At 38.2% G+C, this 144,179-nt stretch overlaps 1 protein-coding gene across 3 annotated transcripts; it reads right to left on the bottom strand.

Annotated features, from left to right (window-relative positions):
* Positions 1–30,446: 30,446 nt before the first annotated feature.
* PLSCR4 (phospholipid scramblase 4) lies at positions 30,447–99,501 on the bottom strand. Of its 3 annotated transcripts, none has more exons than XM_074333986.1 (10): positions 99,264–99,501; positions 70,585–70,739; positions 63,261–63,288; positions 61,969–62,067; positions 48,386–48,621; positions 45,449–45,491; positions 44,257–44,483; positions 35,182–35,343; positions 33,720–33,878; positions 30,447–32,504 (listed from the first exon to the last, which is right to left on the bottom strand). In XM_074333986.1, exons 3-10 carry the CDS (start codon positions 63,265–63,267, stop codon positions 32,457–32,459), a joined length of 981 nt encoding a protein of 326 aa, XP_074190087.1. In that variant the 5' UTR covers positions 63,268–63,288; positions 70,585–70,739; positions 99,264–99,501; the 3' UTR covers positions 30,447–32,456. The 3 variants fall into 3 exon arrangements, with proteins under 3 accessions (XP_074190087.1, XP_074190083.1, XP_074190088.1); XM_074333982.1 differs by lacking the exon at positions 70,585–70,739 and having other exon boundaries at positions 30,447–31,857; positions 32,436–32,504; positions 99,264–99,500; XM_074333987.1 differs by lacking the exons at positions 70,585–70,739; positions 99,264–99,501 and adding an exon at positions 98,789–98,927.
* Positions 99,502–144,179: the final 44,678 nt, after the last annotated feature.

Genomic DNA, 144,179 nt, shown 5'->3' with positions numbered 1-144,179 from the left:
CAATAATCAAAACAGCATGGTATTGGCAGGAAAACAGACATATAGACCAATGGAATAGAATTGAGAACCCAGAAATAAAACCACATAAATATGGACAGATAATTTTTGACAAAGAAGCAAAAAACATACAATGGAGAAAAGACAGCCTCTTCAATAAATGGTGCTGGGAGAATTGGATAGCCACATGCAAAAGAATGAAACTGGACTGCTATCTGTCACCATGTACCAAAATTAATTCAAAATGGATCAAAGACTTAAGCATAAGACCTGACACAATAAACTGCATAGAAGAAAACATAGGTACTAAACTTATGGACCTTGGGTTCAAAGAGCATTTTATGAATTTGACTCCAAAGGCAATGGAAGTAAAAGCTAAAATAAACGAATGGGAACATGAAACTGAAAAGCTTCTGCACAGAAAAGAAAGCATTGACAAAATCAAGTGGTATCCAACTGAATGGGAGAAGACTTTTGCAAACAGTGCCTCCGATATGGGCTAATATCCAAAATATACAGGGAACTCATGAAACTCAACAACAAAAAAACAAACAACCGAATTGAAAAATGGGCAGGCAACCTGAAGAGACATTTCTCCAAAGAGGACATACAAATGGCAAATAAACATATGAAAAAATGCTCAACATCACTAATCATCAGAGAAATGCAAATAAAAACCACAATGAGATATCACCTCACCCCAGTCAGAATGGCTATCATCAACAAGACAAATAGTAACAAGTGTTGGAGAGGCTGTGGAGAAAAAGGAACCCTCATACACTGTTGGTGATGGAAGGAAAACTGTCTCTGGGTGTTGAGCACACACTGGGATTTATAGATGATGTAATACAGAATTATACACCTGAAATCTATGTAACTTTACTAACAATTGTCACCCCAATAAACTTTAATGGAAAAAAAAAAAAATTTGGTTATGCCAGATGAATAATGTGGATGGAAAAGGGGCCATAGGCTGAATGTGACAAGCTCAGGGTAGGCGAGCTTGGGAGGCCCTACAAACTCAGAGACTGAAAGTATCCACAGAGCATAGTATTCACATCCTAGGCCTGTAACCCCTTTCACAAAGTTGAATGTTTACCTTAAGGGAGCCTGTCTATTGTCTTTTTGCATCTAAGATAACACACCTTTGGAATGTCAGATCAATACCTTTTTGACCCCCTCATGGCACAACCTCCCACCAGAGTTGGAGACCACAGAACCCCACATTGTTATTTTTTCCTCTGAATAACACCTCCTAGTGCTATAAATGTTAATTGTTAACTATTCTGGGCCCACCAATGTAAAAGAAGTATGTGTCTCTCTGTTTTACTCTTTATTTCCTCCACTTTGCTTTCTCCCACCCCCTTAATCTACCACCAGTGAATTTCAAGTAACCCCCCTTGTGTCTCTTCCTTTGATTCTAATGTATAAAATAAGCTGTAAAATTGCAATTCTCTGGAGCATTTTCTTAATCTGTTCAGATTTTGCTTCCTGGCAATTGTCATCAGTTTGGCTCAAACTTGTATAAGACTTTTTCTTAGGCTGGGACATTCTTTCATCAACAGTAAGTTGTAGATCTGCTGTACAACATTGTGTCTATAGATAACAATACTGTATTAACAACACTTAAAAAGTTGTTCTTACCTTAATTGAGAGAGAGAGAGAGAGAGAGAGAGAGAGACTTGGAGGGTTGTAATCAGTGCAGTGACCTGATCTTATGCAGGGTTTGAAAAGGGTCAGAGTCTAGATGCTGGGTTAGACTTTTTAAAACGTATGACAAGAGGTGGTCTGGAGCAAGATAAAGATCTGAGTCAACAAACCTCCACCATTTTAGGAAGTCACGCCCTCCTGTGGAAGAACATGCACCACTTTTCCCACCAAATCAATATGTAACTCCCTCACCCCACCCAGCAGACTATAAGTCCTTGGGACAAGGGCTCTCTCTCTCTCTCTGACCTTCGCTCTCTCGCTCTCTCCCTCTTTCTCTCCTCCTTTCTTTCTCCCCCTTTCTCTCTTTCTCTCTCTTTTACTCTCCCCCACCTCAGCTAGGCCCATTCTATTCTGACAATGTGTCACTAATAAACCTGCTTGCATGTTAATCAGCTTGCTGACCTTTGATTCTTCACTGAGTCAGCAAAAAGAACCGAGACTCTTGTAACAATTTCAACATGGTTGGTAGCAGTAAAAGCAAGTCAGTTTCTAAAATAGATTTTGATTGTAGAGCCAACAAAATTTGATGGTATGAATGTGGGTGTAAGATTAAAACAAGGAGTCAAGGTTATTTATTCAATGAATAGTTTTTGAATGAATGAGAGGCCTTGGGAACACGTGTAATAGTCCTGGAGTGGAGAGGGAGAGAGAGGTTAAATGAAATAGATGAGAAGGAAAAACAAAACCAAACAGCCAAGAGCCAAAACTCGGAGAAGACAGACCCTTGGGGATGGGGTGGGCGGGTGGGGGAGACAGCAAAGGAAACCGATAAAGTCACACAAATAAGAATAATTCTATAGTGGAGACACTTGGGAAACAGGAGTAAGCCTAAGAAAAGGTCACTGGGAACAGGAGTTGAAGATCTAAACCTTAGCTGGGAGCAGAAACCACAGTAACTGTAACATGCAGACTGAAGGTGAAGGTGTCATCGTGGCAAAGCAGAACTTTCACTCTGTGACTCTTCATCTAAATCAGGCCTCCCTCCCCTGCAGTTGTCAGGGTGCCCTTTCTAATTGTAGGGTGAGCAAGTTGCCCCCCAGCTGAAGGTACCTTCTACACCTGAGAGGCTTGTAGCAGACTCCGTGAGCCCCTGCAGTATTTTGTTTTGTTTTGTTTTTAAATCCTTTAAGCCACAACTTGAGGGGAACAGTGACTTTTTCAAGAGTTGGATAACCGAACAAAATCGGTATGAGAGAATAAAGCAAACTGCTTAACATATGGTAAGCAAAATAGCTTTCTTCACCCAACAAAAACAGTTATTTATCATAAGGGAAATGTGCATGGGTTATCTTCTGCACTTTTTTTTACTCCTCTGGTTTCTTATTGTCTTCAGGAAAAGACAATGCTTTATTTAGAAATTCTGGTTCTCATTCAGCACTTCCAGCCAAAGCCCCATTTTTTTAAACCTTCATTATATGTTTTAGTCATCTGAGCATGATTGTATAGAATCATCCCTCAGTAGATCTGGATTGTGAAACCCTTGTACCTAGCAAAATTATGTCAGCTGTAAAACTAAACTCAGACAAGTTCCAAGTATGAGAATCAGTCCAGGAGAGTAAAGCAAGCCAGAGCGCACACAGTATTCCAAAGATGATCCTAACAGATGTGTGTGACTAGTTGCACTGATTTGGACAGAGCTGTTCAGGCCATGAGTCACCCTACGAGGTCAGCAGCAGAAGTTTGTGGCTTCTGCATTTGGTCTTCCAAACATATTTTACCAAAGTTGTAAGCTATGACCTATTTGTTGGCATAGGTGACACCACAGTAACATTATGACTAACCCCAATACGGTGTCAAAGTTTTCTCGTTCAATAGTCGTTGCTAATGATTTTTTGTGGCTCTCTGACTTTGTGGTCCCTCCCTCTCCTGCTTCTCTGGACTATTTAACTTTAATTCCTTTACCTGGAATCATCTCTGCCCAGAGACAGATTGGTCCTGAAGCTAAGAAGGTTTACGTGTCATTGTCCCTCACTTGCAAGGGCCTCTGAGTGTTGGGAGTAGCTGGGAGTTGTACAATATCTTAGGTTGGGAAGAACGCTGGGTTGTAATTAAAAACAATTACTGAGAAGGCATTTCCTAGAAACTATCTAAGAGGACCTTAGGGAAAAAAGAGGCCAGAGCCCCAAGGATACAGTAAATTGCTAGACTTTCTTTTCTCTTCCTGAATAAGCACTCACTTTATTTTATATTTGTAACTCCCATCTTTTTTTTCTTAAAGATTCCTTAAAATGACATAAACTTCAGACCCCAGTAAAATTTAATTAGCTCCTTATGCTACCTCAGAAATCTAGACCCAATCCTTTCCACATGTATTGAGAATATAAGGAGCTTGTGTTCAACAGTTCCCAGGTGCAGCATGGAGTCGGACCTTCCTGAGTCAACTCTGAGCGTAGGTTCCAGTGATGGCGTTGTTACCGTGATTCCTCTGGGACTGAGCGCTTCTTTATATACCTGAGCTTCGGCATCTTAATCGTTGTCTTAGATCCCTGTCTGGTCGTCTAGTGCATCTCAGATTGAGATCTTTCCCTGTCTGCTCATAAATCTGCAGAGAACGGAGTTTTACAACTTCAACCTCTGAACCTCCTCCAGACCTCCTGCTGGTACGACCTTACCGCCAGCCACTGGGTCCTTCCTTACGTGACCTGCCCTGAGTGGCTGGTCCCCTGGCTCTGGCCATCCCTGCTCTGACAGAGCTGAGTATGGCAGAACTATACTTCAAATACATTGATTGCAAGTGTTAGATTCAACCAGAATACTATGAGTTAGAGAATTGTATAATGATGTCATTTAGTGAGCTGTCCATGGATGCTAACAGGAAGTGAAGCCTAGCCTAAGAAAACACACAGATCCATTATGTAATAAAACAGATGTAAACAACTCTAACATTAGATGTTATAAAAAGAACAGAGAGGATAAAATAATAGAAAATTCTAAAGCTTTGGCTTTAAAGAAATTGATATTATTCAGGCATATGCCGTAAAAGTATCGGTGTGGTTTTTAATCCATCGTTCCTAAAATCTGGAAAATAAATTCTGTGACATATACTGAAGGAAATATTTCTGCACTATAACTGAAAGGAAGGAGAATTTACTTTACAGGGTGTGCCAATAGAGAAAAGCATGGCATCGGCCAACATGGCGCGCCGTGCCCCGTCTCTCAATACAGCACCCAGAATTATAAGTATTGTCTTCTTTGAAGCATTTTCCATTACAGGTTTCCAAAAGGGATGGTTAGCATCAGGTATAATTTTCTGTATTATAGGCCCTCATAATGCACAGAGCCCCTTCCTAGTTTTTGAAGCTAGCCATAATGATCATGCAGCCCATTTGCTGACTGCTTCCAAGGCTCTTTGTATCTTATGGGAAATGTTCACTGAATTCCCTGTAGGCATCACATTTGCAGAGTTCTCTGACATCATTACATCATTCTGGTATCTAAAGGTAGCCATTTGGTGACTGCCCTCTAATTTATCTTTTACTTCAATCACAGTGTTTCTCTTAATTACTGCTCTAGTGTTACTTTGTTAATGTGTGGCCTTCTTTTTTTTTCCAGCTGTTAATATGATTCTTAAAAATCACAATTAAAGATACAATAAATTTTAGCACAAAGTGGAAACACTATTTAGGTGCAAAGGAATATTAGTATTTTTTTTTTGAAATGTTTTAGATATAGACTATAAACTTAAAGATTAAGTTTGTAAACAAAAATTGTTTTCCCCTTATAAATTTAAAAATCTCTCAACGTGAGAAATATTATCAAATCAATTACTCTTGTCAACCTAGAGAATCCCCTTTTTAAAAACTTATTTGAGCCAAAAAGAGGATACACTTAGAAGCAAGATCTCAAGAGAATGAGATAAATGCCCCAGAAAATAACAGTTTTGTGGCTTCTTTTATGCATTTGAAATTAAGCGGGGAACATAAGGAAGATTATAGGGACGTGGGAGAAAGCAGGGCAGGGATCTGATTACAGGAGAGTTAATAAGACTATGTGCTCTTTTGAGGGCTTATTTCAAAGGTGTGTTAACCTTGATGCTCAGAAACAACAGGCAAGTCTCACTTAAAGCAAAGATAAACCTTTTACCATGTTTCCCTAAAAATAAGACCTAGCTGGACAATCAGCTCTCATGCGTCTTTTGGAGAAAAAATTAACATAAGACCCAGTATGATATGATATGATATGATATGATATGATATGATATGATATGATATGATATGATATGATATGATATGATATGATATGATATGATATTAATTTTTGCTCCAAAAGACGCATGAGAGCTGATTGTCCGGCTAGGTCTTACTTTGGGGGAGACACGGTAGTAAAGAAGTTATAGGCCTGGGATGTGACTACCCACCATGACCTGCCCTGACTTAAATTTATGATCAGATCACCCTGTGAGGTTACTTTCCATAGAACCCCTTTTTCATCCACAGTATTATGCCTCTCTTTGAATTCTTCAGTTTTTCAATAATTCTAATGGATTGCCTAAATCAAAACAAATGTTACAAGTAGTATCCATATAGCAAAATTGCCCCAAATCACAAAAGTGGAAAATCCCTTTTTCTCTTTATAGCAGCCATGGTTTCCTCAAAGTAGGTACACAGTTGTTTATTCACTCAATCAACAAATAGTTCCTGTGTAGGCACCATTTCTAGATACTACTTTATCTTCGATATTCCAGGATGAATTAGATAATTCCCCACTTGAAATACCTCCATGCTTGTATAAGTCCTTGTGCTAAATAGTAAACTAAATTCTATGCATTTCGTTAGTCTCCTATATACCTACATAAAAATTTAGCAAAGAAAAATGGATGTTCTGAATGTTGGATACTAGATTATTTTGGAGAAATCTTAACGTCCCAGGTAAAATAATTCGAATCATGCTCTAAAGATAATATCTTTGTCATTTGTTGTTTTATAAGGATAAGGTATGTTGATTTTGGCATATAGTTAAGTAATAGAAGTATGAAATATGTGCTTTCATGCCTTTGTTTTTTTGGTCTCTGTCAATTCTCAGTATCAATCTTTTTGGAAAGTATCGTGCAGACCAAGGAAGTAATTTTGATACTTCGGTTACCTAAAAAAATAACAATTACCAAATATGTCATTATTTTTATTGAAAAAATAAAACAAGGGGGAGACCAGTTAGCTCAGTTGGTTAGAATGAGATGCTCAGAACACAAGAGTTGCCAGTTCGATCCCCGCATGGGCCAGTGTGAGCTGCAACCTTCACAACTAGAGTGAATCAACTACTTGACTTGGAGCTGATAGGTCCTGGAAAAACACACTTAAAATAAATAAAAGTTTTTTAAAAATAAAAAATAAAAATAAATAAAACAATAAAGGTAAGTAATTAGAGTTTGAATGTGGTTTTTACTCTTGACCAATAGAGCATGTCACCTAACTTTTTGTAATTTTCTTCTCTGTCACAAAACTGATTTTCATTTTTAAAGTATAATCTGAAAATAATTCAACAATGGCAATATGGCACTATGCTTATCTCAAATCTTTGACTCAGGCCAACCTGGGTTCCAATCCTAATTCTATCACTTAATACCTATGAAACCTTGACATGGTTTCTTAACCTCTTGAACTGGCTGAAATTTTTAAAATTTACTATTGAACATCTGAAGGTGTCCAGAAGTAAGGAGGTCCCCAGACATAGTGTGTTAGGTCTCCAGCTCTATTTCTTTCTGATGCTCTTGGCTTGCCCTACTCTGCAGAGCTCTTGGACTGGTAAAATCATGTGTGCAAGAGTTCTGGGCATTATATTAAAGGAAGATATTAAAAAACAAACAAAAAAACGGAACTGCTTTTTTCGTGTCTTTGCCCGGAAGCTACTCCAAAAACATGTCAAAAGACTTCCCCTGGTGTCATTGGCCAGACTGAGGTCACATGGTCATTCTTAAACCAATCATCGTGTGGAAAGAGATTGCCACTCATATTTAGCTGGTCAGACTTTTTCCCTAGAGCCATGGATAGAGTCAACTTTCTCTGACTTACATGGCAAGGAGTTTGTTTTGTAAATGTCAACAAATTTGAAAGCCATTAGGAAGAATGAGCAAATAGTTGATGGCCAACATAGGTCCTTCACTCTCATTTCCTTTCTTTCATGCTTTCTGCTTTTCCTAGAATTAATAATTATGTTTAAACAAATCTAAATGTTATGCTTTCAGTGTGGTGTCTTGTATTTATCTGATATGGATCCTTGAGTCCATGCTCCTCTGTTTCATATTCTGCAGAGAATAAATCTCCATGCTGCTGAGGGGCAGGTAAGGAGGAAGTGAAGGGAGGGATAATTTTCTGGCCGTGCCAGTAGGGGAACTGAGGCCCACGTACTTCCTTTACAGACCTTACGTAAGTCCGACTGTTGTAGCGCTACCACTTACGCTTACATTCCAAAGTATTTGGTAGCTCCAAATAATGAGCCTTTCTCTAAGAGCAACAATTGTTTTCTTTCTCACTGGAATCCTTGCCTTCAGGCACTCTGGGTTCAACTTCCTCCACCTTGCAAAGAGAGTTACCGAGGATCTATCGATTTCACCTCTTCCTATAAATGAATGATATTATCCACTCCAACCTATTCATATTGCCTCTCAGGTTTACCTATTTGGATTTCATCCCTTCACTTAATTTTAGCCGGATTCCTGGAGAAAGTAGACATAAACACATGTGTTTAATCACTATGTTTAACTAGGTGTCTGTCTTACCTATATTAAGCCTCTATTTCTCCATCAGTAAAATAAGAATATACCTATCTCATGGTATGGTTCATGGGTTAAAGGAATGAAGCACCAAAATTGCTAGTATATTGCCTAATATATAGTAAACAGCAAGTTAATATTTATTGCTACTATTTTTATTATTAAGGTTATACAACAAATACATGAGGTGTGATCAAAAAATACAGTGAATGTTTAAATACAAAATTTACTACAGTAAAAGACACATTGCCATTAATCCCCCTTAAAATACTCCCCCTCTCTTCAAACACACTTATCCCATCGTTCTCACTACTTTCTGAACCAGTTCTGGAAGTCCTCTTGCGTGTCTTTACCTCATCCTCCATAAAGACAATGCTCCGTCTCACACTTCGCTTCTGATGGCGATTTCTCTCAAATAAAAACATTACGGTGTGTCCTTATCCATCTTATTCACTGGATCTGGCACCATGCGACTTCTGGCTCTTCCCCAAAGTCAAAATGATTCAGGACATTGAGGCTGCCAGACAGTGCAACTAAAGACACTCCCGAAAGAGGACTTCCAGAACTGCTTCAGTAAGTGGCAAGAATGATGGGATAAGGTATTCGAAGTGAGGGGGAGCATTTTGAAGGAGATTAATGGAAATGTGTCTTTTACTGTAATAATTTTTTTGTTTAAACATTCACCGTATTTTGTGATCACACCTTGTAAATACATTTGTATATAAAAAATATTCATAGGAAAATATATTTAATTCTCTCTATATTAAAAATTCCATAAGAATAGAAATGTTGCCTGTTCTTTTAAATATTAATATATACATCTAATTAAATTGAATTGAATTTTTAATACTTGCATTACAAGATCCTACTAATTTAGTAAATTAAATATCTTTGGTATGAAAATCATGTATTTCACAGATGGAGACATACCAACCTATTGGGCTATAATCATAAGAATGGAAGCTTAGAGACCCCAGAAAATAATTATCTCTTTGTTGTGGTTATAAATAATTATATTTTTTATAATCCTTTCCTAAAGGGAAACTATTGACTTTAATAGAATAATTTAGGGTAAGGAGGGACTAATGAGACTTGAAAATGGATTTATAAATATCTCTAATTCTGAAATTAGTTCATCAAAAACTGAGGGACTTCCCTAGTTTTGTCTGATAGAAACCAGCATCACTTGAGGAAGTATAAAATCCAAGCGATCAACATATTATTAAAGGCATATTCTTTAAAAACTGTATCATCAAGACGAACTTAGCCACTAAAGAATGAATTTGGTAGTGTCTTGACATTCCATAAAAAAGGGAATCAGTTAATCATTTTATCAGTAAAGGGCTTCCCTAATCCCTGCTGCTGCAAATGCCTGGCATTTCCTTCACATCCCTGCCTCTCGCTTGCTGTCTCAGAATGTTCTCAGACGACTTCCTGAAACGTGGGTGGCATTTTCCTTTGAATCAGGGCTGGGCCTCATTCATGTTTCTATTTCCCAAAGCCCTGGCATGATGCCTTGAAAATTGCAAGTATGCAATGAATATCTAGTGAAGGAATGCATTTACTTCTTTCCCTTCTTCTGTTACATATAAAGAACCAATTCATTGGTTCCCTTTTTCTAAGCAAGGTTTCCATAATTGATATATACTTGTTTTACTTACTATGCTGAGATTAATAAAACAGGATATTGACTCTTATTTTGTAATTTAGACCACTCACCTCCCACCGCTTATCTAAAAACTTTCCTGTTTTTAATTGAGTTTCTCTTTTGCATCCTTATATCTGAATCTTCACTTCTCCACTTCTTTTTGTTCAGACACTGCAGAGCTGGTATTAAGCCTGTCGTCTTGTGCTATCATTTTGGGAAGAGTGACTATGGGACATTGTACCTTTTCAGTCCAGTGAAGGATGTTACTTTGTAGTCTTATATTGTGACTTCTTGTGAATCTTATCAGAAAACTGGTATTAAAAATTATTTAAAAACAACTGTGATGTATTATCAGGTATGAAATAATAATATGTAAAAAGAACCAAAATGTTTTCTGTAGGAGTATCTCTCCCATTTGGTAATAGAAGTCAATAGGAAAACAAAAGGTCACATAGAGGCAACTTTATAAAACTGTAACTGGTCGATAAAGTCTTCTGATTTTAATGAAATATATACCAGTACTTCATAAAGTCGATCAGTCTTGACTGGGCATCATTAATAACGTGATGTCATGATGAACTTCTCAGAAGACAGTCGTTGTCATATCAACAATAAAATATTTGTCATTTCACCAAAGTTTCCAATTATGAATATTTTAAGGACAATAAGTTATTTTGAAGGACTAAATTAAGTTTAACTTTGGGCCATGGTAATTTATTTTAACATATGCTTACTTTCTTATTGTGTAGATAAGTAGGTCTCTGTGTGCCTGTACCCGTCCTTAGACATATGATGATATAATTAATTGCAATTACGGGGCTAGAAATTTCAAAAAATGAGTACACTTTGTTGGATTAAATTTGAAAGCATAAAAAGTATTTGAAGAAATTATTTTTAAATGAACAATTTTCATTTATTTTTAAAATAATTGTTTCCCACATGCATATCTGCAAAGTCCGTGTGCCTTAGTGACAGACTATCAGCACATGCACGGTGATGCTGAAGAAAGCATCTTAAAATTTGGTTATTCATAGAAAATGAATCATTATGTGTGCTCTTTTGTGCCTGGCTTCTTTCACTCAACGTAATATTTTCAGGATTGATCCAAGTGGCTGCCTGTATCAGTTGCTCCTTTTGCGTTGCTGAGGGATAGTGTATTGGGCACTAAATCAGAAAAGTAGTGATTGGTGGGATAAGAGGGGGAGTGACTGGAGAGCAACATTAGAGAGTTTTCTGTGGCAGTGGAAATGCTCTGTATCCTAATTGGTGCACTCTTTACATAGGTTATATAATTGAGGACATGTAAGATTTGCACATTTGATTGTGTCTACATAATTGTACTTCAATAAAATTTAAACTTGAGCTAAAGGAATGAGGTGATCTGGAGAGAAGTTTTTAAGAAGTTTTTGTAGATAGTTTGTGCTTCTTTTATCTATCCATAGAAACATTATTTGTGGTTCCCACTAAACTGCTCTGCTTTATTCGTGTTTCCCCTTGAAGAATAAAGTTTGCTAAAGGTGTTTTAAATCAATAATAGATGACTCCCAAAAAACATCTGGATGAAAACATCTTTTATTAAAATCATTTTTGATGCTTTATTAAACAGCAAATGTATTACTTCATTTGTAAAGCTTTGGGCATTTGTGTACATCCTGAGTCCTGGTAATAGAGTGTGTTGAATTAGAAAGAAGCATTTCCAGTCCTCCTGGAACAAGAGGAATGAAAAGCATGGTAAATGTCAGGAAAGAAGGGAACACAAAGTTCCTGGAGGTGGGTGAATAGAGAGCTAACCTAGTCAGGCAAGGCTTTGATGAGAAAATGATTAAACAAAGACCTGACAGGTGAGTGGGATTTCACTGGATGGAGGAGGAGTTGGGAAGGGGGTTTTCTGGGGGTTTGAAGGTCATGAGCAGGAGAGCGAACAAAATTGCTGACCAGTAGTGAGCAAGGGGTGTGTGAGAGGAGATGGGACTAGAGAGAGGATGGAGGATGGGAGGGGCCATGCTGGCAGAGGAGACTACACAGAGCATTGAAGGCTCAGGTGAAGATCTGACCTTTGGCCTTTGGTTGCCATCAAGACAATCCAAGTTAATCTTGTATCCTTCTTGTCAATTGTAGCTGAGACTTTTATATGTCCATCTATAAAAGGAATCAATGTGGCTTTTTGCTGCATCATTTGAAGAAAGTTTGTTTATATCTCATGACAGTGTGAAGAGATTGTTGTTGAACATGAAATATAGGTTTCACATTTCCCTGAATCATCACAAGGCTCTGCTAATACAATTTCACGTCACTGATGGTGTTGCTGATCTTTTTGTGCAGTTCAGCAATAAAACATTTAGACTCTCTTCAAAGGATGTAGCTGATTGTAAGAAGTATGATGATTCCATAATGATGTCAAAGGTCACCTTTTGTGCCTTGAGATCATATGCTTCTTCAGTGAGTTCTCACCAGAAATTGCCTTCGCTCTCCTCCCGGGCCCTGACACTTGGCAGGGCCAGGGTTACACCAAGGTTTCCTCCTGCCTTGCAGCCTGAACTCTAACTCCTGACCAACTTTCCCCATAAAAAACTTATAGTCATTCTGAAATACGAGTTAAGTTGATGCAGCATTTTTTAATACTTTCATAGAATCATATGGAAATACGATAGAGATATGATTGAGAGATGGATATGTTGTCTTGGGTTGTCACAGAAATAAGAGCCCACCATATATTTTTTTAAAGTTATATCAACGCAATTCTGTTTTAGGGAACTTTGGGTGCTAGCTCCAGGAAGAGACTTTCGATCAGCTATGAGTTTTCAACCTTATAAATGGTACAACTCGCGGTCTATCCTTTTAAGCCACAAGCTAAATTTGAAATAGTCACATTGATTTTAAGCTATAGCGGACTTGCAAGAACATCGATAATGACTTTTCTAAAAGAGAAAAAAAAAAACATTAACCTGCTGTTCAGTTTAATAAGATGGAGAATTCTAAGACGTGATTATTATCATTTTTATAAGACAATGTTTTTTTTTTCATTGTTTACTCTTCATATGAGCTAAGGAAGGACTATATGAATGAACAATATTCAACAATGATAAAAAATGTTAAGTTCTTCCATGGGCAGTTTCAGGAGTTCAAAACTCATCTTTGATTGTTCGACCCATTATAAAATAAGGCTACGTGCTCCGGGAAGCGTCTCTGCTATTCCTGTAACGGTTTATAGAGATCTTAACTTCATTGCTCAAGATCTAAATGCCCAATCTCAATCTCAAAAGAATCCTTCGTTTTCCACTTAAGAGAAAAAGTGGAAGCCATCAGTATAAGGGTTTGAACTACCTTACCTCCCTGTCTCCACAGCTCCGACTGTCAAAGTACCTTCCCTCTTGGCTGGCACTTATCCCTCAGTCAGGTCTCTCCACCTGTTCTCTGGGTCAAGTCGCTGCAACTCACTCACATGCTGCATGTACCTTGTCAGTCTCTTCTCTCTAGACCTTCAACCCCTCTCTAACTTTGCACTTTCCTGAAAGCACCTCTACACACTGCCAACTCTATTATAATAAAAATCAAAAGACCCTCTTCTTTGGCCCTACACATTCATCCACCCAATTTCTGGGCCAGAGACTCTCAAACTTTTGGAACACTTTACATCCTTAAAAATTATCGAAAATCCTGCTGTAGACTGAATGTTTGTTTCTCCCAAATTCATTTCTCCATATGCCAAAACCATAACCCCCAGTGTGACTTGGAGGTGGAGGAGCCTTTGGTAGGTTATTAGGTTTAGGTAAGGTCCTGAGGGTGGAACCTTCATGGTGGGATTAGTGCTCTTATAAACCTCTCCTCTGCCAAGTGAGGATAGTACAAAAAGGCAGCCATCTGCAAACCAGGCAGAGGGGCCCCACCAACCCCTTGATCTTGGACTTCCAAGCCTTTAAGACTGAGAGAAATAAATATTTACTGTTTAAGTCACCCAGTCTAAGATATTTTATTATAGCAGCATGAACTGCCTAGAACAGGTCCCAAGACCTTTTGCTTATGTGGGTTATATGCATTGCTATTTATTGCATTCAAAATTAAAGCAAATTTTTTATTGATACTTATTTATTTTTGTATTGATACTTATTTTAATGTACCAGTGAAAAGCCCACTACATGTTAACATAAATAACAAATTTTATGAAAAATAGCTATATTTTCCATAATAAAAAAAAATACTGTATTTTACCATGTATAATGCACACCCACATTTTTGGCCTAAACTTTCAGGAAAAAAAAAATCTTTCATTTTAATTTTTTAATTCAAATTTTTATTTGTTTACGTTTAGGTACTTTTTTTTTGTATTATAAAGGAATTTTAGAAATTTTATGTAATAAATAATTACAAAATATAAGAACAGATATAAGGTACAAGAAATTTTATGTACCGGTAACAAATTTACAATATTTACGCATCATAGAAGGCCAAGAACTCTTCGTCGTTGCAAGTTCGTCGTAAGTTCAACAAAATTGATAATTGTATTCCAGGGTATTATTTTGTGTGCAGATATCGTTACTGATTTCTAGAGTTACACTTTTAATTCATAAGCATAAATAAAAGAATTAAAAACATTTATATAGATACAGAATTAGTACTACCCATGTATAATGTGCCTCCTTATTTTCCCCTCAAATTTGGGCCAAAAAGTGCACATTGTATATGGCAAAATGCAGTAATAAGAAAAGTGGAAAGTTTTTTTAGTATTTGGCTTAATAGAAAACTTCTGGATTCTCATAATTTTCTTCAGCATTCAATCTGTTGTGATGTTTTTCCTTTGGGTTGAAGTATATAAAGAATCTCATACAAATACATCCTCAAAAAAGACAGAATTATTGTAATAGTGATTTCAGATAATTGTAACTATTCTTCTTAAATGCCACACTAAAATTTAAAAAGCGCTACTTTCTGAAAGGTTAGTTGCAAAGTGAAACCTGAAACTATGTCAATGAACACTGGATATGCTGTTACATTAAAACCCATTCCTTTGAATGTATCTTTTACCCATGTATGATGTAACATTGTGCTTTTTAAAAAATATACATTGATTCATTGAATTATGCAGGTCTTCCAAATACACAGTGGAAAGATTATGACTGAAAAAAGTCAAATAAACTCAAACATTATTATGACACTAGTATTGACTATTTCTGGACAATAGGGTCTAGTGGTTAAGAAAGAAAGCAGGAGCTGGTGTATGACTCCAGGTTATGACTATCAGCTCTGCCACTTTGGGAAAAATCTGTGCATCCATTTATTATGGCGACAATCAAAATACCTTCATCGTTAAGACTGCTGCTATGTTGGAATGACACAATACATGTAACATACTGGCATACAGTAAATAACCAAGAATGACAGTACTTTTTACCTTTAGTTCCTAATTTTCTCCTGTGCTTTCCATTTCTATCCACGTTCTTTGCTTTTACTTTGTCTCCTCTTCTGAGCTCTGACATCCAGGGTATATGGCTCCTTGGGTCAAGCCTGTAGAAAATGTTCAGAGATTAGAATCTTCAGCTAAATCCAAATGTGAGTGCCAGGAGACAGGAGGGCAGGGTTTTTAGAAAGTGAAAAGATTTCTAGAATTTGGAAGACAAACAAAAAGAGTTCTTTAATCCCAAGGATCCAAAATTTTCACAGGTAAAGGATATAATTTATAAAGAGAAATCTAATCCTATGGCCTCCTTCAACATCTCTGTAACAAGAAGCAGAGTTTCTCCTTCAGGCTGCGTGGGTTGATGAAACACTTGGGAAAGCATTGTGTCAGCCTGAGGAGAATGGTTGTGTTTGGCTCCTGGGCCATAGAAAAATAGCTGACTTCAGCTTTCTGTCAGAAGTCTGATTCAAGTTGTGTTCAAGTTTCCTGTTTTGTTGCTATTGCTGTATAACAAAGTACCTCCAAATTTGGCAGCGCAATTTAAAACAACCATTTCATTAAGCTCACAGATTCTACCATCAGCACTGCAGACCCAGTGTTGTATGAACAGCCTGAGTCTTCTTCTCCACGTCTAGGGCCTCAGCAGGGACAATTTGAAGGCTGGGGGAACTGTACAGAGCTGAAATCACCTGAAGGCTCATTCACTCTCACTATTTGGCTCATGGTTGTTCCATGAGGTTGAGGCTAACTCACAGCATGACAGCCTCAATGTGGTCAGACTTCACATGGTGGCTGAGGGCTCCAAGCATGAGTATTCCAGAAAACAAGTTAGAAACTGTGTTGCCTTTCATGACCCAACTTCACACGTCACCTAGTATCGCTCCCCCCATACTGACTTCGTGGAAACAGTTTGTCACAAGACTGCCTGTATTCAGGGGGTGAGGACAGAGACCCCACCACTCAATAGTATCAAAGAATTCTGTGGCCTTGTTTTAAACCCACCTGAGTTCCAGACAAGGAAATTATTCCCTGGAGGTTAAGGTGAAGAACAGTCTAAGCCTGTGAGCTTGGACCCAAGGATGAAGAATGAACAGAAGCAAGAAAGCCTCCAGAGCCCAGTGAATCAGAAGTAGACCTGGACAGTTCAGGATTTGGCTGGATCGGGCTTGAAAAGGACCCCAGTTTCTTTGCTAGCAGAGCTGGGTATAAAGAGATTGAATGAGAAAACTTGGCAAGGAAAATAAAGTAGAAATAAAGAAAATAAAATCCATCATAATTTAGCCACCCAGAAATACCCAGAGTTTACATGTTAATGTGTTTCTTTCAGTGTTGTCTGAATGTTTGTGAGAACGCTCCCATGTGAGTTCGTCTGTGTGCACACGCGTATGTGTGGGATGTATGTGAAATGACATTACAATCATACCATATAATCAGTTTTGTGTTCTGTCCTTCAACCCAAGAAGTGGTTTGCTTCTTGGCATCCTGCTCTGAACAGATTTATATTTCAGCTTTATTCACTTCCACTTAGTCGGTCAGTCTGGATAGAGTTCCCTTGTGCCTAAATGTCTGCGCCCAGTGCAAACAACCCAGCACTGAGTTTTGTTGTTACCAATTTAAAGAAGCCTTTCCAACCTAGAGATGAACAAAGTCACTAATTATTCCTGTCCATAAATGTAAGGGACAAGACTCAAATACAATAAAGCTTCTGCCCTACAGACCAGACCTCCATTATCTTCAATTCATGTGCCATTTTTGATACAACAGCAAGAAAGATAGGAAAAAGTTGCTATAAACCAATATCGCTCCTCCCTTCCAGTAATTACTGACATGGCCCAGGTTGACCATTTGACCAGCTGAGATCTCTATGTTCTCTCCTTATAACAAAAGGCCAAACAATTCAGTAAATTCCTATCTCCTCCACTAATAGCTTCATGTACCAACAACCAGCTGTTCTGAGATGAAAAGGAGTCTAACTAACATCTCCCAGGCTCCTGTGCCTACTTGTGAAACACCTTTTGGATTTCTAACCTCAGCCACCAGGCAGAGCAGATGCAGAAAATCTCTCTGCAGAACAAATTGGTGAGGATAAATTAGCCCCAGATTTGTATCCCAGGAAAGAAGCTAGAGCCACAAGTAAATATTTCTTGCCAGATGGCTTAGAAGAACCTAAGAGCAGGGAGTCAAGCTGAGTATATATATATATATATATATATATATATATATATATATATATATATATATATAACGGTATTTTTAAACAAAACAAAAAATTTTATGGCCAATGGATATTTTCAAATAAGTGGTGTCTTCTAGGGACACAATTACTCTAATGATTTAAAGTCTTCTTTTGAAATTACCTTTATAGAGGCCATCATATTATTTTGCCTATAGTCAATGGCATTTATTCAACATGTATCTAGTCATTGTTATGGGCAGTAAGATATAGTGATAAATATGATGCACAAAATCCCTGCCGTTTCACAAATTATTATAAACAAACAAACAAATAATATTTCTGAGGGTGCTAATTACTGACAGGAAGAAGAGAGTAATTTGGGGGACTGGAAGTATTTTAGATAGACGGGTCAGGGCATGGCTCTCTGAGGTGGTGAACTCTGAAGAAAAGGAGTAAGCTGCCTTAAGATCTGGGAGAAACAAAGGACCCTGATCTAGGACCCGGAGAAGGAACAAAGTTGCATTCTGACATATGGGTAAATGGAAAGTTACTGGAGCATTTTCAGAAGGGAATGACTTAATTTGGTAAATCTTTGAGAGTGGACTTAAGATAAGTGGGTGAATGTGGTGAGTGATTCAACTGAGTCATAGAGTTTGTGGTACAGACTGAGTTTTCTAGTTTGGGCGTCATTTTAAAAGATGATTTCCAAAACTGTGTTAGCAACAGAGACCTTAGAAGTTTCCTACACATTGGCCTCCTGTAGTGGGGGGCGTCCAGCGGGGTCTCTGCTCCCGCTCCCCACAAGAGAACGCAGGACATGGTGAGGCCAAAAAGGAACACCCACGGAGCCATAGATAGGGGAGTCATACTAGTATATTCTTGCTGGCGACACTATACTCTCACTGGAGGCTGGAGCCGCACTGTCCGCAACCCACCTTCCTAACTGCAATCCACTCTTGCTAGCTCAGCCACCATCTTCTTGCTAGCCCCCATTTTTTTCTGCTAGCATAGCCACAGCTGTTATATTAGTGGCCAATGGCTCACTGGTTACAGCTGACGGCCAACTAGCCACAGCTGACGGCCATCCAATCACAGTTGATGGCCATTTACTACCTGAGCCAACACCTTTCTATGTGAGGCTGAGAGCCTGGAAACTGCTTTCTGGGGCTCTGTCCCCACACCTCCCCCAAACTAGGTTGTTAGAAATAGTAAATATCTCATTATCAATGGATATGAGGGCAGCTACGTTTGTAAAGAATTCAGTGTATTTAAGAATTGAACAAATGAATTATAGGTAGGTCAATAATATGGTTACTTATGATAGGGTAGGTAGATAGATAGAAATGAGCAGGAGAAGGAGAGACTTAGCCCAACTCAGAAAGCCCCTTGTTGCAGCTCCTACTTAGTTCCAGACTCCTGGCAGCTGCCCTCACTTAGGGCCCCAATACCTTACTGGCCCAACAGGATTCCAGGCTCACACATGCCCCCCAATGAAAGGGACGTGTTGTTAGAAACCAGAGAAGAGAGAAGACATCCCACTTATCAGAGTATATATCCTGCTTATCAGGACCATTTTAGTGAGCTTCTCAAACAAATCCCAAAAAGAAAATTGACAGAAACTCCTTTGAGAACCAAAAGCGAAGACTGGGCACCTCAACAGGAGGGAGAGAGATAGAGAGAAGGGACAGGAGGACGCAATTCTACCCATAGAAATAAAAGCCTTCATGCAATGTAAGGAGAAGCCTTTTGTCCTCTTGGGATCGGTCCGCTCCACATCTGCCTCCACTAATAAACTTCTTACCACCCTGTACCTGCACAAAACACTGTCTCTTGACTGAATTCTTTTCTTGAGAAGACAAAGAGCCAAAGAATATTATCATAACCCGGTAGCGTTTACATTGTTTTTCTTTTTTGGAGGAGAGGACTAAATATGCTGTTTGATTTTTTTTTTTAATTCTTCGTGGAAACTGTAACAGTGTACTTGATTCTGCAGCTTGTCGAAATGATCACACATTCAGGCTTCGAGGAGCCTGATGTAATGCAGTGTCCTTGAACTCTGAAAACATAAATGGGTTCTGGTTCGTAAGGGGAACTTAAGCGAGCGAATCTTCTTAGACATGTGGAAACATGGCATCCATACACATTTTTTCCATTTCATTTACGTTACCACTCAGACTTTGGGGATCTTCCCATAAGTCTGTCTGTGACTCATCCTTGGTTCAGATGACTTAATCTAACCAAGGGAAGGGAACATGCGTATTCCACAAATCCAGGATCTCCAGTTAGCATGTCAGGGGCTAATCTTGTGGCTTGGCACTTTTCATCCTTTCTTCTTCCTTAAAAATCTCAGTGCTCATATTTGGTCTGCTAACTGGCATTTCTTTTATCACATAAGGGTATTTCTGGGTCAGCTTGCTTTGATAGTTCAGAGGGGACTATATGAGAGCCTGGCTAAGTTTCCTTGTATATGCCAAACAAGCTCAGTACCTACTTTGCCTTCTTGTCTTTTACCCGGTAAAAATGGTAACGTTTACCCAGTAAAATGGTAATAGTCCAATCTTATCCTCATCCATTATCTCATTGGAATTCTCACAATAACAGTTATCAAAACAAGTAGGCATTATGGCTTTAATTTTACAGAAGCACAAGTGGAGAAGCATAATGGTTTCGTTTCTAGAGTAAAGGGCGGCTGCCGGACTCCACATGAATTCTGGACCTCACCAAGTGTAGTGCTCTCTTTCTGATAGGTAACAGGTCTCTGCAGAAAACATCCAGTAATCACTAGATGTGTTCCCCACCCCCAACTGAATATTAGACACTCTCACAGTTTAAGCCTTCATTGTTCTCTTTTCTTAAATGTGTTATCTATAGTGGTGATTTGTGTGGTTAATGGAGAATTCTAGAGAACAGGAGTTTACCAGTTGGCAGAGATAATAGTCTTTCTTTCTCTTCAATAGACCATTTACTGACTCTGGTTTATGTTTGAAACTGACACTGAAAGCAGCAGTTAGGAGATAAATTTATCCAAATTTCTAGTTTAACACTGACAGGCTATACTGCAAAGCTTACATTTCCCCATGAATTAAAGCAAGATATCTGAAGAAAGGGTCCTGATATTCTCTCTCTCTCTCTCTCTCTCTCTCTCTCTCTCTCTCGTACGCGCACACACAGGCCAACTCATCTGTGGTTTTTTTTGGTTTAGACCTTTTCTGTGTGGTGTAAATTCTCAGAGTAGGTTGGTTTAGTTGTTTAAAGGGAGGAAGGATTGAGGGTGGGTGGGAGCGATAGGAGCAGAGGTTGGCAGTGATTTGCTTAATTGTTGAGTTGGGTTGGGGAATCCAGCAAAGACACTGAGCCAGTTGTTATAAAACCTAGGACTACTGGGGAATAGAGATCAGTAAAGATGACTTGAAGATGTTTTATTGGGCATTAGCAAGGTGATCGCTCTTTGCTTCCTCCTCAAGTATCCAATTGTGGGGACAAAGCCCCAGAAAGTAGTTTACAGGCTCTCGGCCTCACGTGGAGGGGTGCTGGCTCAGGTGGTGGATGGCCGTCGGCTGTGGCCGGTTAGCCGATTGGCCGCTAGTATAACTGCTGCGGCTGCGGAAGAGAGGAGAGGAACAGAGTCGAGGAGAGTGGATGCGAGTTGTCGGTTGGTCGGTTGGCAGAAAGGCGGACGGCAGGTCGCGCGTCCAGTGAACCCAGCCTCCAGTGAGACCGTAGTGGTATGACTCCCCTACCTATGGCTCCGTGGGTGTTCCTTTTTGGCCTCACCATATCCTGCGTTCTTATGTGGGGAGCGGGACCAGAGACCCCGCAGGCCGACCCGCACGACAAATGGCGCTGTCGGCAGGATCTCCTGCACAACACCAAGCGCCTAAAGCTCCTTTACATACAGAGATCTATATTAATCTTCTGTGATTTTTGGAGTACCATTTGTGTTTGGTTTGTAGGGTTGCCAGATTTCACAAGTGAAAAAGACGGGAAGCCCAGTTAAATGTGTTTTTCACATAAGCAATGAATAATTTTTGTGTGTGCAAGTCTCCAATATTGTGTGGGACAATCTTTTGTTATAAATTGGTATCTGTGATTCCATTTTAACCAGGCATTCTGTATTTCATTTAGCAACCCTATTCATTTGGCAGATAAAAGCAAGAATGTTTGTTTTATCACCTTACATGCAAACTGGAGGAAAGTTTCCTGGAGGCTTTCAGGCAGTAACCACTATTCCCCAAATTGGCTGCACATTAGAATCACCTGAGGAACTCTGGATGCTGGCACTCTCGCTCTGGGTTCCTGCCAGACCGCGGGCTCACAAAGCATTCCAGGTGATGTGACATGCAAAACCGAGAAGTCAACGACTGGTGTCCAATGGTTCTTTCTCATCCTGCTCTACACAAAACAAAGACCAAGGGACTTTTAAAAGTACCCATGCCCAGATCCCACCCCAGAGCAATTAATTAGTGTCTGCAGACCGGCCTCCTACATTGCAGTTAAGGAAAAGTTCTCAGTAGATTGTAATGTTTCTTCAAGTTTAGGAAGCCCTAAATTATAGCCAAAAATATGGCATCCTAGGGAGGGCCAGCTATAGGAAACTTTAAAAAGTTTACTTTAATTTTTTTTAAAGTGTGAGATTAATATTTATTATAATGAATTCAAGCAATAAAGAAGCATCTAAAATAAAGATGAACTTCTTTCCCCAATTCTACTTTCCACAGGTACCCACTGTTAAAAGCTTCTCTGTTTTTCCTATGCCATGCATACAGGGAGGAGGAGACAATCAACTAGAGACAAATGATATGTGTCAGTTACCTTTTAAAGAAGTTGCCACACTTCACGTTTTTTTTTGTTTGTTTGTTTTTGTTTTTTTTAAGATTTTATTGGGGAAGGGGAACAGGACTTTATTGGAGAACAGTGTGTACTTCTGGGACTTTTCCAAGTCATGTTGTTGTCCTTTCAATCTTGGTTGCAGGAGGTGCAGCCCACCATCTCTTGTGGGAGTCGAACAGGCAACCTTGTGGTTGAGAGCCTGCGCTCCAACCAACTGAGCCATCTGGCCCTGGCCATGTGGGAATCAAACCAGCAGCCTTGTGCGTTAGGAGCACGGAGCTCCAACCGCCTGAGCCACCAGGCCGGCTGCCATACTTCACTTTTAATGGATCAGAACTTTACCACGCCACCATGTCAAGGAAATGTGTTTATTTCAGGCTTCACTGTGAGTCAGTGAAATCAGAAGCTGTCGTAACAAGAGCAAAGAAGGAGAGAAGAGACTTGAGGGGACAAAACACACTCTACCACAACCATTTCCCACTGCTGACATTCCCACATAATGGCAGTGGCTTTGGAGAACTCTCCTAGCCATCCCTCATTCACCTGCCTCAGGGACAGGGATGATTTACCCAGCTAGTGAGTTTGAATAAAGGAGCTGGGCATAAATAGTCCATTCCCTTCTTTTTGTCTCTTTTTGGAGAGGCAGCCTGTCTGCCATGAGCACACCCACCTGGCTCCTCCATGAGGTAAGTTTTGTAGGGCCTGCCTCCAACAGAGGTTTGTCTGGTCTTCCAGTTCTCCCTGAGACAGGAAGGGTAACTCAGATTCTACACCATTCTGTAAAGTTATTTTGGCAGAGGACACTGCATGTCCTTAAAACAGCCTTATAAGGATAAAATCATTTGTGTCTCCCTCCTTTGTCTATCTTGCAATTGATTTTATTCTCAGAGTAATCTATCAAAACACCAGTAATATTAATACAATTCTATAGTCTCACTTTGAAAGTTACACAGCTATCGGTGAAGAAAATAGCATAAGCTGTCTCTGATTTCCATGTCCAGGCAGGTCCTGTGGCCACACCTCAAACAAGTGGCATGAATGCATCCTAAACAGAAACGCACAAAGCCATGTAGAATGGGGAGAGATATACAAACACAGGAAACAGAGAGAAAAATATAAATTCCTAACTAGTAGAAAATAATAATAATAGCAAAGCAACTCAAAGGGACAAAATAGACACTTAGCATTGCCCGGAATAATGCTCATAGCTGACTCTCATCCCATCTGCCAGATCCCTGAATAAAATATTCCCATATCCGCAGCCATGTCATCTGTTTCTGTCATCTGTCGGGCCAACAGACATACTACGTTACATCTACCCAAGAGTTGTATTCAATTGCCCATTACATTAGCTGTGTTTTCCTTTCCTGCTCAGGACAGGGGGTGATTGTCTTCTTTCAGATGATTCTCCTTTTGAATTGACAATTACATTTTCCTCAAAGCAGGAATATCTATCAAACAATGAACAGTGTTTCACCAAACAACAATGAAACCTAAATATACATATTTTAATAAATAAATTGAACTCAGATGTGAGTGGTGATTACAGAAAATACCATTGCATAAATGGATGAATGAAATAAACTTCTATGTTATCCATCCATAACACACAAACACCTTAAATGTTTCTGTTGTTGTTTTACCACATAGTAATTTAGTTTTTTTATAGTGAGATGCCTGTGAAATTAGTCTGAGAAAGATTTTACAAGCATATGCATAACAAAGATTTAGAGCACTAAAAAGAAATTGAAACTAGGTTTTCAGTTTTTAAAATTTTCTTAAAATTTCAATGTTATGAAAGATGTTGCATTAACGTGTTTTAAATCACTGCTAAGTTTTGGGTGTGGTGGAAGGAATTTGGAATTCAATAGTGGAGATTTTTACTCTTACTTCTGGTTCTACTACTAATTCCCGATGTGACTTTGAGCACAGGACCTGGGTCTGTCTGAATTTCTTCATATGTATATTAGAATGTAGAGCAGATAGTCTTTAATGCCCTTTCTAACTCTAAAATCCTTTGATTCTATTCGTTAAAATTTACAGATTAGTACCAATATGTTCTTCTTAGCTGAAAGAGAAAAATGTACAGTTTACTGAAAAAATCCACGAGCTGCTGCTGCCCCCTATAGTAGACTGGCACGGAGGGGTGGGGCTGCAAAACCAGGTAAATATTTTGTCTTTCTAATTGCTTCTCTCTGCAGTCCTCTATGTGCCTATTGCTGCATAATCAAGGGTTTTTAAAACTGTCTAATTTCTAGCTGTCTGTTTTTAATCTGTCAAATGAAAACTATTGAAACAAATAAAATATATTTAATTCCTGTTAGCTAGGACAATTTGAGCAAACATGTTCTTAAAACTGTTCAAGGAAAGGATTGTTTCTGTAATTTCCCAAAATAAATTTATCTGAGCCTGGATAGCAGAAGAGCTGGCACCATTTTAAATGAGTCTCTTTTCACCTAACAATAGTATTAGAAACATTAAACATAGTTTAAGGGAATCTGGAATTCAATAATATGATGATAGGAAGATAACATATGCTACCTCAAATATAAAATAAAAATTTAGTTGTAAATTAGGTCTACCAAATAGTAGTGATTTACAAGTTCAAAATTATTTTAAATTTTGTATTTATGTTAAAGCTTATCCCCTGAATATTTCATAATAAAATTGTGTTCCATTTTTTTAAAAAACTAGATTATTTCCATTGCTGGCAATGTTGCAAACTAGATCATCTTAAAAACCTTTTTCTATAGAACACCTAGAAAATCTGGCTAAAATATAACCAAAAGTTATTTAAATGTAAAAGTGTAGCTCCTAAGAGAGTAAGAGAATTTAGTAGGGGTCAAAACCAGGAACAATCTGAAATGTTGGACTATGAAGCCCAGGCTAAGACTTTCTTCGGCATCCCAGGTAGGAGATACCCATCTCCATTGGCTAAGGGTTTAGATTTCACCTACAAGATGAGGTAGAAGATGAGGTTTTGTGCTTAAGCAAGATAGACTGTTGAAACAGATTCCCAATAAAATGGGAACCCTTAAAGAGACACACTCCAGGGTAAATTCACCTACTGGCTAACAGATCAAAAAACATCTAGACTGGTTTGGCCTGTACCATAGGTAGAGAAACAATTTTTCACTGAGAATTCATAACCCAGAATTGTTCTCAATTGTTTTGGGGTTCATATTTAAAATACACTCGATTTGGGAAGCACCAAACTGACAATAACATAAAAGTGGTCTTCAGTTGGAAACACCATTGGGGTACCCACAGAAGCTAAGCAAACCTCTCAGAGAGCACACACCCTCACACAAGACCTTTTTGGAGCCCCATGGGCTTCCCGGCCAAAATCCTAAACTTAGAACATGTGAGGTAACACACCACCATTTTACTTTATTTCTATTTCCCTATATTTCTGTGTTAACACACAAAATACATATCGCGCAGAGATAAAAGCAGCACAGGGCATAGGGATTTAAGGTGTAGCCTGCAGAGCCACCTTCAGATAACGGTTTTGTGGAATAAGCTAGCTGGGTTACTTTGTGCAAGATACCCAAATCTCTTTTTTTGCATCTGAAAATGAGAATAGTTACAGTAATCTATATTATAATGTTGTGAGAATTAGATCGATTAATAGACGGAAATTCCTTAGACAGAATCTTGTCTACCTTGCAGGAAGCACTAAAGAATTAGCTGGTATCATCATTGTCACCATCGTTGTTATTATAGGTAGTTGGTCACCTTATCCCACCTAGCTCATGATTAGGTTGGCTTTCCTCCATAATGCTCAGGTGTATAGCCTAGCCATCTGGCCTGGAATTAAATCTTGAGGTAAACCTAGCAACTACACATCTGAAAATTATAGGATTTCACACAACTGGCTCCTGTGTTGAAAAGCAGCCAAACTAAGACCTGTAGGAAAATGGAATGGACAAGCACAAAGCTAGCTCTAACTACAGAATGTTTTTAGAAATTGCTGTTTACTTTTTGTTTAGATATTATGGGCAGAGGCACTACCATCACCCCAGCCTTAGCACTTACCCCCGTCCACCACACATACTAGTGAATGCTCACCACCAACCACTCTGAACAACCAGGGAGGACAGTGGCTGCTTGACCAAGTCTCGAGCTGGAAAGCATTAGCTGAGCTCCAGCTGTGCTGCTCTCCCTCTCCCTAGCGCTTTCATATGTCTCACCTTTTACTCAATTCTTCAGTTCTTCATTACAATTACAGCAGACAGAAGAAAATCCTTTTCATTTGTCTCCTTGAACACCTAGCATGGTTTCAGATACAGTAGGGCTTTTTTATTCATTTTCAACAAATGTTCGTTGAGCATCATAGATGTATCACTCTCCTGGGCTCAGCGTTTACTGTAATAAACAACCAATCCCTACTTTGCTTGATGAACATGTATTTGAGATGTATTTTGAGATGTGTAGTTGCTAGGTTTACCTCAAGATTTAATTCCAGGCCAGATGGCTATGCATCTGAGCATGTATGGAGAAAATAAACCACCTGATCACGAGAAAGGTGGTATAATTTGAGCTTCCAATTGTATTTACCATGCATTCAGCCTGCAGACAAGACTGTAAAGTGCATCATGCATCTTATTCCCTCCAGCAGCGCCAAGAAGTTCACCTGGGCATATGACACAACCAGCCAGCCTAAACTGCTGATTAAATGGGACAGAAATACATAGCCTGTGAGAGGCTGCTAGTGACACGGCCTTTCCTGAATGGGCCAACATCCCACTGAACACACATGTCCTCAAAGACCACAATGTGTTTTGTTTGTTTAAATGTCTGTCTCATACATTAGCCTGGGAACCCTGAAGGTAGAGATTATGTATTTTTCACCTTTGCATTCCCTCTGCCTTCAGAAAGAGCTCAAGTGCCTGAGGTTAGTCGATGCTCCATAAAGTAATCATTGATAGAGTCGAATAGCGGAGAGGAAGGTAAGATTTTTTTTGACTGGCAACTATAACAAATATTTCGGTAACATATCCAGACTATGCTGTTAGTCATTAGGCAGATACTGTGTCGCCAAGGGCTATTATTACCCTCGCTAAGTGTTATCATGCTCCTCACACATTGTGCTGCCTCACTTTGACTACACCTGGAATGCAGCATCCTGTTTTTCTCTTTTCTGGGGGTTATAAACTTAAGAGGCCTAGGGGCAAATGGGAAATGCATTCTGGGTAGATCAATCAAGTTATGGGAAAATACCCATTTTCAATATTAGCTATCACTACCCAAAAAGCTGAAGTTGGTATTAGTTTGCTAAATCCAGACCTATGGGTTTCCCAAGCTTGCATCTTTCAATATAAATTAAACATTGAATACTGGGTGTGGAGGCGAAGGGGGAGGGGGGGGTGCGGGAAGGCCTGAAAAGTAGCCAGCTGTCCCAACACAAGCAGAATGCCATTTTCTGTAATCACTTATTCTATACTTGAACTTAACATCTAGTTGGTTAAAAATTCAGATACTAAACTAGTCAGGCAACCAGGTTTTTGTGTAATTTCTGGCAAATCTGGTCATTAAAAAAAGCACTGTTTTAAAATGCATCCTTCACTGACATTACAAATTCTAGCAGCTTTCCTCCATGATATACTGGCATTGAAATCATACTTAAAATTTAAATGTGTTCTATATAAGTGGATTAAAAATAAGCATTTATAAATAGCATATATGTATCAGAAAGCTAGTTACTACTATGCAACACTACAGAAATGACTTTATTGTATTAAACTTATATAAGACATTTCTTGATAATTTGAAATTACTTCAAAAGTCCCTTTGGAAAAAAGTATCCTAAGACTGTCAGTGCATTTAGGCTTCTACAACAAAAATACCGTAGACTGGGTTGCTTATAAGACAACAAAATTTATTTCTCAGAGTTCTAGAAGTTTTAGATCAAAGCCCTAGCAGGTTCTGTGTCTGGTGAGACCCACTTCCTGGTTCCCAGAGGGGTGTCATCTGTGTCCTCACATGGCAGACGGGGAAAGGGAGTTTGCTGGGTTCCCTTCATAAGGGCACTTAGCCCATTCATAAGGGCTCTACTTTCTAACCACCTCCTAAAGGCCTCACTGTCAAATACCATCACATTGGGGGTTCGATTTCAACATTTGAATTTCGGGTGACACACACATTGTCTAAAGCATCCCACCCCTGGTCAGGACAAAATTCATGTTCTTCTCACATGCAAGATATACGCATTCCATCTTAACAGCCAAAATGTCTTGTTTCAGGAACAACTCAAAAGCCTAAGTCCAAAGTCTCATATGTATATCATCTAAGTTGGATATGAGTGAGACTCAAGATATGACTCAGCCTGAGGCAAACTGCTCTCTGGCTGTGAACCTGTGAACCAAACAAATTAGGTGCTTCCAAAATACAATGGTGGGACAGGCATAGCATCAATATTCTCATTTCAAAAGGGAGAAAGAAGAAAGGAGTGACAGGTCCTAGGTAAGTCCAAGACCCAACAGGACAGACACTGTTAAACCTTAGGGCTCAAAAATAAGCTTTGACTCAATGCTCCGCCTTCCGGGCCCACTGGGGTGGCCTTATCACCCACAGGGCTGGCCAACATGTTCCTGCAGCCCCTACGCCTGGGTCCCATGGCTCTCCAGCGAGAGGGTTCTGAGCCCAAGGCTCCCCCAGGTAGCTGTCCTTTGAAATCTAGGTGGAGGCAGCCATATCCCCTTGGCCTGTGCAGTCTGCATTCCAGTGGAGAAGGGGTCATAGGGACACCACCAGAGTTGGCAGCCTGTGCCCTCTGGAGGGGTGGCCACTGAAGCTCGTGCCACACCAGGGCCCACCAGAGCTGCATGTGGGGTGGCGGAAGAGCATGGCCCCAGAGTGCAGAGCAGAAACCCCATGTGAGGGAGCACCAGGGATGTGCGGAGGTTGCCACAGGGGCTGGTGGCCCCCCTGAACGGCTCCACCCCCCAACCCCAGGACCTTGATAGGGGGCCTGGAATGAGTGGCAGCTCTGCTGATCACTGAATGGCCTTGGGGTCATTTCCCCATTATCCTGGAGAACAGCACTGGGATTCCCTTGGGACGCTGATCCATGTCAATCTCCTTGGCCACTCCCTGAGTCTTGTCATTTGTCCGCAATATGGATAGGATGAGAATTTTCCAAATCTTTAAATTCTGCTTCCTTTCTTGCTTAATTAATTCCATCTGTAAGTCATTTCTCTCTGCTCGCATTTTGCTATCAGCAGTCAGGGGGAGCCAAAGCGCATCTTAGACACTTAGAACTCACTTTAGCGAAACATCCAGTTTCATTGCTTGGAAGTTCTGCCTTTCACAAAATACTAGAATGCGGACACAATTCAGCCACGCTCTTTGCTACTTTATCACAAAGATGCCTCTCCTCCAGTTTCAGGAACCCGTTGCTTATTTCCAGCTGAGACCTCGTCAGAATGGCCTTCACTGCCCATATTTCTATCAAGATTCTGTTTGGGATTACTTAGTCTCTGAAAAGATTTAGCTACAGCTCTTCTCCTCTCTTTTCTTTCCGAGCTCTCACCAGAATCATCTTTAAAATTCTGTTCATGGCCATCTAGGCTTTTTCTAGAATGTACCTCAAAATTCTTCCAGTCTCTACCAGTTACCTAGTTTCAAGGCCACCTCCATATTTTTAGGTATTTGTTACAGTAGCACCTCCCTTCTCAGTGCCAATTTCTGTCTTAAACCGTTTGGGCTGCTTTAACAAAAATACCATAGATGCGTTTGTTTAACCAAAAAGCTTTTATTTCTGGAGGAGGGGAAGTCCACAGTCAAGGTGCTGGCAGATTATAAGGGCACTAATCCCATTTGTGAGGGCTCCACCCACATGACCTGTCACCTCCCAAAGGCCTCACCTACAAATACCATCACATTAGGGTAATTCATAAACTTTGGGGCAAATACAAACTTTCAGCCTACAGTAAAGACTCAATCATAAGTCAAAAAAAAACAAAAAAAACAACTATTATTTTACTGTAAGCCATATTATATTTATTTAAAAGCCAAAAACAATATGATGATGCATGAAGACACAAATTTCAGAGAATATCTTATTTTTTAATCAGTATCATCAATTTTACATAATGAAATACCATTAAGAAATATAGAACTTATAATATGAACTGTAGTATAAAAATATGGCACATGGTATTATTAAAGAAAAAGAAATTATAACTATAAGACACATGTTAATATCACAAAAACTTTAAACAGAAATTTAAAATGTCATACGTTGAAAATAATTTTTTCTTAGTATTATGCAGTAGATCTTGGAATGAGATGGAGGCAAGTAAAAATGAAAAGTTTATATAGATAAATTTTCTGAATACTATTTCTCATTTTCTATAGAAAATGTCAGACATTATTATAAGAAATAATACGTATGTCTAAAACTGCAACTGCATTTTCAAATATAAGGTAATTAGTATTTTAGAAAGCAGCAGCTTTTACATTTTTCTTTAAAAGCTAGTAGTCACGCATAAAAATGAACATTATAAGAAACTGAGTAAAACAACTTTTGCCATGAAAAAATGAATATAATTAAAAAGTGAGGCACCTTTCTTTCATTTCAATAAGAACTGTGGGTAGGGGCCCTCATCTCAGAATAAACAAATCTAAGGACACTCATGTTTATTTAACACTCCATGTTTACTTAACATGGAGCAGAAGAATACATTCCATCCTCTGTACTGCGTTGAAAGAACACGGTCCATGCTCTGATAGGAAGCTAAAGTGCACAGAAGCAACTGTAGATTGATCAGAGTGCATTCACTAACACATTATGCTGTTAATTAGTTAATACAAACAAGTACAATTTATACTTTAACTACGTTGATCCAATACAAATAAGTACAATTTATACTTTAACTACGTAGATCCTATACAATCTGTACTAATAAGCTATAGATCCCAGATAAGTAGCATGTTTACTGTTTTATTATTTTCTTTGTATAAGTACAGATTTATTTAAAAAGCAGCAAAGCAATATTAAGCAGTGTCAGAATTTATAGTTTGGGCATTTACAAAGTGCCACACAGACTATCATATTTCAAAATTTAAAAACAAAATTGCAACTCTTGCAATTAAAACACCACAGTGAATATCAGGGATCTTCTTGAAAGAAAAAAACAGTTATCTTCTCAGTGTCACATCAAACGAGATACAAAGTTTCAACAGGCAATATCAGAGATTTGGCCAAACATATTTTATACATAAGGCATCTGTGACCAAGCGAGGTTAAATGTATTAAATGCAAGCTGTTTATAAGGGCACTGATGTCTCTAAGTTGCTAAAAGATCTAGAATGACCATGGCCTTGTTCACCTCTCTTCTTGACAGTCGGACCTTGTCTTCATATAAGGCAGTGCCTGATTGTCCATACTAGTGAATAAAGAAACAGGCATGGAAAACATAAACCTTACAATAAAAAAAGTTTTATAACACAATCACATTGTCCATTCAAACTTTTATGAATTTTACAAAATGAGGCTTTGATAGATGTACACAAGTGAAATTTTCTGTACAATAAAACATAGTATTTTGGTCTGCCTTTCTTTTGTTTTAAAAAATGAAGAATATCATTCTTTTTACCTCAAATCAAATTTGTCTTAGGTAACAGTATGTCGATTGACGTTACCTGTTAATATGAGAGCTCTGGGATTCATTTTCCCCTATCTCATGCTAAAGTGTTTTCAAGCTCCTTGTATCTGTATTTATTTGGTTAATGAATCATAGCTTTTTCAGCATGACTGAAAGTCATAGCTTTTTCCTAGTCTAAGGAATAGACAAATAGACAGTCAATTGAAACACACATCAGATTGTGTTCTTACTCTCTCAGCCTACCTGTCAAAACTAACACCAATAAAAATAATCTGTAAAAGCAGATAAATGTACTTGCAAATAATTCAGGGTTGACTGTAAGCCCAATCCCACTTTTCTAAACATTTTTTTAACCATACTTCCTGATTTGCTGTGTCCATTTATCTTGATGAACGTTGTACTGGAGATCTTTCAAAATACATGAAGTCCTGAAATTGGAAAAAGAATTTTATATATATAATTGTATGTATATAAGTAGATAATTAGATGCAATGTATAAAATACTATCCTTTATAATTTATCTGGCAATTCTTCCATTCCAGTTAAGCATAAATTCTGGGGGTCCCCCAAAAATGTATCCAAGTGGACACTTTGGTCAACATTGCTCAGGCAGTAGTTTGCCATAATCAGAAGTATCTGGACACTGATGGTAACCACTTTGAGCACCTCTTGTAATTGCACAAGTCAAATGTGATTTGTATTCATCTTTTGTTGTCAGTATATATTGAATATACAATTTTAATACAGTTTTCCTTTCTTAAAATGTCTATAAATTTTTTTGGCATCCTCTGTAAATTTACAGAATCTCAGTCCACCCCACCCCCAGGACGTAAACTGAATCAGCATCTGAATTCTAACAAGATCCCCAGGGGATTCGTATGTGCAATAAAGTTTGAGAAGAACTGGAAGAAAAAAAGAGTAAATAAATCTAATAAATCTTTATAAAGTGGACCTAATATCAAAAGCAGGAATTACAAATTTAAAACTGTTGTTAGTCAATAAACTTCCCCTTTGGGGTACTAATTAACTAAATTTTTACTGTTTGGAAAGGGAGGAAAAACTTGATAATTAATATCAAATATGTTAAATATACCAATTATAATATGTTAATTAGATTTTTCGGGTAAGTACTGTCAATTTTATTTCTATTCTTTACTTATGAATATTAACAATTAGGCAGAAATAGAGCAAGGGAACTGCACCTAATAAACCTAAGGGAAGAACAACCCCAAGTAGAGGTACATGGACAGAGAGGCTGTAAGGCAGAGCGAGGGGAAGGACCTCAGCTTTAGAGTGATTTTCTTTCATTAAGACATCACAGGACAGACATTTTCAAGTAATGAGAATAATAAACATGCGGTGATGACAATATACCCACTGGATGCCTAATATGCACTCTCCTGGCCCTTTTCCTCATGATAATTAATATTCATAACCATGAAAAATACAAGTATTTTTATCTCCACGTTACAGACGAGCAGACTGCGGCTTCCAAGTATTAAACACTTTACAAAACACGTAACTAGTAAGTGGTAGAGACAGAAGTTGGTCTGATGTCAAAGTGTATTGCCTTTCTACTACACGACACGGCTTCTCATCAGAAAGATGATTCTCTCAAGATAAGTCAAGAACAAAAGGCTTACGATGAGGAAGCAAGCTCCAAAAATCATGGCTTTCATCTTCACGTCCAGGTCTAAGGGGAAGCGAATGTCAAAGTGGTCAGCATTGCCCATGCCTGACATCAACCCGTTCCACTTCCTGATGATGCTGCCGATGTTAGACACGCCGTCGAGGGAGGTGACCTGGACAGGTAAGGGTTTGACTTTCAGGGACTGAAAATATCATACTGCATGATTTATTCTGCTGGCAAGCAGCTTCCACTGAGATAGCATAAATACAGCACAGTAAATGAATACAGTAATAACATAATTTCAAACTGGAAATGATGGCCAAGGAGGATTCTGTGCTCTGCAACTGGTTAATAACTGAGCTAGGGTACATCTCACACTTCTCACACTGCTCTTTCCTCATCCTCAAATGAGTTACTAGAGAGGTCTAATTGATTCTGAAGTTCTGCTCCACATAGCAAAGGGTGGGAACCGGGGATTGGGAGGGAATCTCGTCCAGTCTAGGGAAACCCATGAGCAAACGCAATGAGGCATGGTTGTGTGCACTTCACAAACTCCACATAATCACTTAAGCTTTTGTGGGCCAAAGGAGCCTACCCCATCTTCTTAAATTACGCCAGGATCTGTAAGGACTTCAGCTTCTAAAGGGAGGACACTGGCACTTGCCAGAGGAAAACACTCAGATACTAACTTGGGGTGATCAGAATGATCCCACACATCCTGCCCCTGGAACTGGCTTATCTACATTTTCTATTGCGTTGCATGGCCTTTTAAACAATAAGCAGTGCTGGATGACATGGTGACGTAAGGAAGGTGTCATAGGAAACACCTGAATGAGCAATTTTAGATGATAAGCCTTGCCAAATTGCAAGGCATTTAGAAGGATTAAGAAGCTCAGGAAAAATGTTGAGGAATCTCCTTTGGCAAATTCACAGGATTATAAGCAATCATTTTATAGCCCGAGATAAAGGCAAAACAGAAGGATTTTTCTCTTTTTCCTGATAAAATGTTATAACCTATTATGAATTGCATCCATATGATCAGTGCTGTCCTGTTTCTTCAGGACACAGACAGAATTCTATCCTGCAATTAAGCAGTTTGCACAGCCTGCATGTTCTGTAATATGCTGGGCACATTCGTTACTCTGGACCTACTCTCTGATCCTGGAAACCTTTGATAAAAGTGTTTCATTAAATACAACCAAGAAGAAAATAAATAGATTATGTCTGGCTATTTCTTCTCTGGTTTAATGGCTTCATGGTGTCTCTTATCTTTATCAAACAGATCATTAAAAAGGAGCTCACATTGGGAAACATGAAGCAATCCACAAACCATAATTTGAAAATCATCTGCTGTCAGCCAGTTAACTCTTTCTTCATGAAAAAATCATCTAAAACCAAAATCATTCTAAAATCTGTTAATACATGTACATGTAGGAAAATAAAATAGTAGAAACACGGTTTTTACATTTGTTTACCTCAAAAACAGAATCTGAACCACAGCCATAGGTTGAACACGGCCCACGCACGCGCATCATGTTTTCTTTCTTTGCGTTTTGAATGCTGTAAACCGCCCTGCACAGGTTCCAGTGCTCCAAGACAAAGCCAATGGTGACACCAGGAGGACACTGCACCTCCAGCTGCAAATGAAGCAGCGATAGAGGTAAGGATGCTGCGTACATGTACACACACACACACCTAGATATGTTCTTAATCCATCTGAGGACTGGGGAAATTGTTACCGGGGAAGAGTCTTCCATTTTACCTGGGCTATTTCCTAGGCTTGTATTTCAGTGAACAGTCTAGAGAGATGAGGTCATGCTTCCCTTTGGGACACAGTTACTATTAATCATATAATGGCCAGAAGCTAGGTGTTTCTCAGCTATATATGGGGTATCTGCCTGGGCTCCTGAGTCAACCCCATAGGACCAGGGACAAGGGGACCTAAAAACCCATGCTAATGTTCATGCTGCTTTCTGTGCTGTAACATGGATCTCTGTCTCTGATCGAGGTGTCTCACGTCTTCTGGCATAACCGACAAAAAAGCAACAAGCTAACTTCTTAGACTGACAGACATGACAATTATAATAGAAAACAAGAGAAAAGAGACATTCTGAAAACTGTATATTGGAAAAACAACAGGATGTGTTATGGGTATATAAAGCCACTTTTAAGAGTTTTAAAATAATGTCCACTACTCTCTTTTCAGCTAATTATCTTTATAACATTCCTTTGTGAAGAACTAAGATCTTCATATCTAATAATAACAAAAGTCACAAAATTGAATTATTTGGTAAAAGACCAAAGTAAAAGTTCTACAGACAACATTCGTGTCACATATACTTTCCTAAGAATTTTGATTCTCCTGGGTCTCATCATCAGGCAGGACTACACAGCTCAAGAATTGTCAAACCAAGGTACTATTCATATATATACAATCACACATATATACAAACATTGAAATTTAATAGCTTCTGAGGATTGAGAGTTCACATAAATTTACACTTAAGATAAAAAAACATCAAAACTGTATACAAATATATTTTAAAAGAATTTGCATCAAAATGGCAGGGTGAGGTGAGCCTCTGGAAATATCCCCCAGAACTTACACCAAATCGAACAACTATAACTCCACAAAGGACTCCCTGTACAGCAGACAGGCAAGACGAAGACTTTGACTGCTGAATTCACCTAAAGGTGGGCAAATAACGTGAGCAGGGGAGGAGGGAAGGGAGAAGTGCAGAGATGGAGCCGCGCGGGCGCAGGATGCAGACCTAGCTGAGTGCTCTGAGCTCGCTGCTTCCCGGAACTACCGCAGCTGCGGGAGAGGGAAGAACTCAGACTACTAGGGCTCCATTTATGGCCCTCAGGGCTGAGGGGACAGCATACACTACGGCTGAGCCCAGCACTCATGGCACAGGCCTTGGACCAAAGACCGAGGGAAGAGGGCTGAGGACGGTGGTTTAAGCCCTCACTGCCACAGAGAACTGAAGCCTAGGGCACTGAGACTAGCCGACCCCTCCCTACCCTCCCAGAGTCACCCAGTCCCCATCTGCCTGGTGCTAGAAGCGGAACAGTAGCAGTGTCAGATCAAAAGAACAGAATGTTTGCAGTTCTGAGAACTGTGGTCCACAGACACTTATTCGCAGCCCAACTAGTTCTGGCAAAGGGGAGGGAGCTGTGGAAGCAGGACTGGCTGTGGTGGTGGTCGCTGCCATTCCTCTCAGCCACCTCTCACAACTCACCCCGCCACTGTCCGCACCTATCTGGGCGAATCCCTGTAGGAGTAAACAGAATTGCTGAAACACACGGGCGCTGAATCTGGTGCAGGAAGAGCTTTGGAACTTCAAAAGCTCTCCGCATACCCACAGGGACACAGCCCCCTATGACCCAGGCGAACTCTTAACGGAGGAGAAGCCCACCTTCCAGGGAATCCCCCCGTTCTGTGAGAAGTTGGAATAGTGCAGAGAAAACATAACACTACAGCGAGAGAAAAAAGGGCTGCAGTCACAGAGAAAATAAAACATCCTACCAACACGTACTGGAAAACAAAAGAAAGACCTCTTCCTATCAACCTGTTGCAGAACCCACTCCTGCAGATGTCTAGGAATAGAAGTAATAAATAATTAATTGCCATGAATAACCAACGCAACATAACAGCTCAGAAAGAAAGATAGTGATAAGTCTCCAGAAAATGAGGTTAAAGATACGGAACTATGTGACTTAAACGACAGAGAATTCAAGATTGCAGTTCTGAAAAAACTCAACGAGATGCAAGAAAATACAGAAAGGCAGTTTAATGAGCTCAGAAAAACAATAAAAGAACAACATGAGCATTTTATCAAAGAGATGGAAATTTTTAAAAAGAACCAAATAGAATTTCTGGAGATTAAGAACTCAATAGAAGAACTTAAGAATGAAATAGCCAGTTTAGGAATAGAGTTGACCAGAGGGAAGAAAGAATCAGTGACATCGAAGATAGAAACCTGGAAATTACATGGATGGAAGAAGAAAGAGACTTGAGACTTAAAAGAAATGAAAGAACTCTACAAGAACTTTCTGACTCCATCAGAAAAAGCAATATAAGAATAAAGGGCATAGCAGAAGGAGAAGAAAGATAGAAGGGAACAGAGTATATTCAGACAAATAGTCAACAAGAACTTTCCAAACTTGTGGAAAGAACTGGATCCTCGAATCCAAGAAGTAAATAGAACACCTAATTACCCTAACTCCAACAGGCCTTCTCCAAGGCACACTGTACTGAAGCTGTAAAAATTAACGACAAAGAAAGAATCCTCAAGGCAGACAGGGAAAAGAAGACAGTAACCTACAAAGGAAAGCCCATAAGATAATTGTCAGATTTTTCTGAAGAAACTACGAGCCAGGAAGGAGTTGAACCAAATATTCAAACTACTGAAAGAGAGAAATTATGAGCCAAGGATAATATACCCAGCAAAGATATCCTTTAGAAATGAAGGAGAAATAAAGACCTTTCCAGATATACAGACGCTGAGGGAATTTTCTAATACACGACCTGAACTACAAGAAATAGTAAAGGAGGCTATTCGACCAGCATCAACAGGGACAAATTTTGGCAACCAAAACATAAAAAGAGGGAGAGTAAAGGCCTGCCCCAGAATATGGGAACGGAAAAAGTAGGCATGCTGAAGAAAATGGGATACTCTAAATATCAAACTTTCTTTTACATAAACTTAAGGGTAACCACTCAAAAAAAATCCAGAACTGAAATACATAGTGTAATAAAAGAAGAAACAGAAGGAAAAATCATAGAATACCACCACACAGAAATAAATAGACAACAACAAAAAGGCAAAGAAACCATGGAGACACAGCCTTACCAGAAAACTAAAGATAGAATGACAGGAAATCCTCACATATCAATAATCACCCTAAATGTAAATGGACTGAACTCACCAATAAAAAGGCACAGAGTAGCAGATTGGATCAAAAAACTAAACCCAACCATATGCTGTCTCCAAGAGACACATCTCAGCTACAAGGACAAGCATAGACTCAAAGTGAAAGGGTGGAAATTGACACTCCAAGCAAATGGTACCCAGAGAAAATCAGGTGTAGCCATACTGATATCAGATGAAACAGACTTCAGGGTGAAAAAGATAACAAGAGACAAAGATGGACATTTCATAATGGTAAAGGGGACTATACAACAAGAAGACATAACAGTCATCAATATTTATGCCCCCAATCAGGGAGCACCAAAATATACCAACTACTAACAGAACTAAAGGGAGAAATTGACCAAAACACAACTTTACTAGGGGACCTAAAAACATCATTGACAGCTATGGATAGATCATCCAAACAGAAAATAAAGAATGAAATAGCAGCCCTAAATGACACATTAGATGAAATGGACATAATTGACATATATAGAGCACTTCATCCTAAAACATCAGACTATATATTTTTTCTCGCGTACATAGAACATTCTCAAGAATAGACCATATATTGGAACATAAAACTAACCTCAGCAAATTTAAGAATATTGAAATCATACCAAGCATATTCTCTGATCACAAGGCTTTGAAATTGGATATCAACTGCAAAAAGAAAGCGGGAAAAAACACAAATACATGGAGATTAAACAACATACTTTTAAAGATTGACTGGGTCAAAGAAGAAATTAGAGGAGAGATCAAAAGATACATAGAAACAAATGACAATGAAAATACATCCTACCAAAATTTTTGGGATGCAGCGAAAGCAGTTTTAAGAGGGAATTTTATATCATTACAGGCCTATCTCAAGAAACAAGAAAAATCCCATATAAATAACCTCACGTTACACCTTAAAGAACTAGAAAAGGAGAACAAATGAAACCTAAGGTCAGCAGAATAAAGGAAATAACCAAAGTCAGAGCAGAACTAAATGAAATAGAGAACAAAAAGAAAACAGTAGAAAAAATTAATGTGGCAAAGAGCTGGTTCTTTGAAAAGATTAACAAAATTGAGAAACCCTTGGCTAGGTTCACTAAGATAAAAAGAGAAAAGACACTAATAAAATCAAAAATGAAAACGGGGAAGTAATCACGGATGCCACAGAAATACAAAGGATCATCCAAGAATACTATGAAGGACTATATGCCACTAAATTCAATAACCCGGAAGAAATGGACCACTTCTTAGAAACATATAGCCTTCCTAGGCTGAACCATAAAGAAATGGAAAATCTAAACAGACCTCTCACCAGTAACGGAATTGAATCAGTCATCCAAAACCTTCCGAAAAGCAAAAGTCCGGAACCAGATGGCTTCACTAGTGAATTCTACCAAACCTTCAAAGAGGATCTAATACCAATCCTGCTCAAACTCTTCCAAAAAATTGAAGAAGAGACAGTACTCCCTAACTCATTTTATAAGACCAACATTACCCTGATACCAAAACCTGGCAGGGACAACCCAAAAAAAGAGAACTACAGACCAATATCTCTGATGAATACAGATGCAAAAGTCCTAAACAAAATTCTAGCAAATCGAATGCTACAATGCATTAAAACGATTATTCATCACGAACAAGTGGGGTTCATCCCAGGGGCACAAGGATGGTTCAACATACGCAAATCCATCAATGTGATACATCACATAAACAAAATAAAGGACAAAAATCATATGATTATATCAATTGATGCAGAAAAAGCATTTGACAAGATACAACATCCATTTATGATTAAAACACTTAATAAAATAGGTATAGAAGGAAAATACCTTAACATAATAAAGGCCATATATGACAAACCCTCAGCTAATCTCATAATTAATGGTGAAAAACTGAAGCCCTTTGCTCTACGTTCAGGAACACGACAGGGCTGTCCCCTATCACCTCTGCTTTTCAACATAGTGTTGGAAGTCCTCGCCAGAGCAACCAGGAAAGACAAAGAAATAAAAGGAACCCAAATTGGGAATGAAAAAGTTAAACTGTCACTCTTTGCAGATGACATGATGCTATATATAGAAAACCCTAAAGACTCCACCAAAAAGCTATTAGTAACACTCAATGAATACAGTAAAGTTGTCGGCTACAAAATCAACGTACAAAAGTCCACTGCATTCCTATATACTACCAATGCAATCTCAGAAAAAGAAAAACAAAAAACAATTCCTTTTGCAATTGCAGCAAAAAGAATAAAATACCTAGGAATAAACTTAACCAAGGATGTGAAAGACCTATATGCTGAAAACTATAAGACATTTTTAAAAGAAATTGAAGAAGACACAAAGAAATGGAAAGACATTCCGCGCTCATGGATTGGAAGAATCAACATAGTTAAAATGGCCATATTACCCAAAGCAATATACAGATTTAATGCAATCCCCATCAAAATCCCAATGACATTTTTTAAAGAAACAGAACAAAAAATCATCAGATTTGTTTGGAATCACAAAAAACCCCGGATAGCCAAAGCAATCTTAAGAAAAAAGAACAATAATGGAGGTATCACACTTCCTGACTTTAGCTTGAACTGCAGGGCAACAATAATCAAAACAGCATGGTTTTGGCAGAAAAACAGACACGTAGACCAATGGAATAGAATTGAGAAGCCAGAAATAAACCCCCATAAATATGGGCAGACAATTTTTGACAAAGAAGCAAAAAACATACAATGGAGAAAAGACAGCCTCTTCAATAAATGGTGCTGGAAGAAGTGGAAAGCGACATGCAAAAGAATGAAACTGGACTGGTATCTGTCACCATGTACCAAAATTAATTCAAAATGGATCAAAGACTTAAGCATAAGACCTGAAACAATAAACTGCATAGAAGAAAACATAGGTACTAAAATTATGGATCTTGGGTTCAAAGAACATTTTATGATTTTGACTCCAAAGGCAAAGGAAGTAAAAGCTAAAATAAATGAATGGGACTATATGAAACTTAAAAGCTTCTGCACAGCAAAAGAAACCATCGACAAAATAAAGAGGCAACCAACTGAATGGGAGAAGATTTTTGCAATCAGTGCCTCCGATAAGGGGCTAATATCCAAAAGATACAAGGAACTCATGAAACTCAACAACAAAAAAGCAAACAACCCAACTGGAAAATGGGCAGAGGACCTGAAGAGACATTTCTCCAAAGAGGACATACAAATGGCAAATAGACATATGGAAAAATGCTCAACATCACTAATCATCAGAGAAATGCAAATCAAAACCACAATGAGATATCACCTCACTCCAGTCAGAATGGCTATCATCAACAAGACAGATAGTAACAAGTGTTGGAGAGGCTGTGGAGAAAAAGGAACCCTCATACACTGTTGGTGGGAATGCAGACTGGTGCAGCCGTTATGGAAGGCAGTGTGGAGGTTCCTCAAAAAATTACGAATAGAATTGCCATATGACCCAGCAATCCCTCCCTGGGTATCTACCCAAAAAATCTGAAAACATTTATCCATAAAGACACGTGTGCTCCAATGTTCATTGCAGCTTTGTTTACGGTGGCCAAGACATGGAAACAACCAAAATGTCCTTCGATAGATGAATGGATAAAGAAGTTGTGGTATATATACACAATGAAATACTATCCGGCAGTAAGAAAAGATGAAATAAGACCATTTGTGACAACATGGATGGATCTTGAGAATATAATGCTAAGTGAAATAAGTCAGACAGAAAAAGCAGAGAACCATATGATTTCGCTGATATGTGGTATATAAACCAAAAACAACAAAAGAACAAGACAAACAAATGAGAAACAGAAACTCATAGACACAGACAATAGTTTAGTGGTTACCAGAGGGTAAGGGAGGTGTGGGGTGGGAGATGAGGGTAGGGGATCAAATATATGGTGATGGAAGGAGAACTGACTCTGGGTGGTGAACACACAATGGGATTTATAGATGATGTAATACAGAATTGTACACCTGAAATCTATGTAACTTTACTAACAATTGTCACCCCAATAAACTTTAATGAAAAAAAAAAAGAATTTGATCATTCAACCATAAAAACGAATGAACTATTAACATATGTCCGAGTTGCATGAATCTCTAGGTAATGACATTTGAAAATAGCCAATCCTAAAAGATTCCAAACTGTGTGATTCTATTTTTGTCATTCTTGAAATGACAAAATTATAGATGGAGAACAGATTAGTGGGTTTCAGGGGTTAGGGATGAAGAGAAGGGAGGGAGATAGGGATAATTATAAAAGGGTTTGTTTGTTTGTTTGTTTGTTTGTTTGTTTGTTTTTGTGGTGTTAGAACTATTTGGTGTTTGAATTGTGGTGGTGAATAAAGAAATGTACATAGTTGATAAAATTAAACACACACACATGAATACAAGTAAAACTGGAAAATCAGAAAAATATTTAGATAATGTTGTGGACAAAAGTTCCGTACATTGGACTACGGCTGTAATATTGATTTGCTTAACTCTATCCTGCCTTCCTATAATCTTGAAAGGCTGCACTTAGAGGCATTGATATGCAAAGCGCAACTCATAAATACAAAAAAAAAAATGCTTACTATACAAAAGCATCAAGGATAGAGGTGTAAATTCACCTCAAATATAAGGCTGTGTGTGTGTGTGTGTGTGTGTGTGTGTGTGCGTGCGTGTGTGTGTGTGTGTTTGTGTGTGTATGGTAAAGGTGTAAGATATCTGACAATAGCTAATATCCATTGAACACTATACTGTTTGCCAGGCACTGTGCTAAGCAGCTGAGATTCATTTATAATACTGCTCAATCCTCAAAATAATCATCGCATGAGATAGATACTATTAATATCTTTACTTTACAGGTGAATAAAGCAAGGCACAGAGAAGGATGTAAATAAATTACTACTGTAAATGCTGGTACTTAACATGTCACTTAAATATCCCAGTAATCCGAGGGGGTATTGTTCTGCCCAGTTTATGTACAACACTGAGGCTCAAAGAGGTTAACTAAATTGTACAAATTTAAGTAGGTGACATATCTAAAATTCAGATTGTCGCGGACCTCTCTCTAAACCAATTTTCCTTCCCTGTAGCAAACAACGTTCCCGGAGCTGCACCGGTTGCAGAAGAGTAATCAAACTGTCAATCAGAAAGCCTGCTGTCTAGTTCTAGCACTGCCTGCCACCTACCGAGTGTAACACCATCTGCAGGCATTTAGTCTTTTTTTCTTTATTTACAGCAAGGTGTAGACTGTGATGGGTAGAGTAAAAGGATCCAAAGTCACTTACAATTCTATAAGCGTATATTTACATTTAGCTTACTTTCTCTGGAGACACTTAGATAAATGTGTGTGACCACTGTAATAGGCGATAGGTTAATTTCTAATTCAGTACACAACTGATAGAACTGTGGTCACTGAATCAATAATTTGTGCTTGAACCACCAATTAGCACCGAAGAGCCGGAACCCACAAGGAAAAAGCCCTTTCTGATTTTCCTGAGGTGAGACAAACTGGCTTCCTCCATCCTCTCTATCTGCAGAGCCAGTGAAAAAACCCTCCTGTGTAGTTTGCGACGGAGCACAACTATGTTGGGAAGACCTGGATCAGGAAGAAACAATGGAAACTTCCATCCTCTGACCTCTTGCCTGGTGGAGGGACAACAGAAGCAACAGCAGGTGCATCTGAACGGTCTCTGCATTGTCATGATTTCACGGCCCATATAGTCAGTGACCCGGAGGACAAAGGGCCGCAGTGTCCGATAAGCATTCCTGGTAAAGTCGTCTGTATCTTCAGTTACAGTGTAAACCATCTGGTCCACGTTATTTTTAATATCATACTTATTATTAGTTTCAAAACGTGTCATCACTGAAAAACAAAATGAGATAGCCATCTTAAATTAGAAGTAGTTAAAATAGGCCTCAAGAGCTATAAGAGGTATAAACCTCCAGTTATTAAAAACAAAACAGTCATGGGGATGTAATGTAAGGAAAATAGTATTATCGTAATAACTATGTGTGGTGACAGATGGTGACTAGACTTATTCTGGTGATCACATTGCAAGGAATATAAATGTCGAATCACTATGTTGTACACTAGAAACTCAACTATACTTTAATAAAAATAATAAAAAAGAAGTCCTTTTAGGGGCTTAAAGCAAAATAGCTTTTTAAAAACTTCAGGTAAAATTAGAACACCAATATAATTCATATGGTCTATAAGTACTTAAGTAATTTTGAAAATTTAAAACATTTATTTTAAGAAGTTCAGTGTAAAATGATTTTTTAAACTTTTCCACATAACAGCAAAGATTAGAACTATATTCCTAGAGTACCTGAATTCAGAAAACATTAATTATAAAACCATTTACATGTGTAGATCTGGTACGATGACGGCCTATAATCTTGCAAGGATGAACTGAGAACAACAGGATTATGTTTCCTGTGATTTCTTACTTCCAAAATAAGGGAACTGGACTGGAACTCAGCAGATTAGATTCCATTTCCATCTCTGCCAGATTAGTTGACCCTGGCTAACTAATTTAGACCCTCGGCCCCCTCCTTTTCTCATCCATGAGCATTTAATATGGAGGAGCCGGGATGGGTAAAAGGTAGGGCGGTTGAACAGATAAAATGAAAATCCTTTTGAAGTCTGAGTTTACATATGATGTACAAATAAACAAAATAATTCTCTTTCTTACTTTCTTGAAAAGAGAATATCCTTTTCTCTTTGAACCACTAACAAGTGATCAATATCAATAAGGAACTAGATACTGGATAATGCAAATTTCTACCTGAGTCAAATACTGCTGAACACTACTGAATTATACATACTTTCCAGAGGTTCAAAATGCTGAAGAACATGTATGTTGTCCAGCTGTTGGGACAGAACAAAGAAATTAGGAGAGAGAAATAACAGAATTAAATCAAACTAGCATTAGAAAAGAAAACTGATAAGATAGATCAATACCAAAATATCTTTTTGAAACTGAGTGGAATAAAAAATATATTTTTTAATCCAGTGGAATTAGCCTATCTGCACCTCACCAGATGGTTATTAGGGGAGCTGTCCAGATAGGAAAAACACTTCTGCAGCTCCATTGTAAAAGATTGAAACATTTGTCTAAAATATCAGAAAATCACCTTCCTGCCACAGTAACAGCATCTAGGAGAAGCTGGTTGACATAGACTGTTCCTAGCTCAGTTCCCCTTCACTGGTCTCTCCGACATGTCACCCACAGATCGGAATGGCTCAGGAGGTTCAGGGTGGAATTAACAGCCCTGGCCCTGAGAAAGCACTTTCCTCAGTGGCTCAGGGGAGTGAATCGGCCAGGGTGCACTCCATACAGGAGTGTCCAGGTACTTCTAAGAGATTACTGTACTGATTTCCATCCACTTGAGGCCCTAACTGCCAAGACCTCCTCAGGGGCACACTGGAGTAATGGAGGGTCTGAGAGGGCAGGAAGCATATGAATAAGATTAGGGTAAAGGATGGGAAACTTTCTGGGGTGGCATCCCTGGAAAAAGGAGGTTGGGAATATTAAACTCTACCTTAACGTTACTTAGGAATCACTCTACAGAGAGACAGTTTAATGTGCCCATTATTTGTTATACTTGAGAAGATTCTAGCGGAAGAGAAAAAAACTCCATGAGGACAGACTGATCACACCTATACAATTTTAGACACTGTAAGTCATTAGATCATTCCTAATTCCTGAGCCCGGAACACTGCCCAAAATGCCATTATTTCACCAAATTTTTGTTGAATACATTAATAAAAATACACTAAGGTAGTAATAAGTCAAATTTAAAATAACTACACATGAATGTTTTGTGATGTGATTGATTACAGGAAGGTACAGAGAGCATATAATCCTTCATTAAAATTTTTTCTTATATGAAAACACAATCAGGTGAGAGGGTCTAAACATGTCTTAAAAGATATCAAAAGTGGGCACTAAAAAAATCTAGAATGTTAAAATCTAGAACTAAGCAGTAAAAATATTCACTGCACCCACTTTCGGGCAAAATATTCTAAAGAAATGATATGCCCGTTAAGTGGAAGAGGTTTGCCCAGTAAGACACTCCAGCTGTTAAGGGGCAGCTCTCCAACAAACTGGGGAATCACTGGCCAAACCAATACTCCAGAAATAACACAATCCTGAAACGACTTGATAGTCCTGAAAAAGATTCATGTAATCTATAATCAGATTGCCAGAAGACTAGGATAAAGAAAATGATAAAAACATGACTGGCTCTGTCTCCCGCTGACACACAAGAACTAATAATATCCATACAGCTAGCTACCATCCATTGGGTGAGCCCCGTGTGCCATAAACATCAGGCACATTACAAACCTCCTTCAAGGTTGTAGAGTGAGGAGGGAGTAGAGCTAGAATTAAAAACCAGGTTTGTCTGTCTCCAAACCCGCTTTGTTTCTTTTTCACTTTTTTTTTTTTTTTTAGCGCAAAACATTCCTAAAAGGGAAAACAGAATTCATGAAATATGTTAATGTAACTTCCGTCAGAGTAATAGAAGAAACTGAAAAACTGTTATTTTAATATTTCAATGAACAATATTAAAGCTATACATTTTTAAAAGAGAAATGACTCCAGATCTTGTATTTCCAAGGACAATTTGTACTTCTCATCAAGTTTTAAAAAGACTTTGTAAACTTGACTAACTTATAAACATTTTATAAGTTTCTAAAATAATACAGGTGTTTATTCTAGCACTTTATCTGAATGACTGGCTTCACATTTTGTCAATAGTTTGCCAAACAATTTAATACAATTTTTGGCACACATAAAATCCAAATTTTCCTGATCCAACTGTACTTTCAAATATCAACACTGTAACATTGTACCAATGGTTTTCAATGCACAGGATTAACAGGGTCTCTGTCAGCATAGAAAATTGAGAAGAGAAGCATGTCAACTCCAAGGAACATTTGGTTGTTTACATGGGAAGACACATACTGAATTGGCAAGTCCCTTATTGTAATGTATTTGTATGCTTCCTTTTTTAAAACGTGAAACATAACTGTTTCTAAGGGATTCCCAATACTAGCTTTATCTTACTTTCTTTAAGCAATCTTTTTGAGTTTCTGACACGGGTTTATAAACAATACCACTTGGTATACCAACTTGGCATGTTGCCCAGTTTCTGATCTGGATATCCTGGTAGTTCCAGGACATCTGTACAGATAGAAATTAGGGAGTCACTGTGTTGTGGGAAGGGGTTCTCTGGAACTTGGCCTGAAGCAATATCTTTGGTAAGTCCCCCATTTTTATTTACATTGCATGTTTTGGGGGATGATAGGCATGGATGATAAAAACTATGGGTGGTGAAAAAATGCAATGGGCTAAGTAAGGCAATTGGTAATTCACTCACTGTCCACTGCTCTGCTCTTTTTTTACGTTGCTTTTCTTGATGTTAATTCTACTTCTAAGCAAATGGCATGCTGATTAGCATATCTGATACTTTTTCTTATATTCATATTCCTATGTCAACTTTCTTTAACAGGCATCATAAAGCTTAAAATTCAACATACATCCCTTACAAAAACTCTACTCATCCCACCGATATATACCTATACTCTTTGATCTGCCTTCACATTTCCGAAATTAGCACCATCACTCACACAGTCTCACAAACTAGACATCTGTCATCACTGACCCTCACTTTATCCACTCAGTCCAGCCTTTTGTCTTTCACTGGCTCCTCAGTCATACTTCATGAGAAAACATGAAATGGATTTGTGTAGAGTACCTGGGTTAAGTATTCCAGACCAGGAGGGCAGTCTGGCATAAGAGTTGGCCCTGGCATCCATGTTATTGGAGCAGATTGAACTGGCATTGGATATTTGCCAGGCTGGTACTGGATAGGATGCGTACCACCAGTTGGGTGGCTCAAGGGGAAGGTACTCGGCTGTTGTGGACGGTAGTACCCCGTAGGCAAGCCTCCTGGGTAGCCCGCAGGTGGAGGGACAGCTGCTCCAGGGGGCCCTGCGTTCAAAAACATATGGAAGTGTTATACGTTACTAACACTACAGTGTACTGGAAGTCAGCATGACTTTTTACATGATGATATGGATCACACGACACCCATTAAAAATAACAAGGTTTTCCAATTTCTGAGTGTGTACCATTACCAACAATGTACTACTGGTACTACATATCAACTCATTCAGTCTTCTTACACTTTACGACATAATTATTCTCATTTCAGTGCTGCAGAAATAAGGTTTGAAATATCAAGTAACATGTTCAACGCTATGCATCAGGTTCCTCTTCTGGGGCTATACCTACTTCATTAGGTTATAGCGGGATTAGCACAAGGCTAGCACATAATTAGCATTGTAAATTGTTGTTGTTATTATTATTATTATTGTTTAAGGTCACAAACATAGTAAGGTCTACTTAACTTCAAAGGAGTGCTTTTAATGACTGCTATGTAATTCCAGAACAGTTTCATCACCCCATACACATTAGCAGTCATTCCCCATCTTTCCCCCGCCCCGGGAAACAAAGGTCTCTACACACTTGCCCAACCTAGGTATTTCATATAAACGAAATCGTATAACATGCAGCTTTTGTGTCTGGTTTCTTTCACTTAGCATAATGTTTTCAAGGTTCATCCATATTGTAGCAGGGATTAGTACTTCATTCCTTTTTATGGCCAACGGATATTGCCTTGTATGGATATGTCACATTTTATGTATCCATTAGTCAGTTGAGGAACATTTGGATTATTTCTACTTTCTGGCTATTATAAACAACACTGCAGTGAACATTGGTGCACAAGTTTTGGTGTGAATATGTATTTTCAGTTCTCTTGACTATATTCCCAGGAGTGGAACTGACCGGGGCATATGGTAACTCCCTGTTCAACTTGCTGAGGAATTGCCAAACTACTTTCCAAAGTGGCTTCACCATTTTACGCTCCCACCAGAAGTGTATGAAGGTTCTAATTTCTCCACAGCCTCACCAATGCTTGCTATTGTCTTTTATTTTAGTTATTTTACTGAGTATGAAGTGGTATCTTATTATGGTTTTCATTTTCTTTTTTTGTTGTTGTTTTTAAAGCAAAAATAATTTATTGAATAAAGATCTACACCATAGCCAGTTTTTTGATAACTAATGACGTTGAGCATCGTTTCGTGTACTTACTGGACATCTGTGTAGCTCCTTTGTAGAAATGTCTACTCAAATCCTTAGCCCACTTTAAAACTGGATCATTTCTCTCTTTATTGTTGGATTGTAAGTGCTGTTTATATGATTTGGATAAAAATTTCTTGCCAGACAAATGGCTTACAAATATTGTCTCATTCTGTCCAATATCTTTTCACTTTCCTAATAGTATTCTTTGACACAAAAGCTTTTAATTTTTATAAAGTTCGATTTATCTATTTTTCTTTAGTTGACTGTGCTTTAGGTCTCTAAGAAACTTGTTTAATCTAAGGTTATGAATACTTATATTTATTCTATAAGTTTTATAGAATATTCTTACATGGTCTTTCATCCATTTTTATTTATTTTTGTATATAGTGTGATACAGAGGTTCAAATTCATTCTTTTGTATATTGATATTTACTTATCTCAGTACCGTTTATTTATTTTTCTTTTTTAAAAATTTTTTCCCCTTCCCCCCTCCCCACTGCCCCCCTCCCCCCGCAACTGTGAGTCAAGCCATTGTTGTTCTCAGTCTCGTTGTGGAGGATGCAGCTCTCTGGCCCATGTTGGTATTATGAGCATTGGGCTCTACCCGACTGAGCCAGTCAGTCGTCAGCCGTTGGCCGGCCACACACGGCAGCTCTCACCCGCTGCCGGCTCCTCGCGGCAGCCCACGGCACCCAGCTCCAGGTCAAGCTGTTGTTCACAAACCTAGATGTAGAGGGCACAACTCACTGGCCCATGTGGAAATCGAACTAGCGACCTCGGTGTTAGGGGAACGGCGCTCCAACCACCTGAGCCATGGGGCTGCCCCTCAGTACTATTTATTGAACAGACAATTCTTTCCCCAATGGACTGTTTTGGCACATTGTCGAAAATCAATTGGTCATAGATGTTTGGGTTTCTTTCTGGACTATCAATTCCATCCTATTGGTTCACATGTCAGTACTTAATGCCAGTATTGTATGGTCTTGAGTACTGTAGCTTTGTACTAAGTCTGGAAATTGGGAAGTGTGAGTCCTCCAAATTGGTTTTTTTCCCTCAAGAATGTTTGAGCTATTTTGAGTCCTTTGCATTTCCATATGTATTTGAAGATTAGCTTAGCAATTACTTCAAAAAGGCGTACTGCGTAATTGATAAGAATTGTGTTGAACCTGTAGACCAATTTGGGGAGTATTGCCATTTAACAATATTTACTTTTGAAATCTATGAACATAGGGTATCTTTCCATTTATTTAAGTCGTCTTTAATTCCTTTCAACAATAGTTTGTTTTCAGTGTTCAAGTCTTACATGTCTCTTATTACATTTATTCTAAGTACTTTATTCTTTTTGATGTTATTAAATGCAGAATTGTACTATTACTTTCTTTTTTGCTTTTATTTAAATATTATTTCAATTACAGTTGACATACAGGATTATATTAGTTTCAGGTATACAACATAGTGATTAGACATCTATATAACCTATGAAATGATCAGCTGATAAACCTGGTACCCATCTGACACCATACATAGTTATTACAATATTATTGACTACATTCTTTGTTATACTTTACATCCCCATGACTATTTTGTAACTCCCAGTTTGTACTTCTTATTCCCTTCCCCTTTTTCTGCCACCCCCAAGCCCCCTCCCATCTGGCAACCATCAAAATATTCTCTGTATTTACCAGTTTCTGTTTTGTTTATTTTGTTCTTTAGATTCCACATATAGGTGCAATCATATGGTATTTGTCTTTCTCTGTCAGACTTACTCCACTCAGCAAAACACACTCTGAGTCCATCTTCGATGTTGCAGATGGCAAAATTTCATTCTTTTTTATGACTAATATTCCATTGTATATATGTACCACCTTTTCTTTATCCATTCATCCACTGATGGGCACCCAGGTTGCTTCCATATCTTGGCCATTGTAAACAATGCTGCAATGAACATATGGATGCACATGTTTCTTCAAAGTTGTGTTTAGGGTTTCTTCGGATAAATACCCAGATGTGGGATTACTGGGTCTTTCTTTGTCTCTTGATATAGCCTTTGTTTTAAAGTCTGTTTTGTCTGGTATAAGTATTGCTATCTCAGCTTTACTTTTCTTCCCCCATTTTTATGAAACATCTTTTTCCATCCCTTTACTTTTCAGTCTGTGTGTGTCTTTTGATTGGAAGTGGGCCTCCTATGGCGAGCGTACGTAAGGGTCTTATTTTATTATCCATTCAGCAACCTTATGTTTTTTATTGGAGCATTTAATCCATTTACATTTAAATTGTTGATAGATATGCAGTTATTGTCATTTTATTATTCATATCTTTTATTTTTTTCTTCTTAAAGAAGTGCCTTTAATATTGCTGGTAATACTGGTTTGGTCGTGATGAACTCCTTTAGCTTTTTCTTGTCTGGGAAGTTTCTTATCTCCCCTTTTGATTATACATAATAGCTTTGCTGGGTAATCTTAGTTGTACGTCCATGTTTTTCATCACTTTGAGTATTTCGTGTCAATCCCATCTAGCCTGCAGAGTTTCTGTTGAGAAAGCAGCTGACAGTCTTATCGGAGCTCCGTTGTATATAACTGAGTGCTTTTCTCTTGTGTTTTAAGTATTCTCTGTCTTTAACATTTGACATTTTAATTATGATGTGTCTTGGTGTGGGCCTCTTTGGGTTCATCTTGTTTGAGATTCTGCATATCCTGGGCTTGTATGCCTATTTCTTCACCAGATTAGGGAAGTTTTCTGTCAGCATTTCTACAAATAAGTTTTCAATTCCCATGATGCAAATGTTGGTACACTTGATGTTGTCCCAGAGGCCCCTTAAACTCTCCTTTCTTTGGATTCTTTTTTCTTTTTGCTGTTCTGTTTGGATGTTTTCTGCCACCTTATATTGCAAATCCCTGATTTGATCCTCTGTTTCATCTATTCAATTGTTGATTCCCTCTAATGTATTCATTTCAGTTATTGTATTCCTCATTTCTGACTGGTTCTTTTTTATGTTTTCTATCCCCACTGTTATGTTTCCTATCTTTTTGGTTAACTTTTCACTTAAGATCACTGAGGATCCTTATAACCAGTATTTTAAACTCTGCATCTGGTAGATTGTTTATCTCCATTTTGTTTACTTCTTCTCCTGGATCTTTGTTCTGTTGTCTCATTTGGGACATATTTCTCCTTCTCCCCATTTTGTCTGCCTCACTGTTTCTATGTACTAGGTAGAGCTGCTATGTCTCTGTCTTAGTAGAGTGGCCTTTTGTAGTAGGTGTCCCATGGGGCCCAGTGGCGCAGTCTCCCTGCTTACCTGAACTGGGTGCTCCAGGTGTGTCCCTTGTGTGGATTGTTTGTGCCCTCCTGTTGTTGTTGAACCTTGGATGCTGTTTCACGTCAACGGGAAGGAAAGAACCTCAAGCTGATTGGTTGTAAGGACTGACCATGATTACAGTGGAGGAGCTGCGGCAGGGGCTCACTCTACAGAGCAATATTCGCTTTAGTGGGGTTCTGGTGCCTGCCAAGTTTGCCCTTTAGGTGCGTCTTTTGTGGAGGTGGTTGGGTGGTACTCTGGTATGATCTGAAGCTTGCCACTGGGTGTGTTAGTTCTGGGGACTCTTGGAAGGGACTCTGTTGCAGGCCAATGTCAGCCACTGCCTGTGCCCTATTTGGGGTCACTTGGTATGAGCTACAAAGTAATCTGCAGATGGTTGCCACTTATGCTGGGCTTGGAGGTGGCCCGAGAAAGGCAAAACTGCAAACCAAGGCTGGCTGCCACTTGTGCTGAGCTTGGGGCTGCTTAGCAAAAGCTATGGAGCTTGCTGACACTAGATGCTGCTTGTTTGGGTTTTGTGAACCTTTGATAGATTTTAGGAAATTCTGCAGCCTGAGACAAAACAGGCTGACTGTATAAAAAAGCCACTGGAAGTAGCTTGGGTGGACCCAAGAGTTGGGTGGGGCAGGGTGTCGGGGAATCACCAGGGGTGAATGTGTTAGCCAGGCTGATGGAGACTCAGGTATGGCGGCAACCTGTGTCTGCATGCTGGGTTGAAGGAGGGCTCAACAAAGAAACAATGGCTTCTGCTTGCACTTCTGAGAGAAAGCTGCTCCTCCAGCCCTCTCCTTGCAGCCAGACAACTCAGTTCCACCCTGTATGTCCCTGGCACCATTCGAGCTACTGCCCCAGTGCTGGAGCTCAGAGTAAGTCCATCAGCAAGAAAGTCCATGCATGGGCCCTTTAAGAGGAGCTCCTTGGACTCCAGCAGCCATGCTTCTCACTCAGTCACAATCTCATCAGGATTTCCCAGACAGAAGTTATGGCGACTTCTCTTTCTGGCACTCAAACCCTGTGCTGGGGAGTCTGGTGTGGGGCTGAGACCCCTCACTCATCAAGAGGGAACTTCTGCAACCAAGATATCGTCCCGATTTTTAATTGCCACACGCGACTTTGGGACCAGCCTATTCCATGTCTCTCCTTCTCCTACCAGACTCAATGTAGCTTCTTCTGTATGTCCTTAGCTATCAGATCTCTGTTCAGCTGGACTTCAGGAGATTTTCATTGATGGTTGTTCTGTAGTTTAGCTGTAATTTGATGTGGTTATTAGAGGAGGCACAGAGTTTTCCTACTGCACCATCTTGACCGAAACCCACAGATGCACTCATACTATTATTTTCTTTTGGATTGTTCATTGCTAGTATATAGATATGCCATTGGATTTTTGTATATTGATCTTGTATCTTACTATACTGCTGAATTTATTTATTAGTGCTATGTATGTATTCTTCAGGATTTTCTATATACAAAATCATCTCATCTGCAAATAGAGAGTTTTGTTACTGTCTTTCCAATTTGGATGATTTTCTTTTTTTTCTTCCTTAATTTCCTGGCTAGAACCTCTACTACAATGAAGAGAATAGCATGAGAGAACATACGCTCTTCTTCTTGATTTTAGGGGGAATGCTTTCAGCTTTTATTAAGTATGATGTTAGTTGTGCGTTTTTCATAATTTTTTTTTAATCAGGTTGAGGAAGTTCCCTTTCATTCCTAGTTTGTTGAATGTTTTTATTATGAAGGATGTTTCATTTGGTTAAATGCCTTTTCTATATCCATTGATGTGGTCATGCAGTTTTTGTCCTATCTTCTATTAAATGGTATATATTCCAAATAATTTTTTTAAATTAAATTTATTGCAGTAACATTGGTTAGTATCATTATATGTTTCAGGTGTACAACTTTATATCATCTATATATTCTATTGTGTGCTCACTGCCCAAAGTCTATATGACGCCCTTACCCTCTTCATCCTCCCCCAACACCTCCCCTGTGCCCTTTCACCAAAACATCATCTGTGTCTGAGTTTGTTTTATTTGTTCATTTATTGCTTTTTGTATAATATCCCACATATGAGTGAAATCATATGGTTCTTGTCCTTTTCTGTCTGACTTTACATCAACTAATTTTCATATGACAAACCAACCTTTCATTCTTGGGATAAACCCCACTTGGTGATGGTGTATAGTACTTTTTATATGTTGCTGAATTTAGTTTACTAGTATTTTGTTGAGCATTTTTGCACCTATATTTATAAGGGATACTGGCCTGTAGTTTTTATTTCTTGTGTTGCTTTTGTCTGATTTTGCTAATAAAGTAATACTGGCTTTGTAGTGTGAGTGGGAAAATGTTCACTATTCTTCCATTTTTTGGAAGAGTTTGTAAAGAACTGTTATTAAAATCTTCATTGAGCATTTGGTAGAATTCACTGAAAAGGCCATCTGGGCCTTGGCTTTCTTTTGTCAGAAATTTTCAATTACTTATTCAGTCTCTTTATTTGTTATTCATGTCTCTTCAGGTTTTCCATTTCCTCTTGAGTCAGTTTCAGTTGTTTGTGTCTTTCTAGGAATCTGTGTATTTCATCTAGATTTTCTAATTTGTTGGCATACAATTGTTCATAGTATTGCCTTATAATACACTTTAATTTCTATAAAATTGTTAGCAATGTTGCCATTTTCATTCCTGATTTTAATAATTTGTCTATTTTTTTCTTGGTCAGTCTCGCTTAAGTTTTCTTAATGTTGATCCCTTCAAAGAAAACTTTTGGTTTTCTTGAGTTTGTCTATTGTTTTTGTGTTCTCTATTTAATTTACTTCCACTTTAATCTTTAGTATTTCCTTCTGCTTATTTTGGGTTTGGTTTTTTCTGAAGGTGGAAAGTTGGGTTACCAATTTGAGATATCTTCTTTTTTAATGTAGCTGTTTACAACTATAAATTTTCTTCTAAGTACTGTTTTGGCTTTATCCCATAAACTTTAGTATATTGTTTTTGTTTTATTCATCTCAAAGTATTTTTAATTTCTCTTGTGATTTCTTTTTGTTCCTTTGATTATCTACAGGTGTGCTGTTTATCTTCCTCCTGTTTCTGATTTTCCAAATTTCCTTCTATTATTGATTTCTAATTTTATTCCACTGTGATAGGATATATTCTGTATGATTTCAGTTGTTTTAAATTTATTGAGACTTGTCTTATGGCCTAACCAGTAGGTCTATCCTAGAGAATGTCCTATGTACACTTGAGAAGAACATATATCTGCTGCTGTTGGGTAGAGTGTTCTATATATGTATGTTTGTCTAATTTGGTTTATAGTGTTGTTCAGGGCTTTTGTTTCCTTTTTGATCTTCTATTTAGTTGTTTCAGCCATTATTGTAAGTGGGGTATTGCAGTCTCCACTATTATTTATTGAATTGTCTATTTCACCCTTTAGTTCTGTCAGTTTTTGCTTCATGTATTTTGAAGCTTAGAGTACAAATAACTGTTATGTATTCTTGATGGATTGATACTCCCATTACCATAAAATGTCCTTTTGCTCTAGTAACAATTTTTGTCTCAAAGTATATTTTGTCTGATATGAGTGTAGCTATTTCATTAATTCTTATCAGCAACTAAGTTTGATATACTTAGTGTTTTACAAACTGTAGATACATTTGTGGGCTTTGAAATCAATTTAATGATTCATAATTTTAAAAAAAGAAACCAACTAGATTAGAATACAATAGAAAATATCAAACTGCATTGTCCTATACTACATATTCACTACATTATGTATTACTTGGTGAAATTTCTGTTGGTTATATATAAATACATATATATATGTATTATTTAGCGTGAGTCATAGTAGACTGTCATCAAGAATGTTTGACAGCCACTGATTTAAAGACCCTTTTCTTTAACCAATATAAAGAAAGGAAAGATTCTATTCTGGAGTGGAAATGATGGAGACAATGTTACAAAACTGTGATGCACAATCATGGAGCTTGTCTTCACCATGGTTAGAGATACTTCTCTATAGGTCCACAGGAAAAAAAATCTTACGAAAATATAGGTTAAATTGTAGTTTCTTTCTGAAAATTACTGTTTGTTCTTATAATGTATGTATGTGCATATATCTATTTTCTTATGTATCTGCTCATAAATTATTGGGATGTCAGCCAGACAGCATAAGATTTGCCTCATGTCCAGGTAAGTAAGCTAACGGGAACAAGACTGGATAGTAGAAGTCCAACTTGGGCTGTGATGTTGAAGCTCCACAAATGATGTCCTATTTCCCCAATATCCCAGGCTTTGGGCACCACCAGTCTATAGACTAGGGAATCTGGATCTTTTTATAATCAAAAAAGCAATGCTACACAGCTGTGCAGGGCAGGAACTGACAGCTCCTGAAAAATGTGGACAGTTCCATTGAAAAGGTCCCTATTGCAGAAGGAAAAGGTCACTACTGCAGAAGGAAGACTTAAAGAGAGAGTTGAGAGAATGGGATAAGGTAGAGATGATGCCCTCTCAGAGAACCCAAAGAAATGGGGTCTGGACACCATGTAGATCTGGAAGGAACTCCTGTTAGGAGAAGCTATCTCAAATATGAAAAAAAAAAAAAAAAAAGATAATAGCTAACTAACCCTTACTGAGTTCTTACTATGTTCTACATACTGTTACAACTACTTTACAAGTATTAAATGTCGTCATCATTACATCAAGCCTATGTAGTAGGTACTACTATTATTATCCTTAATGTACAGAGGAGGAAACTGAGGCCTAAGGAGGTTAAGCAACTTGATGAACAGTCAATAGCTAACACGAGCATGGCAGAGTCAAAATTAAAAGTCAAGCATTCTGACTGCAGAGGCACCGCTAACTAAAGTATGACAATAGTCTCCCTAGTTCAGAGCCTAGGAAGATGAACATCCACAGTGGGATTCTGTGGAAGGCCCAGAACTGTAGACTGGAAGAGTAACTGTAGCTAGCAGCTATTTCCAAGTCCTTAAATCCTTAGTTTCTACACACCCTCCCACCTCCACAGGACATCACAGTACAGAAAAATCCATTCAGCCGGCAGAAAGTTGGTCTCAGGACAGTAAGAGGTGACCAACATAGAGCCAAAGCAGTGGCCAATGCTGAGAAAGCCAGCCACCGTCAGGAAAGGACACTGCCTGAGAAGTTCTTTGGGATGAGAAATAAAACAAAGAAGGCAATCTCTGTAAGGCAAATTAGACAGGCTCAGATTCTGGCGATTTGGGCATCAAAGGGAAGAGTGCCTTTTGAAGCTGATGAAGTCTGGGACATTTTGGTTACTCATAAAAATCCCACTCACGAAAGTCATGAGTTATAAAACTATTTCGCCTAATACTATCTGAGAACAGGCCATGAGATAAATCAACATTCCTTTATCAAGGAAACATTCCTCAAGCTCATTTCCACGACCAGCAGCTGTGCTTGCCACTAGGGACAGGAAGTGGTATAAAAACATGTCTCTCATCAAGGACATCCAGTTCTGTGGAGAACACACAGATTTGTAAGAAAAAGTGAATGGTCACGATGAAGTGAGAAACTGGTGTAATCAGAGGTAGACGAACAGTATGTGAAGGGATAAGAGAGGAGGGCACCTGACACAGGCAGAGGAGGTCCCCTCTGATGTAAGTTCTGTCACATTAGACTGTGCAGACAACTCCAGGGTAGGCAAAGGTGTTACAGGGAGAAGAGGTGCAAAATGAGCAGTTGCACAGGGGAGGCTCAGTACTGCGGGAGTAAAGGCCACGGAGGAAGATTTAGGGGACAGGGCTAGAAAGGAAGGTGGGAGGGAGTGACAATTATGAAAGCCCTATGCTCTGTGCAAACAACTTGAACTTTATGCCAATGAAATGGAAAGTGGAGTGATTACTTTTACATTTAGAACCTTTATGAATAAGAAAGTTCGATTAGGCAGGAGGTGCTTACAGGAGTACAGTTAGAAGGCAAGGAAGTTTGACTGTGAGGAAAGGAGGAGAAAGTCCACAAATGATAATGTTTAACAATAGTACTGCCTTGGTAACAGATTGGATGTGAGGCAAGATTCTCGAGGGTCTGACTTGGGTCTCTGTGGGCCTCGAGAGTAGAGAAAAAAGAGAGGGTATGTGTTCGGGAGCATAATGTCAAAGATGGATTGAGAATCATTGAGTTTGAGATCCAGGATCATCCAGGGGAAGTGGTCTCTAGGCAGTTGGAAATGCCAGTTTAAAGCGCAGAAGATTAATATGGGGATAAGGGAATCATAAGTGGTTAAAGGTAAATGAAATAATGCGTATTACTAAGATAACATAGGAGAATGTGTAAAAGGACGGGTGAATGGAGAGGTTACAGAGGGAGAAAGGGGAGGGCCACAAAGGACAAGAGAGTGGACCAAGGAACTCTAGAGAAACCAGTTTTGAAGGGTAGGTAGAAGACAGTTCTTGACAGAGATTGAGAGTCAGAAAAGACTAAAGGCAAAATAATGGTAACTAGAAACAGTGTCAAATTAGAGCTAAGTGTGAGGAGGAAAAGGTATCTAGTATCTAGTATCTTTATCTAGTATCTTTAGAAAACAATGGAAGAAATTACATGTTTCAGGTTGTCATGGATTGTCTTTACTTCCTTTAAGAATTGTGTTTAAGGGACTCAAGTTGGACTGGAAATCAGCTATCCCTCCCTGCTCTTTTAGAATTGTCATTAAAAACAATGCAACTAAGAGTCATATAAACTATCTTAAAATACTAATTGTATCATTTCAATGAGTTGATGATCAATTCTTGTGATATTAACCGTGTGATTTTTAACATTAAATTATTTCATGTAATAATACTTAAAGACCAATAAATCAGAAAGAAAATTACAATTTAGATTATGGGGCTATTCAGTATAAAGACTACATTTCTAAGAAAAATTATACACAAATTTATGTAATCAAGTGCTTTAATATAAGCAGATATTATTCAGAGATGGTATGAGAAGTGAAGGAAAAACTGACAAATTGTGTGTGGGAAACCAGTATATTTATACTCCTTTTTGAGCTCTGAAATGCTATTAAGGGTTCCGCTTTGTTCGGCAGAAAAGCTAAACAAAACATGTTTAACTTCGTGTAACCAGTATAACTATAGTGTCCCACACTATTGAAAGAACGAAGTCTGTTATGGAGCATTGTCCCACCAACACTAGTGTGAGAAATACTGCCTTAAGGGATTTGTGTTTTCTTAGTTATTTTGAACATTACCATCCTTTTTGATTTCAAGAAATTATGTCATTTTCTTTCTAAATAGAATACATAAAACAAAAGCTTCTTTATTAACTATTTTTTTAAAACATATTTGGGACAAAATTATTTTGGGGAAGAACACATCTACAGTATTATAATGCAAATTGAAATTACATAATTGAATTTCAAGAAATTAATTAAAGCCAAATATTTCAAGTTCAAGTTCCTTAACGTGAATCACAGGGACATGATCTGTGTCACCATATGAAAGTATATAGTTCAGTCAGCAGGTGGCAATCACAGTAAATTTCTATTACTATTTTATAACAAAATTCATTAGTTATATGCATGATAATATTTTCCAACTTATGTAGTTATTTGTAGTAATTTGAAGGATGTCTCCTACTGTCTTGCTATATTTTTATTTAGAGAGGAATACACAAATACGCCCAGATGAGCAGAATATGATTTAAAAACCAGTGTTTGCTTCTTAGAAATGGTGGAACTTCTGTTCTAGTGGAATCTAGGTACCTGAATTCCACTAGAACAGAAGCTCCACCGTTCTTCTTCTAGGAATGATTGGTGAAAATAAGAGAGATTACGTAGCTCATGTTAATAGTCACTGAAATAAAATGCAGAGAAATGGTCAGATACAGGAAGATTGTAATTGAGGATTGTCAATAACTTGGATTTAGCAGGGCTAAGCCAGCAGTGAGGGGTTATACTGGATCAGATCCACACAGCAGGCACACAAGAGGGAAAGGGGGAAAGGAAGACCTGCTGTTTTCAGAAAACCCTCCAGGGGCAAGGGCTACCTGATCTCCATGGATCATACGTCTAGAGCCAAAACAACATCTCTGCCATCATTGTGCGGGACTGGGCTTTCTTCTGCCTTTTCACAGCCTAACCCAATGGTTTCCCCCTCTAAATATACATAAATATATATTTAAAAAAATATTGCTAGAACATATCTATCATTTTCTAAGTCGTTACAATGTATTTGAATACAATCCTGATTAGAAGTATTTCCTTAGTCAAAAGTATAATTTTTATTTTTAAAATTTTATACATTGCAAAATTATGTTCTGAAAAGACTAAGTCAAATTTCCATTAGCAGTATGAGTATCTCTACTTCCTGAGTCACCAGCAGCAGTGCATTCAGATTTATTAAAATATCTGTAGAATTATGAGCTCCTTAATCAGCAGTCAGTGCCATTCACCTCCATTTCTCTTGACATTTGTCCCATGTATGCCTCATACCAGACCTTCATGACCGTTGCTTTTGGACATGTTGTTTTTCCTGTGAGCCATGGTCCCTTCCCCCTTTGTTTGATTGAGAAATCCCTTATCCTGCCAGCAACACGTGACTTCCTCAGTTAGGGTTTCCCTCAGATCCCTGGTAGATCAGTTACTGTCATCTGTGCCCCTACAGCACTCTTCACATTTTCATAATCAAGCAAAGAGAATGCTATCAATGTGTGTGCAGCTTACTTCCTCAGTAGCCTATAAATCCTGTGAAGATGGGACTACATTCTAATTGATTTCTAGTAAACTCCGTGGCGCCCTGTAGGCATTCAATATTTATTCAATCACTCAATTAATTAATTTTATAAGCAATTTTAATGATTAGTATGGTTTTCTGCAGAGAGGAAAGATCTTTTCTGAATATTTAACCTACCTGGTACAAAGTGGGAATTGTAGTCAGGAGGGTCATCAGGCAACTTTATGTGATTTTCCACTTCATCTGCAGGTTGCTCGGGGGCTGTGGGCACTACACCTTTGTGGAGAGAAGTGACATGATTTACAATGGAAATGATAATATGATAATAAATTCATTTTTTCTTGTTGGTATGCATCCATGAATGTAACCAATATGATATACACTCATATTTCTTACAAAAAATGTAATTCATGAAGTGTATTAGACACTAACCTATTAATATATTTGATGAATTTTCAGGCTGAATATAGATTAAAAAATAAAACATGGTAATTATACCATGATCAAAGCAATGAGCTTTCAGTAGTTCAGCTGACTGGATGCTGATTCCTACCTCCATAAATTCCTTGCACAGTGTTGAATATTCTTTTTCCTATTATGTAATAGGAAAAAGTCATAGAGTGAATCTGATTTTTTTCCTGAATGCTTTTTGGAAAACGGCTTGTTTAGATAAATCCAAAACGTAACATAGTAAATACTAAATTCAAAACAGAGCACGATGAATACTAAAAGGTTTAAAAGCTAGTGGTGCCACACACAGCTCAATTTGAGGTGGTTTAGTCTACATTCCAGTGACTCACACTTTTACCGTATTCTTCCTAAAAGCAACCTAAGTCACTGCAATTGCTTCAAGGGAAGTACTGGAGTCACTTCTCATGATGTTGTACCTTGTCCTCTTGTTGAAATTAGAGAACCTTCTTCCTGGACTCACTATAAAGAGAAGTTTGGAACCTCTTAACTGACCAACTTTTATCTTATAAACCCACAAATCCCAGAAATGTGATGTTTCTCTCCTTATATCATCTCCTACATTGCTTAACAATGCAGGGGCTACTTCTGAGCCCTCCTCTATGAAGGCAGGCTGTCATCGCAGGCTTTTTATCACTATCATCTCTCTTTGCAGACTTACTTTCCTTACTTGACCCAAGCTTGCCCACAAACTTTAGATCTTTCAGTACATGTGTGCCACTATGAATCCCTTTACTCCTTTCTGTCAAAGACAGATAGGAATGTTCACACGTTTAAAGGAATATATATACATATATATGTATATATGTATATATATACGTATATATGTATATATACGTATGTGTATATGTATATATACACATATGACTGAATGTGTATATTCTCCAAATACTAAACAATAAAAAGCTCCAAAATGAAATAAACTCTAATTTTTTAAGGAAAAGTAATCACACAATTCACATTTGAAAATAAAACATTAAAATTTATTCATAAAAACTTACCTGACATTTTGAAGAATTCCAATTAATCCTGAAAAATAAAACATTTCACACCTTAAAAAATACATATATAGTTACATTATTACTTAGTGATACATGTAACAAATTCTGGGATTCTTTCAGCCTCCAGTTACCTCTCACTCATTCTTCATTAATTCAACAACTATTTAGTAAACATGTATTATGTACTAGGTACTATTACAGATGTTGAAAATATAGCAGTAAACCAGATGGACACTCTACTAGACATCATATTTTAGTGGAGTGAGATACAAAAACATGTCAACAAATATTTAAGATTAAATTTAGATAGTACAGTTATGAAGAAACTAAAAGTTTAAGAAAAACATGAAGGGAGAGTTCCGAGAGGCTCAGCGAAAGCCTCTCCCAGGAGGTGATCTTTGAGCTATTTGAATGATAAAAGGAGGCATTACACCAAAAATGTGGGAAAAGAGTTGCAGAAAGCCAGAAAAGTAAAGTCAAAGGCCCTGGGGTGGCAGTGAACCTGAAATATTCACGGGAGAGAAAGAGGTCAGGTGTGACTGGGACAGAGGGGATGAAGAGAACCGAGGTAAGGAATAGAGACAGCACCTGATCTTACCTAATGGCCGTGGCAAAACGGAATTTGTTGCGACTACAGTTGGGTAGTCTTTGGAGGACTTAAATCAGTGGAGCGATCTGATCGGATTCCTACTTTATCTTGAGGGGAAACCGTACAAGCAGGGAACAGTGACAAAGGATGGCAGCAGTGTTCCAGCTGAGAGCTGATGCTGGCTTGAACTGGGGTAACACTAGAGAGGGTTAGGTGTGGTCAGATGCATGACATGATTTAGAAGGAGAACCTACTAACGGCCTAAGAAGAAGGGAGGAGGAATCAAGGATGAGTCTCAGTGTTAGGCCAGGGTAACTGAGTTGATGACAATGCCATTAACTGAAGAGAGAGGAAGATGGTGCGGGAAATGGTGGGAACTAGGGAGGGGAGGAATCAAGGGTTCAAAACGGTACATTATGTTTAAGAAGAGGCCAAAAGAAGACATACTAAACATTTTTAAGTCAAAAATATGTGTGTGGGGGGCAGCCGGTTAGCTCTTTTGGTTAAGAGCATGATGCTTGTAACACCAGGGTTGCCGGTTCGATCCCCACATGGGCCAGTGTGAGCTGCGCCCTCCACAACTAGATTGAAACAACTACTTGACTTGGAGCTGATGGGTCCTGGAAAAACACACTTAAAATAAATGTAAAAAAAAAAAAAAAGAATCCGTGTTCAAAAAAATATATACTTGTGTTTGAACAGTATGAGAATAACTCAAAGAAGTAAACTAGAAGCTGAGATTTGAAACAAGAGGGGGGTGGATTTCATTAATTCAATCAAGAAAGAAAAAGGTTATCAGAGAAAGGAATTTCAGTATTTCAGCTTTCTGAGTGATGACAAATAACAAGGAGAACAACATCAACAAGACTAGTTTACTGAATGCTTATCAAATGTCAGGCAAAGTGTGGCACACTTTTCATATATTACCTCTAATGATAACAGCATTTCTCTAATATTTCTCAAATGGCCAACCTTGCTAAACTCAGTACTCCTAAATCCAAAGTCCATTTCTTTCCAATGTGTCATCCTGCTTATCAGAGTACAGAAGGTGGTCACTGTGTTGTTCAAGTAGAGTAGAAAGTCACCCATATGGAGTAGGGGTGCCAAAGAAGCATTAGAGCACCGTCTGAGTAGTCAATCTAGACGAAGAGCTGACTCAGTGAACGCCATCACGGCATTGGCCAGTGTATAGATGCCCAGCTATAACGGCTGCCTGGACAAGCCTAGGTCAGAATTCCAGCAGTCAGTCATGGACGCTTCCACTCACTTTTGGAGTGGAAGTTAGTTGTACAGTGTCCCATGTGTCTTAAAAGTGAAATAAGTTTTCACACCAAAATGCCAGACCCAACTGTAGGCCTACCAAAGGAGTTCAAAGCATTGATCTGATTCCTTTAATGATGGTAACTTCTGATATTCAGGAAAACAACACCACCTTTCTAGAACCTTAAATTCTGGACACTCTGAGGAATATACCCTGAAGTGACTCTTGCACATGTACACAAAGGTTATAGAGAAGAATATTCTTGACACGCTGTTCATATTAAAAGAAACTGAAAACACTCATGATGTCCATCAATGGTACACTGGATTCTGGTACATTCATATGATACCACAGTATAGTCAGTCCCCACTTAACGTCATATATAGGTTCTGCTACTTTTGCAAAATGACTCATAACAAAGCCAATTTTACCTTCAGCTAATTGACATAATCAAGAGTTAAGTTCTGCGCTTGTGCACTGTTGGTGGGAATGCAGATTGGTGCAGCCACTATGGAAAACAGTATGGAGGTATCTCAAAAATCTAAAAATGGAACTACCTTATGATCCAGCAATCCCACTCCTCGGTATCTATCCAGAGAAATCCAAAACTCTAATTCAAAAAACTTTACGCACTCCTATGTTTATTGCAGCACTATACACAATAGCCAAGACATGGAAACAACCGAAATGCCCATCGGTAGATGACTGGATTAAGAAACTGTGGTACATTTATACAATGGAGTATTACGCAGCCATAAAGAAGAAAGAAATCGTACCATTTGCAACAACATGGATGGACCTAGAGAACATTATGTTAAGTGAAATAAGTCAGACAGAGAAAGACAAATACCACATGATCTCACTTATATGTGGAATCTAAAGAAAAGACTAAGTGAATGAACTAATCAGAAACAGTTTTGGAGACATAGAGGAAAAACTGAGGGTTGCTAGAGGGGAGGGGGGGTGGGAATAAAGGGGAAGGTGAGAGGTTTAGAAAATAGTCGGTAACCACAAGATGGCCACGGGGTTTTGAAAATTAATTTGGGGAATGTAATCAATAATGTAGAGATTTTGTAGGGTATCCGATGGACACGTGTCCCATTTGGGAGACCACCTCAGGGATGATGTAGATGTTTGATCACTGCACTGTACACCTGAAGCTGAAGCTGAACAATAATGAATGCCAGCTATAATTATATATATATATATATATATATATACACACACACACACACACACATATGTATGTATATGGTTACAGGAAGCGGAGTACAGCATTAGGAATAGAGACAGTGGAAATGTAATGGCTCTGTGCGATGTCAGAGGGATAGTGGATGGGGGGAGGGGGGGTTCACACAATGTGAGGGATATAAATGAAAAATGTCTAAGTATTGCTTTGTCTTGGGCACCTGAAACTAATAAAATTATATATATATATATATAAAAGAGTTAAGTTCTGCAGCACCTCATCATCATTATAACAAAATGACATTGAATGAAAAGACATTATTTGAGAACCTGCTTTAATGTAGGGAAAACAAACTACAGCAGAACACATCAATAGGGATAAATCTCAAAATTACAACACTGAAAAAAATTAAAAGCAAGTCATCGGAGAATACACATGAATCCATTTAAGAATGTTCAAAACCAGGAAAATTAAACTTTTTTTCTGACACATAAATGAGGGAAAACTTGAAGAAAAGTTAGGGAATAACACAAAATTCAGGGAAATGGTCACATGTGTAGAAGTGATGTGTGCTAAGTGTTTAGCAGTGGCCCACGAGCGGCTTCAACTTCCTTCTAATGTTCTAGTTCAGAGTGGTGGGAACAGGGGTGATCGGTTGTTATTAGTCTTTAAAGGGTACATATATGTTTATATATGCATATTTATATGTATAATATTTTTAACAATAGAACCATTTGACAGTTCTATGTGGAATGAAACCTTCTAGCTAAACATATATTGTTGCTTTGTACATTAAACCTAGGGATTGCATACTGTCAAGGCACTGATAAGGAAACTAATTAGAGAAGATTATTAAGTGCCTTAGTGAAAGGGGTCTAATTACCATCCAACCACCCATCCATCCATCTATTTAATTATCAATAGTGGCAAATGGTACAGCATAGTGCAAAAGTGGCGAATTTTAACAATTTCTAAATCTAGGTGAAGACAGAGATCTGAATATTTTTTATTTTGAAAACAAAAACTTGAAGGAAAAAATACAGAATCCATGCGCCCAAACATGGGGTCCAGGCCTGGAAATCTCTATTTTTATCACAGTCCCAACTGCTCCTTATGATCAGGTATGTTTGTGACTGATACAGTATGAAGAAAAATAACAGTTGTCAATCATGCCAGGCAGAAATAGAATTCAAATCTGATTCAACTGATTGAATAACAACTTGAAAAAACAAGCCAATCTCAACAATTTTAAAATATGTAAAAATGTTTTTAAAAGTAGTATCAATGAATTTAAACAAAGTAAAATATATTTATACGTTGCCTTATAAGCTGTGGGTGTGAGAAGAGTTTTTTACTACCCTCCTCCTTCGAGCCACTAGTTTTTCTTTTTCACCACACTAAATTCCCTTCTCTTTCTTAGAAATTTTTGCAATACAGTTTTATCCAAAATGTTATATATAAGATAATTTAGTTAATACAAGCCTGAATGTTAACTTGACATTCATCCATAGTCAAATGGTATTTCCATGCTGCTGACTGCTGCATTCGACTTTACCCCATTCAGTGTTTCAGAAAGGAGGTTTAGGAAAGCAAATGTACATTTTTCTATATTTTTGTGTTTTTCAAGAATGAATACTGGTAAACTTTTATACTTTAAAGTAATTATTTATTTTAATAAAATGTAGCACCTTAACTGTATCTACTTAAAAATATAAATACTATAATTATTTTCTGTGGATTTTTGACACATTTTGGAGAACAAACTTGAAATCAATTAACACAGTGAAAAGTTTACTATTCAGTGAATTGTTTTCAGATTTCCCAATCATTCAGCAAGGGCAAAAGGTGCCATACTTTTGACTTTATATCACATGGAAACTAGAGTAGAAAACTGAAATGTACCTCTGTAATAGGTTAGCATGATATGATCCAGAGAGCTCTTAATTGCAGAGGCCTCGGCATTTTCAGGGCTTAGGGGGCCCACAGGAAAATCTAAGCCAATGGGAACATATAAAGAGCGAAAGGAGACACTCGGGCTGCACAGCACAAGGTTGGTAAAGCTGTGGTTTGCTGCTTTGCAAAACAGCCCTGGTATCGCAAATGGCATCCTACAGCAAAGCAGCATTTATATGGAGAACCCTTGCTGCATTCAACACTGCAGCTATGTTATATGCTCACTCTTCAACGTTGCCTTTGTAAACGGGGACATGCTAGTGGAGCTCAGTGAAACCACAAGCTCCAGGGCCACACCACAGATATTTAACACTTAATCACAAAACAGAGAATGACGGTTAGCTCTTTGCAGTTCAGTATTTACTGGAATCCGTCCTGGCCTCTTGACAAGGGAGCCTCTGGGTGTGAGAATCTTGTAATTCTCCAGGCACAAGGCTTAGAAAACTGCACATGCAATCTACAACCCAGTGCCTTCAGCTGTGAGAGGAGAAAAGCAAGCAGAGGTCCCTGTACAATTCCTTCTGCTTCTTAGTAAGGGCAGGAAAAATAGCTAGTCCATCTACCACACTCCCCCGTTTGGATTCAGCATGTAATTATTAAGAGATGACATCCTTTGTACAGAAGGTAGGATACTTGGAGGAGGGCAGATTTGGTGGCTGGTAAATGGTGTATGCCAGCACACTGCAGACAGCATGGGCAGTGGTTCAGACAGATTCCAGGTATGCCTGACAGCTGTGTGACCTTGAATGACCACTCTTCTTGGGTTATCCTGTGTCACAGGCATGGTGACAGTTAAATGCACCTCACAGAACTGCTGTGAAGACTAAAATGGTCACACTTAGATAGCACTTAAAACAGTGCCTGGCACAAGGGGTGGCCGGTTAGCTCAGTTGGTTAGAGTGTGGTGCTAATAACACCAAGGTTGCCAGTTTGATCCCCGCATGGGCCACTGTGAGCTGCACCCTCCTTAAAAAAAACAAAAATAACAAAAAACAGCGCTTGGCACACAGCAAATCCTCAACAAATTATGCATTACTACAATTTCACCAGGTAAAAAAACGAACTGGTGAAGAGACCAAGAATAAATGTCTATATTCAAATGTAGCACATAAAAGAGCTGTCTGCCATTCAGTCATTTAACATGTATCCCGGAGCATCAATGAAGACTTTATACTGGGTTCCAAGCTGACACCAATAACTCCCATTTTTTACCACCAGTGAGTTTTAGCAGATGTGATTTTATAAGCATTGTTTGTAATGAGTTTCAAAATGGAAAGAACAAAGAGAAAGAAAATGGAGACACTGCTGGAGGGCTTTTTCTTATTTTGTAGCTAAATGAAAGACAATGAGTTAGAGTACAGCTTAAGTGTCTACGCAGTTTGCTTTTAGTTTAGGATAGTGACATTAATTATATTATTCAGACGGATTTATCTAGTAATAGAGTTTAAAAAGAGCAGACAATTAAAATTACATTAAAGACATCTAAAAACTAGAAGAATATAATATTCATTACATCTCCAAGATACAAACACAGGCATGTTTGGGAGATTCTGCAGGTTCGTTTCCAGAGTACTGCAACACAGAAGATCATAATAAAGTGAGTCATAAAACTTTTTTGGTTTCCCAGTGCATATAAAAGGTATGTTTACGTTGTAGTGTAGATTAAGTGTGCGACAGCATTATGTCTAAAACAACCCCAATGTATTTTAATTAAAAAATACTTTATTGTTGAAAAAAAAAATAAATAAATAACCATCATCTGAGCCTCCAGCAAGTTGTAATCTTTCCACAGGAAGATCTTACCTTCAACTTGTAAAAAAATGCAGTATCTGCTAAGCGCAATAAAGTGAAGTGCAATAAGACAAGACAGACCTGTATTGAGATTTTAAAAAAAATTATCCTGCACTATGAGAAACCGAATATTGAAGTCTATATTAGTATAGTACTTCATGTATAAAATTCAAATGAGATAATATATGTGATTAGTATTACATTTGATTTGAAAGTCTTAGTAAAACTCTAATAAATGTAAATGTTGGTATTTTTCCAATGTTCAAATTTTATAAACTTCTTATTTCACAAGGATTCATGCTCGATGAATATAAGTTAATGTGCTAATAGTCCTAGGAATGTATATATACCTTGCTTAAAAAAGAAATATCTATTAGGCTTTGCAAATTGTCTCACGTATTATTAATAATTATTTTCTTCTATCTCCATAGGAAGTGATGGCTGCTCAATTCTAGTAGTTTCAAGTAACTTACTGTTATATAACAAAAACTTTGGCCTTTGCCCCAGGTTATGGGAGAAACTTCTAAACCTTTGGAATTACCTGAGTGACAGGAGTGACTGTATTTGTAACAGCAGGTTCTTGGATCACACCTGGGTTTATGCTAACACGTCAAAGGATGGGAGCTGATCGTGCCAGAAAGATCACCATGGGATGAAGAGTTCAGGCTTTGGACCATGCAGTGCTTGACTCATCTCCTGGCCATGGAAGATATGAGGGAGTATAAAGTGTAATTCTCTTAATGACGTACTACTTCTATAACCCTGCTACTCAGAAACAACTGAATATTTAAATTATTTATAACATGTTACTTAACTATATTTTATGTTACATACTTATATATATAATATTTACATGCTATATGAGGTCTGACAATTAAGTTCCCGAACTTGTTGCAATGATGTTGCTAACCTTTTTTTTGATACCGGAGGGATTATTTATTATGAATTTGTAGCAACTGGACAAACAGTTAACCAAGTTTATTATTTGGAAGTGCTGAAAAGGCTGTGTGAAAAAGTTAGATGGAGGAAAGACAAGATGGTGAGGCCATGCAGCCAGCAAGCTCAGACAGCGTTTTTTGAGGAGTCAGCTATGTGGAGAGTTGAGACAATTGGCAGCAGCAGGAAGGACATGTGATTATTTTTTAGAAGAGTGATGTCATAGGAATGGCGGCAGCGGGGCACACTTTCTGAGTTCTCCTCCGGATCTTATCAAAAACGGGACATCTATAACCCATCAAAGGTCGCTCTGCTCATCACGCAGAACAGCTAAGAGACTCGTGCAAGGATTACTTCAAGGTGGGCAAATCGGGAGAGCAGGGGAAGAGGAAAGGGAGTGAAGTAGAGACGCATCTGCAGCTATGGGGACGCAGCCCGCATCTGCGGCTGTGGAAACGCAGCCGGCATCCGCAGCTGCAGAGACACAGGGGATCCCAGGACGGAACAGAGAACACAAAAGCCAGGAGGTGGGCTCTTTCCCTGCGTCCCACAGCTGATCTCTCCCACCGAGTGGGCAGCATATCCAGCATTTGAGGCAATAACCTCAGTGAGACCTCCAGTTGGGCCCTACGCTGGACAAAGGACACAAATACCTGCCTCCACCACCAACCCCCCCCACCCCGCTCTTTCAGATTTAAACTGGCCGATGAACTGAGGAGTAGTGTCAGATTACAGAGGAGCCTTAGTGCTCAGGCTCTGGGAAGACTGGCATGCAGCTCTGACCCAGGGAAGAGGCTGGGAAGAGTGTGATTTTTGCTGGGATAGGAGAGCAGAGACTCCTCCACCCCCAAACACGACCTTGACTGGCCTGTGGGAAGGGTGTGACACAGCTGGGCTGGGAGAGAGAAGACCCCTCCATCCCCAGCTCCCACCCTTTCTGGCCTGCCTAGGGCAGGGCAATTACAACTGCGGAGGCACTCCCAGGGATCAGCAGTAAGCGGCAGTCGCAGCTCCCAGCTTTCAGCAGCTCAGAAATCTCCCGCCCGCAACACACACACACACACACACACACACACACACACACACACACAGAAGAAGTGCCCTAACACTCAGGAGAACTGGAAACAGCGCTGGTGGTGCTACTCTCAGTATGCATATGTGCAGGCAAGGGCAGAAACTGCACTGCCTTCGTAGAAACTACCATCCAGACCCCTCAGCCCCACGCATCTAAATCTGCAGTTCCAACGTCACTCTGGGCACCAGGTGACCGGCTCTGCACGCACAATACACAGAGGACTCTTCAGTACAGCGGAGGACAACCTGGAGATTACTTGGTGGGCTTAAGCCAAGACTGGAGCTGATTTTTGTTTTGTTTTGTCTTTATGTCTTTGATATCTTTGCCTGTATTGAGTGGGGGTTGTTGGTTGTTTTTACATGTGAAGGTATTTGATTTTTACTTTGTTGTTGTTGTTGTGCTTGGTGATTTGCTTTGTTCTGAAATTGCCCGACCAGAGCCCAGCTTAAGAGGCACAAGATTCAACATACCCACAGACCAACTCCAGACCAAACCAGAGTACTACCGGGTTTGACCTACAAGTGACACACACAGAGGGAATTCTCTACAGGCACAAGAGCCCACAGAGGCCAAACCACATTTAAATGGTCAACCCTCACACAACAGAACACCCTGTGGTGGGCAGAGCCAAGTCTCATAACTAGTCAGCCTAGGAGTTAACCCCACCTACTCACAAGGGAAAAGCAATTAAAGATCTTCTTTAACAGGACAATATATACAACACAAGAGTCACCTTTGGAGCACACACAGAGGAGAAGAACGAAGTAGTGCAAGTCAAATATAAAGGACACATACTACATAAGATACCCCCGCAAGAACTAAGAAATCTAGGGGATCTACCTAATACATCGAAGCAAACACAGAGAGTCAGCCAGAATGGGGAAACAAACAAACATGTCCCAAATAAAAGAACAGAAGAAACCTCCAGAAATGGAACCAAATAAAACAGAAGTAACCAACCTATCAGAGACAAGAGTTCAGAACACTGATGATAAGAATGTTTAAGGAGCTTAGAGATTACATAAAGAAGGATGTAGAAATCATAACGAACAACCAGTTAGAACTAAAGAACACAATTACTGAAATAAAGAACTCACTTGAAGGAATTAACAGCAGGTTAGATGAAGCAGAGGATCAAATCAGCGACTTAGAAGACAAGTTAGCAGAGATTACCCAAACAGAACAACAGAAAGAAAAAAGAATAAAAAACAATGAAGATGGTTTAAGAGACCTCTGGGATAACATCAAGCGCAACAACATGCGCATCATAGGAATACCAGAAGGTGAAGAGAGGAAACAAGGGATTCAGAGCATATTTGAAGTAATAATGTCCGAAAACTTCCCTAACCTGATGAAGGAAACCAACATACAAGCCCAGGAAGTGCAGAGAGTTCCAACCAGGATAAACCCAAACAGGTCCACACCAAGATACATTATAGTTAAAATGGCAAAGGTTAAAGACAAAGAAAGAATCCTAAAAGCAGCAAGAGAAAGACAGAGGGTTACATACAAGGGAACTCCCATAAGACTATCAAATGACTTTTCTACAGAAAAAATGAAGGCCAGGAGGGAGTGGCAGGAGATACTCAAAGTGATGGAAAACAAAGGCCTACAACCTAGATTGCTTTATCCAGCAAGGCTATCATTTAAAGTTGATGGCGAGATAAAGAGTTTCCCAGAAAAGAATAAGCTAAAGGAATTTATTACCACCAAGCCAGCATTGCAAGAAATACTAAAAGGACTTCTGTAAATAGAAGCAAGATGAAAACAATCTAACTACAAATTTAAAAATGGCAATAACTATGTACCTATCAATAATCACATTATTGATTATTGTATATGCTGTATACAAGACTCACCTCAGATCAAAAGACACACACAGGCTGAAAGTGAACGGTTGGAGTAAGATATTTCATGCAAATGGAAATAAGAAAAAAGCTGGAGTTGCAATACTTATATCTGACAAAATAGACTTTAAAATGAAGAACATATTAAAAGACAAAGATGGGCACTATATAATAATAAAGGGATCAATCCGACAAGGGGATATAACCCTAGTAAACATCTATGCACCCAACATAGGAGCACCTAAATATATAAAACAGATATTGACTGACATAAAGACAGAGATCAACAGTAACACTATCATAGTACGGGACTTCAACACACCTCTGACAACAAGGAACAGGTCTTCCAGACAGAAAATCAATATGGAAACAACCGCCTTAAATGATACATTGGACCACGTGGATTTATCCGACATTTTCAGAGCATTTCACCCCAATACTGCAGAATACACATTCTTCTCAAGCGCACATGGAACATTTTCCAAGATAGACCATATTTTAGGCCACAAAACAAGTCTTGATAAATTTAAGAAAATGGAAATCAAAACAATTCTCTTCTCTGACCACAGTGCTATGAAATTATAAATGAACTACAGGAAAAAAAAATAAAAAGGAAAACACACCAATACATGGAGGCTGAATAGCATGTTACTAAATAATGAATAGGTCAACCAGGAGATCAAGGAAGAAATCAAAAGATATCTCGAGACAAACGAAAATGAAAACATGATGACCCAAAATCTATGGGATGCCGCGAAAGCAGTCCTAAGAAGGAAATTCATAGCATTGCAGGCCTACATTAACACCACATTAACAAAATGAAAAATAAAAATCACATGATCATATCAATAGATGCAGAAAAAGCATTTGATAAAATCCAGCAGTCATTTATGATAAAAACCCTTAAGAAAGTGGGAATAGAGGGATCATATCTCAACGTAATAAAGCCCATATATAATAAACCCACAGCTAACATCATACTCAATGGGGAAAGCTAAAACCATTCCCCTGAAGATCAGGAACAAGGCAAGGTTGCCCACTTTCTCCACTTCTATTCAACATAGTGCTGGAAGTTCTAGCCACAGCAATCAGACAAGAATAAGAAATAAAAGGCAATCAAACTGGAAAGGAGGAAGTAAAATTGTCATTATATGCAGATGACATGATACTATATATATAGAGAACCCTAAAGACTCCACCAAGAAACTATTAGAGCTGATAGATGAATTTAGTAAAGTAGCAGGATACAAAATTAATATTCAGAAATCAGTTGCATTTGTATATACCAATAATAAAACATCAGAAGGAGAAATTAAAAAAACAATCCCACTTACAATTGCTCCAAAGACTATAAAATACCTGGGAATAAATTTAACCAAAGAAGTAAAAGGTTTGTACTCAGAAAATTATAAGACACTGAAGACAGAAATGAAAAAAGATACAAATAGATGAAACACATACCATGTTCATGGATAGGAAGAAATAATATAGTTAAAATGTCCATACTGCCTAAGGCAATATACATATTCAATGCAATTCCTATCAAACTACCAACGACGTTTTTCACAGAAATAGAACATATAATCCTAAAATTTATATGGGACCATAAAAGACCCTGGATAGCCTCAGCAATCTTGAGAAATAAGAACAAAGTGGGAGGTATAACAATATCTAACATCAAATTATACTACAAGGCTGCAGTAATCAAAACAGCATGGTACTGGCATAAACAGACACATAGATCAATGGAACAGCATAGAGAGTCCAGAAATAAATCCATGCCTATATGGCCATTTAATCTTCAACAATGGAAGCAAGAATGTATGGTGGGGTTAAGACAGTCTATTCAATAAATGGTGCTGGAAAACCTGGAGAGACACATGCAAAAAAATGAAGCTGGACCACCTCCTTACACCATATACAAAAATAAATTCAAAATGGCTTAAAGACTTAGATGTAAGATCTGAAACCATAAAATTCCTAGAAGAAAATATAGGAAGAAACTTCCCCGACATAAGACATTACCCAGAGTAAGATTTTTACTGATATATCCCCTCGCACGAGGGAAGTAAGAGAAAAAATAAACATGTGGGATTACATCGAACTAAAAAGTTTTTTCACAGCAAAGGAAAACATCAATGAAACAAAAAGGGACCCTACTAAATGGGAAAAGATATTTGCCAATGATATATCTGATACGGGGTTAATATCACAAATTTATAAAAAACTCACTCAACTCAACTCCAAAAAAACAAACAACCCAATTAAAAAATGGGCTGAGGACATGAAGAGGCATCTTTCTACAAAGGACATACAGATGGCAAACAGACATATGAAGAAATGCTCAACCTCACTAACCATCAGAGAAATGCAAATAAAAACCACAATGAGATACCACCTCACCCCAGTCAAAACGGCTATCATCAATAAATCAACAAACAATAAGTGCTGGCGCGGATGTGGACAAAAGGGAACGCTTGTGCACTGTTGGTGGGATTGCAGATTGGTGCAGCCACTATGGAAAACAGTATGGAGGTATCTCAAAAATCTGAAAATGGACTTACCTTATGATCCAGCAATTCCACTCCTAGGTATCTATCCAGAGAAATCCAAAACTCTAATTGAAAAATCTCTGTGCACTCCTATGTTTATTGCAGCACTATACACAATAGCCAAGGCATGGAAACAACCAAAATGCCCATCAGAAGATGACTGGATTAAGAAACTGTGGTACATTTATGAATGCAGTATTACACAGCAATAAAGAAGAAAGAAATCTTACCATTTGCAACATGGATGGACCTAGAGACCATTATGTCAAGTGAAATAAGTCAGACAAAGAAAGACAAATACCATATGGTCTCACTTATATGTGGACTCTAAAGAAAAGAATAAGTGAATGAACTAATCAGAAACAGTTTTGGAGACTAGAGGAGAAACAGGGTTGCTAGATGGGCGGGGAGTAGGGATATGGGGGAAGGTGAGGGAATTAGAAAACAGGCAGTAACCACAAGATGGCCATGAGATTTTGAAAATTAATTTGGGGAATGTAATCAATAATGTTGTAAAGATTTTGTAGGGTATCCGACGGACACTTGTCCCATTAGGGAGACCACCTCAGGGATGATGTAGATGCCTGTTCACTGCATTGTACACCTGAAGCTGAACAATAATGAATGCCAACGCCAACTATAATAATATATATATATATATATATATATATATATATATATATATATATATATATATATATATATATATATATGGTTACAGGAAGCAGAGTACAGCATTAGGAATAGAGACAGTGGAAATGTAATGGCTCTGTGTGATGTCAGAGGGATAGTGGATGGGGCGAGGGGGGTTCACACAGTGTGAGGGATATAAATGATAAATGTCTAAGTATTACTTTGTCTTGTGTACCTGAAATTAAATTAAAAAAAAAAAAAAAGTTAGACGACCTAAACTTTTTGCCAACAATTCATGGCTCTTGCATCACGACAATGCACCAGCTCACATGGCACTGTCTGTGAGGGAGTTTTTAGCCAGTAAACAAATAACTGTATTTGAACACCTTCCCTACTCACCTGATCTGGCCCCCAGTGACTACTTTCTTCACCTGAAGATAAAGGAAATATTGAAAGGAAGACATTTTGATGACATTCAGCACATCAAGGATAATATGATGACAGCTTTCACAGCCATTCCAGAAAAGAGTTCCAAAATTGCTTTGAAGGGTGGATTGGGTGCTAGAGTTGGTGCATAGTTTCCCTAACGGAGTACTTTGAAGGTGACCGTGGTGATATTTGGTAATGAAGTATGTAGCACTTTTTCTAGGATGAGTTTGTGAACTTAATTGCCCAACCTCATATAACACGATCTGTATATTATATACTTATATAATACTAAACCATAGGGCTGGAAACAATAGGCACACCAGTCAAATTTCTAAATTCTCAAAGAGATAACTGTTGTTACATTTCAATTTAAAACTAACTTGAATGAGACCAAATAGAAATCATGATTCCTTTAAGTAAAAATTTTAAGATTTTACCTACTGATTCAGACCTCAAATGTACTGCTATGATATGCTTTAAAAAACACTCTTTTTATTGGGTTTCAGTTTTAGATATTAATTACTAATCATCTACAAGGTGCTAGAAACTTTTTATATTTTGAATGAAATGGACATTATGATTTTCATTACATAGGTAAGGAAAGAGAAGCTCAGAGTTTAAATAAACTGTTCAAGGTCACAGTTTTATAAACTGGGGAAACTACAGTTCAAAATGCCATCAGCACAAGCCAGATTACCATGCTAAACCCTAGTGAAAATTACCTTCTTCATCCTTGCGGCCCTCTCTCTGCTATCCCAACTTCCTCATATTGCTTTCCAATTATTCAGTTCTCTTTACTATTATACCCTAGATTATGAACACACGCCCTTCTTTTAAGCTCCCTTCTAAGTTCCATTTTGTAAGGTTTTTGAAATACATGCCTAATTTAGAAAGAAATTATCTATAAACCCAGAAAAAAGTAAAAATCATAATAGATCTCAAGTTCCAGTTCTGGGTAAGCTATAGTAAACCTACACCACCCTGTCTCTCCCAATGAATGCAGTTAATAAACCCAGACAGAACAACTGGACAGCTATCTGAAGACCCTGGAAATTTAACAGCAGCAAGAACATGGGAGAAGACCAGAATCGGAAATACATCAAACCAGAATCATTTTTCTAATTTTTCTCTGCTACCCCTGCCCTGATACTATTTCAAGGCAGCCTAAAACACACAAGGAGGTGCCATATGCCAGGAGAGCTCCAGGCGAAGACCTCTGGTTCTTGCCTGAGCAGGGGGAAAGCAGAATTCGTAAAGCTCAGGAGGTGAAGAACTCCCCAATATTTTTTTTTCTTGTACTCCATTCCCTCATGTTCCAGATCCTGGCAATGCCACTGTGGAGAAAGGAGCAATTACACTTAAAAAAAAAAAAAAAAGCTCACAAGCGCCTAGAATACTAAGGGAAGGAAATCTTTCCCTGGATACAATGTGCTGTGGTTCCAAGAGGATGGGGGTGAAACCCATCTCCCACCCCCTTGATTTTTTCTCTCTCTGCCCTCCTTGAATGCAAGTGAATTTGTGGGAAGTACACAGCAAAAAAAAGGTAAAACAAACCTAACTTTTCTAGCTTGAAAACTGAAAAGGAGACACCCAGAGTATTGGTACGGAGATTGTGGAGAAGAAAGTGTCTCAGTAAAGTTATTTATGAACTTCCAGGTTCATCTCTGAGTAGTGCATGCATGGACCTGATCCTAAACATCTGATTCTAATAAAGTCTTTGAGAACTGAAGTAAAGGAGACTACTGCCCAGGTCTGACTGGCCACTGGGCTGCATACATACAAGAGAGATGTGAAGAGTCTGGCAAAGACTTTGAAATGAAATTGACACTGAAATCACAACACACAGAAGGCTGGTCAGAACTTGTGGCCTGAATCCAACTGGGTCAATGCCAGCTAAAACAGTAAGAAAATTATTTTCCTCCATAGCATCTAAATAAGATTCAGAATCTCATAACATGATATTGAAAATGTCCAGGATAAAGTACAAGCTTACTTTATATACAAAGAACCAGAAAAGTCTCAACTTATGGGGGAAAAAAAAAAAATCAAAAGAAGCCAATCCCAAGATGACACAGATGTTGCAGTTAACCTGACAAAAATTAAAGCAGCTATTTAAAAAATGCTCCAAGAAGGGAAAAAAAGTGGAAAAATTAAGTCTCTGCAAAGAAATAGATGTAAAGAAGCAAATCAAAATTTTAGAAAATAAATAAATAAAATTTACTAGATGGGCTCAATAGAAAAATGGAGACTACGTGGCAAAAGTTACTGAGCTTGAAGACAGGTCAATAGAAACTATCCATTCTGAAAAATTATTGAAAAAAAATCAGCAAAACCTTAGGGATCTGTGGAACAATACCAAAGGATCTACTAGTTATGGCATCAGAGTCTCAGAAGAATAGGAGAAACAGTGTAGTGCAGAAAACATTTTTTGAAAAAATAATAGTGAAAAGTTTCCAAATTTGGCCAAAAAACAACAACAAAACATCCATAAACCTACATATGATCTCAGTAATGTGGAATCTAAAGAACAAAATAAACAAAAGCACCAAAACAGGAACAGATTCAAACAAACAGAGAACAAACTGATATCAGACTAAAGGGGAGGTGAAAAAAGTGAAGGGATTGAGACGTGCAAATTGGTAGTCACAAAATAGTCACAGAGATGTAAAGTACTACATATAGAATATAGTCAATAATATTATAATAACTATGTATAATGTCAGGTGGGTACTAGACTAATTGTGAGGATCACTTCCTAAATTATATTAATGTCTAAACACTTCATTGCACACCTGAAACTTACATAATATTGAAGGTCAACTAATGGGGAAAAAATATCATAAACCTACCCATGCACTCAATGAATCCCAGACAGAATAAAGTAAAGATATCCACTCCTAGACACATCATAAACAAACTGCTGGGAACTAAAAAGACAAAAAAATCCTGAAAGCAGCCAGAGAAAAACAATACATTAATTAAGAGAATAACAATTACAGTGATTGTGGATTTCTCATCAGAAAATCATGAAGAGCAGAAGAATATTTTTTAAGTACTGAAAGAAAACAACTATCAATCCAGAATTCCATTTCAGGAAAAATGTCCTTTACAATGAGAAATAAAAATATTCAACTGTGGGGGCAGAGCCCCAAAAAGCAGTTTCCAGGCTCTCGGCCTCACATAGAAAGGTGTTGGCTCAGGTAGTAAATGGCCAACTGTGATTGCATGGCCATCAGCTGTGGCTAGTTGGCCGTCAGCTGTAACCAGTGAGCCATTGGCCACGATATAACTGCTGTGGCTACGAGAGGGAGAGAGGAGAAGAAGGAAGGAAGAATGGGGCTAGCAAGAAGATGGCGGCTGGGCTGGCAAGTGTGGATGGCGGTTTGCGGACAGTGTGGATCCAGCCTCCAGTGAGAGTATAGTGCCGCCAGAGAGAATATAGTGGTATGAGTCCCCTATCTATGGCTCCGTGGGTGTTCCTTTTTGGCCTCACCATATCCTGCGTTCTTGTATGGGGAGCGGGAGCAGAGACCCCGCCGGACGCCCCGCATGACACATGGCGCAGCGAGCAGGGTATGGTGCCGGCCAAAGCTCTCCAAAGAGCAGTGGAGCAGTTTGTGCGTATGAACACTCAGTCTCAGGAAGACCAGGAGGAGCAGCTGCCGGAGAGCTGGACCCCCGTGGAGGGGTGGGAGGACGTGGACGGTTCTCCCACCAGCACAGGAAAAGCCATGCAGCTGCTGGAGGGATGGAGCCCCGTGGAGAGGTGGAAAGATGTGGACGGTTCCCCAACCAGCACAGGCCGGAGAAAGCGAAGGTCGTTGCAGCCCTGTGGGCCGGGGAAGTTCCTGCTCAGGCAGCCCGGATGCAGGACTTGTAGTCCCAGGAGGTAACGCTTGCTGAGTCCTCCGTGGGAGATGAGGGTGAGGTCAAGGTCATCCCTCACCCCCAGGACAGCCCTGGCGAATGACTATGGACTATGGGGAATTGCCTTCCATCCCTAATTTAATGGACCGCTTGACTGTTTGTTTGGGAACTGTTGTTAGTGGAACTGGGGGATATTTGCTTTTGTCTCTTGACTGGCCGCCATTGAGAATATGTAAGCACCTTGATTGTGAGTCGCTGTTGTTCCAGCAGGGTACCCTGAGAGGCACAGAGAGAGTGGCAGTGCCTTGAGAGCCCTGGCTGAGTCCAGGAAGTCTGGCTGAGCCCTGAAGATACCCTGGCTGTGCCCAGGAAGTCGGGATGTTCCCAGAGAGAGTGGCAGTGCCTTGAGAGCCCTGGCTGAGTCCAGGAAGTCTGGCTGAGCCCTGAAGATGCCCTGGCTGTGCCCAGGAAGTCGGGCTGTTCCCAGAGAGAGTGGCAGTGCCCTGAGAGCCCTGGCTGTGTCCAGGAAGTGTGGCTGTGCCCACAGAGAGTGGCAGTGCCCTGAGAGCCCTGGCTGTGTCCAGGAAGTGTGGCTGTGCCCACAGAGGGTGGCAGTGCCCTGAGAGCCCTGGCTGTGTCCAGGAAGTGTGGCTGTGCCCAGAGAGAGTGGTAGTGCCCTGAGAAATCCTAGCTGTGCCCGGGGAAACTAGTGGTACCCTAAGAAGTCCAGGAAGTCTGGCCGTGCCCAGAAGCACTGGTGGTGCCCTGAGAAACCCTGGCTGTGCCCAGAGAGCCTGGCTGTGTCCAGGATATTGCATTCACCCCCAGGCTCCTCGCACAGGTCCCCTCGCGGAAGACGCTTGTCGCGTAGATTGTGAGGCGAGAGCCTGTAGGGGTGGAGTGTGGGGGCAGAGCCCCAAAAAGCAGTTTCCAGGCTCTCGGCCTCACATAGAAAGGTGTTGGCTCAGGTAGTAAATGGCCAACTGTGATTGCATGGCCATCAGCTGTGGCTAGTTGGCCGTCAGCTGTAACCAGTGAGCCATTGGCCACGATATAACTGCTGTGGCTACGAGAGGGAGAGAGGAGAAGAAGGAAGGAAGAATGGGGCTAGCAAGAAGATGGCGGCTGGGCTGGCAAGTGTGGATGGCGGTTTGCGGACAGTGTGGATCCAGCCTCCAGTGAGAGTATAGTGCCGCCAGAGAGAATATAGTGGTATGACTCCCCTATCTATGGCTCCGTGGGTGTTCCTTTTTGGCCTCACCATATCCTGCGTTCTTGTATGGGGAGCGGGAGCAGAGACCGAGCAGGGTCCCCCGCATGACATCAACCATAAAGGAAAATGAAGGAATTCATTGCCACCAGACCTGCTGAAGAATTCATAAAGAAAATTTCCATATATAAGGAAAATGAAATAGCAGAAGGAAACTTGGAACATCTGAATTGAAGGAGGATGAACAGAAACAGTAAACATCTGCACAAATCAAATACTGATCTTCTCTTCTTAAATTCTTTAAAATAGAGAACAGACTTCCGGAAAAATGGCGGCGTGAGGTGAGCCTCTGTAAAGCTCCCCTGGAATTTACAAAGAATCGAACAACAAAAACTCCACAAAGGACTCCCTGCACAGCAGACAGGCAAGACGAAGAGGCCCACTACTGACTGAAATCACCTACAGGTGGGAGATTCGCGCAAGTGGAGGGAGGAGGGAAGGGAGAAGCGCGCGGAGACGGAGCCGCGCGGGCGCAGGACGCAGACCTCGCTCAGTGTGCCGAGCTCGCTGCTTCCCGGAACCACCGCAGCTGCGGGAGAGGGAAGGACTCGGACTGCTAGGGCTCCGCCAGGGCTCCACGGGGCTGAGGGGACAGCATATAACACGGCTGAACCCAACGCTCACGGCAGAGACCTCGGAGAAAAGACTGAGGGAAAAAGGCTGAAAACGGTGGTTTAAGCCCACACTGCCGAGCAGAGAACAGAGCCTTAGGCACTGAGACTAGCCGCCCCCTCCCTCCCAGAGCTAGCCCCGCCCCCACCTGCCCGGTGCTAGAAGCGAAACAGTAGCAGTGTCAGATCAAAACAACAGAAAATTTGCTGTTTTGAGAACTGTGGGCCGCAAACACAAATTCACAGCCCAACTAGTTCCAGCAAAGGGGAGAGAGCTGTGGAAGCAGGACCCGCTGTGGTGGTCGCCGCCATTGCTCTGGGCCACCTCTCACAACTCACCCTGCCCCTGACCCCACCTATCTGGGCGGATCCCTGCAGGAGTAAACAGAACTGCTGAAATATACGGGCTCTGAATCAGGAGCTGGAAGAGCTTTGGAACATCAAAAGCTCTCAGTATACCCACCGGGACACTGCGCCCTGTGACCTAGACGAACTATTAACAGAGGAGAAGCCCGTCTCCAAGGGAATCCCCGAATTGTGTGAGAAGTTGGAATAGTGCAGAGAAAACATAGCACTACCGTGTGGGAGAAGAAAAATAAGTTGCAGTTGGAGAAATAATAAAACATTCTACCAATAAGTACTGGCAAACAAAAGAAAGACTGCTTTCTATCAACCTGTTGCAGAAGTCACTCCTGTAGATGTCTAGGAAGAGAAATAGTAAACCAGTAATCGCCATGAATAACCAAGGCAACAAGATAGCACAGAAAGAAAGTGAAAAATCTCCAGAGAAGGCACTTAAAGATACAGAAATATGTGACTTAAATGACAGAGAATTCAAGATTGCAGTTCTGAAAAACCTCAACGAGATACAAGAAAACACAGATAGGCAGTTAAAGGAACTCAGAAACTCAATCAAAGAACAGCATGAGCATTTTACGAAAGAGATTGAAATCTTAAAAAAGAACCAAATAGAATTTCTGGAGATTAAGAACTCAATAGAAGAAATTAAGAATGAAATAACCAGCTTAGGTAGTAGAGTTGACCAGATGGAGCAAAGAATCAGTGACATCGAAGATAGAAACCTGGAAATGACACAGATAGAAGAAGAAAGAGACTTGAGACTTAAAAGAAATTAAAGAACTCTACAAGAACTTTCTGACTCCATCAGAAAGAGCAATATAAGAATAATGGGCATACCAGAAGGAGAAGAAAGAGAGAAGGGAACAGAGAATATATTCAAACAAATTGTCGATGAGAACTTCCCAAATTTGTGGACAGAACTGGACCCTCGAATCCAAGAAACAAATAGAACACCTAGTTACCTCAATCCCAACAGGCCTTCTCCAAGGCACATTGTATTGAAGCTGTCTAAAATCAACGACAAAGAAAGAATCCTCAAGGCAGCCAGGGAAAAGAAGACGGTAACTTACAAAGGAAAGCCCATTAGATTATCATCAGATTTTTCAGCAGAAACTCTACAAGCCAGGAGGGAGTGGAACCAAATATTCAAACTATTGAAAGAGAGAAACCATGAGCCAAGAATAATATATCCAGCAAAGATATCCTTTAGATATGAAGGAGGAATAAAGACCTTTCCAGACATACAGAAGCTGAGGGAATTTTCTAATACACGACCTGCACTACAAGAAATACTAAAGGAGGCTATTCGACCACCATCAACAGGGACAATTTGTGGCAATCACAACTCAAAAAGGGGGAGAGTAAAGGCCTGAACCGAATATGGGAATGGAGAAAGTAAGCGTGCTGAAGAAAATGGAATACTCTAAATATCAAACTTTCTTTTACATAAACTTAAGGGTAACCACTCAAAATAAATCCAGAATTGAAATATATACTGAAATAAAAGAAGAAACAGAGGGAAACATCATAGAATACCACCACACAGAAATAATAGACAACAACAAAAGGCAAAGAAACAATGGAGACACAACCTTACCAGAAAACTAAAGATAGAATGACAGGAAATCCTCACATATCAATAATCACCCTAAATGTAAATGGACTGAACTCACCAATAAAAAGGCACAGAGTAGCAGATTGGATCAAAAACTAAACCCAACCATATGCTGTCTCCAAGAGACACATCTCAGCTACAAGGACAAGCATAGACTCAAAGTGAAAGGGTGGAAATTGACACTCCAAGCAAATGGTACCCAGAGAAAATCAGGTGTAGCCATAATGATATCAGATGAAACAGACTTCAGGGTGAAAAAGATAACAAGAGACAAAGATGGACATTTCATAATGGTGAACGGGACTGTACAACAAGAAGACATAACAGTCATCAATATTTATGCCCCCAATCAGGGAGCACCAAAATACACCAAGCAACTACTAACAGAACTAAAGGGAGAAATTGACCAAAACACAATTATACTAGGGGACTTAAATACATCATTGACAGCTATGGATAGATCATCCAAACAGAAAATAAATAACTAAATAGTAGCCCTAAATGACACATTAGATGAAATGGACATAATTGACATTTATAGAGCACTTCATCCTAAAACATCAGACTATACATTCTTTTCTAGTGTACATGGAACATTCTCAAGGATAGACCATATATTGGGACATAAAATCAGTCTCAACAAATTTAAGAAGATTGAAATCATACCATGCATATTCTCTGATCACAAGGCTTTGAAATTGGATATCAACTGTAAAAAGAAAGCGGCCAAAAACACAAATACATGGAGATTAAACAACATACTTTTAAAGAAGGACTGGGTCAAAGAAGAAATTAGAGGAGAGATCAAAAGATACATAGAAACAAATGACAATGAAAATACATCCTACCAAAATTTTTGGGATGCAGCGAAAGCAGTTTTAAGAGGGAAATTTATCTCATTACAGGCCTATCTCAAGAAACAAGAAAACTCCCAAATAAATAACCTCATGTTACACCTTAAAGAACTAGAAAAAGAAGAACAAGTAAAACCCAAGGTCAGCAGAAGAAAGGAAATAACAAAAATTAGAGCAGAACTAAATGAAATAGAGAACAAAAGACAATAGAAAAAATTAATATGACAAAGAGCTGGTTCTTTGAAAAGATTAACAAAATTGACAAACCCTTGGCTAGACTTACTAAGATAAAAAGAGAGAAGACACTGATTAACAAAATCAGAAACGTAAAAGGGGAAGTTATCACGGACACCACAGAAATACAAAGGATCATCCAAGAATACTATGAAGGACTATATGCCACCAAATTCAACAACCTAGAAGAAATGGACAAGTTCTTAGAAACATATAGCCTTCCAAGGCTGAACCATGAAGAACTGGAAAATCTAAACAGACCGATCACCAGTAACGAAATTGAATCAGTCATCCAAAACCTTCCCAAAAGCAAAAGTCCGGGACCAGATGGCTTCACTAGTGAATTCTACCAAACCTTCAAAGAGGATCTAATACCAATTCTGCACAAACTCTTCCAAAAAATTGAAGAAGAGACAGTACTCCCTAAGTCATTTTATGAGGCCAACATTACCCTGATACCCAAACCTGGTAAGGACAGCACAAAAAAAGAAAACTACAGACCAATATCTCTAATGAATACCGATGCAAAAATCCTAAATAAAATTCTAGCAAATCGAATACAACAATGCATTAAAAAGATTATTCATCACGACCAAGTGGGGTTCATCCCCGGGGCACAAGGATGGTTCAACATACGCAAATCCATCAATGTGATACATCAGATTCAATGCAATCCCCATGAAAATCCCAATGGCATATTTTAAAGAAATAGAACAAAAAATCATCAGATTTGTTTGGAACCACAAAACACCCTGAATAGCCAAAGCAATCTTAAGAAAAAAGAACAATAATGGAGGTATCACACTTCCTGACTTTGGCTTGTACTACAGGGCCACAATAATCAAAACAGCATGATACTGGCAGAAAAACAGACACATAGACTAATGGAATAGAATTGAGAACCCAGAAATAAAACCACGTAAATAGGGACAGATAATTTTTGACAAAGAAGCAAAAAACATACAATGGAGCAAAGACAGCCTCTTCAATAAATGGTGCTGGGAGAATTGGATAGCCACGTGCAAAAGAATGAAACTGGACTGCTATTTGTCACCATGTACCAAAGTTAATTCAAAACGGATCAAAGACTTAAGCATAAGACATGACACAATAAACTGCATAGAAGAAAACATAGGTACTAAACTTATGGACCTTGGGTTCAAAGAGCATTTTATGAATTTGACTCCAAAGGCAATGGAAGTAAAAGCTAAAATAAACGAATGGGACTATATGAAACTTAAAAGCTTCTGCACAGCAAAAGAAACCATCGACAAAATAAAGAGGCCACCAACTGAATGGGAGAAGATTTTTGCAAACAGTGCCTCCGATAAGGGGCTAGTATCAAGAATATACAAGGAACTCATGCAACTCAACAACAAAAAAACAAACAACCCAATTGAAAAATGGGCAGAGGACCTGAAGAGACATTTCTCCAAAGAGGACATACAAATGGCAAATAGACATATGAAAAAATGCTCAACATCACTAATCATCAGAGAAGTGCAAATCAAAACCACAATGAGATATCACCTCACCCCAGTCAGAATGGCTATCATCAACAAGACAAATAGTAACAAGTGTTGGAGAGGCTGTGGAGAAAAAGGAACCCTCATACACTGTTGGTGGGAATGCAGACTGGTGCAGCTGTCATGGAAGGCAGTGTGGAGGTTCCTCAAAAATTATGAATACAATTACCATATGACCCAGCAATCCCTCTCCTGGGTATCTACCCAAAAAATCTGAAAACATCTATCCATAAAGACACGTGTGCTCCAATGTTCATTGCAGCTTTGTTTACGGTGGCCAAAACATGGAAACAACCAAAATGTCCTTCGATAGATGAATGGATAAAGAAGTTGTGGTATATATACGCAATGGAATACTATTCGGCGGTAAAAAAAGATGAAATAAGACCATTTGTGACAACATGGATGGATCTTGAGAATATAATGCTAAGTGAAATAAGTCAGACAGAAAAAGCAGAGAACCACGTGATTTCACTGATATGTGGTACATAAACCAAAAACAACAAAAGAACAAGACAAACAAATGAGAAACAGAAAGTCATAGACACAGACAATAGTTTAGTGGTTACCAGAGGGTAAGGGGGGTGGGGGGTGGGGGGTGGGAGATGAGGGTAAGGGGGATCAAATATATGGTGATGGAAGGAGAACTGACTCTGGGTGATAAACACACAATAGGATTTATAGATGATGTAATACAGAATTGTACACCTGAAATCTATGTAATTTTACTAACAATTGTCACCCCAATAAATTTAATAAAATAAAATTTAAAAAGAAAAAAGAAAATACCAGAGTAAATCTTCATGACTTTGGGTTAGCCAATGGTTTTACAGCTATGACACCAAGCGGAAGCAATGAAAAAGAAATCAATACCCTGGACTTCACCAAAATTAAAAAGTTTAAAGTGCAAAGAATACCATCAAGAAAATGAAAAAAAAACAAACTCAGCGTAGGATAAAATATTTGCAAATCATATTTTATCCTACAAAGGTCTGGTGAGGGACTTTTATTGAGAATATATATGTAAACAAACAAACCCAGAAGTCAATAATAAAGACAACCCAACTGAAAAATAGCAAAAGGATTTGGACACTTCTCCAAAGAAGCTACATGAATGGCCAATAAAGACATAAAAAGATTCTAAACATTATCAGTCATTAAAAGACATGCACATCAAAACTACAATTAGTTACTTTTCACACTTATTAGGATGGCTATAATGAAAAAGACAGACAATAACAAGTGTTAGCAAATATGTGGAGATACTGAAACCCTCCAACATTGCTGGTATAGCTGCTCTGGAAAAGTCTGGCCGTTCCTTGAAAGATTAAACACAGAGTTTAATATGGTTAATACAATTAAACATATTCCCCAGCAATTGTATTTGTCAGTACATACTCAAGAGAAATGAACATTGTCATAAAAACATGTTTATAGCAGCATTATTCAAAATAGCCAAAAAGTAAAAACAATTCAAATGTCCACCAATTAATGAATGGATAAATTTTTAAGTGTGATATATCCCTACAATGGAATAGGTGTGATCAAACAATATGGTGAATGTTTAAATTAAAAAAAAAATTATTAAGTAAAAGACACATTGCTATTAATCCCCTTCAAAATATTCCCCCTCGCTTCAAACACACTTATCCCATCATTATTGCCACTTTCTGAAGCAGTGCTGGTAGTCCTCTTTCACGAGTGTCTTTAGTTGCAAGGTCATGACTGCCTCGATGTCCTGAATCCATTCAAAATGTTTACCTTTCATGGCCATTTTGACTTTGGGGAACAGCAAGAAGTCACACGATGCCAGATCCAGTGAATAAGGTGGATGAGGACACACCGTGTTTTCATTTGACGGAAACTGCCATAGCAGAAGTGATATGTGACACGGAGCCTTTCCGTTGTGATCACAAAATACGGTGACTACTGCTGCCAAGTATCATCCAACGGAAAGGCAGGCATCTTCAATATGGAAAGCGGCGCATCGAACCTTAGTAACAATCTGTGACAAGTTTCAACTTGTTTGGTGCAGTCAGTTGGGTGTGAGCTATGTTTGAGAGAAAGTGTATTTTAAAGTGTGCCATAAATCATCCTCCATCATGACAATGCTCTATGTCATACATCACTTCTTGTACAGCAATTTCTGTCAAATAAAAATATTACAGTGTGTCCTCATCCACCTTATTCACTGGATCTGGCACCATGTGACTTCTGGTTCTCCCCCAAAGCTAAAATGATTCAGGACATGTAGGCAGCCATGACAGCACAACTAAAGACACTCATGAAAGAGGACTTCCAGAACTGCCTCAGAAAGTGGCAAGAATGATGGGATAAATGTGTTCAAAGCAAGGGGGATTAATGGCAACGTGTCTTTTACTGTATTTTTTAAATTTAAACATTCACTGTATTTGTTGATCACACCTCGTTATTATTCAGCCATAAAAAGTAATGAAGTACCGATACGTGCTACAACCTGAATGAACCTTGAAAACTTTAAGTGAAAGAAGTCAGTCACAAAAGATCGTACTTTGTATGATTCTCTTTATATGAACTATCCAGAATAGGCAGGTCTCTAAAGATATAAAATAAGTTAGTTGTTGCAAGGGGTTGGAGGAATGGTGACAGTAATGTGAAATGACTGCTAATGGGCATTGGTCTTTTTTTTCTTTTTGGAATTATAAAAACGTTCCAGTATTAGATTGTAGTGATGGCAGCAAAACTGTGAATACAGAAAAACTCAATAAACTTTAAATGGATGAATTTTATATGTGAAGTCTATCTTCATAAATTTATTGAAAGAAAGGAAGGAAGGAAGGAAGGAAGGAAGGAAGGAAGGAAGGAAGGAAGGAAGGAAGGAAGGAAGGAAGGAAGGAAGGAGGGAAGGAGGAAAGGAAGGAGGTGGGAGGGGGAGAGAGAGGGGGATATTAACATTCCACAAGTATACTTCAGAGCAAAGAAAATTACCAGATAAGAGGTCCATCATTTAAAACTGGGAGTCGATACCAGTAAGACACAGCAATCCTAAATATTATTATACCTAACATGACCATCAAAATACATGAAGCAACAACTGACAGAACTGAAAGAAGAAACAAGTCCACAATTATAGTTGGAGACTTGAACATCTCTTTCAGTAATCCACAGAAAAGGAGAAAATCAGCAATTACACTAAAGAACTAGAACATCATCAACCAACATTAATATCTGTAGAACATTCCACTCAACAACATCAGAATACCTATTCTTTCAATGCATGCAAACTTCACCCAACAAGACCATATTCTGGATCATAAAACAAACCTTTAAAAATTACAAAGAGTTAAAATCAAACAAAGTTTGTTCTCTGACCATAATGTAATATAGCTAGGAATCACTAACTGAACAATAACAGGCAAATCTCCAACCACTTAGAAACAACACACTTCTAAATAATTCAGTCAGAGGATATCTCAAGAAAATTAAGAAACTATTTTGAACTGAATGAAAACAGGTCATAAATGTGGTGAACTCTCCAGAGTATGTATCTTTCAAAGATCTTATAAACTGAAAGGAATTCATAAAGCAATTTCCCCAAGACTGACCTTATCATAATACTGGATTCCAACTGTTAATGTAACTTCCTATATAGCTGAAATCTTACCAGTACCATCTTTTATTCTCTACTTGCAAACTAATTGATTTATGTTGTCCATGATTTATGTTGTTCATTTAAATTTAGAGAACCATTAAAATAAAAATAGAAGATTTCCTTCTCCTCTTAAAAAAGGTGATTGCACCATGTAAGTTTACCAAGTCAATAATTTTCTGGGATTTAGCTATTGCAATTATCACATATATTAGAGTGCAACTGCGTGGGGTCAATTCTTCTCACAATGATGAAATCTGCTGCAAACTTACTGCACACATAGTTTACATTAAGAACTTTCCATATGAATCATAAAGCATCATGAACCCAGAAAAATCCACCTCATCTCCTTTCATTAAAGTCATCACCTGTTTAAATACATCCTATTATTCCTTCCTTGGATAAGGGCCTGTCACAACCACCAAAACCCAGTCGGGGAAGAAAGTGTTTTTTTAAGTAATTAAGTATCTATACTACGGTGCATATTTAAGTATTCAAATATAGAAACATATATTTATGTACATTATAAACTAAGAAAACGATTCAAAAAATCTGGAATGTGATCAAATTTGCAGAACTGTTCTACTGGGCAAACTTTTAAAACTTTTATGAGTATATAAGCCTGCAACATTAAAACAATATAAAAACAACTGAGAAAATAAAAATTAACACCTTTGGTAGCCAAATCTGAAAGTGTGTACTTTTAAATTGGGCCGAGTTGCTAAGATATTTTTAAAGAAAATATTCTTTGACTATGATATTAAATCAAGTGTATGTTTGGTTGTGGTTTTTTTTTTTTTTGACTTTTGTTAAAAAAGCTATTTGACTATTTTGAATAGGGCTGCAATAAACATAGGGGTGCATATATTTTTTTCGAATTAGCGTTTTGTATTTCTCTGGATAGATACTCAGGAGTGGAACTGCTGAGTCATAAGGTAGTTCCATTTCCAGTTTTTTAAGATACCTCCATACTGATTTCCATAGTGGCTGTGCCAATCTGCAATCCCACCAACAGTGCACCAGGGTTCCCTTTTCTCCACAACCTCGCCAGCACTTTTTGTTTGTTGATTTATTGATGATAGCCCTTCTGACCGGAGTAAGGTGGCATCTCGTTGTGGTTTTTATTTGCATTTCTCTAATGATAAGTGAGATTGAGCATTTTTCATGCCTGTTGGCCATCTGTGTGTCAACTATAATTTAATATGCACAGTGTCACAGGATATAGAGTACAGCATAGGGAATAGAGTTAATGGAATTGTAATAGATATATACGATGTCAAGGAGTAATAGATTAAGGGAGAGGAGTTATCACTTTGTGAGGGGTGTAAATGTCTATTACACTGTTTTGTACACCTAAAACTAATATTTTTTTAAAAAGCTATTTGAAGGTACTTGAGATAGTAGAAATTTTTTAAAGTATGATGAATAGAATATGCAATTTTCTTACAAGGATTTTGCAAATATTAGCTCACCATTTGATGTTAATATTTCCAAAACGAATGTATACTTATCTGCCTTCTTAAACACTCCGATATTACCAAGAATATTTAAGAATACATAGTCAAATATGCTTAATATAGTATTAAATAATACGTTTGAGTTTCTTCCTGCGACATTGTAAAAATTACAAAATTTTCATTGTGTCAAATAAAACTGAAGGAAACCTATGTAAATGTTTCATAGAGAGAGCTGCAATCACATACAGAAGGCGGACAAGTATGTGTCAAGTATGTAAGTATGAAAGTTCAAACTAATTTACGCATATTTCCAAAGTTCCTTCCTGCTCAGCAATCAAGTACAATGATTCTCAAGTAAGAGGGTGGAAGGCGTATAACAGAAATTTGGAACCGTTCTACATGTGCCTTGGACCATATCAGACCAGGTAATGCTGATGGTGCTGGCTCAGGGTCACACTTCGAGAACCACTAATGAAGGGGACTTCTTTCCCTAAGTATATGAGGTTTGAAACCATTTCCCAAAGAATTTTGATATACCCCTCACCACCACCCACCACCCCCACAATTACAGATCTGTGACATCCCTTCTCCATTCAAATAAAAGTCCATCTTCTAAAGGAATCATATTTTAATAAACTCAATTAAATCTTCAATTTACTAATAAAATACCTAAATTTTTCCTCAAACCTCATTTGTAAAACCAAGTGAATTTCCTCTAAAGTTCAAAAGAAATCCAAAATATGTTGTAAGACTCTCAAATGATACATTCTCATTCTCATAAAAGGAATAGAGAATAGAAACAGTAATAATTGTAAACTACACAAATATCTAGCACAATTGTTAAGAACACACATTACAGTAAAACCTCATAAATCATATTTCTTTAAAAATATGGATATAGTTTTGTAAAAATCATTAAAATGCTTATAATAATCTGGAAAATTACAATGTACTTTGTTAAAAAGTGCTTAAAACTTAGAGAATATGCTAAAATATAAACAATGCTTCCTCTTCAAATTTTGTACCAAAATGTATATATTTTATAGTCTGATTTGAAAAAATAAACAGTAATAAATCGAATTGGCAATCTCTCTTGCAGTGAATCTGTGACTAAAAAGACCCTGGGTTCATCAAAGATGAAATGTTTCACACACCATTATAAGTACAATTCTTTTTATAAGCTTTAAGCCAAAATCTTGGTTCCTATGGTGTACTGTGTTGAGTAGTTTTATGGATTTCTTGGTTACCAGGGAACTGGAGAGTTGAGTGGGCTCAAGATGAACGGATTAAAGTACAACGACTATGAAGGATTTCAGTCATTCCTGTTTCTCTCCTTGGCAACTTAATAGGTTGCTGTCACAAAGGGTGGAATTAAGAAACCATCTTACTTCAAAAAGCAATTAGAGAGGCTTGCACTAACAAGATAAACCTAGGTCTGTTACTTTGGGATAAAATATGCAGAAATGTCCCAGATATCCATGATCTTTCATTAGAACTATATGTGGAATATGTATTTAATTGTATCTTTGCATGAAATCAATGCCACAAGAAACTTGAGAGAAACAGATTTTCACTATGAACAAATGAAAACGTTGGCAAAACCTTTTCAACTGGTATTGTGAGGTTTTTATAACCTATATAAACATACTTCTTATTTTAGTCACACCATTTCTTCCAAACAAAAGGTCTATGGTTGGCTCTCTCCTTCTTTTTAACAAATATTAAGAATTTTGGAAGTTGGTTATTTGGATCTATTTTAAAATAAAAGAATGAGATTAAATGGGAGCAAACTGATAGATAACTTTTTTAAACATAATGCATCAGTTTAAATCGTTCAAAGAGACTATCAGGTCTCTCCATGTTAGCTCTCAAGGGGGAAAATGTTATTGTTACTTGGAGTCTCAAAAATTATCGAAATAATATTATCATGATGTTCCTACAATACACTTAAGGAAACATTACCATGCCAATTATGATATCTGGAAGGTTGCCAGATAATACCTTATTGTGTCATTTTCTGGCTAGTCTTCTAGTACTAAAAACTGGCAAAACAGGATGTCATGTGACCTATAATTAAACCATTTGGATAAGAAACCTTACATTTATAAAAACAGATATCTTTAAATGGGTGTTAGTATCTGCAAACACTGGAATAAATCAGTAGAGCAGTACACACATTTATACAACAAAAAAGATGGCGTCCTACCTAGATCCCCATTTTCCATCTCAAAAGACAACCAGACAGATATATATATATATATATATATATATATATATATATATATATATATATATGCCTTTTAATACAAATTGCTGTTTTCTACATACTTTTATCTCGGTTTGATGTTGATCACATTTCAGTTTACATAACCTAATTCTTTTTTTAATAGCTGCACCCTAATTTATTTAACTGTCTGCTTAATGATGAAAATTTAGATTGTTCCTGAATGTATGCTGCTACAAACAATGCTGAAATTAACATATACTTCTTTATGTACCTAAGTATTAAATTCCTGGAAGCAGAACTGCTGGATCAAAATTTTGTGCATTTTCATTTTGACATATATTGTCAAACTGTACTCCAAAACATTTGAATCAATTCACATGCCAGACAGAAATGTGTTACACTACTGTGATGTTTTATCAAAACTTTTGTAATTGCCAATCTGAAAGGTAAATACATTTGTTATATTTTCCACATCTTATAATGAAAAAGTTGAGTTTTTATTACGTTTCATCAGGTGTATCTCCATTTCTGTGAATTACCTGTTTGTCATCTGTCCACTTTTCTGCTAGCTTTTTAATTTCCTTTTTGTGTTCTTTATATGAATGGTATGAGAACTTTAAGAATTCTTTTCAAATGTCATTTATTTTTACTGCATTTTTGCCATGCATTCTTTATTTTTTTAAATTCAGTTTTAGCTGTTTTCCTTTTTAAAGGCTAGCATCTCTCCCTCATCCTCAAGAATGAGTACTTTAAAGGTGAATTTTAGTACAATGCTGCTAAAATACAGAGTATGAACAATTCTGCATTTCCAGTTAAGAGATTGTGAAATCCCTCAGGCAAAACTTTTCAACTGTGTGCCTAAGAGAAACATCACAGCAATCATATTAAGGGACGAGATGGAGGTATTTTCAAAGAAAGAAGCTGAAAAACGACACTTAAAGAAAAAGTAAATGAAAAGAACACTATGAAAGCTTTGTGAATACATTTCTTTTACAGTTAATGACAACTAATACATCCAGAAAGGAACTGTTCTGTATAAATTACTAATTATACTCTCAGGGTCTTTACTATTACTTTTCCTATTGTAACATCATTTTTTTCCTTATAAACATATATACATTATAGAACTATGTAACAGAACATGTATACATAATATAATTCAGTCTTTTTTACAAAAGTATTGTTACTGTATGTTTTATATAAACAGTATATATGCTTATATAAAACATATATATACTGTTTAAACTTGGTTTTTGTGTTTGTTACAACTTATAATGTACTTTGGACATATTTCCAAGTTACATTTAGAGCTATCAAGCGTTTTAAACTACATACGAGTACTTTTCCACCTTTGAATGTACCATAAATTACATAACCAAATCTCAATCAATACTTATAGAATTGTTTCCAAGTTACTATGTTACCAAAAATCGTACTGTGAACATCTTTGACATAGATTTTTATTTGTATACTTAGAAACATGATAAATTCCAGTAAGTGAATGAATATTCAAAAAATTTAATACCACATTTTGCTATGTATAATGCACACTTTTTTGCCCAAATTTGTGAGGCAGAAATAAGGATGCACATTTTACACAGGTAGAACTAATTCCATATCTATATGAATGTTTTTAATTATGTTATTTATGCTTATGAATTAAAAGTGTAACTCTAGAAATCAATAACGATACCTGTATATAAAATACGATCATCGGTTTTGTTGAACTTACGATGAACCTGCAACAACAAATAGTTCTTGGCCTTCTATGATGTGTAAATACCATAAATTTGTTACCGGTGCATAAAATTTCTTGCACCTTGTATCTGTTCGTGTTTTATAATTATTTGTTACGTAAAATTTCTTATACCATATGTTAAAAAATAAATGCTAAAATTCCTTTATAATACAAAAAACAAGTACCTAAATGTAAACAAATAAAAATTTGAATTAAAAAATTAAAATGAAACATTTTTTTCCCAAAAGTTTGGTCCAAAAATGTGGATGCCCATTACACAAAGGAGAGCATTATACACGGCAAAGTACGGTAGTTATCACCATATAAAAGTTCTACCAATACATTCCACAAAGAGTTTGTAAGAATGTATTTCTCTTCTCACATTAACAATACCGAGTATGATCAGACTTTCAAAATTACCAAAACAGGAAAATGCTGTCTCACTTTAATTGCATTTTTTTGATAATTAGTGTGACTGAGAGTCTTCATACTGCTTCATAGCATTTCTCTTGCTATGAATTGACTTGCTTTAGGTTTTGGTATCAACTTCAGAAATGCTTTTCTCATATGCCATGCTCACAAATATTCATTCAGGTTTTCTTCTTTTACTTTTAGGTTTCATATATTTAAATTAGTAAATCATCTAGATTACATTTGTGTGTTTAGAGTGGGGGAAAGTTCCAGTTTTATTATTAGTTTTCCCAAAGAAATACCTTATTGGCCAACCATAATTAAATATTATTTCTTCCCCACCCACTCATTTAAAATGTATGCTAATCAAATGTCAGCTTTCCTATTATTCTCAACTATGTCTCTTCAGTTTCACTGATTTGTCTAGCAGTAGGTCTATTCCCTCTTCCATTGCCTTTTAATCACTATAGCATTATAATACCTTTTATTATGCAGTGAAGTTCCCACATATTTGAACATTTTTCTTTTAACTGAAATCTTCCTGACAAGTGTTTTTCTACATGAGCTAAACAGTTGCTTTGAAAACAAACACACAAAAATGGTGAGGAATTCAATTAATTTATACATTCTTGTAGAGAAATGATATCGTTACCTATAAAAAATATATTTTATTGTATTTTTACCTATACACACTCATATATATATTTGATGCATTTTCATACATCCCTAGAGTTTTGTATCTTTTTTAAATATGTTTTTCAATTTACTGTTATTTCATGACAAATTGAACAGTTTATTTTGTTCTATTGCATTTTCTAGTTTATGTATGTAACATCTACTGAGATCTGTAAATTACGGTTAGAAGCAATTGGACACGATCAAATTCTTATTTTTTTCCTATGAGACTTTCAGTTCTTTCCTGTAGACATTCAAGGTATACAATCACATTATGGGTTAAAGTGATCATTCGGTGTTTTTTGCTAAAGAGAATGTTAATATCCTCTTCCGTGTAATTCACAACAATGGCACAGGTGATGATGAGCGGTCTTGGCTTTTCCAGATTTAATGGAAATAATGCTGCTGTTTCAAGATTAACCATGATAGATGGAGGTCATCTTTCTATTCCTAATGTAGCAACACCCAATTTAAAATACTGAATCTATACTCTTGTAAGGAGGTGGGAAATCAACCTTAGTGCGTTATAGTTGGGGTGGCTACATTTGAAACATGCAATACAAAATTAAAAACTCAATTAAATTCTAGATCCTGAGAAGATGAACAAGACCAGAAAATAAATGAAAGCAAAAATCTAAGTCTTGAATACATACGTTTTATTTTAAGAAACAAGTCAAGTACACCCTGGAATAAATCCCATCTCCCCAGTGTGCCCTCATGGCTAAGGTGAGACTGATCTTCTCCGCAACCCCGCCCCTCCGCCCTCCAGCAGGTAAAGAAGTTACGGTAAACCCTTTGACCTGTCAATCGGCCGGGCTCCAGCCCGAGAGCTGCACGGAGGGGATGCCTGCGAGACGCAGGCGGAGCCCGCCAGCGGAGCCACCGCGGACAGAGGCGAACGGGTGGCGAGGGCGGCCGCGCCCGGCGCGCCTTCCTCCCGCCGCAGAAGCCGGAGGGGGGCGCGGGGCCGGGCGCGCAGCCAGCCCCCCCAGAGCGCCTGTCTCTCGGGCCCAACGGGCTCCCCAGCAGACAGCCTTCGTCCAGGAGCCACTGCCGGGGGGGTTAATAACCAGGGGCCCCGGTCCCCAACCTAGACTGGACGCGCCTCGCCTGCCGCGTCCCCCTGCAGACGCGCGCCGGGAGCCTCGAAACGTCCGCAACCACCTGAGGATGCGGCGCCGCGGACCCGGCACTGCGGGGCCAGACGCCGCGCGCCCCCCGCGGACACCCGCGTCCGGCCTCTACCCGAGTCGCCGCCCGCCCGCCCCCACTCACCGCCCGGCCCGCCGTCGGCTCGGCTCCCGCGACGCCCGGCCTCGGCGCTGAGCTGATCCACGCAGGAGCGGGAAGTGGGGCCGGGAAAGGGAAGAGAAACAGGAGGATGTTTCCAATTAAAAACAAAGGAGGGTGCGGAGAGGAGGGGGCGGTGCGGGGCTCAGACTCAGGGGCGTGGCCCTGGCGCGGACACTCCCCCGGGCGGAGGGTCCCCGGCCTCGGACTCCGCCCCCCACGCTGGGAGTGGGCGGGTCGGTGGTCCAGGGGGCGGGGGCACGGCTGTGAGCACCGCTCTGGGCGGATTCCAAATAGAAAACGAGAGGGAGGGGGAGATAAAGCTAACAAGTTGTCAGGCCTCTGACGCGATGTGACAGAAAAAGAGCAAGTCGACAGTTGCCTCTAATCAGGGACAGGCAGTTTCCAGAGCTGTGCTGAGGGGATTACTGAGCACGGAAACGAAGCCAAGAAACCAGTCTTTCGCAAGAGCTGGCTCGCTTGAGTCTGCTCCCACCCCACCCTCTTGGCTTGGGCAATGGACCCTGGCGAAGCAATGCTGATCGGAGACACTCAGGCCGGGCCCACGCATTTTGTTTCCTATTCCACAGCATTGGAGGGGGGGGCGAGGGAGGCCAGGAAAGAGGGGAGACCAGCAGGTCTTTGTGCTCTCTGACATTGGAACAAAAACGCCATTTGTTAATTACCCTTGTTAGGCACTAAACCCTTTTTCAAACTAGTGGGGTTCAGGTCTGAGGCCCACCGGGAGGAGTACGACCCACTGACAGGAACTGGGAGAAACTAAATGTACCACACCTTATTATAAAGAATCGGAATGGGACTGAAGTAAATTAGATTAACCTGGGAAGAGTGCCTGGAAGTGCCCCACTATGGGAGAAGTTTGGATGGGGAAGTTTGGAGAGGAGTTCTGGAATTTTCTGTTTTCCTTTTTTTTTTTTAAGCTCTTTGTTTAAAATATAGTTAGCATAAAATATTGTATTAATTTCAGGTGTACACCATAGTTATTCAACATTTACATACCTAAAGAAGTGATCACCATGATAAGTCCCGCAACCATCTGAAACCGTATGGTGCTATCACAGTATTATTGACTATATTCCCTATGCTTTACATTACATCCCCGTGACTTATTTGTTTTATACCTGGAAGTTTGGGCCACTTATTGCCCTTCACTTTCCCGCTCCTTTTAATTTTTCAGTTACAGTTGACATTCAGTATTACTTTGTATTAATGTCAGGTCTACAGCAGTATGGTTGGACATTTACATAATTTAAGTGACTCTCCCTGACTAGTCTAGTACCAAACTGGCACGACACATAATTATTACAATATTATGACTATATTCCTTATGCTATACTTTACATCCCCATGACTATTCTGTAACTACCAATTTATACCTCTTTAATCCCTTTCCCTTTTTCACCCACCACCCCAAGCCCCTTCCCATCTGGCAACCATCAAAATGTTCTTTGTATCTATCAGTCTGTTTCTGTTTTGTTTGTTTATTTTGTTCTTTAGATTCCACATATAAGAAAAATCACATTGCATCTGTCTTTCACTTTCTGACATACTCCACTCAGCACAGTACCATCCAAGTCCATCCATGTCACCGCAGATGGAAAGAACCCATTATATTCCATGGCCAAGCGATATTCCGTTGTGTATATATATACCATCACCTCTTTATCCATTCATTCATCGATGGACACCAAGGTTACCTCCACATCTTGGCCATTGTAAACAAGGCTGCAATGAGTATATGGAAGTACATGTTTCTTCGAAGTAGCATTTGGATTTCTTCAGAAAAATACCCAGAAGTGGGGTTACTAGCTCCTTCTTTGTCTCTTGTTATAGTCTTTGCTTAAAGTCTGTTTTGTCTGGTATAAGTTATTGGTACCCCAGCTTTTTGTTTGTTTGTTTGTTTCCATTTTCATGAAATAACTTTTTCCATCCCTTTACTTTCAGTCTGTGTGTATCTTTTGATCTGAAGTGAGTCTCTTGTAGGCAGCATCTGTAAGCGTCTTGTTTTGTTATCCATTCAGCAACCTTATCTTTTTTATTGGAGCATTTAATCCACTTACACTGAAAGCAATTGTTGATAGATATGTAGCTATTGTCATTTTATTATTCATTTTTTTTTTTCCATCTTAAAAAAAGACCCACTAACATTTTGTAATACTAGTTTGGTAGTGATGAACTCCTTCAGTTTTTTCTTATCTGGGAAGCTCTTTATCTGTCCTTTGATTTTTAAATGATAGCTTTGCTGGGTAGAATAATCTTGGCTGTAGGTCCTTACTTTTCATCACTTTGAATATTTTGTGCCAGTCCTTTCCGGCCCGCAAAGTTTCTGTCAAGAAATCAGCTGACAGTTTTATGGGAGCTTCCTTATAAGTTACTAGTTGCCCTTCTCTTGCTGCTTTTAGGATTCTCTCTTTGTCTTTAAACTTTGCCATTTAAATTTTAATGTGTCTTAGTGTGGGCCTGTTTGGCTTCATCTTGTTTGGGACTCTCTGCACTTCCTGGCTTATATGTCTACTTCCATTGCCAGGTTAGGAAAATTTTCAGTCATTATTTCTTCAAATAGGTTCTCAATCAGTTGCTTTCTCTCTTCTCTTTCTTTTACCCCTATGATGCAAATGTTCTTACCCTTGATATTGTCCCAGAGGTCTCTTAAACTCACCTCATTTATTTGGATTATTTTCACTGTTTTGATTGGGTGTTTTCTGCTACCTTGTCTTCCAAATTGCTGATTTGATCCTCTGTTTCATCTACTCTGTTCGTGATTCTTTCTAGTGCATTCTTCATTTCAATTATTGTATTCTTCACTTCTGACTGGCTCTTTTTTTTTCATGGTTTCTATGTCCTTTTTTATGCTTGCTATCTCTTTGTTGAAGTTCTCACTAAGTTCCTTGAGTATCCTTATAACCAGTGTTTTGAACTCTGTCTCTTGTAGGTTGCCTGCCTCCATTTTGTTTAGTTATTTTTTTGGAGTTTTCTCCTGTTCTTTCATTTTGGATGTATTTCTTTGTTTCATTATCTTGTCTGCCTCTCTGTGTTTGTTTCTATGTATTAGGTAGGGCTGCTATGTCTCCCAGTCTTGCCAGGTGGCCTTATGTAGTAGGTGCTCTCTGGGGCCCAGTGGCAAAGTCTCCCTGGTCACCTAAGCTGGGCTCTCCAGGAGTGTCCCTAATGTGGGTTGTGGATGCCGTCTTGTTGTAGGTGAGTCTTGATCGCTGTTGCCATGTCAGTGGGAGATATTGACCCTCAGGCTTACTGGCTGTGGAGTTTGGCCACATCCACAGCTTATGGGCGGCTGTGTGGGGAGCTAACTCCATGGAGCGGGATTCACCCTAGTGTGCTTTGATGCTTGTTACAATCACCCTTTGTGTGTGCCACTAGTGGAGCTAATTGGGTGGTCCTCTGCTATTGTCTGAAGCCAACCTCCAGGTATGTTGATTCTGGGGCCTCTTGGGAGGGGCTCTGATGTAGGCCCAGGTCAGCCACATCCTGTGACCAGCCGGGGAGTACCTGGTAGGAGCTACAAAGTGATCCACAGATGGTCGCTGCCTGTGTTATACCTGGAGCCACGTGGGAGAGGCCGCCACCACCGGTTCTGTGGTAGTTCCACAAAAAGCCAGGACATTCCAAGGACTGCTGGCTTCCATAAGGTTCAGAGGCTGATAAAGCCTCTTGGGGGTGAGGCAGAGTCTCAGTGTGTCAGCAGGGTGAAGCAGTGGAGCTCACCAGACCAATCAGATTCAGATTTGGCCTGTGGGGGAGGGCTCAACACAGGAAAGATGGTGCCCACCTGCCAGCTGCATTACAGCAGGGCCCCACACAGGGTAAGTGGGGACTGTGCCTCCAGTCCTCATCCCAAAGTTCATAACTCATATGTCTCCAATGTCCCCAGAGCCATGGTCCCTCTGCCGTAGCCTAGGGTAAGTGCCTGTGTGGGCCCTTTAGGAGGATGTCTATGTTTCCCACAGCCTTCTGTCCCACCCAGATGATTAGAATCCACATTGTGTTTCACAGCCAGATGTTGGGGGGGGGGCTCTTCTTCCCAGCAACAGTACTCCAGGGTGGGGAGCCTGGTGTGTGGGGCTGGGGTCCCTCACTCCTTCATGGGGAACCTCTGTGCCTGAGATATCTCTCCCGATTTTCAACTACCACATGGAGGTTTAGGGGCAGCTCGTTTCTCATCTTTGGCCTGTTTACCCACCTCAATGTTGGTTCTTCTTTATATCTTTAGTTATAACATTTCTGTTCAGCTGGACTTCAGATGGTTCTCCAGGTTGATTGTTCTATAATTTTGCTGTAATTTTTATGTGTTCATGAGATGAGGCAAGCACAGTGTTTATCTACTCTGCCCTTTTGGATCTCCCACCCATTTTCCTGTGTATGCGTGCTATTTGTCAGTATGTGTGTGACAATTGAATTTTAAAATCATATTGTATTTTTTATTAGAAGTTGCACAGGACATTTCTCAAGTGTAGAAATAGTGTGTTAAAGTATGAAAGAAAAAAACAGGTACCAAAGCTATAGTGAGCCAAACACAAGACTTAAAGTAATGATCTGGTGATTTTCCATCTTGAATAAGTCAGGTGATGATAACCGCATTACTTTTTTCCCCCCAAAGTATTCTATTTTACTTGTCTTCATGCTTTTCAGCTACATCTTTTCAAATTTTTATTATTGTTTTTCACTGGTTGTGCTTATGGTGCCACAGTCCACTAGAGTCAATATTATATCATTTAGTACAAAATTAAGAAATTTGCAATAGTACATTTCAGTTTCTCAATCTTTTGTGCCACTGTTGTAACATCTTACATTTACATGATATATAAACTACATATACATTGTCATATTATAATTTTGACTTAAAGAATCGGTTGTCTTTTACAGAAATTAAGAGAATGAAAAAATATATAGTTTTTCTGTATACCCACATATACACAATTCTTTCTTGGATCTTCCAGTTTTATATAGTGTCACTGCCCTTCAGACTGAAAAGTTTCCTTTTGGATAACTTAAAGTGCAGGTCTGGCAATAAATTCAACTTTTATTAATCTGAAAATACATACTTTCTGAACAGTTTATCAAACTAAGTATAGTCGGAAGAAAATTGTAGAACATTTTTTCACTTTATCATAATTCTTATTCTCCCTTTAATTTTCCTTTTCCGTGTCTTGAACTAGAAAATTTCTTGGAATCATGTTAGAAGACTTACAACTTTAATAAGATAGTATATCACGGGCTGGCTCGGTGGCTCATGGGGTTACAGCTCCATGCTCCTAACTCCGAAGGCTGCTGGTTCGATTCCCACAAGGGCCAGTGGGCTCTCAACCACAAGGTTGCTGGTTCGATTCCCGCAGGGGATGGTGGGCTGTGCCCCCTGCAACTAGTAAGGGCGACTGGACCTGGAGCTGAGCTGCGCCCTCCATGACTGAGGCTGAACGGCACCCTCCACGGCTGAGATTGAAAGGACAACAGCTTGACTTGGAGGGAAGGCCTGGAAGTGCACACTGTTCCCCAATAAAGACCTGTTCCCCTTCCCCAATAAAATCTTTAAAAAAAAAATAAAAAAAAGATAGTATATCACTTATTCCTTTCAAAGTATGCACCATGTCTTATTTGATTTTGGTGTTTCAAACAGAATATAACTATATCAAATAACAAAAAGTTTTCAGTGACAAGTCATCAAAAGCAAATGCTGTGTTTCACTATAGTCGTGGTCTACTTTTTCACCTCTTTGTTGTTCATTTAACAAATTCATTCCATTTTTTGGCTTTCTCCAGGCAACTTCCTGACTAGCCCCCTTTCTCCTGTGTTTACCCTCAGAGTAAAGTGTGGACTTAGATATATCTAGGATGAAATTCTGTTCTGAAGATTATTTTTCTAAATACAGTCTTTATATTTAGGTTTTAAATTTAGCCTGGAGTGCTTTATTTCATACACATCATATATTTCACCTATGTATGTTTTACTGTATACAATATAAACATATTACCCAGGGGACAGATAAAAGTTATTTCAATTGAGTATGTAGGGTATTTTGCAAAGAGGAAGAATCTAGAACTAGAAACTAATAAAGTTGTACAAGGTTCAGAGCTCAATTTATACAGTTAAGAATATCAGCTAGATCTAAGAATTTGGAGTTAATGAATTCAGTTTTTAGATAAGCACTAATGGAACAAAGAAACTGAAGCACATCAGGTATCTATTCTGATATAATTTCATTAACTAGATATTTTTGAGTGTCTACTATGAGCCATGTATTTGGGTTTCTTGGATATTGAAATAAGGATGAATAATGAAATAGCACTTTCTTTTGAAAGCATAGACTTAAAAAAATATTTTGTGATAAAACATAAATAACAAAACTGACTCGGTAGCATGTGATCGCTGTCTTACACTAGTGAAGATCCGAGTTATAGAGGCTCTGGGCTGGGTACAAGTGATACACACTCTATAAGCAATAATTGCTTCCCACCTCCCTCCTGATAGCCACCACCTACTCCCATTCTTAAAGATACACAAGGCCGGACACACTAGTTAAAATGGTAAGATCAGATTTTAATTAGTAATATATTGCTGCAATAGGGAAAGGATTTCAGGTTAACCTTACCTTCAATTTGTATAGAGGTGACCGGTATTTTAAACGGTGTACAAGGGAATAGGAAGAGGGGGTGTGTGGGGACTCAGTAGAGTCAGGAAAGTGAAAAATTACAAAAAGCAGGGAGGGGGGAAATTGTCCATGCGAAACCTCTCTGTATTTGTTTTTTAAAATGAGGCTTCTGCCCTCTCAAAGAGGCTGGAAGACGGGGTCCTATCTTCAGGTATTGGCTGGAACAAACAGTAAATTCTTATGGCAGTCTTGAGTTTTTTCAGGTAGGTACTTTAAAGCGGGGGTGGGGGGTTAGAATCATCCCAGGAATATGACTTTGGTCTGTTAGAAATTATGTTAGTGTTTTGATCAAGGCTTTATAGGTTAAGGTTAAGGCCTAGTCAAGAAGTAGGCTTAGAGGAACCTGACTAGTTTGGTCAAGGAGAGAATCTTTGTCACCACTGCACCACGGCATTTTGACATGTTCATTACATTGTATGAAAGAGACTTTGGAGTGGATGGGTAACAATTTTATAGTGGAGAGGAGATAATGTGCTTATATTGGGCCAAAGCGTGGAGATATCACTTAATGTGTGAGACGTCGTTTGACAATGCCACAGACGCAGGGACACTACAGCTTTATAAAGGTAAATGAACAGAGCTCATGACATTCAGCTTAATTAGGATGGAATGTAACTGTTAGATGCAACAAGAGATGAAAACAGAGGAAGAAGGATTTAGTGAAACGAATATCCTGTCAGATTCTAGAAAGTCTATGCTGGCTCTTTCATCATCTTGGAAGAAGTTGAAGTGAAGCCAAGCATAGTAGATGATACATATCTGCCACTAACTTGTTTGTAGGATGAAGGAATGAATCCAACTAGGGAGCAATGGGTAGCTGCCTTGGAGAAGATGTTGTTTCAAAATAAGCAACCAAGTTACATTAATTCAGAGTATAAAAAGAACCAAAACAAATGGTTCCATTTCCTGTATTGTCTTTCTTTATTTATTCTTGGTATCTTGATACCAAGATTTTTAAAAATTACAGTAAATTTGCATTGTTATATATTGGAAAACCTCAAAAAAAGAATGTGAAGATTTACGTTCCAGTTTGACTCTGACTATTGAATATTTATTCATATCTGTTATTGACATAATAATGCTAAACCGCAGGTTTCAAAGAATCCTTGTGAAGATTAAAAGAGAAAAGGCTGCAATAGCCCCCTACCAATAGCTTCTTCACATCTGTGTCCAGGGATTAGTACAGTCCTGGCCCAGGAGGTGATTAATAAGTACTTGCTGAATATTTCATAATTAATTGAATGGTTATTCGAATGAAGGCTTTTTAAAGTAACATTGGAAAGAACACTTCTCTTTTGGATCTTTCTAGGTTGCCAGTTTGACTACTTTTGTGTTTTACTTGTTTAGATTACCTGCTCATCTTCTTTCATCAAGAAGATGAAAGAATTCTGTCATGTTTACTTCTCTAGTCTTCGAAAATAAACAAATAAAGGTTTGCAGAAGCTCATAAAGTTTCTGACACATTAAAACTGCATCAGGAGAGAAATTGTAGTTCTTGGAAAATCAGGACAGATTTAAGATGGGGGCGGGGGAGGAGGGGTAGTGGGATTAATTCTGGAGTACAAGCTATTAGAATGAGGCAATGAAAAAAATAATAGCAAAACTGAAAAGCAATGGGGGTCTATGACAAAAAATTTTTCATGAGAAAAGTAAAATGTTGCATGATCCCACTGTGGTGTTCTAAACAATCTTGAGAACTGAGAACAAATTTTCTTTGCTGTTTTTTATGGCAGATTCTGGAGAATTGAAATGTATATAAAACGAAAACAAAAGAAAAGAAACCTACCAACTAAACAAAACATATAAGAACTATATTTCAAGAAAGAACAACTAACTGTGATGACTCTGATTTGAATGTACATGTGTTTGTAGTAAAAGTTGTTATTCTGATGGACAGCTACACAGCCAGAGAGGACCTTGAAAGGCAACGTACCTGGTTTCTGTATTAATGTGAGAAAAAAGAACACACTCATTAGAGAAAGGAGACATTGTGACATTTTTTATCATTTGGATTAAGGAAATGTTGGGGTGACTGACTATACCAGTGTGATTATCTTCATGACCAAGCAGACTGGTGGGCACAGGCATGATCTAAGTATGTGCAGATGCCCTTTGCATATGTAACTGCAACCCTTACTCAGCAGAGGGGGAAGAAGGCAATGATGTATTTAACAATGTGAGTGATGCAGTAATGTTCCTTCCTACTTTCGATGGAGAGAATTCTGAAACAAGTTACCATCTTTTGCCATATATAATGCGCACCCACATTTTGAGCCCAAACTTGCAGGGAAAAAAATCTTTCATTTTAATTCTTTTAATTCAAATTTTTATTTGTTTACATTTAGGTACTTGGTTTTTATTACAAAGGAATTTTAGCATTTATTTTTTAACATATTATGGTACAAGAAATTTTATGTAATAAATTATTACAAAACACAAGAACAGATACAAGGTACAAGATATTTTATGTATAGGTAACAAATTTACGATATTTACTCATCACAGAAGGCCAAGAACTCTTCATTGTTGCAAGTTTGTCATAAGTTGAACAAAACTGATTATCGTATTCCAGGGTATTATTTTGTATATGATATCGTTATTGATTTCTAGAGTTACACTTTTAACTCATAAGCATAAGTAAAAGAATTAAAAACATTCATATAGATATGGAATTAGTACTACCCATGTATAAAGCCCATACTTTTTTTCTCCTCACAAATTTGGGCAAAAAACCACATTATACACAGCAAAATAGGGTAAATAGAAGGACATTATAAAAATAAGATAAAACGAAACTGTCAAAACTGGTTAAATCCTCTAGTGTATACCAAACATGAGACCAAATGCTAGGAAAAAAAATACAACAGCTCATCAAAGAATAAAAAATATAAAAATTTAGTCTAAGGCTTGAAAGGGGGGAAAATAAGCCAAAAGAAGTTTTCAAGCAAATCTAACAAAATCAACACTTGGAAGATGGTTCTTTCCAGGAAAAAGAAAGAAAAAGGGTAAACTTAAAAATAATTTTATAATGTTCATTTTCCCCAGAGAGTGTACCCTATGAGAGTATATGGGGTTCCCACATATAGAGCAAGTAAATTTGATGAACATATCACTTTCATCAACAACTGAGAAAACTAATAGTGCTTAGGAAGTAACTGCTGGTTTTGTTCTCCGGAGAAGTATGCCTGGGAATTACTGTATTGTCTTATACTCCTGGAGGGGGCAGAAGTAAATTGTTGGAGGAAGAACCTGGAAATCTCTCATCTCTGTTGAAATTCCATGGGGACAGATGCTCTGATTAATGAGAAAAAAAAATATTCAAAGCTGAAAAAAACAACTAGATAAGGCTGATGCAAAGGATGGAGAATAAAAGGAAAAATAGATTTAAGATCCCATATATTGTAAGTATATTTAAATGAAAAGATATACAAATGCTTTGCTATGAAAGCATTAGGATCAGATGAAATAGTATATATGAATGTATTTTGGAAATGTATTGAGCCTACACAGATTTGGATTCATTGAACATTAACCTGAAGTTGAATTCTCTGCTGAGCTAATAAGGACCAAAGAGAATATTTATTTTCTTCTTGTATTCCCCTCTTTGTTCTTTCCTCATGTAACTTTATCTCTAAGATAATGTGGACAGTGAATAAGAAAGCAGATAAAAATGTAGGCTAAAGATAATATAACACGTCCCCCAACTACTTTCCCTTTATAACCACTAAGCATGTAAAGAGGGTTTTCTGTTAGGACTGTGCCGTTAACTTATTAATATATTCTGAACTCAGGCAAGTTTTTTATAGAATGAGGTTTATCATGCCTTGGGCCTGAAACTCAGACTCCTACTAAACCAATTCAACTATATATATTTTTTGTGTGTTCATATAGAACTACTAGGTCTTTTCCCTGTGTTTTAAAACCCCTGGTCAAAAGATACACTGTAGATATATGACAAATTCCTTTTTGAACCAACTTACAAAATGTAGCATTGCATTGAAATGGTATATATAGGGGGCAGACGGGTGGCTCAGTTGGTTAGAGTGCGAGCTCTGGGCAACAGGCTGCCTGTTCGATTCCCACATGAGTCAGCGAGCTGCGCCCTCCACAACTAGAATGAAGTCAATGAGCGGCTACTCAGCTCCGGGTGGCCAGATGGCTCAGCTGCTTGGAGCGTGAGCTCTCAACCACAAGGTTGCTGGTTTGACTCCTTGACTGCCACCAAGGGATGGTGGGCTGCGCCCTCTGTAACTAACAACGGCAACTGGACCTGGAGCTGAGCTGCGCGCTCCACAACTAAGAATGAAAGGACAACAACTTGACTTGGAAAAGTCCTGGAAGTACACACTGTTCCCCAATAAAATCCTGTTCCCCTTCAAAAAAAAAAAAAAGGTACATATATTTGTTGTTTGCTTTGCTATCTCTCTCTGCAGCACTCTAAAATTTTGGAAGGGAAATTATATTAATTAAGAGTAATTTATTGGATGGCTACTGGGGTATCTTTCAAGCTCCACATGGGAGATGCATTTGAGCCTCAGCATCTGTCTAGAAACACGATTCTCAAACCTAGCTGCCCCTTAGTCTGGGGTATTTTTAAAATTCCCGGCTCCATCCACAGAGACTCTGACTTCATTGCTCTGATGCAGGGCCCAGAAACCAAGTCCTGCTTCCAGCTATTGTACTTTGGTGGAGCCAGTGTATCTCCTCTCTCTGTCTCTTTCCTCTGCTTCTCTCTGTTCTATTTATTATCTAATTACAGGCTGACTTTTTCTGCCTCAGAGTTCGCATGGCAGAAAATGGTCCCTAAACTAATTGACTACGAAGAGAGGGGAAGGTCATCTTTTAAGAGCTTCGTTACTTCTGCAGGAACCTCTAGATGAAATGCGGTTCTTGGTAGATGTCCAGTTTCCAGAAAAAGAGGCCCGGAGCAGGAAATATAATCGTGTCCACTTATACAGGGATTACCTAGGGCTTTCATTTCTCTTTCCCCTGCTGACATGGGAAATAGAACATTGCAACAAAACTTCTCTAGCTACATTTTCTTATAATTTTTTTGGTTGAAGTATCTGCACTTTGATAGGTAAAGTGAATTTTTAATAATGGGATTATTTTTCCTTTAAACTGACTCAATTCTGTATTTATCGGTTTTCATAAACAGGCTTTTTTCTTCTGTTGTGCAGATGTGTCTGCCACTTGGTGGCAGCTATCATGTTCTTGAACTTCACTTAGTTGTTCTGATGGAGTGGGTGGCGATATGTGAAGGGAGTTTTGAGAATCCTTTTATAGTCTATGCTTCTTTGTTGGATATGTGGTTTGCAAATGTTTTCTCCCTCTCTGTAGCTTCCATTTTCGTCCTCTTCCTTCCTTCTGCTTTCATTGAGTTTATTTAGCCTCGGATTTCTTGAGCTAGAAATTTAGATTATTGACATGAAATCTTTCCTCTTTTGTAGTGTAAGAATTCAATGCTATAAAATTTCTTCTCAGCACTGCTTTAGCCGCACCTCCATATTTTGATATATTGTATTTTTATTGTCATTGATTTCTGTGTATCCTCTTTATGCTATCTTTCACCCATGGGTTAGTTAGAAGTTTGTTTTTCAATTTCTATGTGTTTATAGGTTTTCCTCTTGTCTTTCAGTTTCTGATTTCTAGTTTGATTCCATTATGATCAAAGAACACATTCTGTATGATTTCAACTCTTTTTAATTTTTTGAGTTTTTTATGATCAAAGATACCATCTATCTTGATGTGTATTCCATGCACTTGAAAAAACACTGGCTTTGCTGTCATTTGCCTGAGTTCTTTGTAAGTCAATTGTGGCCTGTTGGTTGTGTTCTTCAGGTCATTTACATCCTGGCAGATTTTCTGTGTAGTAATTCTCTCAGTTGCCGACCGAGGTATGTGGGACTCCAGGCCTTATTTAAATATTTTATGTTTAGCAGACAAACACCCTGTTTAGTTTTGGCAAGTAGGTCCTGGCCTACTGTTTTGGATTGTGGTTCCAATAATTATTTAAGATTCAGAAACTTTGCGGTGTTACTTTTCTTTGCTTAATTGACCCGGTGCTGATGGAGTCACCTAGTCTGTGTTCACAGTCCTGGAGGGTGAAGTAGAGGTATCCCCAGGCTGGGCTGCTGGGCTGCCAGGTGTCAGCCAGATGGGGAAGGAGTCTCAAGCCAACAGGATGAAAGAGGTTTCTGGGGCCAGGCTTCTTGTGGCTGAGTCCCAGTTGCCAGTTCTGCTTGCCAGCCTTGGTAGCTCCCTGTTGGGGAGGGGAGTCCCAGGTCCACAGATCAACAAAACATGTATTGTTTTAATGTTAACACTTTATTGTTATTCACACTTGTTACCACAACCACTAATTCTGAATTCATTAGATAATTTGGCTAGAAGCCTCTCCTTTCCTCTTAGCCCAAACCTACCATCAGTTCATGAGCATGGTGGCTAGTTTATTTACCTAAACACACAGAGACAAAGAGGAGAAAAATAGCACATCTATATATGTGATATTTATAACATATTGACTCCACCAACCACTGAATGCGACCCAAATGGCACTTTGAAATTAAAACAAATCAAATTAGCCACCCCTGGATGTGGTGGGACAGAAGGAGCAAGGAGGTGACTGGCGTAGGGCAGTGATTTCGTTCTTCTTATCCCTGGATGTGCAGTTACATTCAAGCAAACACACATGGAATGCATGAATTTGTCTACAAATTGCACACTAAGCTGTCGGGTACTGCCATATGCCAGGTGCTTTGCATTTCTCACCTCATTTAATGCTTAAACAAGCACATGATGTAGGCCTTATTATTCCAATTTTATTGATCAGAAAGCCAAAGCTTGGAGAAGATACACTTGCCCAGGATTAGGCAGAGCTGAAGCAGTCAGCTACTTGCATTTCATTGTATGATACAACCTTGAAGACAAGGAAAACTAGAGATAAGGTCAGTACAGTAGGAAAGTCTGAACACTAACAGATCATTCATATATGAATGATTTAATGTCAGCAGGAGGGAATTACGTATCTGCAAATATCTATATTTCATGCATCATTTTCATTATACACTCATTAGTTTTCGTCTACCAGTTAGTTAAATAATCATTCAGTTAATAATTCTTCAGAAAATGAGTAAGATTTTAGTGGAGGTTGGGCAGAGTACTTAGTGAGGAAACAGCCAGATCAAGGCATGGTCTCTGCTCTTGATCCGTTCCCAACAATACTCAGAAGGATGGCATTCTAGAAAGGGCTCAAATTTCAAGTCAAATTGGGTTTGCCCAGGACTTTCTGACTAGGAAAACTGCCAGGCCCAGGCAAACCAGACGGTTGGTCTGCCTAGGCCATAACTACCTTTGAGCTTCAGTCTTCCGATTTTAAACCTGAATCTCATAGTTCACAGTGTTGTTTCAAGAAATACATGGAATAATGATCATGAAAACCTTTTAAGAACTGCAAACCACAATAACAGCAGGGATGTTCATATTTATTAGTGGTTACCATTTGTTATTCATTGTTCTAAGTGAGTCCCTGAATAATGGATTATTACATTTTATCTTCCCAGGACTGAAATTAAGTAGGCTCTCTTATGACACCCAATTTACAAATGGGTGAATCAAAGTGCAGAGAGGTTACTAGGCTACCCGCGATCACATGGTAGCCCTGGGAGGGTCAGGATCTGAAGCCTCACTGCAGAGCCTGTGTGCTGCGCCACAGCCCATCACTTGTCCTTCGTGATGGACCTTAGAAACACCTGAGGACTTTTTCATCACTACTGATGTTAGGGCTGCAGAAAAATGACAGAATCTCAGGAGATGGGGCCCAGAAATTAGTACTTTTTAAAGAAGTTCCCCGGGTAATTCTCATGTGCAGTTGTGTTAAGAACCACTGCTCCATTCCTTCTCTTTTATAGTGATTAACAGGTGTTAGAAAACGTTAAAACTGGGGTCAAATACATGGTGATGGAAGGAGAACTAACTCTGGGTGGTGAACACACAACTTGATATATAGATGATGTTTTACAGAATTGTACACTTGAAACATATGTAATTTTACTATCCCTTGTCACCCCAATAAATTTTAATTAAAAAAAACCAAAATGTTAAAACCTGGGCCTGGATTCTTGGTCCACTATTGACCAGCTGTGTGACCTGAATCAGGTCACTTCTCTTATGCTCAGTGTTTTTGTCTTTACAATGGAGAAAACGATACTTTCTTTATACAGTTTATTATATTGTGAGATCCAAATATGATAAAACACAACTATTTTATGAATATTGCATATCCTAAAACCCAGCGTTATACTGTTTATGAGTAAAACTTCAAGGGTGCTAGTGAATTTTCAATGAATGAAATGGGAGTCTTGAGGCTTAAAGGTGAGGAGTGTACTGGGGACAGAATAAACCCAATGGGACCTGCAGCACCCTGGGCTTTTGTCTTAAGCTTATGTCTTTCTTTTTAAAAAGCTATTGTTGACCCTGAGCAAGTGAGCCTGGCTGAGTTTATATTGTTTTGTCTTCAGTTTCGGCTGAGAAATAGTTCATTTTCAGTGGGAAATGTATCCAAAGCAGCATATCAGTCTATGATCTCAACTGTCTCAAGGGTGCTCAGACTTTAGCTTAAAAACATTAGTTGGCTAATGCAAATTTTGTCATCTCTTATGGCTGAAATCAAAAGCAGCCCTTACCAACTGCATTCAGTGACAGTCAGGAGAGAATTCCTGGAGGATGGAAATTCTCTAGTTGTGTTTCTGACCATAAGCAGCATTGATAAAGTAATGTACAAAACAGCTGTGGAAATATTAAGGGATCTTTTTAAATAAATGATTAAATAACCTACTAGTTTGGGGTTGTGCCCAGAACTTTATGATGCTTTAATTCTTGTTCCAAAGGTAGTCATAATTTCCAAGAACCAGTCATGTAAGTCATATATTTATATCTGAGTAATAGAAATTCAGTAATTGAAATGGAAATAAACAAACAAGTCAGCCGTCTCATATGGCTGCCAAAGAGATTGATGCCAACATAATCTATGCTAGTAAATTAGTACACCGCACAGATGAGAATGTAGTGGGAATATCATGTTTAGTTCTTGGTGCCTCATTTCAAATGGGGTTAGGGGAGGTGAGCATGACTTTAAGAATAGCCATCAGAGTAAGAGAGCACCAGGAAATGGCTTCATTTGAAAAACTGCTAAATTCAGGGAAACGTAGCCCAGAAAAAGGAAAGTTTAATGTAGAGGATGAGTGGGATCATTGTCCTGAAGCATTTGAAAAATCTCTTAGAAGTGTCTTTGCATCTCAGTGTGTTAGAGTTGAAAACAGAAAATAATTTTCAGGGACAGACAACAGATTTTCACTTGGTGTAAGATGTCACTTCCTAATCATTATAAAAGCTTTAAAGAGCTACCTCACTTGCAGTCACAAAAGGCCTTTTGGCAAGTGTATCATATAGAAAATTCCAGTCATGCATGTTCCCTGCCCAGCCCTCAGCAATTTAACCTGAGAAGAGGTTCACTTCTTAGCACAAGTGATCATACACAACACTTGAATCATGGAGGTTCTCTACAAATATCATGAAGATGATAGTGATAATATTAAATTATGCAGAATCATGTACATTTGGGCTTGACGGTTCCTGAAAGCTAGGGCTCACATAGCATCACCAATAAGAACTTGACCTTCATGCCCCTCTGTCTAGGAGAACTCTAGTAGATTTGAATATTGAGTCTTCCTCCAGCTGCCTCAGAAAAACACAGGTGACTTGCCTACTTTTTTTTTTCTTTTTTAATATTTTAAACTATTTTTTTAAATTGAGTAACTGTTTCTTCCAATACCCATCAGCTCCAAACCAAGTTGTTGTCCTTCAATCTTAGTTGCAGGGGTTGCAGCTCACCATCCCACAAGAGAATCAAACTGGCAGCCTTGTTGTTAAGAGCACGCACTCTCACCAACTGAGCTAACGCCCTGTGACTTGCCTACGTTTATCCCACCAGTCCACTCAAAATATATACCAAAGTCCTTATAATGATGTGTACAATCTGGCAGTTCAACCTCATCTCTTGTTGCTTTCTCACTCTTGCTTTTACTCAAAAACACTGGCCTCATTCTGATTTTTGAACATCTAAGGTACACTCCCACATCAGGATCTTTGCAAATGCTGCGACCTCTGACTGGAATATTCTTTCCCAGAGAGCCACCTGTTTTGCTCTCTGACCCCCTCAAATCTTTCCATAAATATGAAGCTTTTCTTGATTATTCTATTTAAAATTGTAACCCCACGGTATACTTTTTATCCCAAATCCTTGATCTTTTTAAAATGCATTTATTAATTTTTCAAATACTTGTACTTATTGTTTTGTCAAATACTATATATTTATTTTACTTATTTACAATTTGTTTAGTTTATTAATATATTCATTAAATTTATATTCTGCTTCCCCCAAGGAATATGAGCTTCAGTAGTTTTAGAAAAGTAAAAAAATATATATATTTTAGAATTTTTAAAAATTAAATGTATTGAGGTGACAATTGTCAGTAAAGTTACTTAGATTTCAGGTGTACAATTCTGTAATACATCATCTATATATCACATTGTGTGCTCACCACCCAGAGTCACATCTCCCTCCATCACCATATATTTGACCCCTAAAATATTTTTTAAAATCCTTGTACAATATAGACAAATTTAGGATTTAAGAATAAATTTTAAAAGAAAGGTATAAATATTCATGAGAAAGACTAAAATTTTAATGAATGTTGCAAAACGTAGAAAATGCTTTTGGATGGGATAACTTAACACAATTTATCAAAAATTAATGCATTGATACACAAAAAAAAACACAAAATTCTAAAAAATTGCCCAAAATAATGTTCAAATTGTGGGGAAAATAAGTGCCCCCAAATAGGCAAGAAAAATGTTAGAAACATAATTTACATGATTATTTAAAGTAATGGGATAATTGAATATTTTGTACAACAGTGTTTCCTCATAAGAAATGATTTTTCCAGTGCATACTCCTTGACTTGCAGAGTGTAACTTCCCTGCTAGTGGCTCAGTGTTCAGTGTTCACAAATATATGACAATTGTTAAGTTTTGATAATCTATTTTGTACTTTTGTCTGTTCAACCCTCTTAGTGTATCTCGTTCCGTCATAATTATATGGTTATATGTTTTGAATTCGGGGAAGGTACGACCGCTAGAAATTGTTCGTCTATAGGCTCTAAAAAGAAAGAGTGAAAATGATAGAATATTTTGAAAAATGTTTATTACCAGTGAATTTGTAGAGTTTGGTTCCTTTCCATTTTGGGATGTATTTTTTTTCAGATTTAGCATATGTTACCTGTGGGTTTAGTGCCCTCTAAGTTAATGTTACAAAGAAAGAAACTTTATCCATTTCTTATTCATTAGTCACATGTTTTTCTTCAACTTCCCTAACCCATTGATTCTTGTTCCATCATAATGTGTATTAATCAGGGTTCTCCAGAGAAACAGGACCAATAGGTTATCTATCTATCTATCTATCTATCTATCTATCTATCTATCTATCTATCTATCTATCACCTATCTATCTGTCTAATCACCTACCTATCACAACTGGTTCATTGTAAGCAATTGGCTCAGGTGACTGTACAGGCTGGCACGCCCCAAACCTGCAGGGTAGGCAGTAGGCTAGAGGCCCAGGGAGGGGCTGACACAGTAGCACAGGCACTGTGGTCAAAGACATATTGTTTGTTCCATTTTTCTGATTTTCACTTCGTTTTAATTATATTAAAATGAAGAACCATTTAAAGTGCATGCTGAAGACTAAAAATACCCTGAATGTATCTTTGTTAAGTGTTTCTATGTCAGTTGGTAGGGATAATTTTCTCTTTTCTGCCACAATAATCATCCAAAGATAAGGTTCCTTTTCACGTATCTTCAAGGGGCTCCACCAAATAAGAATGTTCGTGGACACAGAAAAAATATGAGCAATGTTATTGCATCTTTCGCAAAATTAGACCAAGTTTCAGCTTTGTCTTGACAATATCCATTACATGGTATTTGTTTCCCTTTTGAATATTTACCTGTGTTGTGCAAGGCCTCACCAAGTCTTAAAAGTCACTTGTTTGGGTAAATCAGGAGGTGACTGAACTTCATGCTGGCAAGAAAATAGTGGGAAGTATGAAAGCTACAAAATACATGTGTTTAAAATTAATTATAAATGAACAACATTTTATACTGCCTTAAAGGAAATGTTTTATAAAATCTTATTAAATTCGTAAAAATACGAATTTTTAGACTATATCTTTGGTATTTCTAGTGACTCTGAATACATCAGGATAGAAAATATACTCCTTACTTTCAGAAGCCAAAGGTATTAGCATTATGCTTTTCAGACCGGGAAACCTTGTGTAATGCATCTGCTCCTCGGTCAGATCTCTGCTGCCTGGATCTCAGACTTCTGACTGTGCTAGTATCCATGGCCGGGAGCTGCTACTGTACTGTGGGTTCTGCATATCCACAAAGATGTTCTGTTAACATTTAAGGATTTGGGAGTGCCAGGTGCACAGTCTTACAACTGAAGTATTTGTTTTAAGTGTGTAGTCTAGCTCTCAATTAATTCCAAATAGGACTTCGAAATACAAAAACTCGCTGGGACACAGGTTTCCTGGATTTCCCTGCACACCAACCTGAACTTCAGTTCCCTCTCTTCAGGATAAACTGGTTATGTGACCTGGGAACAGACACAGCTGGGCAGCTCTCCCTTCACTGGGAAAGGGTTCCTGAGCAAGCATGGAAGTTCAAATACATCTCGAAAGTAAGTGCATGAACTGTGGACCCAGATCACCTGGGTTTAAACTCAAGCTTTGCAACTTGCTAATAGTTAAAATGTCTTTGAGAAAAATCACTGAATTTCTTTTTGCCTCAGCTTCTTCCACTCTAAAAGGGAGCAATAGTATTACCTGTTCTAGAGGTTTGTTGCAATATTAAGTGTCAATAAATGTTTGTGCAAGAATCTGACACAGAGTAATATATTACCTATTTTATTTGGAAGCCTATATCACTGATGTTTAACTTGGAATAGGGAGGTCAAATGCCACATGAATGCTGACTACTAGATTTCTGACTGTGTGTATTTCACGTCATTCATCTGACTTTATGTTTCTCAGTAGTAAAAGGCGATGAATTGTTTCTGCCCTGTTATCCCACAGTGACTTCATAAGGGCTGTCTTGCAAAGGTTCGGGCACACAGCAGCAAGCATCACACGATTTTCATTAGCAGCACAAGTCCCCTGTTATTGTAGTTTCCTAGAGATACGTTTAGACTATGGGGCTGGGTGCTGGCCAGGGTTCTCTGTCCCCTGCTGCTTTCTCTTTTTAATGGGGAGATACAGTGATCTTGTTTAGAGGAAAGATACTTGTGCTTCCAGTTTTTTAATGATATGCTGGGAAAAAGCCAGCTGTCTGATACCTACCAGGGGTTAGTGAAGGAAGTTGCCAGGCCACCCAGAGCAAGAAGTCCACAGTCAAGAACCAGAACTCCTGTTTTTTTTGGTACAAGAATGAAAGACAAAATGTAAGTAGATAATAATTATTTTTTGGTTCTTTAACTTATTGAGATATAATTGACATATCACATTATATTAGTTTCAGGTGTTCAACATAATGATTGGATATTTGTATATGTTGTGAAATGATCACTACAATAAGTCTAGATAACATCAGTCATCATAGATAGTTACAATTTTTGTGTGTGTGGTAAATTTTAAGATCTACTCTCTTAGCAATTTTCAAATATGCGATATAGTATTATTTATTGTAGTCACCATACTGTACGTTATATCCCTAGGACTTATTTATTTCATGACTAAAAATTTGTACCCTTTGACCCCTTTCTGCCATTTTGCCCCTTCCTTCTGACCCCAACCACTTATCTGTTCTCTGTATCTATGAGCTCATTTTTTTTATTCCACATATGAATCAGATCATATGATATTTGTCTTTCTCTGTCTGAGTTACTTCATTCAGCATAATGCCCTCAAGTTCAACTATGTTGTCACAAATGGCAAGGATTCATTATATATTATGACTGAATAATATTCTAATAAATGTGTAACATTTTCTTTATTCATTGATGGACATGTGGTTTGGTTCCATATCTTGGCTATTATAAATAATTCCGCAATGAACGTGAAGGTTCATATATCTTTTGGAGTTAATATTTTTGTTTTATTCAGATAAATACCTACCCTGTTTCCCTGAAAATAAGACCTAGCCAGACAATCAGCTCTAATGCATCTTTTGGAGCAAAAATTAATATAAGACCTGGTATTATATTATATTAATTTATTAAATTAAAGACTGGGTATTGTATTATATTCTATATTATGTAAGACCCAGTCTTATATTATAATAAAATAAGACCGGGTCTTATATTAATTTTTGCTCCAAAAGACACATTAGAGATGATTGTCCAGCTAGGTCTTACTTTTGGGGAAACACGGTAGAAATGGAATTGCTGGATCATATGGTAGTTCTATTTTATTTTTTTCAGGAACTCATACTATTTTTCATAGTGTCTACACCAATTTACATTCTTTTTTTGTTTGTTTGTTTCAGATCTTTAATTTCTTAAAGCCATAAAATATTACAGATAAAGTCTAAGGTTGTGTTCCATCCATAATCCCATTCCCCTCATTTCCTCCCCAGATACAACTAATATGTATTTGGTGTATTTTAATACTTCTGTTACATTAATTTTTTTTATTAGTTTCAGGTGCACAAGACAAAGCAATACTTAGACGTTTATCATTTATATACCTCACACTGTGTGAACCCCCCTCCCCCCATCCACTATCCCTCTGACATTGCACAGAGCCATTACATTTCCACTGTCTCTATTCCTAATGCTGTACTCCGCTTCCTGTAACCATATACATACATATATATACATATATATTTATATATGTATAAAATTACAGTTGGCATTCATTATTGTTCAGCTTCAGGTGTACAGTGCAGAGATCAGGCATCTACATCCTCCCCGAGGTCGTCTCCCAAATGATCGGATACCCTACAAAATCTTTACATTATTGATTACTTTCCCCAAATTAATTTTCAGAACCCCGTGGCCACCTTGTGGTTACCGACTATTCTCTAAACCCCTCACCTTCCCCCTTATCCCCACCCCCCTGGCCATCTAGCAACCCTCAGTTTTTCCTCTATGTCTCCAAAACTGTTTCTTATTAGTTCATTCACTTATTCTTTTCTTTAGATTCTGCATATAAGTGAGATCATATGGTATTTGTCTTTCTCTGTCTGATTTATTTCACAACATAATGTTCTCTAGGTCCACCCATGTTATTGCAAATGGTGAGATTTCTTCCTTCTTTATGGCTGAGAAATACTCCATTGTTTAAATGTACCACAGTTTTTTATTCCAATCACCTACCAAGGGGCATTTCGGTTATTTCCATGTCTTGGCTATTGTGTATAGTGCTGCAATAAACATAGACGTGCATAAAGTTTTTTGAATTATTGTTTTGGATTTCTCTGGATAGATACCTCGGAGTGGAATTGCTGGATCATAAGGTAGTTCCATTTTCAGATTTTTGAGATACCGCCAGACTGTTTTCCATAGTGGCTGCACCAATCTGCAATCCCACCAACAGTGCACAGCGTTCCCTTTTCTCCACATCTGCGCCAGCACTTGTTGTTTGTTGATTTATTGATGATAGCCATTTTGACTGGGGTGAGGTGGTATCTCATTGTGGTTTTTATTTGCATTTCTCTGATGGTTAGTGAGGTTGAGCATTTCTTCATATGTCTGATTGCCATCTATATGTCCTTTTTAGAAAAATGTCTCTTCATGTCCTCTGCCCATTTTTTAATTTTGTTGTTTTTTTGGAGTTGAGTTGAGTGAGTTTATTATACATTTGTGATATTAACCCCTTATCAGATATATCATTGGCAAATATTTTTTCCCATTCAGTAGGATCCCTTTTTGTTTTATTGATGGTTTCCTTTGCTGTGAAAAAACTTTTTAGTTTGATGTAATCCCACATGTTTATTTTTTTCTCTTACTTCCCTCGTGCCAGGGGATATATCAGTAAAAATCGTACTCCGATTAATGTCTGTGAAGTTTCTTCCTATATTTTCTTCTAGGAATTTTATGGTTTCAGATTTTACATTTAAGTCTTTAAGCCATTTTGAATTTATTTTTGTATATGGTGTAAGGAGGTGGTCCAGCTTCATTTTTTTGCATGTGTCTCTCCAGGTTTTCCAGCACCATTTATTGAATAGACTGTCTTAACCCCACCATACATTCTTGATTCCATTGTTGTAGATTAAATGGCCATATAGGCATGGATTTATTTCTGGACTCTCTATTCTGTTCCATTGATCTATGTGTCTGTTTTTATGCCAGTACCATGCTGTTTTCATTACTGTAGCCTTGTAGTATAATTTGATGTCAGGTATTGTTATACCTCCCACTTTGTTCTTATTTCTCAAATTGTTGAGGCTATCCAGGGTCTTTTATGGTCCCATGTAAATTTTAGAATTATATGTTCTATTTCTGTGAAAAACGTCATTGGTAGTTTTATAGGAATTGCGTTGAATATGTATATTGCCTTAGGCAGTATGGACATTTTAACTGTATTAATTCTTCCTATCCATGAACATGGTATGTGTTTCCATCTATTTGTATCTTCTTTCATTTCTTTCTTCAGTGTCTTATAATTTTCTGAGTACAGATCTTTTACTTCTTTGGTTAAATTTATTCCCAGGTATTTTATAGTCTTTGGAGCAATTGTAAATGGGATTGCTTTTTTAATTTCTCCTTCTGATGTTTTATTATTGGTATATACAAATGCAACTGATTTCTGAATATTAATTTTGTATCCTGCTACTTTACTAAATTCATCTATCAGCTCTAATAGTTTCTTGGTGGAGTCTTTAGGGTTCTCTATATATAGTATCATGTCATCTGCATATAATGACAATTTTACTTCCTCCTTACCGATTTGGATGCCTTTTATTTCTTTTTCTTGTCTGATTGCTGTGGCTAGAACTTCCAGCACTATGTTGAATAGAAGTGGAGAAAGTGGGCAACCTTGTCTTGTTCCTGATCTTAAGGGGAATGGTTTTAGCTTTTCCCATTGAGTATGATGTTACCTGTGGGTTTATCATATATGGCCTTTATTATGTTGAGATATGATCCTTCTATTCCCACTTTCTTAAGGGTTTTTATCATAAATGGCTGCTAGATTTTATCAAATGCTTTTTCTGCATCTATTGATATGATCATATGATTTTTATTTTTCATTTTGTTAATGTGGTGTATCACATTAATTGATTTACAGATGTTGCATACCAGGGATGAATCCCACTTGATCATGGTGTATGATCTTTTTAATGTATTGCTGAATTCTGTTCGCTAATATTTTGTTGAAGATTTTTGCATGTATGTTCATTAGAGATATCGGCCTGTAGTTTTCTTTTTTTGTGGTGCCTTTGTCTGATTTTGGGATCAAGATAATAGTGGCCTCGTAAAAAGTGTTTTGGAGGCTTCCCTCCTTCTGGATCTTTTGGAAGAGCTTGAGGAGAATAGGTGATAATTCTTTTTTGAACGTTTTGTAAAATTCACCTGTAAAGCCATCTGATCCAGGGCTTTTGTTTGTTGGGAGATTGTTGATTATTGATTCAATTTCCCTGGTGGTAATCAGTCTATTCAGGTTTTCTGTTTCTTCTTGAGTTAACCTTGGAAGGTTGTACGCCTCTAGAAAATTGTCCATTTCTTCCAGATTGTCAAATTCGTTGGCATATAGTTGCTCATAGTAATTTCTTAAAATTTTTTTGTATTTCTATGGTGTCTGTTGTCACTTCTCCTCTTTCATTTCTGATTTTATTAATTTGGGTCCTCTCTCTCGTTTTTTTAATGAGTCTGGCTAAAGGTTTGTCAATTTTGTTTATCTTCTCTAAGAACCAACTCTTGGATTCATTGATCTTTTGTATTGTTTTTCTGGTTTCTGTTTCATTTATTTCCACTCTGATCTTTATTATCTCCTTCCTTGTATTCCCTTTTGGCTTATTTTGCTGTTATTTTTTCAGATCCCTTAAGTGTGAAGATAAACAGCTGATTAGTGATTTTTCTTATTTCTTTAGGTAGGATTGTAATGCTATGAATTTCCCTCTTTGGACTGCTTTTGCAGCATCCCATAGATTTTGGGTCACCATGTTTTCATTTTCGTTTGTCTTGAGATATCTTTTGATTTCCTCCTTGATCTCCTGGTTGACCCATTCATTATTTAGTAACATGTTATTCACCCTCCATGAATTGGTGTATCTTCCAGTATTTTTCCTGTAGTTCATTTCTAATTTCATAGCACTGTGGTCAGAGAAGACAACTGGTATGATTTCAATTTTCGTAAATTTATGGAGACTTGTTTTGTGGCCTAATATATGGTCTATCTTTGACAATGTTCCATGTGCGCTTGAGAAGAATGGGTATTCTGCAGCTTTTGGGTGAAATGCTCTGAAAATATTGATTAAATCGAAGTGGTCCAATGTGTTATTTAAGGCTGTTGTTTCCATATTGATTTTCTGTCTGGAAGACCTGTCCCTTGTTGCCAGAAGTGTGTTGAAGTCCCCTACTATGATAGTGTTACTGTTGATCTCTGACTTTATGTCAGTCAATATCTGTTTTATATATTTAGGTGCTCCTATGTTGGGTGCATAGATGTTTACTAGGGTTATGTCCTTTTGTTGTATTGATCCCTTTATTATTATATAGTGCCCATCTTTGTCTTTTAATATGTTCTTCATTTTAAAGTCTAGTTTGTCAGATATAAGTATTACAACTCCAGCTTTTTTCTCATTTTCATTTGCATGAAATATCTTACTCCAAACCTTCACTTTCAGTCTGTGTGTGTCTTTTGATCTGAGATGAGTCTGTTGTATACAGCATATACAAGGGTCTTGCTTTCTTATCCACTCAGCCACCCTCTGTCTCTTAATTGGAACAGTTAATCCATTTACATTTAAAGTGATTATTGATAGGTACATAGTTATTGCCATTTTTAAATTTGTAGTTAAATTGTTTTCATCTTTCATCTATTTACAGAAGTCCTGTTAGTATTTCTTGCAATGCTGGCTTGGTGGTAATAAATTCCTTTAGCTTATTCTTTTCTGGGAAGCTCTTTAGCTCTCCATCAACTTTAAATGATAGCCTTGCTGGATAAAGCAATCTAGGTTGTAGGCCTTTGTTTTCCATCACTTTGAGTATCTCCTGCCACTCCATCCTGGCCTTCAATGTTTCTGTAGAAAAGTCATTTGATAGTCTTATGGGACTTCCCTTATATGTAACCCTCTGTCTTTCTCTTGCTGCTTTTAGGATTCTCTCTTTGTCTTTAACCTTTGCCATTTTAACTATAATGTGTCTTGGTGTGGACCTGTTTGGGTTTATCCTGGTTGGAACTCTCTGCACTTCCTGGGCTTGTATGTTGGTTTCCTTCATCAGGTTAGGGAAGTTTTCAGACATTATTACTTCAAATATGTTCTCAATCCCTTGCTTCCTCTCTTCACCTTCTGGTATTCCTATGATGCGCATGTTGTTGCACTTGATGTTATCCCAGAGGTCTCTTAAACCATCTTCATTGTTTTTTATTCTTTTTTCTTTCTGTTGTTCTGTTTGGGTGATCTCTGCTAACTTGTCTTCTAAGTCGCTGATTCGATCCTCTGCTTCATCTAACCTGCTGTTAATTCCTTCAAGTGAGTTCTTTATTTCAGTAATTGTGTTCTTTAGTTCTAACTGGTTGTTCGTTATGATTTCTACATCCTTCTTTATGTCATCTCTAAGTTCCTTAAACATTCTTATCATCAGTGTTCTGAACTCTGTCTCTGATAGGTTGGTTACCTCTGTTTCATTTGGTTCCATTTCAGGAGGTTTCTTCTCTTCTTTTATTTGGGACATGTTTGTTTATTTCCCCATTCTGGCTGACTCTCTGTGTTTAGGTAGATCCCCTAGATTTCTTAGTTCTTGCTGGGTTATCTTATGTAGTATGTGTCCTTTATATTTGACTTGCACTACTTCGTTCTCCTCTGCGTGTGCTCCAAAGGTGACTCTTGTGTTGTGTATATTGTACTGTTAAAGAAGATCTTTAATTGCTTTTCACTTGTGAGTAGGTGGGGTTAACTCCTAGGCTGACTAGTTGTGAGATTTGGCTCTGCCCACCACAGGGTGTTCTGCTGCATGAGGGTTGACCACTTAAATGTGGTTTGGCCTCTTTGGGCTCTTGTGCCTGTAGATAATTCCCTCTGGGTGTGTCATTTGTGGGTCAAACCCGGTAGTACCCTGATTTGGTCTGGATTTGGCCTCTGGGTGTGTTGAATCTTGTGCCTCTTAAGCTGGGCCCTGGTGTAGGGCAATTTCAGAACAAAGCAAATCACCAAGCACAACAATAACAAAGAAAAAATCAAATATATTCACATATAAAAACAACCGACAACCCACACTCAACGCAGGCAAAGATATCAAAGATATAAAGACAAAACAAAACAAAACAAACAAACAAAAAAAGCAGCACCAGTCTTGGCTTAAGCCCACCAAGTAATCTCCAGGTTGTCCTCTGCTGTACTAAAGAGTCCTCTGCGTATTGTGCAGGCAGAGCCGGTCACCTGGTGCCCAGAGTGATGTTGGGACTGCAGATTTAGAGGCGTGGGGCTGAGGGGTCTGGATGGTAGTTTCTACAAAGTCAGTGCAGTTTCTGCCCTTGCCTGCACATATGCGTACTGAGAGTAGCACCACCAGTGCTGTGTCCAGTTTTCCTGAGTCTTAGGGCACTTCTTCTGTGTGTGTGTGTGTGTGTGTGTGTGTGTGTGTGTGTGGCGGGCGGGAGATTTCTGAGCTGCTGAAAGCTGGGAGCTGCATCTGCCACTTACTGCTGATCCCTGGGAGTGCCTCCGCAGATGTAAGTGCCCCACCCTAGGCAGGCCAGAAAGGGTGGGGACTGGGGATGGAGGGGTCTTCTCTCTCCCAGCCCAGCCGTGTCACACCCTTCCCGCAGGCCAGAAAAGGTCGTGGCTGGGGCTGGAGGAGTCCCCTCTCTCCTAGCCCAGCAAAAACCACACTCCTCCCAGCCTCCTCCCTGGGCCAGAGCCGCCCGCCAGTCTTCTTAGAGCCGAAGCACCAAGGTTCCTCTGTAATTTGACACCACTCCTCAGTTCAGGGGCCAGTACAAATCTCTGGAAGGGCGGGGGTAGGATTGGAAGAGCAGGGGTGGGAGGGGCCCAGTTATGGAGTCTGTGTCCTTTGTCCGGCCTAGGGCTTAACTGGAGGTATCAACTGAGGTTACTGCCTCAAATGCTGGATATGCTGGCCCCCTCGGCGGGAGAGTTCAGCTGTGGGATGCAGGGAAAGAGCCCACCTCCTGGCTTTTGTGTTCTCTGTTCCGTCCTGGGATCCCCTGCATCTCTGCAGCTGCAGATGTCGGCCGCATTTCCACCACTGCAGATGTGGGCCGCACGTCCACAGCCGAAGGTGTAGGCCACGTCCCCACAGCCACAGGTGCGGAGGGCGTTTCCACAGCCGCAGATACGGGCCGCATCTCCACTCCGCTCCCTTCCCTCTTCCCCTGCTCGCCCAATTTTCCCACCTGCAAGTAATCCTTGCACAAGTCTCTTAGCTGTTCTGTGTGATGAGCAGAGAGTCCTTTGATGGGTTATAAATGTCCCGTTTCTGATAAGATCCAGAGGAGGACTCAGAAAGTGCGCCCCGCTGCCGCCATTCCTATGACATCACTCTCCAATTTACATTCTTATCAACAGTGCACAAGGGTTTTCTTTTACCCACATCCTCGACAACACTTATTATTATTTGTGTTTTTGATAGAGTCATTCTAACTGGCATGAGGTGATATCTTGTTTTAGTTTTGATTTGCATTTTCCTGATGATTAGTGATGTGCACATCATTTTATGTACCTGTTAGGCATCTGAATATCTTCTTTTGAAAACTGTCTATTCAGATCTTGTAGGGAAAATGGAGTCAGTCAGGCTCCCTCCCCGGCCAGCTGCTGGCCCTGACCCGGCGACCTGCTGGTCAGAGATGATGGAACACAGCGGGGCACCATCCATCTTGCAGACATACTGTAGATACTCTTATGTAAGCACCCTGGCTGTGAGCCACCTTTGTCTCTGTATGGTATAAAGGGGCCCAGCCATTGTACGAGGGGGGCTGCTGAGACATGACGGGGGCTGCTGGCTGCAACCAATGATGGGGCTGATTATGCCCCATAAGCCTGAATAAAGTATGTTACTTTGCTTACGGCTCCACACATCTTCTTCCAGCTCCCAGAGCTGCGGACCCCTTACCCCAGGACTTCTACCCACTCAGACAGATCCTCTACCCATTTTTAATCAGACTGTTTGTTTTTTACTATTGACTTGTATGAGTTCTTTATATGTTCCAGATATTAACCCCTTATCAGATATATGATTTGCAAATATTTTCTTCTATTCAGTAAGTTGCCTTATTATTTTGTGTTGGTTTCTTTTGCTATGCAGAGTCTTTTTAGTTTGATGGAGTTTCACATTTTTATTTTTGTTTTTATTCCTTTGCTTTTAGTGTCTAATCCAAAAACCCATCATCAAGACTGATGTCAGTTTACCATCTATGTTTTCTTCTAGGAGTTTTATGTTTTTAGGTCTTATCTTCAAATCTTTAATCTATCTTGAGTTAACTTTTGTGTATGATGTAAGATAGTAGTAGTCCAGTTTCATGTTTTTGCATGTGGCTGCCCAGTTTTTCTAACAGCATTTATTGAGGGGACTGTTCTTTCCCCATTGTATATTATTGGCTCCTTCGTTGGGAATTAGTTGATCATATTATGTGTGGGTTTATTTCTGGGCTCTCTGTTCCACTTCTCTATGTGTCAATTTTTGTGCCAATACCATACTATTTTAATAAGTGATTTTTTAAAATTATTAAAGACAATGTAAACTAAAGTAACCTATCTATGAATACTTCAAAGTAATGGTGAAATATTACAATAAAGAATATAATACGCAGAATATATAATGCACAGGACATTATGTTCTTAATCTTAAATATGTAATTTTTATTTAAATATATTTTTTAAAATCTGATCTTAAAATCATCTTTGAATCAAACTTGTGATTGGTAGTTCACAACTGAGATGAGGGATGCCATCAATGGACAACAAAACTGGGAAAAAAGAAATCAAAAGATTGTTTTCATTTAACATAATAATTGTTCTAAAACCAACAGCAATATTATAAAGCCACTAATTTGTACAAACTCTTTTTTTTTATTATACACTCCATTTTTTTCGTAAATTTCCTAGAAGAAAATTTATGTCTATTTATATATATCTTACTGGAGCTTGCAATGGTAGTTTAAATTTGTATGGCCACATTTCAGTGAGGAAATGGAAAATTTCATAACTTGTCTAACATCTAGAAGGTGACGGAGGTAGGATTCCAACTTGTATTTCCTGTATTTCAAAGCTTATGTTTTCTCAGTTTAGACCAAATGAGAAAGATTTAGCTTCTTTAATATATAAAGTTTTACTGCCCGCTGGGCATGGCTGGCTTCATGGTCCCGGAAGCTGTGCAGTCATACAGGGTCCCATGCTTGGTTCAGTGTGCTTCTGTTGCCATATTGAAATTTTAATCATATTTGAACAAATGGCACAGCATTTTTATTTTGCACTGGGCCCCACAAATTATGTCTCTGTCCCTGCTTCTGGAAAATATCTCAACTGCTCTTTTAACAGTCTTCATGTTTAAAGATACGATAAAACATACCTTAGTCAACAAATAAGATTGTTCTTTGACAATTTTGGGACTGATCCACTCTTCATTATTAAAACAGCTTTACCTCTCGAATATCAGTTTTCTCATTCCTGAGAATGGTACTCATTGACCCTGAATTTGCTCTTGTTGGTGAAGTGCTGCCCACCCATGGGGAGGCTTTTGGAGTTCTCCAAAGGAGGGGGCGTTCCCACTGGGAATGAATGCTCCTTCATGTAGGTTGAGCAAACCTCTTAGCAAACCACAGGACTTGGAACAAAAGTGACTTTCTCTAGTTTACTAAAGCGATACTTTGACCCTTCTTTAAATTTATCTTTGAAATAATAAATCTCTGTGAGGGGGAAAAGGAGGAAGAGTGAGAGTGAGATTGAGAAGCAGAAGCAGAAGGAGAAGGGGAAGGGGAAGGGGAAGGGAAGGAGAAGGAGAAGGAGAAGGAGAGCGAAAGGGAAGAGCAGAGGGAGAGGGAGAGAGTGAGGGAGAGGAAGGCTATAATGCTGTCAATAGATGTTGTCTTCCACCTAGAAAGAATGGATTGCTCTCTTCTTGTGTTTCTATAGCACTTTGTATAAATCTCTTTAATTGTCCTTATTACCTGGTAGAGTTGTTATTGGTTTGAATGTGTTACTCGGCTCCTTAAATAATGGAATAGAGCTTTGTTTATCTTTTTTATCTGTGGAGTGCTAAAATTTAGTCAGATTTTTGATGGATTATTTGGTGAAATAAAATGCCAACTTCTTCTTTTATTCAGATTTTGGCAATTATATATCTCAGTCAGTTATGCATTTTTCAAGTAATTTATGTAAAAACTTGCCCGAACTAAAACTTAATGAATCCCCAAAATTGATGTATAAATGCTTCATTACCTGAAAGCAATGTTTCCAAGTAGGAAACATTGGTTTTTATTTTCTGTCTCTGGGTTTTATTTTCCCAATGTGATTTAGCTAATGTTTTGGCTAAAGAGAAAGTGAGCCACTGATTAAACTAATCTTAGCATAAGACAGAGTGCATCATTAATTAGCATAAATTTTTCTTCAATAACATTTGACAAAAACCACTGCTAATTATTTAGCCAGCTACAAATGTACTTGACAGGCAGTAGGATCATAAGGTTCTTTTTATTTGGTTTTCTTTTTCCTGGAGTATGACAATATGGTACTTACATATTAAGTAAGAGCTTCTCTTGAAAGGCACAGTGCAACTGTGGACATGTTCTTTGTAGGAGAAGGAAATACTTTTAAATTAATAAAAAGAAAAACTATATATATCAATTTCAGAAGTGATAAGATTAATGTTCAAATTCATTAATTAAAACTGTGTGAATGCTAACAAAAATTTAAAGCAGAAGTAGAAATACTAAAATTACACCAATTCTTTCAGAATACAAAGCATGATAAAATAATTTCCCCCCTTTGTTTAGGTCAGAACAGTAATATGCTGGAGCCAGTTTGCACAAACCAGGAAGAGCCAGTTGTGAGCATCTCTTCCTAACTCTGCATTCAGTGATATCACATTGGTAGATTGAAATCAACTGCAATGGGAGTATGTTCACCAAGGTAATACTTAATCACTATAAATCGAAGCCTTTTATTCCCCTGGAAAGACAATGATTTAATGTTTACCAGCACATCACTGAGGTAGGTTAGCCCTGTCCATAATTCTTCAACGATATTACAAGAAGAGGAAATTATAGACTAAAATCACTTATTAACATAGATGTAAATATCTTCAACGGAACATCAACTATTACAACCCAGTGAAAACAAATAAAAGATGATCAAGTGGGATATGGAAATATAATTTATATTTTAGGAATTCAAAGTTAGTTAAGTAATCCAAAATCAATTGATGTAGTTCATCAACTTATTAGAAGAATAAGGGAAAAAAATATGACTTTATTACCAGATGCATAAAATTCCTTAAATTAAATTAAAATTGGTAAAAAATTTCAGCTGTTTAGGGACAGAATTAAACTTCTTCAGTCTGATTAAGCATATCTATTAAAAAACTAGAGTTAACAACTTATATAAGAGTGAAATAGCAAAAGGTTTTTTCCTTAAAGAAAGTTGGGAACAAAGCAAAGATGTCTACTATCAATACTTTTATTCACCTTTAAGTATTTATTTATTTATTCATTCATTCATATTAGTTTCAGGTGTAACTTTTATTCACCATTATAATGGAGTTCCTATTCAACTAAAAAAAAAAAAGAAAACAAGAAAAAGAAAGAAAATCCATAAAGATTGAAAAGTGTAAAGTATAATTATTTTTATTAGCAAATGACTCTACAAATGACTAGAACTAATAAGTAAATTTATCAGGTCATAGTATGCAAGTCAGTGTGCACAAGTCAATTGTATTTCTATATACTAGAACAAAAATTATAAAATATAATTTAAAAGATGTATGTATGGCAGCATCAAAACATCAAATATCTAGTAAAAAAAAAAAGGTAATGAAAAATGTGTAAGACCTCTACTGTGTTAACTATAAAACTTAGATGACAGAAATTAAAGATCTATACAAAAGAGAGATATACCACGTTCTCAGATTGAATGTTTCAGGATTGTTAAAATGTCAATTCTCCACAAGTTGATCTATGGGCTCAATGACATTCTAAATAAAAATCCCAGCAAGTGTTTTGTTTTGTTTCCTAAGTCTTTTAGCAGAGTTTGGCTTTTTAGACTATCCACATTCTAGTTATTAATAAATAAGTTAATTTAAAAACATTCTCCATGTGCTTCCAATTTTCCTGTTACTGTTATGTGACAAGCTAGATAGTGCAGAAGAGAGCCTAAGATGAAAACTTGAGGAACATCCACATTTAAGGGATGGGCATAGGAGACATCTAATAGAGACTGAGAATAAGTGGGAAGAAGAGAATCAGCCCCAGAGAATGGGATGTCTGGAAACCAGCGAAAGAGAAGTGTTTGGGAAGCAATTGTCAACAACACCAAATGCCCTAGAGAAGTCAAGTAAGATACAGTATAAGGGATCCTTTGGTGAAAGTAAGCGAATGGTGGCAGCGCAGAGGGAAGAGAAATCACAGTGACCTGGGTGGTTTTAATAAATAGGAGGTGAGCAACTGGAGAAAGAAAAAGTCAAACTTAGATATGAAAGAATAACAATAAAATGTAAAGGTACAGATATGTGATTGAAGGATATTTGAGGAAAAATAAGAGAATCCTGAGCACGTTTAAACACTGATAAGAAAAATATTCTTGGGAGTGGTTCACAAACTTGTTTGCACGTGAGAATCACTTGAAGAGTTTAAAAAAAATACCAGGGCCTGTGTGTAGTGGGGGCAGAGGGTATATGGGAAATCTCTGTCATGAATCTAAAACTACTCTTAAATGAAGTCCATTAAAACAAAAACCACATGCACCCCTATGGTGATTGCAGCATTACTAGTTACAGCTAAGATATGGAAGCAACCCAGATGACCATCAATAGAAGAATGGATAAAGAAGATGTGATATAAATATATACATATTCAAATGTTATTCAACAATAAAAAAGAATAAAATCTTGCCATTTGTTACATGAATAGACCTAGAAAGTATTATGTTCAGTGAGATAAGTCAGACAAAGACAAATATTGTATGATATCACTTATACATGGAATCTAAAAAAGCAAAACAAATAATAAACAAAACAGAAACAGACCCATAGATACGGAGAACAAGCTGATGGTTGCCAAAGAGGAGGGAAGCGGGGAGATGGGAATAAAATAAATAAAATAAAATGAAATACAGTGGCTCAAAAGAAAAAAAAATCCAGTGCCCAGGTGGTACCTTAGATGAATGAAATTCATTTCTCGGGATAGGACAAAATTATCAATAGTTTTTCGAAGATCCCAGGTGATCCCAATGTGCAGATCCAGCTGAGAACCACTGCACTATTCTAGAGCTTCTCTTTCTTTAGCGACAATTAAAATTACCTTGAGTGTTTGTTAAAACACAGGTTGCTAGGCCTCATCCCGAGTTTCCGATTCAGTAGCTCTAGCGTGGGGCCCACGAATTTAACTTTTTTAAAAGCCCCCAGATTATGTTTGTGTTGCTGAGTCAAAGACCACACTTTGAGTAATACTCTGCTCTAGGGAGAGGAAACGAAGATAAAGGCAAAAAAGGAGACAATTGGGCAAGATGTTTTGTGAGGATGGAAATATCTAGAGCACCAGCGCTTTGGTTGCCTTATTGATGGGAGGAAAGGCAGATGCCTCTTCCTTGGTGCCAAGGAGGAAAAAAAATAAAGTATGAGTGTGAATTCAAGTAAGCTTGTTGGTAACTCACAGGAAGTTAAGGAAGGTCTGCTGTGATGACTTCAAGGGTTTTAGGTTAGTACTGTTAGTGTAGAATTGTTACATGTATTGACACGTACATAGTAATGAAGTAATAATTGACAATTATGTGGTCACAGAATTAAATTCCAGGCAGCTACATCATGGTTACATTTACATGTGTAACTAGAACATACTCGTATTAGCCCAAGAAGTGGGTGCAGTTGTAACCATATCGATTCTAGCATTTGTTTTCTCACATGAAAACCAATAAAAACATGCTGCACTACCAGTGTCTCCAATATCTGCACAATAACAAAAGTGACTCTTTTGCTTAGATGTAGGATTATCTTTGGACAGTCATTCAATAGATATTTGGGTTATGGAATCCAATCTAAACTAAACTAATTCAGATCAAAAACTCCTCCAGTTACCCAGTTGTTTGAATACTGATAAATGTCCAAAATAATCCTGCAGGCTTTGCATGTGTAACACATGCCAACTGGTCTAACTGTATAGCTAGTTGCAATAGGAATGACGATTCCTACACATGGTTTGGAACAGTTCTGAGAACACAGTCCTTCAAGGCCAGAAAGAGTCCGTAAAGTTGACATGCCACATGAACATTCAAAGGCAATGAACACCAAACTTCTTGGTGGAGACGAGGAAGTTCCCAGTGGCAATTCCTGTGAGTTGACATGTTATGATTTCATTAAATCAATGAAACATTCTGTAGGTATACCTGAAGATCCCCAACCATGATGTTTGAAGATGGGGCAATAGGGATGATTTCAGTGATTCTCTAAAATGTTATCATGATTTGCTCAACTTGATTCCTTCAGCAGGTCTCCAAATTCTGGCTGAAATCTGGATATTTACTCTAGTGGCAAGGTTCTCAAAGTGTGGTCCCCATCAGCAGTAGCAGTCTCTTTACCTGGGGACATATTAGAATGCAAATTATCAGGCTCCACCCTAGACCTACTGAGTCATATAATCTGGGGATGGAGTGCAGCAATCTGTGTTTAAAAAAATTGTCCAGGTGATTCTGATGCATGCTAAAATTTGAATACTAGCATTTCAGTGAATGTTCCAGAATTAAAAACTGAGAAACCTAGAGTTTCTCAAAAATGTCAGCACCCATCTGTTAGTGAATTATTTTGGGGGATGATTTGGAAAGCATTTTCTAGCATAATCTACTTTTCTCAGAGAGTGACAGGGTGACATATTCACAGACATAGCTGGTGAGACTAACAGATAATATATTTTCATATACAATAACATCTTGTTTTGAAGTGCATTTTAAAATTCCAGTTAGCTTGCTCTAAAATTCTATTGGATTGGTTCTGTCAGATAATTGAAAATCTCATTTACTCCCTATCAAATGTATTCACTAGCTGGTAATTTGGTGAGCATATGTGAATCCCACATATTCACATAACAAAGAAAATGAGGCCCCCAAGGTTAATGCTGTTGCTTGGTTGTTTTACATTCAGAAAACAACACACAAAACAACAACAAAATTCATTCTGGTTCATGTAGCTAAGTTATCTTTGAAAACTGACAGAAATCAAATCTTCTTTAGAGTATTAACAATAACAACAATTACAACTTAACCCAAATCCTCACTGGCTCAACAGTTTCCTACTAGACATTAGCAGGGCCTCCCCACTCTCCAGCCCCCCATCACAGCATCACCAAGTCATACCAGAGAGGATACTTAAGGACATTTCATGTGTTTTCCAAAGCCAGTCACTCTCTGTCAGTTTCCCAGTGCTTGCTTTTCTCTGCTTGCTGTGCTCTTGCTCCCACTTATCCATCTCCAATGCCACCTGAAGAAATCTCACCTGTGTCATGACGTGCTTTGAAAATGCCAATAATCATACCAAGGACATTGGGCACAGCCGCTGTCAGAGCTGCCAATCCTGAGTGAGCTGTAAGAACGCCACATTATCTATAGAGTAGGGCTAAACATTGTCCCCAAAACAATTTCTCCTGTGTTGAAATGCCTACATGGTCTCTTCTTGATCAATTTTACCAACTTCTGACCTTCAATGCCCAAATCACAAAGAACGAAAATGGAAAGAGACACCAGAGCTTATATTTCATCTTTCTCTTCCTCCTGTAACTATTTTATTGCGTGAGATGTATTTGACAAGTTGTGTGCTGAAGACAAGTTTATTTTTTCTTACATATCCCACATCAATAGTTTAAAACCTTGTTCAGGAATGTGAGCATTGAAATCTTAATGTTTTGTGCTTAGCCTTTGGAAGCCTGACCAAAACAAAAGCAAAAAATATTCTATTTCAACATCCTGTTAACAACTTCAAACAAAACTCCTTTATCCTCCAAAAAAGTGTCCATATCTATATACTGTGTTTTTCCCCGTAAATGAGACCTAGCCAGACAATCAGCTCTAATGCATCTTTTGGAGCAAAAATTAATATAAGACCCGGTATTATATTATTGTATTATATTACATTATACCAGGTCTCATGTTATAGTAAAATAAAACCCAGTCTTATATTATGTTATATTACATTATATTATATTATATTACATTACATTACATTACATTACATTACATTACATTACATTACATTATATTATATTATATTATATTATATTATATTATATTATAGACCAGTCTTATATTATAGTAAAAGAGTATAGTAAAATAAGACTAGGTCTTATATTATTTTTTGCTCCAAAAAATATATTAGAGCTGATTGTCCGACTAGGTCTTATTTTCAGGGAAACACGGTAAATGGAGGCAAACATACAAGATACTGGTGAACAAGTTCCAACATTTTCACATACTAATATTTCATTGTGGGTATGTGAATAGCTGAATGATCAACATTCAATTATTCATATATGGTTTTAATAATATTGTCTAATATATACTAAGCATTCAATACGTACCATGCACTGTGCTAAAAATTGTCTAATTTCATATTCCAAACAATGCTTTCAGTAGACACTATTACCATACACCAAGGTTAGAGGGGCTGAGTACCTTGCCCCAATGGTGCCAAACCTTGATTTAATCAGACCTGGATGGAGAGGGAAAAGCAGATGCTTTTTCCAGGGTCTGTGGCAGACACATTTCATAGAAGGAACTGTGAATGAGACAAATAATTTGGAAACGAAATTGTTCCACAAAATTTGGGAGCAGAAAAGTCATATTAAGAATATTTTCTTTACTTTAATTTGGTTCCAAGTCTCTTCTCACCAATGCAGTAAGCGATTCAGTCTCACATACTTATTGAGGGTGTGTATGCTGTCTTCCTAATAAAAGGTCATAAAAGACACCTAAGGTATGTTACAAAGCATAGACAATTCAGGAGTTCATAGGCCAGGGTCCTACAGTCCTTTGGAAGACAGGAACCTTCACTTTCTCCTGACTAGGCCAGAACATGGGTTTTTCACATGCATCTTCCAAGCCACAGCACCCAGTATACACCTTCGGCATAGGTGTGGGTCCATTGAGCTCTGGATCACTGAAGGGCAGTAAGCAACCAGTCCTTATTCCTGGGTGCCGTACCCCTCAAGCCATCCCTCTCTCTTTAGATAAGCCACTTTTGACCCCTTCACATTGTTATATTCTATCTTTCTAGTATGATCTAGGTCATACCCACTCCAAGGAGGAGCTTTTGCAAACAAAACTGTGCTATTTTCTTCTGTGGACAGAAATCCTTCCCACCAGGATACGATTTATCCAGAACATGAAATGGCCACCCTTGCATGACAAGGGCTGCTCTACCCAGACTCCTTTGAAGGAAGGAACAGTAGCCTTTGTGTAGAAATATTCAGGACTTGTTATATTATATTCTCCTGAGTCTTTATCTCTTTTGCTCCCCTTTGGACAGTGTTTTTCTAGTTCTGATGTAGGATGACCTGTTCTTTGGACCTTATTTCTCATTGAAACCAACCATATCTAAGAATCATCATGAATAATTATCAGTTAGTTAATTACACAATGAGATAGAATTGAAAAATAAAATCTGATGAATGGATAAAGAAGTTGTGGTATATATACACAATGGAATACTATTCGGCGGTAAGAAAAGATGATATAGGAACATTTGTGACAACATGGATGGATCTTGAAAGAGTAATGCTGAGCGAAATAAATCAGACAGAAAAAGCAGAGAACCATGTGATTTCACTGATATGTGGTATATAAACCAAAAACAACAAAAGAACAAGACAAACAAATGAGAAACAGAAACTTATAGACACAGATAATAGTTTAGTGGTTGCCAGAGGGTAAGGGGGGTGGGGGGTGGGGGGTGGGAGATGAGGGTAAGGGAGATCGAATATATGGTGATGGAAGGAGAACTGACTCTGGGTGATGAACACACAATGGGATTTATAGATGATGTAATACGAATTGTACACCTGAAATCTATGTAATTTTACTAACAATTGTCACCCCAATAAATTTAATAAAATTAAATTTAAAAAAAGAAAGAAAGAAAAATAAAATCTGATAGTAAAAGCTATAGGTAATACTGCCTTAGTGTTTGGACTGTGATAACACAATGCCATAGACTGAGTGGCTCATAAACAACAGAAAGTTGTTTCTCACAGTCTGGAGGCTGGAAGTCCAAGATCAAGTTGCTGGCAGATTACGTATTGGGTGAGGATCCACCTCCTGATGCCTAGTTAGCTGTCTTCTTGCTATAACTTCAAATGTGAAAGGGGCAAAGGAGCTCTCTGGGGCCTCTTTTCTAAGGGCACCAATTCCTTCATGAGGGCTCCACTCTCATGACTTAATCATCTGCCAAAGGCCCCACCTCCAAATGCTGTCACACTGGGGAGTAGGTTTCAATCTATGAATTTGGGGAGACATAAACATTCAGTCTATAGCCTATGCAAATAAAGAAAAATCACCTTTAAATAATGTGATTGTGAAAAAAAAAATCCACAATATTTTACAACATCTCCCATCAAGGAGTGGGATCTCTTTCAACATCCCTGAGTGTGGAGTTAGCCACGTGACTTGAATTGGCCAGTGGGGCATTAACAAAATTGATGTAAGCAGAGTCTTAAAAGGTGCTTGTGCATGAAGATGTTTTCTGGTTGCTTTTGGAACCAAGGCATCATGTAAACAAGCTAGGTTAGTTACAAGTAAGTCCAGAGACAGAGCCTATCTTAAAAAGAAGAGTTGATGTGGCTTTTTAAAGTGGAATAGACTAAATCTGATACATGGGAGGCCACACAGTTTTAAAGGGAGGAAAATCAGTGTAGACTCAAAGAGACTGAGACAGTTTAAAATGACAAGGGACTAGTGTCTCCAACTTTCCGTGGGTAAGAAGAAGGCTGCAAAAACTACTCAGCTAAAAACATAGCCATTTCATTTAGAAAATGTGAAATGTCTCAGAAGGCAGAGCCGAAATCCCAGAAGGCACAGCCATGAGAACAATGGGGTAGAGAGCCACTGTCAGAGGGCAGAATATTCCCTGTCCCCAGAGTAAGAGGCATATGTACCCATCTCAGTTCTGAAATTGCTATTGACCAGTGACTGCTATGAGGATTTCATTTGTTTATTGTGGTTATTTTGACCTTGGCTCACTATTGAATGTTGGTCGTGTCTTTTTAGTTTTGAAATCTCTGAATCAAGTGGAGCTGCGTCCAAGTATCCTCACTCGCATCCACAAAAGATGAAGAAGTAACACTGGGCTTGAGCCAAGTGCCATAATTGAAAAAGAGACTCTGGGGAGTCGAGGGAGGGTTGAGGCTATTTTGCACGTGGGGAGAATGAAATAATTGTGACCAGACGGTGGACAACAGTAGATTGGTGGGGGGAGGGACCAAAAAGGCCATAATATTTTGCAGCAACTCCCATAAAGAAATTGAGTCTGTTTTCCCACTTCTTGAATCTGGACTTGGTTATGTGACTTTGGCCAATGGGACATTAATAAATAGAAGCAGAGGGTTGAAATCAGCTTGAACACTTGAACTCATTTTCTTGCTGCTTTTGTAACATAGTCATCGTACGTAAACGCTTTGACTAACCTTCTAGATGATGAAAGATATGTGGCCTGTTGCCCCTATTGCCTCAGACAGAAACAGCCAGACATATGAATGAGGCCACCTGGGATGAGACAGTCCCCAGTAAATCATTAACTGACCACACATGCATGAGTGATCCAGGTCTGACCAGGAGAACTATACAGCCGAATCCTTATCTAAATAAAATGATCATTTTAAGTCCCTAAATTTTTGTGTACTTTATTATAAAGGAAACATGATACAAATAGTTTTAGTAAAATAAAATTTTATTTAGATAGTCTCGGTGAAAGTTGTTGATTTTGCTGGGAGCTGGCAAAACTTAATGCCAGTACCTTCTGGCCTACTCTTTTAGGCTGATTCTTAGGGCCAGAGTTCAAAATACATGTAGTCCTAGAATGGAAATGAATAATAAATATAGTTAGGTTGGCTTGATAGTACAAACAGGTACAGACCTTAGATTTGAGAGTGTTTTTTGAGTCTTGTTTGTAATACCATGATTATAAAACATATTAAACCGGAATTCTGAGGATCGGACCTATAAGTAACCAACTTCTAAGGGTGTAAGAATGATTATTTTCCTATTCTTAAATGCCCCCCAATGATAATTTTGTGTGGGGAGCGGGTTGTGAGCTGACAAGGGCCTTGCAGCTGCAAGGTCATTCCCATGGGAAGCCTCGCCTCAGCAAGCTTCCCAGAAAGTACAAGATAACACTAATGCAGTCACAGACATACAAACTGGCCAATATACAAAACAAAATGTTCTAATAATACCTGCTTGTTCTGCTAATACTTGTTTGTATAGATAGCTATTCTAAGACTGTATAAAAACTGTGTGTGAAATAAAGACTGCGCCACTGCTCCGCCATCCGTGGACAGTGGACCTCCCTATCCCAGCTTTCCTGTCTCTGTCTTTTCTCAATCTCCTAACCCTTCCCCCTCAGGCAGAGCCCTCTTGGTCGCGTGGGCCGCGACAATTTTGTATATAAAGACCCTTCAAGAAAAAAAACTAATTCCACCTCATTTTATTTCTCTCTATATATTTTTCATTCATATATATGCAGTAAAGAAAAATATAGGAATAAATAAGGGAAAAAGTTATATTTTAAATCCTTCCAAAATCTACCATTAATATTTTGGTTCAAATTCCTTCCAGACACACACAATTGGTATTATATTAATAATATGCCTATATCCTGATTTTTCACTGCTTAATATATCCCGAGTATCCATGTCATTAAAGTTCACTTACTGAACATTTGAGTCTTTAACATTAACACTCTTTTTTAGAGATAACTCATAATGTGCTTAATACATTTCATACTTTAAATTTTGGGTTGTTTTAACTTTTTTCTATTTATTAGAGTGAAGGTTGCTATAGAGAGCATACATTGCTATTTCCTAGAGTATACATAATTATTTGTCTGCATCTCTATTTTTTTTGGAAGAAACTAATACATGAAAGACTATGAACATCAAAATTTTTGATTGATATGTTCAATTTATTCCCCATTAGTTGTATCTGTAGCTCATGAGTTCCTGATTACCCAAATCTTCACCAGCATTGAGAGTTCATCACTAAAAAAAAACGTTCATTATATCATAAATGAAAAATAATATTTCATTTTTTTCTTTTTAGGTTCTCATTATAAGTTTTTGAAAATCTCTTATGGTTATTTGTTATTTGTATTCCATTTTTAATCATGAATTACTATTTCATATTCTTTGTCCGTTTCCACTGGGAGTCTGATATTTTTTCCCCTTATTTAAATAAAATTTTTATTAATTTAAGGATATTATTCCTTGGTTATATTTGAAGCATATGTTTTCCTTACTTTATTGTTGGCTGTTGAATATATCATATTATGATTTGTTTCGAGATACAGAAGTTTAAGATATGCAAATTTAGCAGCCCGCTTCTTTGTGATTTATTTGCTTTGAAAGTTCTTTTTCAGCTAGAGACTAGGTGAGGATGCTCTTTATTCTTTTATCTTTGATCAATAATTCAATATCTCCTTCTTATGCTTCTTTTAGATTTGTTCTGTTCTTTTACTAACTTTTAAGAGATGGATACTTAGCTCATTAATTTTTCTTTTCTCTTCAGTAAGTATTTACAGCTATACATTTTTCTTTAACATCTTTAGTGGCATTCCAAAACTTTTGATATGTAATATTTCAGTTATTATACAATTTTATGTATTTAACATTTTGTTCATTATGCATTACTTTTTAATCCCTGAGTTATCTACACATTTCCAAATATACAAAATATTTAAAAAGATGTATCTTTATCAACTTCTAATTTAGTTCATTTTGCTCAGACACCAAAGTCCAATTAATACTAATTTCTGAAATTCATTGAGACAAGTTTTCTTATAGTTATTATTTCTGTTATACTTTTACCCATATTCTATTCCTTTCCAAATTTTTGTCATTAAGTGTGTCCCCTATAAAAAGCCTACGAATACTTTAAAAATAGGATTTAACAGTTTCTTTCTTTTAACTTGCAAGTTTTGCCCATTTAATTTATTGTGGTTATTGTATAAATAATATTAATTGACATCTTGATATAACTAACTATGTAGATATTTTCTACCATTTTAATTTTCTATTTCTGTTTGTCCCACTTTCTCTATGCTATTTTCTCTTTTTTTTTTTTCTAATGGGGTTTTGTTTGTTTGCTTGATTGTATTTTATTCCCATTTTTCCTATCTATTAGTTTGAAATTTATATAGTCTTTCTGCTGTTTTAGTGGTTATCCATAAAATTCTAACATGCACATTTAACTCATCTATTGAACAATACAAATAACCTCAGAACACTTTGATTCTAATTACTTCCTCACAACTTATATACTCTTATTGGCTAGTATTTTAGTATTGCTTGTTTTTTTACCTCCAAAATTAGACATTAGCTATTATTTTACTTTTAAAAACATGTTAATGTTCACAACTATGTTAGCATTTTATTTGCTCATGAATGTTATTGGACCTCAGATGATTCTTCTCAGATCATGTTTCTTCTGTGAAATATCTCCTTTACAAAAGATCTTGTGTTGTAAAACTCTGGGTTTTAAAATATATATACATATTTATTTATTTTACTCTCGTCCCTGAGTTACAGTTTTGAAGAAAATAAAATTTGAGAGTTAAGATTGTTTTTTGTTTATCAGTACTTTTAAGATACTCTTCTGGCTTCCACTGTTTCTATTGAAAAGTCAGTTGTCAGTCTAATTGCTTGTGGATGATCTGGTGATTGATCTTTTTCCTGGTTACATTTTTGTTTGTTTGTTAATTTCTTTTCTTTCTTCCTTCCTTCCTTTTTTATTATATATATATATTTGCTTTTCTGTTACTTCACTCTGATTTATATAGGTGTTAATTTTTAATTACATTATGTAGGAGATATTGTCCTTTCTGAATTACTGTATTATTGTTTCTTGGTTTTGGAAATTGTTTAGCAGTTACCTATTCTCTGTCCAGGTATTATCTGGAACTCTTGGCTTTCATATTTGTCTCTCCGTACTGCATTATGAATAATTTCCTCAACTATATCTCTCAGTTCACTAAGTTTTTTTCCTCAGCTATGTCCAACATGGTATTTAAACTGTTTATTATTCTGTTTCCCCAAATTCCTTAATACTACTTGCAGGCTGTGTATGACCCATTCCTGTTTACTTCTCTTGGCATTTTCATTCATTTTATAATAATTTGGAGAATGAAAGTAGTTGCTTATGTTCATTTTGCCCCCAAGACCCAACTATAATCAAAAGTGACATTTTTCCTTTTTAAAATTTTTACAATCTATAGTTTGCAAATTAACAGTGCATTAATTTTAAATAAAATGTACAAAACATATTTATGAAATTTTAAATTGTGGGAAATAACAGTAAGTTACATTGGAGCCATTTTGTTCCTGTTGTCAGTGACTTGGTCTTGTTTTTCTTCAAGAGAAACAATTTCAACTTTCCAGGACACTCTAGATTTTACTTCTGTTACAATGTGAACATGGAATCCATGACGTGATTTGGGGACTGAAGACTATACCAAAAAGGCATAATTTGCAATTGATCTAGATGATTTGAGGAGATGTATTAGCAAAGCTGCAGTGATAATC

The sequence above is a fragment of the Rhinolophus sinicus genome, linkage group LG01 (genome assembly GCF_036562045.2).
Source record: "Rhinolophus sinicus isolate RSC01 linkage group LG01, ASM3656204v1, whole genome shotgun sequence".
In the NCBI taxonomy this organism is placed as follows: Eukaryota; Metazoa; Chordata; class Mammalia; order Chiroptera; family Rhinolophidae; genus Rhinolophus; species Rhinolophus sinicus.
This window is presented reverse-complemented; position numbering and strand designations above follow the sequence as displayed.

Coding starts and splice junctions, on each gene's coding strand:
- PLSCR4 (XM_074333986.1), bottom strand. Junction 45,492..48,385: donor GTCTGGAATACTTAACCCAG/GTACTCTACACA, acceptor CTGTCCCAACAG/CTGGACAACATACATGTTCT. Junction 35,344..44,256: donor GTCCCTCCACCAGGCAAGAG/GTCAGAGGATGG, acceptor CTTCATTTGCAG/CTGGAGGTGCAGTGTCCTCC.